This window comes from Mixophyes fleayi, chromosome 5 (assembly GCF_038048845.1).
Source record: "Mixophyes fleayi isolate aMixFle1 chromosome 5, aMixFle1.hap1, whole genome shotgun sequence".
Taxonomy (NCBI): Eukaryota; Metazoa; Chordata; class Amphibia; order Anura; family Limnodynastidae; genus Mixophyes; species Mixophyes fleayi.
The window spans coordinates 230,352,693-230,496,871 of NC_134406.1; the positions used below are offsets into that span (position 1 = coordinate 230,352,693).

The following is a 144,179-nucleotide window of genomic DNA, read 5'->3' on the forward strand; positions in this document are numbered from 1 at the left end:
TTTAAACGGTAGAGTGAAGCGTATGCCACATCTCTCACTAAAGTCTGCTTACAGTAAATATACAATTTTTTTCTTTATATTGTCCATGAATACAGTAATGCTACATTAACAGTGTCTTTTGTATTGTGACTTCCCCATTACCAAAGAAAATACACTTGCACAATGCATAGACCTTATTGTCTATGCATTGTGCACTCAAATATTCTGTGACTGACATATTTACAAAAAATTACCTTTTTCTTAACTATTAGTACATTATTGTTTATGTATTGTGTTCTGCGAATGTTCTGTGGCTCTCCCATTTGTAAAGAATAAATACTTTTTGCCTTTAATATTAGCACCTTATTGTATATGTACTGTATGTGTCCTGTGACTACACCACTAATATCTAATATTAATCACATTAATGGTTCTTGTAGAATGCCATAGTTCGGAAAGTTCTAAATCAAACAATTTGTGGAGAACTTGTTTGTTTTATGCAAACAGAGCACCTGGCTGCATTAATTCTACAATATTAAATACTACATAGATTCTGGTGAATTCATTTAAAAAAACTAGATATTTTTATAGACACCCATATTTATTGGCAAATACTTAGCCATGTAAAGCCTACAGTGTCATGCATACAAAAGCAAACATGTTTTTCAGCTAGGATAAGAATTTTTCTTTACTTTACCCTATTGTGGGTTGTCCATGGATTGCCCAGCCTCTTCTACCTCATCCAAAGGAGAGGATTCCCTCTCCACCTTCACCATTGTTCCCCACAAGAGGATATGGACTTTTCTCACTGAGATCCCAAGTTGCGGCTCAGTGTTGTTGGTTCCTTACATACTGGCAGTATCAAAAACTGAGGGAGATTGGTGGAACACTGGTAGCCATAGTCTGGTCACATCAATCCTACAACCTGTGCAGACTGTATCATCTGACCCCGGAGAGCCACAGCCATATGGAGGAGAGGTTTCACCAATGTCCTCTACTCCTGATCGACTCGCACAAGTCCAGGTGCACAACCAGGGATCCAGAATTGGCCCCATGGAAAAGGTTTTGCATAATTCTTAATTATGTATTTTATTATTCACATTATTTTATTTTTATTTCACTAAAAAAGTAAGCTGTTCTTTTGTATTATCCATATATATTGTCTTATCAAAAGCAGAGTATATATGATGTACATTTTTAACATGCAAATTATTAGCTATGTCCAGTTGCTGATTGCTTCATAATGAAGAAGTCATGGCTACTCCCAGGATATTTGGAAACCAGGCTACTGAGATGAGCAGACGAAGACAGACGCATGACATATAGCTGGTACATTGATGGAATGATAATGTTCCGGTTACAATAGATTTCTTAATTTTGTACTGCTGGTACAAGGGCTACATGTGCAGAATCCATTGCCATATGAGGAAATTCTTAATTTATGCATATATACCAAGCAATATTTTTACTAGCAATCCCATTTTCACCCACCACCATCAGCTTCCAAACCCCTTTGGGACAAGTATTTTTCTACACCATTCTGGACAGCTAGATCAAGGAAATCCAAAGTCATGTGACTCCACTCAGCTCCATGACAACAGAGGGCTATGTATAACTTTCAATGTATTCACTCCGTAGACCTTATTGACGACAGCCCTCGTCCTGTCAGATCAATCAGTCTAACAAGACCCAAATAAAAAGTATACAATCTTGAAGGCTGAATAATTAAAATCTCAATGGTCTGAATTTTGAAAGAAGATAAAGATACATTTTTTAACTTCTCTTTAAATACGTTGGTATTTTCATCAGTGTTTTTTTTTTGCTTTGTTTTGTTTTTTAAATAAATTCTTTATTTTCCAGTGTTGTGTTCTTTTAAATGTAATTGAAGCTATCGAATTTCTTCAGATTAATTGATTACTTTATATTGTGGTATGCCAAGCGCTGGGGCTACTTTGACACTTGAAATATGGTCATCCATTTCGCTTCAGCATTTTAAGTGATTCAAGAATGTCTCAGGGGCTGTTATGTGATCAAAAGTACTCAGCACAATTAATTACAGTGCTCTAAGAATGCTGTGGATCCTGACAGAGGATAGAATCTTTTGGCGAGAAAATAGATTACATTGAAGTGCAGGACATTATCGCATGCTGGAAAAAGAATTACCAGCAAAAGGTCATTGACTCAATTTATTTTTGTAACCTGTTCCTTCCTAATTATTAAAAGAACATGATTTTATAAACTCTAATTTATACGGTACGTAAAGCCAATCAGCGTTACAAGAGTATAACAATCACACTGGCTTGAGTGCTGTGTGTTTCAATTAACAAAGACTAACAAATTTGATTGCAACAAGTACTACTTCCTATCCCCGGGTTAATTGGCAACACGATTGCTGCGTCTCCCTGTGATGCAAAGTGCATAGTGGCTAAAAGTAAATAATTCATTTAACATGCACTGTAGGTGAACTTTCTGCTCTCATTTGGTGTGGGGAAAGTTAAAGGTGAGTATGTGGAAGCTGTTATAAGCAATTTATACAATGAACACTGGTATCATCTTGTTCACAGTTTAGAATACATGCAGTCCCTAAGCTGTTACTTCACATTGTATTAGGGGGTTCCACTGTCTAAACAACAACTAGCTCATCTCACAATGTTGTTTCCTTGTGCACTCTGGACCTGAGTCATTAAGGAGAGCAAAGCAAAAAAAGGAGTAACTTTGCACCTTGGCAAAACCATGTTGCATTGGAGGGGGAGGTAAATTTAAAATGTGGGGACAGATTTATAGTTACGATAGGGCATGTCCTAAATCAACTTTAAATTTCACTGTAAAAATAAAGCTGTCAATTATTTGTGTGCTACATGAAAATACAGCCAGTATTTTCCTTATGTGCAAAATAATAAACTAATTTGCACCCCTTGCATTGTAACATGGTTTGTCCAGGAGACAATTTACTCCTTTTTTTGCCTAGCTTTCCTTAATGACTCAGGCTCTCTGAGTATACGTGAATACAGAAATATTTCTTCCGTTTACCTTGCAAAATGTTCAGATGTGTTAGCCTTCCTGTTTAGAATGTCAAACATTGTTACATATGAAAGAAATGTAGTCAGCATATGTGACTTCAATCTAAAAAAATAATATTTCTATATTGATATGTTCATATATAATATGTGTATATATATATATATATATATATATATATATGTTAGACAGAGACACCTATAAAAATATATAGCCTCAATATTTGTTTTGTTACAAGACATGATGCTCACAGGACTTCTGTTTACATGTAAATACTAGAACACTATATTACAAACACTAACGTACGTGGTCCTTACTTTGGACTTTCATCAATATTTATTGAAAGCCTTTTGCACAGGAATCAATGGTCCCAAGGCCAAACTCTGGTAGCACTCTGTTCACCACATATGGAACACGGCGCAGCTCGGACAGAATCACTAACACCCATGTATAATAAAGTCTTGCTAAGAGGAACTTCCAGTGACAGAATAAACATGGACTCTGCCAACATATACTTCACTACAGATCAAGAGCCAGGAGGGAATTTTTAGTAGCAGGTCACCCAGACTTGTAGGACAGGAGTGGATGACTCTTCTGAGCCTAATAAAGTGTCAATAGAAGACTCATTTCAATTATCCCAGGTAACACAATTATGAGAATTGCCCTCTCATCCCAAAAACCTAGGAATATGTGTAACTGCGGCCCAGGACAACTGGCAAGATAAGGGGATAAATAAAACTCACATTACCTGTGTGTAATTTCCTCCATTGCACAAATAACATGTCTTCATGCAGAATTATACAGTCTTATTTTATATTAAATATTCTGTAACACTATAATAAAATAATATGCTGATTTTATTTAGGTAATTATTTGTGCATACTATAATACATATAATATTGTAACTTGTAAACTGTTTTTTTAAAAAATCAAAGATTTGCAGCTCAACATCACATTATTTGTTATATAGTAAATAATGAAAATATTTTGTCAGGTTCATACAGTAATCACTCATCCTTTATCCTTAGGGGCATGTAATGTCTGACACACAATGTAGTACTTAGAACATTTAAGAAATGATTCCATTATTTGTATTTAGAAGTTAGTAGCCTCTTCCATAAATTCCTTTTAACCGAAGGCAACTTCCTGAATGAATGAGACTGTGAAAAATGTGACCAATCTGTAAGAAAAGTTTAAATGGAGTGGAATATGTCACAAGAAGACTGATGGTCAGAAACAGAAGTCTGATATGTATCAATGTTGCAAATATTAACACAAATTCAAATTTAATATAAAGGATAAGTATAGTAAAAATTAAAACTTAGAAGTTATTACCTTTAATAATAGTCTTTTCCATCTTTTTATAATAATAATATTTATTTGTAAATAAAAATAGAAGGAGCTATTAGAGCCATTGATAAATTATAAGCATGGAATTGCCATAATTGAACACATTTTTTTTTGCCTCTGTAGTAAGTATCTACTCTCTTCTTACCTCCTACTCTACTACCTGTCCTCCTGATCCTATACCCTAAAAAAACAGTCGTTCCGTCTCCTGTGCTCATCCCAAAATCTTTAAGCTCTCATTCTCTACTGGTATCTTTCCGTCACTACTCAAGCATGCAGTGATTACTCCTATTCGTAAAAATAAAAAAAATTCTGACCCAAACTCTCTTTCAAATTACCATCCTATCTCTCAGTTCCGTGCCCCTCCAAGCTTCTTGAGATGCTTTCTTTCACATGGTTTCTTTCCTCACACAACCTACTGGACACTCCTCAGTCCGGCTTTCGTTCCCAATACTCCACAGAGACTGCACTGACAAAGGTTGTCAATGATTTCATACACTGCTAAATCTATAGGCCATTATTCACTTCTAATTCTCCTGAATCTCTTTGCTGCACTGCTGACCTCTCTTCTCATACAAACTCTACAATCCCTAGGTCTTCAGGACACTGTCCTATCCTGGATCTCATCATGCCTATGTAATTGCTCTTTCAGTGTTAGCTTCACTGGATCCACCTGCTGTCCACTTCTTTTATCAGTTGGAGCACAACACATCTCAGTCCTAGGTCCTCTGCTGTTCTCTGTTGACACCACTTCTCCTGGTAAACTAATACGCTCCTTTGGATGTCAGTATCTCTATGATTTATATATCCTCTCCAGATCTCTCACCATCTGTGTTGGCCCGTGTTACTGACTGTCTTTCTGTCATTTCATCTTGATATTCTCTCACCCGATGAAACTCAATCTTTTAAAAAAGAGAGCTAACAAGCCAACAGAAGTTACCTACCTGTCATTTATATTTCTGTTGACACCATGACAATAAAACGTACCCCACAAGCTGGCTGCCTAGGTGTGATCCTTGACAGAAAACTATCCTTTGTTCCCCACATTCAATCTATATCTAAATCCTGTTACATATATCTAAGAAACATTTCCAAAATGCACACAAATCTCACACAAGACACTGCAAAAACTTGCAACTATGTTGCATATAACCTAATGTATCAAACATCCACTGTCCTATAGATTGTAAGCTTACCAGCAGTACCCTCCGTCTGTCTGTATTACCCAGTCTTGTTTCATTACTGTGTTTGTTCCCAATTGTTAAGCGCTGCGGAATATGCTGGCGCTATATAAATAAAACTGTTTTAGATACAGGAGGGCACGCACAGAAGTTGAATAAATAGTAACCTTAATAACTAAAACAATTAAAATACTATTGCGAAAACTACATGTATGGAATAATTTCAACATAAAAAGGTTCACACTCAAGGAGCAATCAACAATCGCATGTTCCTTCTGCACAGATGTTTTGCATAGCAAGTGTGGATTTTGTACTGAGACTGCTTGGTTTGCAAAAGTGAAAAATACTTGAAAAAAGTCCTGTAAATGGGAATGGGAGGATGTGATGAGTGTGGAAGATAGACGCAGATCTTGTGCAGAACGGAGGTGTCGAGTTGGGAGATATTTTGAGACAAGTGAGATGTATGTTGGTGCAGTTTAATTGTATGTTAGTAGAAGAATTTTATATTGGATTCGGTAAAAAACAGGTCACCAATGTAGAGATTGACAGAATGGTTCAGCCGAGCAAGAACTGAAAATCAGTCTGGCCGCTGTGTGCAAAATAGATCGTAGGGGTTTGAGTCTGTTTAGGGCAATGATGATGATAACTATCAGCAGTATGATCTATCTATTTCTGTTGAATATTGACCCTTCCATCTGAAAGTACTTAAATAATTAGTGTTGCGTCCATCTACTGGTATTTCTTAATTGACATTTTAATATGAGCTGCTGCAAAAAATAAGATTCCAATTTGATTTTGTTTTAAAGAAAAACAGTTGTTTGTAATTCATTTATTGTGTATTTTGCATTTATGTTTGTATTTAATTACATTTTATATTGACTTTGCATTTATTAATAACTGTAAAGTTAATATGCTCTCTTGTGTATATTGAATTGTGTACAAGCAACGTAATACAGAGCAATACAACAGAATAGCCTCCACGGTGCACAACATATGAATAAATACAATGAAATACAGGTTTTGTCAGAGTATAAGCCCTGAAATTCCAAGGCGACTATAGAATGTTCCTGTCTCACTAATACATGTATTGCAAATAAAGTGAGCAAAATAGTATTGTTATATCATATACACTCTATGAACAAAAGTATTTGGACGCGACACCTCTGGTGACATACACCTCCCCCCTCCAGATATTCATATTACTTATACCCCATTCATACTGCACCAAAATCCTGGGTTTTTCCCGGGTCGAGCTCAAACGACCCGGGTCTTGGTGCAGTATGAATGGTACAAGTCAAAAATCCCGGGTCTAAAAACCCGGGTCTTCAACCCGGGATTTATCGAGGGGTAATTCCCGGGTCGGACCCGGGTTGCCTGCACTATGAATGGAAAAACCCGGGTTTTTCAACCCGGGTTGCACAGAAAACAAGATGATTGGCTGTCTGCCTGTCAGTGAATCATGAAGAACTGTGGGGCAATGGTGAGGGGTATGTTTTATAGTACAGATCTGTGTGCAGCATATCTCACAGTGATTCTACTGTGCTGTGTACATACATTTTTTGGAACTGAAGGTGACCTCTCAGTTTTCTTTATTCTTTATTAAAAGGGGAAAGAGTAAAATGTAGTAATTGGGTTTGGATTGTGAGAAAATTAAGAACATCAACCAAAATAGAGCTACAAGTACACTAAATTTGGAATATAAGTAGTATATAAAGGTCATCAACAATTAAAGGTCATTTAGCCAGTCCCTGCAGCTGTATAATGCTCATTCTTCAGCCACAGAGGGGTCACAAAGAAGAAAGCTCAATGTACATATCAAGTTGCTGCCTCGTTTTATTACCATAGAGTAAAATTAAATTCTAAGCACCAATACTTATTATCCCTGCACCTTTAAATCACAATATCTTGGTACACACCTTCTTACCATACCTTTTTGTAAATATTGTGCAGGAATCCGAATGATAAGTTCAGTCGCTGAGTGATGAAGAAAGGTACTTAGATCCCAAATACTATACACATTATTATATTGATTGCGTGAATCATCACATCCCCAGATTATGAGACATATAAATGCTGTGTTCCAGCATTAACCAGTCACCTTTCAATGACATCACCATTTTTCAGCCAATGAAAACTGCTCTGGTGATGACTCCAACAAATTGCCAGGGCACAGACTTGTGCAGTATGAATGGGGTCAACCCGGGATATTCCCGGGTCCGAGGTGCAGTATGAATGGTGTTTCTGAGCTGGGACGCTCCGAGACCCTGCAAAAACCCGGCTTCAAAAACCCGGGATATTGCAGGGGCGGCAGTATGAAAGTGGTATTACATACTCCTCTGCAATATTCTAATTAAAAAGAAATTGCAACTCCATGTATGATCACCTTATGTCATTTTCTTATATCTAACTGAGAGAAAGGAAAACAGGGGAAGACACAATATAGAGAGTGGTGTAAAACTGAGGGCATCTCATGCACACTTACTGTTTAGAATAGAATGAACTTAAATTAAACAGCGGAGGTTCAGATTCCTTGTCCAACAATAATAAGGTTATATATATATTTCAGGACGATTACTAACATTGCAGGAGCTTACCTATTTCCTTCCAACCAGCAATCACCTTTACTTTGCATTTAGATTTCAGATAAATTGCTGGTTGTTACAGGAATTATCACTGTCGCTCACTTAATATTAACTTGTATTGTGACTGTTACAATTTATGCATATCAGTGCACTGATTTATATGTTTTTATTACCTTGTCCTTATATAAAAATAGATGCTATAGCAATACTATTTTGCTCACTTTTTTTCAATGTATGTATTAGTGAGACAGGAACATTCTACAGGTGCCTTGAAATTTCCGGGCTTATTCTCTGACAAAACCTGTATTTCATTGCATTTATTTATATATTTTGCACGGTCGGAGCTATTCTTTTTTTTGGTTCTTATTTATTTGGGGACTTTCTGGAATTCGCCCCTTACATTTCCACATTGGCAGCATTATACATTACATATTGTTCAGAGCAGCAGTGTCTTACTCTGAATTTACTTAATCTAATACAGAGCAATGTATTTGCATTTACATTGTGAAGCCACATCTATTTTCTGTTCACTGTTGTGGGGCGTAAGTATTTATATATATAAATATATATATATATATATATATATATATACATAGTGGTTATGTCTGATATATGCCTGGCACAAATACCACTGTTTTTGAACTGAAAAGTTTTTGAGATGAATCCGACTGAACATTTGCACATAAATAAGCTTTTTTTTTTTACATGCGTCTTACTGTACATAAGTTCGGAGCACAAATGCGACCAAACCAAAGTTTAAACAAATTAAGAGTATATATACTGGGACAGTCATAATCTCTTTAATATACATTATCATAGGACATTCTTTTCCAGGCTAAAAAATCCAATTGTAAGCACTTATATTCTCAGCTATGCTAAAGCACACTTGGCTAGTACTTCATGTCAGAGAAATCATCAATCTATTCATTAGAATGTGGGGTGGAACAAAACAATGTGAAGGATTTCATCACTTGTCACTTCTATTTTACATAGATTGTACTGATTAAAAAAAAAATTAAACACATTCAACAACCTGTTTATCTCCTGCTGTGCAAGGTAACAGCTTCTTTTTATGTTTTGAGACACAGTGATATCACATGTAATGCAGGCAATATCATCACCATTTATTTATATAGCGCCACTAATTCCGCAGCGCTGTACAGAGAACTCATTCAAATCAGTCCCTGCCCCATTGGGGCTTACAGTCTAAATTCGCTAACTCACCCACAGACTAGAGTCAATTTGTTGGCAGCCAATTAACCTACCAGTATGTTTTTTGGAGTGTGGAAGGAAACAGGAGCACCTGGAGGAAACCCACGCAAATACAGGGAGAACATACAAACTCCACACAGATAAGGCCATGGTTGGGAATTGCACTCATGACACCAGTGCTGAGAGGCAGAAGTGATAACCACTTACCCACCGTGCTGTCCAGGCAATAGACAATGAAGGAGAAAGGCCACCTCAAGGTAAGTTATATTATTATAACATATAAGCCATGTGACCTAAGAAAGATGTTTCTACCTGTCTCTATCTTGTCTGCTGTCAGGTTGGAGAGCGAGGCCCAGTGGATAGTGAGCCAGTGGTGTCCTGCCTCTTCTTCCTACTGAAAGCTGTACATGACGATGTGGAGGTTCCAGGGTCATTTAAGGGCATGAGCATCTTTCTGACCATTGAGAAGCTAATAGCACTATGAGCTTCTGTGATCAGAGGGCCACTTAAAGCGCTATCAGTGTGTCTCTGATGATAAAGATGCCTTTAGCTCTGCATCGGCCTGAACCTCCTTAGAGTCATGCGGAGAGTCAACACAAAAAAGCAGACATTGCCCCACTGGGACTGAGTAAGTGGGGATGTGAGGCTTCCTATGAAAAATAGGGAGATGTCTGTGCTTGAAAGGGAATCTAAACAAAAGCTGTATAAAATAGTGATGTCTGTGCAAGTGGGGGTGGATTTATGTTCATGTGTGAATCTTGTGTGAAAAAGGGACCTCTGTGCAAAAGAGGGATGGGTTGTCTGTGTGAGAGATGGATCTCTGTGCAAAGGAAGCTGTTTGTGCACAAGGGGTGATGGCTATACAATGGGATCTCAACAGCTTCCATTGTCCACTATGATGAGACCGTACCAATGACCTATACAGTGCCATTATTACTTCTTTCTTTCTGCTACTGATTCCTCTCCCTATACAACCAAGCATCTGGCCTGCCATCCTCATTGCTTTGTTACATTGCTTACCTGCCTTTAAGTCACCTGAAATAGTAATATTACCACTGTGTTGGTACGGCCTCATCTAGAACACAGTGTTCAGTTGAAGGTGCGTATTTCCAGAAGGATATAAATACAATAGAGACTGTACAAAGAAGGGCAACTAAAATGGTGCATGGTCTACAGCAGAAAACTTACCCGGAAAGACAAAAAGATCTTAATCTTAATAGTTTGGACAACAGAAGGGAACAGGGGGACATGATAGAAACTTTCAAATATATCAATGGTTTTAACAACGTACTGGAGGAAGAGAAGTATTAGAACATGAGGACATGCACTGAAACTGGAAGGAAGTAGGTTCAGAGGAAGTTTGAGGAAAAATTACTTTACAAATAGGGTAGTGGATAAGTGGAACGGTCTCCCATCAGAGGTGGTAGTGGCTAATACAGTAGAGCAATTTAAACATGTTTAGGATAGACATAAGTATATCCTTAAAAAGAAATAAGGATTACACAAGGTTGCAGGATACTATATCTTAAAAAATGTGCAGACTAGATGGGCCAAGTGGTTCTTATCTGCTGTCAAATTCTGTCTTTCTATGACTCCTAGATCCCTTTCCTCCTCAGTACTTTCCATTATAGTGCATTTGTTTCAATCATTAGTTTTACCCCTCCTGATGTGTCTACCCTGTTGCATCTCTTTGTGTCATCTGCAAAAACGCATACTTTCTCTTCAATACCATTTGCAAAGTCACCAAGATATTAAAAAGCACTGGTCCAAGTACAGATCCTCGGGGTACTCCACTGGTAACCTCTCCCTCCAATGAATGTACTCCATTTACTATAACACTTTGTTTTCGATCCTGCAACCAAGAGCTTATCCATTCACCCATCTTAGAATCCAATCCCAAACCCGAGTTTATTTAACAGTCTGCGATGTGAGACAGTGTCAAAATCCTTACTATAATCTCAACCCCCCTCCCACTTCTGGGCACCCCTGATGGTAATCTGGTAGAATAACCTAGGGTAACAGATTAAACTATCAAAAAGAGCAAAAATAATACAAGCAATTAGAAACAAAGCTGGCAGATAAAGTAAATGTCAATGAAGAGTGAAGGAGACAAGTGTCCCAAATCCATGTTAATGCATTCAGTTAAATGACCTGATTGACTACCTGATAAAGGATACACAGTTTAACAGGACATTGATAATTGCTTTAAAAACAACAACTGGAAAGCAGAATTGTAAATTGCATCCTTTAACCATCATCTTCCCAGAGTGTATTTGTGTAAAGGGTAAAGATGATCAGCCTTTTGTACATGAATTAAATGCAGACATAAACTTACAACATTCAGTAAAAATATTTAGAAAAAAATAAACAAACTTTTCACCAGAGTTAACTTCATTTTCTTCAATGGGAAATATCACTATTTGTTATAGCAAATAACGAAATGTAGTTCCAATTTTTTCATTTCGACCTAAAGAATCAATGTTTTATTTAGATAAATCTTTGTAATTTTGCAGTTTGTCAGATTGAGTGGGTAATGTAGAGTAAGTGAACAGTGTGTTAACAACACCACCGTGTATAAATGTCAATGTAGGCTCCATGTAAAATAAATCTTGTCATGGTAAGTGGATTTACAAGCTTTTACAAAGTACAGATCAATACAGTACAGTACCTCAGTGTTATTGTATTACCTATATATAGACTTACCCTGGTGACCTTCCGTTTGTGTGTTCAGTAATAACAGTTAATAAAGCTATGCAGCTAATGAAACACAACAAAATAGACTGAACACTAAAGTATATCCTTTGTTTTTATGCAAATGCTGCCTGGCATCAAGCGCCATAGCGCAATTTTTTGGTCCCACCTCAAATTCCTCAGTTATGCTGGGATAAGCATGGTGGCTTAGTGGTTAGCACTTCTGCTTCACAGCACTGCGGTCATGAGTTCAATTCCCAGCCGTGGCCTTATCTGTATGTTTGTATGTTCTCCCCGTGTTTGTATGTTCTCCAGGTGCTCCAATTCCTTCCACACTCCAAAAACATACTAGTAGGTTAATTGGCTGCTATCAAATTGACCCTAGTCTCCCTCTCTGTATATTAGGGAATTTAAACTGTAAGCTCCAATGGAGCAGGGACAGATGTGAGCGAGTTCTCTGTACAGCGCTGCAGAATTAGTGGCGCTATATAAATAGCAAATCAAAATTATGAATACAGTGAAAAATATTGCCACTTAGTTATCATCATGATAATAAGTGGAAATCTTTTTCACTGTATTCATAATTTTGTTTTGCATCTACACCTTTCAATGAACGCAGTTCAGTGCAATGTAGTTCGCAAAATATGTACATTTAACATAAGTTTTAATATGAATGCAAACTATACACAGTTTAGGCAATAGCCTCCATTTAAACAGTATCACTGAATAATTTTGACTTTCCAATATAAGATTGAAAAAAGTGCCACCTGCTGGACAGATTTCTAAACACAATTTCATTTTTTGTTCTGCATCTTTGTTAAAAATTGCTTCGAGTTAAAATGTTGCATATGTCTTCTGCTTCCATGTGTAAGTAAGCACTTCATGACTCCTCTGTGACATGCAGTTTCTCTATATAAAAAAAAGCCCTGAGTGCCAAATGTAAATTTTAAATACAATTTTTAATTGTCGATTTTGCTGCAATGAAAATCTCTTATCTCTGCAACATTAAAATTAATGAAAACATCACCAGGGTAGCTGAGCCATAGTCAGTTGGCGATACTGGTTTGGAGTGGTAAGAGTTTCTGTAGATATGTGTATATGTGAGTAAAACAAATAGATAACAATTTAAAAAAAATATAAACTGAAATTTGTTTTGCTTTTTTTTTAAAAAGACAATTTTTTAAATGATTTTCAAGTGTTTTGTCAAATAACAGTAGTAGCGACATCGCTAGCAATAATCCTTTCATGTATAAGGCAGAAGGAGGAAGAGATCTATTGCCAGTGAAAACACCAGTTTCTCCTCAAGGGTCTGGATTTATGTTGTACAAGTTAACCCGTGCATGATACTCATGCATTCTAGTCAAATCAAGCTACTTAAGGTGTTAAAAAGGTTCTTGTCATGCATTTGGGCCATAGCCCAGGCCTCCTCAGGGGAAGAGCGTTACTTCCCGACGTAAGCGCCCTTTTTTAACGTGGTTTTGTCCACATGTCACCACCTCATCATTCTTCTCCATCACCTCATCCTTCATTTTCATCGCCACATCTATCCAGATGTCAATCCAGACACAGGGATCTCTCTCAGCGGTCCTGAGTATCACACTCCTCTCGCTCTGTCACCCCCGGCAACCACCAACCACTCCCCACTGTCACCCCCGGCAACCACCAACCACTCCCAACTGTCACTTCTCCTTCAAGAAATATATACCGGTATATATTTTTTTTAAATCTTTATAAACACTTTTAACAATTAACAAATTCAATTAACAACTTAAAAACATCTTAGTAGTAAATTTCAGCCCTTTCTAAAAAAAAAATTCCACACACACTAAGAATTTAGTAGGTCAGTGTATAAGTCCGCCCAGCAGGTGGCGCTGCAGCTTGGTTTTTTTTTTTTTTCCACACACACACACACACACAGACAGACTAACACACGCCACTAGACATTTATATTATAGATTATATGAAAATCTCAGCTTGTTCTTTGTGTATCAGGTCTGCCTGGTTACTTAAAAATCAAAGATATAAGGGTTATATCCAACACATTTTTTATTAGATTCAGTGATTGAAGTGAAAACTTAGAAGTGGCAGTATGGAAATATAGACGTGAATGGAATTTGTTAGTTTTACAATGAAGACAATAGGAGAACCAATGAAATTGCAACCGACTTCAGACATTATAAGTGTAAACAGACTGTAGGTCAGTATGGTGTCATTTTCTATTACACAGCCTGAATGTTTCACAGTAAACCCTTGACTAACTAATAAACCCCTTGAAGACATTTTAATACATATTTTATCGTTTTTGAAAGTGGACAAAGGATCTTGGAGGTTAGGGAAACGCTTCAGTAGGCTAGTTACTCATTCCTAAAGTGTGCCATAGAGAGGGCAATTTGTGATCTTTGAACGTCATCAAGATTAAGGTCTATTCCACTGTTTTCATTTACTGTTTTTCTGCAATTGAAGCTAAGGCAGGGTGATTTTTAGTATAATAAAAGAGACTGAATTAATACAGAAATGAAACCTCAAGCACATAACAGCTCTACTAGCCTGAAAACCTATGAAACCAAAACTGAGAATTGAAATATTATTTAGAGCTGGAAAATCTTTGATCTGAAAGTACAAGTGATGGAAAAAATGGAAACATAGGAATAATAAGTACATTCAACAATTCCCATGCCACCACTTATAGTAATTAAGTGAAACTAACCACAACATTATTGTTATTATTCATCATCATCATCATTTATTTATATAGCGCCAACATATTCCGTAGCCCTTTACAATTGGGGACAAACATAGTAAACTAATAAACAAACTGGGTAAAACAGACAAAGAGGTGAGAAGGCCCTGCTCGCAAGCTTACAATCTATGGGACAATGGTAGTTTGACACATGAGGCTAAGGCTAAGTCTACATTTTGCATTTCGGCCCAGCCAGGCTGCAAAGGTAAAAGTGACTCGTAGGCTAAATGATCCTGTCACACAACAATGTTGGTCAAGGGGTAGTTGTCTTGTGTGAAATTGTGTAACGGGTGGTAATAGGGTAATGTAGTGAGGTTAAGAGGGTGGCTGAGGAATATTATAAGCTTGTCTGAAGAGGTAGGTTTTCAGAGTATGTTTGAAAGTCTGTAGACCAGAGGAAAGTCTTATTGTGCGAGGGAGAGAATTCTGTAACCGGGAATGGAAGGATGTAATGAGTGTGGATGAGAGACGCAGAACGGAGTTGCCGAGTTGGGAGATATTTTGAGACAAGAGAGGAGATGTATGTTGGTGCAGCTTTGTTAATAGCCTTGTAGGTTAGTAAAAGTATTTTATATTGGATTCGGTAGAAAAAAAGCAACCAGTGTAAAGACAGACAGAGCGATTCAACAGAGGAATAACGATTTGCAAGGAAAATCAATCTTTCCGCAGCGTGCAAAATAGATTGTAGGGATTTGATTATTATTATTAATGTTTATTTTAGGGCACTGCATGAGGTCCACAGCGCTGTACAGAGGGCAAACAACAATACAGAACATGGTATAACAGTACAGTACCATAAATAACACTAGAACTCTCAACACAGCCACTGAGGTGCAAGGGGTATATTCAGCGCAGGCTGAAACCTGCACCCATTAGCGTGGGTGCAACTAACAGGTTTATATCCACTGAAACAGTGTAACAGATTCTGGATACTTCTACTACTAATCTTGATTAGCGCTGGCTTACCTGAGGTGCGGAGTCTAACGATCTCCCCGGTGTTCACCAAGAACCGCCGCAAGGCGAGGTGGGCTTCGCTGCCAGGAGTCGCAGGTCGCGGTCCTCAGGTTCGCCCCAAGATGTAGTACAGCGGAGTGGAGTGGAGGTAACGGAGTCAGACAAGCCGGTTCGGTACACAGGAATGGAGTCAGGCAGAATCAGAAGGCAACTCGGAGTCAACAAGCCAGGTTCGGTACACGGGTCACAAGAACAGAAGAATGGTCAGCAAGCCGGGTCGGTACACAGGGATAGGAGAGCCAGAGTAGTCAAACAGGCAGAGATCAGCACACAGGAAGACACTGGAGACTGGAAGACACAGCAATCCACAAAGTACAGGAGCCAGGAACAGGTAAGTGTTGCTGGTTTTTATGCTGACGGAGATTCAAAATCCCTGCCTCTGGGTTGCGGTCATGTGACCGCCGAACCCGGAAGTGCGGCATCTGGACGGAGCGGCGGGGATCAGGTAAGTCCGTTACAAACAGGTGCAAAGACAATAGAGAAGTGGAGTCAATGGCAGACAGCCCAAGGAGGAGGTGCACAGTGTAGCTGGTGACCAAAAGTTATAGATAATCAGAACAGGAGGGAAGAGGGCCCTGCTCACTAGAGTTTACAATCTAAAGGGAAATTGACCTCAGAAGACAACTGATTGCACCAGGATTTATTTATTTAATACAATTACAATATTTTTTTGATTTTTCATAGCAGAGTAGTTTGTGTTGATCAGAGGTAGGAATTCCAGAATAAATCTATTTTCATTCCATGATGTAAGAAAATGAAATGTATAAAATTCCAAAGTGTGTGAATACTTACAGCATATATAATAATAGCTGCTATAATGTACTTATAGCCACTGTATCAGGTTGTCTGGCATCTGACACCTTTTTGGTTAAATACTAATACTGCTGATTTTCCACCTGATTGTTTTTGGGGGGTTGTAACTCCCTTTGATTGGCATTACATATGTGCTGGTGTTGTCCTAGGTTATATGAACTTTGGAACAGAGTCATGCATTTGGCCAGTTACCTTTTTCCCTAGCTCAGCTGGACTCACTGTTTGTTTGACTTAAACGTATCAGATGTTTTAAAAAGTCATTTTATAAGCATATTTAACCAGTTAACAGAATGCAAAGTATCGGTAACTTAGAAGCTACTGATTAAACAACCAAGTGAGGAGGTTGACCAGAAATGCTATAAAAAAAAAAAGAGACAATGAGAACATAATTCAACACCAGCCTAAGAATGTCTCTAAAGATTAGTCAAGCAAACTTGTATTATTATACACTTCAGAATTTAAAATGGAAATTGTAAAGTGAAGTGAATAATATATAAGTATCATAAGGGCTCTTCCCAGCGACATCAGGAACATTTAGCTTATCAAGCACAATACTCATAGTAACTATCCTCACAGCAGGTGTGAGGCAACTCTGAATCATCTCTCATTATTACTGCTGAAATTCTGTAAAGTTCTACAAGTGTAAGTTAATGTGCTGGAGATGGAAACGGTTAATATGTCTAATTCTACATTCTACATCTTTTCCCTAAATGCAATAGCTCTGAAATTGCAGGAAAACACAGGATATCAACAACTGCAGTTTAGACCTATATTTGTATGAGTAAGAAAATGATGCATCCTTCAGCAACCTGCTACATAGGAACAAACTGACAGCTATTAACTCTGCAACTGTCATGTTGAACATTCCTAGATGACAAGTTCTCAGCTCATATGGCTACTATACAGCATGGGTATAAAACAGTACATGGTCACCGTTTTGCTTCCACACGTAGTACATTAAGATAACTGTACACATTCAATCATTTGGGTTGTAAGTCCCAAGATACATTTCTGGACTGTACAAACATTCTTAAAAGTTTGCTTTCAATTAACCAATAGGAAAGGATGAAAACTGATACCACTATAATATACTAGTGTCACATGGTCTTATTTGCAATTTAAGTGCAGAGACACAATTGAAATAGAATTCTGAGTATCATACTATTCATGAATAAATATATTATTACTAGCTTACCTACATAGCCATTGTGGATATCCTTATTTATTTCGCTTTAACAGGAACAGGTTAGTGGTAACAATGGGATAGAAAGATCTTGGTAGCTATACCATTTATTTGGGGTTTTGTTGCTGGTGCCTCATCACAACAAGCTCCCGTCAAGATCAACAATTCAACCATAGCTCTGTCATTGAATACAGTGCACTATAAGTTAGTGCAGTGAACTATAGAAAGTGCCATCTGAGCAACCTGTAACCAACGACAGTGCTAAGGTTGCTTCCATTAGCAACTGACAGGGCTGCCATCAGAAACCGTGGGGCCCAATACAAATTAATCTGGCAGGCTCCCTCCTTCCTTGTTACAATAAATGCCTCCATCCCTATGCACAATACATACCCCCCCTGCACAATACATGCCCCCCATCTGCAAAAAACATACCCCCCCTGCACAATACATGCCTCCCCTCTGCACAATACATGCCTCCCTCCCTCTGCACAATACATGCCTCCCCTCCCTCTGCACAATACATACCTCCCCCTGCACAATACATGCCTCCCCTCTGCACAATACATGCCTCCATCCCTCTGCACAATACATGCCTCCCCTCTGCACAATACATGCCTCCCTCCCTCTGTACAATACATACCTCCCCCTGCACAATACATGCCTCCCCTCTGCACAATACATGCCTCCCTCCCTCTGTACAATACATACCTCCTCCTGCACAATACATGCCTCCCCTCTGCACAATACATGCCTCCATCCCTCTGCACAATACATGCCTCCCCTCTGCACAATACATGCCTCCCTCCCTCTGCACAATACATACCTCCCCCTGCACAATACATGCCTCCTTCACTCTGCACAATACATGCCTCCTTCACTCTGCACAATACATGCCCCCCCTCTGCACAATACAAGCCTCCTCTCTGCACAATACATGCCCCCCCCCCCTCTGCACAATACATACATACATACCTCCGCCTGCCCAATACATGCCTCCCCCTGCACAATACATGCCCCCCCTCTGCACAATACATACCTCCCGCTGCACAATACATGCCTCCCCTCTGCACAAATACATACCTCCCCCTGCACAATACATGCCCCCCCCTGCACAATACATGCCTCCCTCCCTCTGCACAAATACATACCTCCCCCTGCACGATACATGCCTCCCCTCTGCACAATACATGCCCCCCCCCCTCAGCGGCGCAAAAAAAAACCCAGAGAGAGAGCTGCTGCGCATGCGCAGCAGCTCCGTTTCGCCAGCGCTGTCCTATACAGCAGCCGCGGCGCTGTCTAAGAAGCGTCTGCGGCGGCACCGTCGCGGACGCTTCTTTGACAGCGCCGCGGCTGCTGTATAGGACAGTGGCCACTTAGTTGGCGCAGGGGGGGTTTCTAGAGACTCAGAAACCCCCCCTGCGTGCGCCACTGCCCCTGCACAATACATGCCTCCCCCTGCTCAATACATGCCCCCCTCTGCACAATACATGCCCCTCCCCCCTCTGCACAATGAATGCCTCCCTTCCTCTGCACAATCCTTAACCGTCTTACCCGGCTGATTCGAAGCAGGCACTACTTTGCATAAGAGCTGGGTACATAGCTCTCCCAGAAGAAGACAAGGAGACTCCCAGATACCAGAGCCGTAACTTAAACTTTTAGTGCCTGGGGCAGGAAGGTAAACTGCCATCCCCTAGCCTTCAGTTTAAGCAAATTAACCTAAATTACATCCCCCTTCAACGCTGCGCCCTGGACGGTCGCCCCTCTCGCACAGCTCTGCCAGATACTGATATACTGGTAGTACGCCTCGCCGTGATGTCATCACTGCGCTGTGCACTCCCAGCCTATCAGTGACTGGGAAACGCAGCATCGCGAAGGTATGTGGAGTCAGCCAGTCAGGCTGGGGGGCCCGGACAGATGGGAATAGCACCTTTCTTCTAACCCTCTCTGGGGTCCGACACCTTCAACCGCACCCCACTCTTAGTTATAGACATATCTTAGCATGACTGCCAAACGGTGGAAAGCAATCTATATAGATCTAATAGATATAGATATTATTTATACTCTATATATACTCCACTCGAGTTAGCAGACATACTTTTGTGCTGAGGAAACCTGCTAATAGATACATATTAGATAATCATTAATCTTTATTATAAACAGCATTATCATATATCCAACAGTTATTGGAAAGACAGGCTAATTATAGCAGACTAATTTAATTTATGTGATTTATCCTAGCCAATGTGTCATCAGACACTTATTGGCTAAATGTCTACCCTTTTACCTCTACAATTATAAGGCTACTGATTTTAGCCTACTCCAGGGATATTATCCTCTATGAGATAAGATCTGAACAATGCGATAACCAAATATTGTAACTAACACTTGGAAGTATATTAACTAAACTACGGGTTAGAAAAAGTGGAGATCAGATTCTAGTTATTATTTACTTAGTGGGGCCTGAAGTCTCACTTCTGAATTAACCACATTGCTTTTAACCTATTACTGACTTAAGACGGTATATGATAAAATAAAAAAGAGATTGGACCCCCCCCTTTATAGAAAAAATTTATATTGAACAACTCGCAATAATTTTCATCTTAAAAATGTAATGCTCTATCCAGTTAAAAGCTAATAACGCGAAGGAGAAAAAAGTTCTACTGAACAAAACAATGATACAGCCTATCGTGTGCAGATTTAAAACCAATAGCATCAATTATTCACACTAGAAAAATGAACCTTTAAGCTGCATTAAGCAACAGCGTCAAGGTTCAACAAATCACTAGCAGAACAAGCTCTTGAGCCACTTACATTATGAGCACGTATTTATAAATTTGTCCAAATTCTAGAAGCCCCAAAAGGTTGAAGATGCTGTATGCTGAGCCATATCTGTGCCAAGTATAACATGCTGAGCCATATCTAGTGCCAAGTATAACATGCTGAGCCATATCTTGTGCCAAGTATAACATGCTGAGCCATATCTTGTGCCAAGTATAACATGTTGAGTCATATCTTGTGGCAAGTATAACATGCTGAGCCATATCTTGTGGCAAGTATAACATGCTGAGCCACATCTTGTGCCAAGTTTAACATACTGAGCCACATCTTGTGCCAAGTTTAACATGCTGAGCCACATCTTGTGCCAAGTATAACATGCTGAGCCACATCTTGTGCCAAGTATATCATGCTGAGCCATATCTTGTGCCAAGTATAACATGCTGAGCCACATCTTGTGCCAAGTATAACATGCTGAGCCATATCTTGTGCCAAGTTTAACATGCTGAGCCACATCTTGTGCCAAGTATAACATGCTGAGCCACATCTTGTGCCAAGTATAACATGCTGAGCCATATCTAGTGCCAAGTATAACATGCTGAGCCACATCTTGTGCCAAGTATAACATGCTGAGCCACATCTTGTGCCAAGTATAACATGCTGAGCCATATCTAGTGCCAAGTATAACATGCTGAGCCACATCTTTTGCCAAGTATAACATGCTGAGCCACATCTTGTGCCAAGTATAACATGCTGAGCCACATCTAGTGCCAAGTATAACATGCTGAGCCACATCTTGTGCCAAGTATAACATGCTGAGCCACATCTTGTGCCAAGTATAACATGCTGAGCCATATCTAGTGCCAAGTATAACATGCTGAGCCGCATCTTGTGCCAAGTATAACATGCTGAGCCACATCTTGTGCCAAATATAACATGCTGAGCCACATCTTGTGCCAAGTATAACATGCTGAGCCACATCTTGTGCCAAGTATAACATGCTGAGCCACATCTTGTGCCAAGTATAACATGCTGAGCCATATCTAGTGCCAAGTGTAACATGCTGAGCCACATCTTGTGCCAAGTATAACATGCTAAGCCACATCTTGTGCCAAGTACAACATGCTGAGCCATATCTAGTGCCAAGTATAACATGCTGAGCTACATCTTGTGCCAAGTATAACATGCTGAGCCACATCTTGTGCCAAGTATAACATGCTGAGCCATATCTTGTGCCAAGTATAACATGCTGAGCCATATCTAGTGCCAAGTATAACATGCTGAGCCACATCTTGTGCCAAGTATAAAATGCTGAGCCACATATGGTGCCCAGTCTAATATGCTGAGCCATATCTTGTGCCAAGTATAACATGCTGAGCCACATCTTGTGCCAAGTATAACATGCTGAGCCACATATGGTGCCCAGTCTAAGATGCTGGTGCTAACACAATGTCCAGTCTAATATTCAACAACCTTATGAGTGAACTGGTGTTTCCCAGTTGCGCTGTGTCACTAAGCAGGAACCTCTACATTGTACTTGACTATCAGACTAGCAGATTTTCAGTGGAAGGCTAGATACAGGTCTACTGTATCTAGGCCTAAATCCAGATCTGCTAGTCATTTCACATCTCCTTAAACAGAGCCATATAGCTCAACAAATTATCACAAATACAGCAAGTAACAATTATGTGCATTTTGCTGTCATGCTAAAAACCCATAATGTGTTTTAAATAACTATATTTAACAAATTTCAAAAGCTATGTGCTCTCAATTGGCTTGAAATCCATTAATGACAAGCTGCCCTACACTACATTCAACTTCAAAATAGTAATTTACTGACCACTATGATGGATATGTGGTCAGTACTTACTACTTTTTTCAAATGTATAACAGGCCAAAAAAATATCAAGCTGTATTCTGTGTTAGTCTAGAATTCAGAATTCAAACAAATCCTCATCGAAGCCAATATAATTTTGAGGTCCATCTGTCAAATGGACGCTTATAAACATCTACAATAGGACATACTTGCCAACTTTTGCAGCCAGCTGTCCAGGAAGGGGCTCCATCTTGGGAGCGTGGCCACGTGAATTGCGCCATTAGGCCACGTCCCTGCCAACCTTTGCCCATTTCAGCCTATCAGTGGGTGGGTGGGGGAGTGCCAGGATGACGCGTTAAGCCCTACCCCCACCCGCTTCACAAACGAGGTGAGCTGGACCCGGGATGTTGTCCTGCTCTCCAGGGAGTCTGGGAGAACTCCCAAAAATTCGTGAGTCTCCCGGATATTCTGGGAGAGTAGGCAAATATGCAATAGGATACTCATATCAATGCTCATGGAGCCTCAATAGCTGTACACATAAATCAAATGAGTGATGTGTACTATGCATAACTAACCATTGTGCTATGCACTTACACATTAGAAAGGGAATTTTTCTGTGGTCATCATGTGATGGAGGCCAGGAATGTGCATAGCAAGCCTTAATCTGGTCTCAGCTAGCCAGAACCAATGGATCCAAATAAGATGGAGCTATTATCAATGGCTCTGTGTGTTACTAATTGTTTAATTTTCCACTAGTTAAAGCATAATCAGGTACCACAGTTCCAGCCTCCTGCTAACTTGGAATGAATCTCTTTCTGCCCTGTGCTTAAAAATAAATTGAAATGGCTGATGGGAACCAGCGTGTTACTCTCTCATTGTGTCTTTATTGTTATGAATCCACAGCAGCAGAGCATGATTTGTGATGTATAAAAGATCTACCCAACTAATAAAGTTTAGGGTCTCTGCTACCAAACATTCCTTCTCTACTGTTGAGTAATTCTACTCACTCTGCAGTAATTTTCTACCAAGGTATAGAATCCATACCCCCTCTACAGCCTATCATGCTAGTGATTTACTGAACCAAAAATTTTCACTTAAACCAGGGCATCATTTATTTCTTTTTTGCTAGTGGGAATAATTGATGGCATAGGGCCTGATTCATTAAGGTACTTAAATTAAGAAGTTTCTTATTTAAGTCTCCTGGACAAAATTATGTTACAATGCAAGGGGTGAAAATTAGTTTTCTGTTTTGCACATAAGTTAAATACTGACTGTTTTTTCATGTAGCACACAGGAGACTTAAATAAGAAACTTCTTAATTTAAGTACCTTAATGAATCAGGCCCATAGACTTTAAAGCTGCATATGATGGTCTGTATTATTGTTTTGTAGCCAGATCTGTGGTATCCCCTTTATCATCAATCTTCAGTAGCGTAGTGCCTCCACCTTGGTCTGAGTGCAGCAGTGTTCTGTATAAGCAACACCAGAGGGAGACCAAGGAACCCTCTGCCCCCTACTAATAAAACCTACTAATAAAACCACAGGCACACACAAACAATAACATTACAAGAATTGCTCTTTGAAAACCACGTTGACCTGTTTATTAATCCAGTGTAAGCTCCCAAAGAAATTTTCTGAGTTTGACTTAACTTTCTTCTTAGATAGAATTTCTTAATTAAAATGTACGTTTTAAATATACCTTAAGTTAACACATTTACAATACTAGTTTTAAACAAATGGGATTCTGAGTGCCTGGCGCTCCACTAAGGCTTGCAACCTCTTGTATGTTGCAGAAATACTACCATATATTCCACATAAAATAGCAAAAAAGAGGGTATAACATACATAAAGCTCTTCAATTCCTTGCACCTGATATTGTGTCACCACAGTTGAAATGTTGTTCTATTGTAGCAGAAATCTAGATATAAAACATAGTTTCGCATAGCATAATACAGTTTGAGAAATACACAAGGTGATTTCTATGGGAAAGTTTGTGACTTTTTATGGCATGACACCTTCCAGCCCCGTGTTGACACCGCCGTCTCACACCCCTAAGGGTTTACACTTACAAGATGGATATAAAATTTGCACCCCAAGCTGGATAACCAGATGTCTTTCTTGCACCACAAATCAATCAAACTTGTCCTACACAGCCCGAATTCATCCGGATAGTCTAATCGCCTTCCCTTCCAAAATACCCAAACACTTGTGCTGGCAGCCGGCGGTCCCAGTGGCAATACAAACTCTGGACTCGTAAGCCGCTGGCACACAAAGGGTTAAAAAAAGCACCACCGCCCCCGCTTCCCTATCATATTAACAAAGCATGGGGTCCAACTGCAGGCATTGCTCATTTATTGTTGGCATTGTGACAGAAGAGTACTGCTAAGTACTATTTCTGTTTCTGCATGGACCCTTAGAGAAATCCTTTATTTATAGAGGACGCATTGTAATTAGTGAACATATTTTTCCTTCATTGAATAACTTTAGTACATTTGTCATTGTTGTCTTTTTATATTTATGTTAATGTGCACCTTTATTATATAAACATTTGAGCGTCAGTGTTTTTTGTTTAGCATCTATCCCCAATACAATGGTTGTTCATGATGTTGGATTCAATTTGGACTCTACTTCATGATTAGTTTATCAACACCTTCAAGTGTATGAATAAACACGGTTTTAAAATATTTTTAATTTTTGGGAGTTTCAAAGCTTGCATTAAACTGGAATCATTTACACATAACTCAAGCAACCAATCAGTTATGGAACTACTAGTCCTTGCAATCCCTGCCAGCATGCTGGAACTTGTACCTCCCACAGCAACATGATAATTCCCCACCAGCACCCATATGGCTATAACAAAACCTCATGTAGCAGCAGAAATGCTGGGGTCGCATCGCTGGCTGCTATTGGTTGCTAAGGACAAGTCCCGCCTACTTTCCATCTCCAGGACATCTTCATAGCACCATGTCTGTCTCCAGCGACCAATAAGCTGCTGCGTCGTCCCCGGAAGTAAACCTCTGACCTGTGGGCTCCACTCTCTTTTCCTTGTTGGCTACACGTGTTTCCTGCCGGTGCTGGTGGGACTATGGCGGCTCCGACTATAGAGCATGTGCTCGCCCAGGCAGAGAAGGATGAGGCGGAGAAGCTGAAACTCATTACCGTGCAGAAAGAGCTGGAGCTGCAGTATGATCCGGGGAACCTACTGGCCATAGACCCCAACCCCCCGGACACCAAAGCCTTCCGGCATCAGAACAGAGCCGAGTTCCTGCGGTCCCTGGCCCGGGATAACACGCAGCTCCTCATCAACCAGCTCTGGACGCTGCCCACCCACCGGGTGCAGGAGTCTGTAGTGGCCGAGCTGCCCGTGTCCAGTACCCGCCTGCCCCGTGAGAAGCCGGTACCCAAGCCCCGGGCCCCCACTCGCTGGGAGGAGTTCGCCAAGCTGAAGGGCATCCAGAAGAAAAAGAAGACCAACCTGGTGTGGGACGAGGTGCACAAGGAGTGGCGGCGGCGCTGGGGCTACAAGCGGGCCAGGGATGACACCAAGGACTGGCTGGCCGAGGTGCCGCACACCGCAGACCCCAACGAGGACCAGTTCGCCAAGAGACTGAACGCCAAGAAAGAGCGAGTGGCCAAGAACGAGCTGAACCGCCTGAGAAATCTCGCCCGAGCACACAAGGGCAAAGTGCCGGGAGTGGGGCTCGCCCCCACCGGGCAGCCCTCCAAGGAGGAGCTGGGCAAAGCCATGCATGTGGCCAGGCGCTCCACCGCCTCCATGGGCAGGTTCCAGGACAAGCTGCCCAAGGAGAAGGAGCCCAGGAACGTCGGCAAGAAGAGGAAGTTCCAGCCGCTGATGGGAGACTTCGGGGCAGAGAAGAACAAACAGCTGGAACTCCTGAAGATCATGGACAGTAAGAAACCTGTTCTCAATGTCACCAAGGCTGTCAACAAGCAGATGAGGGAAGAAGATGCAGCTGAATCTGCCAAGAGAAGAAAGCATTTCAAAAAGGGGGGCAGAGGGGGCAATCCTCAGTCTGGCAGTAAGAAGGGCAAGGGCAAAGGACCGGCCAGAGGGGGAAAGGGACACGGTGGGAAAGGATTTAGTGGCAAAAGAAGAAAATAATTTGAGAACAGCTTCAATGGGCATCTTAGCCTTCTCCCAGTACCTCTGATAACACTTCAGTGACTTCTTAATACAGCCTTATGCAATGATGCTGCAGTCTTTAATATGGGTGAATCTGTACATCATTGCACCCCCCTTGACTGACTGATATTTCTATATTGGCAAAGAGGAATATGTTGCGCATGAAATGTCAATATAATGCATGAACATAATACGTTTGAAAATAACTATTTTTGTAACTTCAAAATGTGTAATATATGACTTGATTACGAACAGACCAACATAACTGTCCATCTGCTCAGAGTATTCTTTTAATGTCGGGCTGTGGCACCAATAAAGCTTATATTTACTGTGACTTTGTGTACAGCATTGAAAAATGTTTTTAAGATTTATTTCAGTCTGACAGTGAGGATATATAAAACTTGCTCCATTTGTTAAAGAACAACTCCACTAAAAACTTCAAATGTAGTTTTGTATGGCGTTCACTATGTTAATATAAAAGTTTATTTATCTGTGGTGTTCTGCCAAGGGATAAGTACTGGTCTGCGTCAATCAAGCTGCAGTCTTGTTTACGAACCTCCTTCTCCATGTGTCAGTGCGCCTGAGTGAGAAATTCATATTGATAGAGTATAGACAATACTACTGCCTGTGTGGATCAGACCGGCACTGGTACTATAGAATAAAGGAATACAAAAAATTTCAGGCGCTAGGAATCAATAATTAATATAATATAAAATACACAACTGAAAAATTGTCGTATATACAGTATAAATATCTGTACAAGATAAACAATACAATGGACATCAAATGGTATCAAATATATATTGCCATGATAATCACAATATTATAACTCTGACTCCTGGGGAACATAAACAATAAATTAGGTTATGTGCATAAACTTGAAACTTGTCAATCCCATTAAAATTAATTATTTTTTGGATGGGAGACCTCCCACTAACATCAGGTTTTTTATCTGATTATATGATATATAAGGAGTGGCGGCGGTGGTTTATAAAAATTGGTTTTTCTATAAACTTTGCTCAAAACATAAGGTTGTATATTATGGCTCAGAGCTGTTATATATCTTGTTTTGTGGTAAATGTAACCTATAAATTCTAATAAATGATTTTGCCCCAGTGGCTAAATTACCATTTAAAGTTGTTTAACAGTTTAATCTTTAAGTAGTATTTTATACGCTGCATCTCTGATATGGGAGAGCTATGCAAGTAGAGCTCTTCAGCGGTCGGGTAGTAGTCTTTAAAGAGTCATTATTTGTAAAAGATGGTGCCTAACTATTCTCTTCTCTGAAATATAAGTTTTTCTGAGATTGGTGTTTCTTCAGAGTTTTTATAGCTACCTTGGGTAAGTTATGATGTGTATTAAAGTGGATGGTTGAATACCAGGAGTTTTTCTGCTGTTCAGTCATATATACATTTTTTTAATTTTTTTTAGATGACTAAGAATAATGTAATTTTTTTTTTTTTTTTTTTTTTGTGTATGGCCAATAATATTGTGAAATTAATGAGGAAGTTTATACAATATTTTTAGAGTGCCTATAATGGCTTTGAAGGTTGCCTTTTAATTCAGATGTTTTGACTGCTGGTAACTGATATATGTACAATATCATTTTTGTCTTTAAAATATACCACATGCACTCTGGCGATCTCTGTTACCAATTCTACTAATGGGCTATGCTGGACATTCACTATTTTAAACAAATACAATGTTTTGGTTAAGAATTCCCCTTTCAATCTCTCCCTTACCCATGACACACTCATCCTGTGCACGATGTCAGTGGCAATAGAGTACCCTTTTTCGGCTCAGCATCAAAGTGTGAGCAGCTTCGGCAGCTCACACTGCCTAGGTCAGTGATGGCTAACCTGTGACACTCCAGGTGTTGTGAAACTACAAGCCCCAGCATGCTTTGCCAGTAGATAACTAGTTGATAGCTGGCAGAGCATGCTGGGACTTGTAGTTTCACAACACCTGGAGAGTCACAGGTTAGCCATCACTGGCCTAGGTTATAATACTGGCCTCATCTATTTATTTATATAATACCAGCATATTTCACAGTAATTTGCAAATGAAAAGAAACGGTCAAAAAATAATATTTGGGGGTATATTCACTAAACAGTGGGTTTGAAAAAGTGCAGTGCCTATAGCAACCAATCAGATTCTAGTTATTTAGTACATTCTACAAAATGTCAGCTAGAATCTGATTGGTTTCTATAGGCAACATCTCCACTTTTTCAAACCCACAGTTTAGTAAATATACCCCTGGGTGTTAACAGGCAAGAGGTAAGATGGTCTTATTTGCAAGTTTAGAATCTGGTTTGTGGTAGGTTTCAACAGAAGGGTCAGCAGGGAGTATGATTGCACCTCTGCAGTATTTATCTGAAGTCCAAAAACATGACGCTAAGCACACAGCTACCTAGCTAAAGCGGGGTTAACTGTTGATATGCAGTGGCTCCAGCATTGCTTCACATTGAACACTGTGGATGAGGGGTTAATTATAACATTTTTAGTTTTTGTTCTAATTAATAATGTTTTTTTTACACTACATATTTATATATAATTAATGAAAATCTTCACCCACAATGCAGTGTTCTCCTCAGCACCTATTTCCCGGGTGCTCCACCTGGCTCTTTTTACTTGTCACCTGGTGCTTGAAGCCCAACAGTGTCCTATTATAATAGAATAAACCATTGTTTCTCCTATTATAACAGGCAGTATGTGAGTAATACAGCCAGCAGTGTGTGTTAGACCACTGACCACCAGTCTGACCAGTCCTGGCAGGTGTGGGCAATAACCTCCAACATTTTTCAATATTATTGCAAAGTATAACACTGTCCCCGACCGACTCCTTAATGGCACCTGACTGGCAGCATTTTCTGGGGGGAGCACTGAAATGTAAAATTTGGATAGTGTCGGTTATAATTTTTTTTACATTTTTTATTCCACTAAGCAATAAACTAAGCTAAAGACAGTTGTCAGCGCTTATCCTTTAAACTGCATATCTGTGTGTGTCTAGCAAAATGAAAACATGAGGTATTAGTTCATATTTTGATCAAATAATTTAAGCCTGCATCCCAATGTCAAGGGCACCTCATTTTATGCAGGTCGTACACTGACCTATATGCTTTAAACACCATTAAAATGCAGTTAAAATCAGATGCACTCACCTCCAGGTATAGGGGTTTACATCTAGCAAGGGCTGGCTTGTGAGGCACACCCAAAGGTGTTTAAAGCATATAGGTCAGTGTAGGACCTGCATATAATGAGTTGCCCTTGATGTTGTTATGTCCCTATTGTGCTCACAGATTGGTGTCTCTTTATTTGAATAATTGTATTGTTTTACTGAGATTAACGGTGATGTACTTTGAAGGTTGGAGGTCTGTACAAGTGGCCCTTGAAGTTCATCAGGTTGCCCATCATGACTATACATTTTTGAGTGTCTTTGTTCTTTAAAAATAGAATAAAAAAAACACCAACTTGTGTGACCAGCAAACCATAACGCCATAAACGGGATATCTTCATGTAGCGTCCAATGGAAGTTAATAGGGAATGCTGTTTGCCTGTCACGCCATAGTGAATTCGCTTTCTAAAAGTATGGAGGAACATTAACCGGTTTCTCTCGCTGACTATATTATGGCGAGTGAGTGCATCTTAGCTTAACCTCAGTTAGAATAGAGATTAGAAAATCACCGTCTAAAGCACGTGTGCAATCCAGCCCGAAGTCAGTATATGTCACTACAACACAAATCTATAAACTGGTGGTTTAATATGCATATGTAAATATCCAGTCAAAACATCAATCAATAAAGTCCATAAATCAGCTGTTGTGTGGTGAAAATTCAACATTCAACCATGGTATTCAGCTATAACATATTACATGAAGATAAAAACTCATATAAGGTACTATTTATCAAACACTAGACAATTATGCCAAAAATAACTATCCATTGCTATGATCTGCCTTGTATCTTTGTGTGCATTTTGCCCTGTGTTATTATTTGCCTTGTTTCCCTGTGTGCATATTACCCTGCAGTACCTGTAATTCTCCTGGGGTGCTGCTGTTCAGCCTTTCCTGTCAGGGGTTAACTTACACTGCTAGTTAATCACTCCACACCTGTCTGTGGCCTGTATGTGCCTGCTGATTCCTGAATCCTTTGCTGTCATTGAAGCTCTTAACCTGCTCATGTGGCTCTGTTCCTGGATTACCTGCATGTGTCTCTGTTCCTGGTTTCAGTTAAGTTATTTTGCTGCATTTCTTTATCATTTATCTGTTGCCAAGATCTGGAAATCCGTTGTTTCATTCAGCTTGAACTGTTTACTGTTTATTTGCCTTCCCTGCACTATACCTTTACTGCAATAAACAGTTTAAAGTAAGGATGAGCGGCGGGATCCGAGCACTGTTCGGAAACTTCCGGGCGCCAAACGGAGCCAAACCGAGGCTATGACATCCAAGTCTTGCGACGGATCTCGCGAGACTCGGATGTCATAAATACTTACCTTGCGGGTGCCATCTTCATTCTAGCTGTGATCACTCGTGAGGGAGGTTGTAGTTAGGGAGCTCCTGATCAGTTTAGTGGTTCTTTGTGCTTTGTCCAGTGCTCTGTCCTGCTGAGTCAAGTGGTGCCTTGTCCAGTGCTCTGTCCTGCTGAGTCCAGTGGTGCTTTTGTCCTGTGCTCTGTCCTGCTGAGTCCAGTGGTGCTGCCTGTGTCCTGTGCTCTGTTCTGCTAAGGGCATTGTTATTTCAAAATTATTCAAAAGTTATAAAAAATTTAATTTTTTTTTTATAAAAAACCTATACAAAAATAATTTAAAAAAAATTATACAAAAATAAATGAAAAAAAAATTAGTTAAAAAATAATAGGTACTGATATTTCAAAGTCAAACTACGTTCTCTGTTGCTGCTGTACCCAAAAATACTAGGTACTGCTATTTAAAAGTCACCAAATTGTGGTACCGGGGCCACTCCACTACGCAGTCCAGATAGCTGTGAGGTTTCAGAATAGACTGGAAATTAGTGGAAATGATTCTTATTGAATGTTATTGAGGTTAATAATAGCGTAGGAGTGAAAAAAAAACAAAAAACAAACTGGGATTTTAGCACTTTTTATGCTTTTTTAAAAATAATTCAGAACTCAAAACCCTAAATCAGAACCAAAACCTTTTGTCAGGTGTTTTGGCAAAACAAATCAGAACCCAAAACCTCAAGCTAATCAGAACCCAAAACACAAAACACTAAAAGTGACCGGTGCACACCCCTAGTTTAAACGTTTATATCATGTGTCTGGCTCCATGGCTGTAATCAAGGAATTGGTTTTGAACAGAACCATTACATCCATGAATAATATGATATTGCCAATTCCTTTTATACAATTGGTTCAATCGATCACTTAATTGCAAAGGAGACTTCTGGAATTCTATTTCTGTTCCTCAAAATTTATGTTACTACAATTATAGAAAAAGCAAGAAGGAAAAAAAAAACTTCTGGTGCATTACCTTTTATTGAAAATGGTTGTATTTAATGGGTTAGATTTAACAGCAAGATAAGCAGCATATACAATATTTCACCTGTCCTTTGGTACAACAATTAATGTGGTAAAAGAGGTGGGTATATTGATGAAGCCGACCAGAATGTTAACCTGAATATATATTAAAAGTACGACTTTCATGATTGACATTTCTATGATGTCATTATCTTTTCGGAGTTATTTTGCAAAACGTCCGCCGGACACTTACAACAGTGCATTACCATTGTCCTCTGGAAAGTTGACATTTGGCAATACACCTGTGCACCCTTTGGTTGCTCTGGAAACTGTGACAGTTGGTATACTTACCCTGTGCACCTGCTGAGTGACTTAGAACATGTGACCTGCTGGGTGCTCTGGAAACTGTGACTGTTATTTGCAGCCACATATATCAGTATGTCTTGCAGGGGCCTCAAGTCACAGACTGCTGTGTTATTTCAGTTTAAATATCTTACAGTCAGGAATATTATCGTCACAGTCAACTTATAACAAAAACAATTGATACCCTACTTACGTTGGACATGACGTATTCGCCATAATACTACTCTTTGGGTCTTATGGATGTGCAATGTGTGAACTGTGATGCCCTACACTTTTTGGTAGAGGAGATTAACAGCCATTTTTCAGACCTTGCCCAGTAATATAACTTCGATAGAAGAACTTATACATATAATGTAGTGTATTAAGAATTTTTTTAGTTCCTTTAACAGTGATTATTCTATAGTTATTCATTATACTCTGTTAACATTTCTACATGTAATGTGTATAAAAAAAGTTATTGAATTCTGTTAATAAAGTAACTTAGAAATGACATCTCTGTTTAATTTAAGGAGGTTACCGCCAGGTTTTCCTAGTTTGTTATCCATTAATTCCATTACGTTTATAAATTGCAATTTTGTGTTTTTTTTATGATTGGCATTCATATGGGGCAGCATGGAGGCACAGTGGTTAGCATTGCTGCCTCACCATGCTGGGGTCATGGGTTCGATTACAACCAGGACTCTATCTGTGTGGAGCTTGTATGTCCTCCACATGTTTGCGTGGGTTTCCTCACACAGTCCAAAAACATACTGATAGGTCTTTTGTCAGAAGACAATTAACCTATGTGTGTAGGTCACTTCGATTGCAAGCTCCAATGGGACAGGGATGGATGTAAATGATGACATATTCTCTGCACAACGTTGCATAATACGATTGGTGCTATATAAGTAAATGGCAATAATGTTTTTTGCCCAACATTAATGTTGATTCAGTTTAGTTTATGAAATGATTGTATGATGATTTCACCTTAGTCATATGATTATTATTATTATTATCATTTATTTGTTAGGCGCCACAAGGTTTCCGCAGCGCCTTACATAGTACAAACAGTAGACCATACAGGGTGAAACATTACAGAACAATAAACACATAGTACCAATGCTTCAGAAACTCTGGGCAGACATATGGAGTAAATACGGACCACAAGAGTAGGTATGGAGACAGGAGAGGAGAGGGGAAGTACGATCCGGAAGTACCCTTCTATATGTCTGGTAATCCTGTATTGTACGATCCCTGACAGTGACACTGTTGTTGGTGCAAACGTCAGTTTTTTAGAGGATTGAATAAAATCATTTTTTTATTATTTTCTTTTGCTGCTGTGGATATCTTGGGTCTCTGATTTTGCATCTAGATAGAACCATTGTTCTGACAACTGTATAGGGCTTGAATGTAGCAGTAATATCAGCAGGGATAGCTGACATGAGTAGTGGCTTAGAGGGGGAGGGACTATAAACATTGTTGGAAGGATCTCACATTACTAGAAAACACAGCACTGAATGCTGGGAGAGAAAGTGCTTTCCCAAACTAGTCCTACAGAGATCGACACAGGGAGGCTGGGACACAAGATTTCTCCACTCTGTCTCTCAGCTACATACAAACACCATCTTTGTTACAGGTATTCATTCCTCTAATCAGCATTATATTTCCTTTCACTGACACACTGTGACATTCTGTATTTCAGTATGGAGCCACTGAATGCACTAGGTAATGTGTAATGTATACAACCTTGTGTGTGACTTACAGCAAAGACACTGCCTTTTTTATGAGGCTGAAGTTAGTTTCTTATTCACTTCTTATTCATTTCTTACTCATGCTCCAGCTTCTTATTCAGAAAAGCTTATTTTTAAAGGAGTAAATCAATTTGGATCACTGACTTCACATCAGATTAACACTAAAGGGGGTACCTTATACAAAATGCATTAGCATTTCGCCTGACCCAACAAGGTTGTGGGCATGAAATCAGGGGGCAAAATGGGCTGTCACCATATTTTATAATTTTGAATAAGTAGCTGCAGTTTTTCAAGGGTTAAATGCCGTTGGGCCAGCAATTTGACAGCGGGAATCAACACAGGGTGGTCAGTTACATATAAAACAGTCTTTTGCCTGGCCCAACGCTGTTTTCGACATTAAATCAGATGGCAAAGTGGGCACAGATAGCATTTTTATTATTTTGAATAAGTAGCTGTAGTTTTGCAAGGATTGATTTTTTTGTTCATTAAAAATTTCTGAAAAAATTAATCCCAAATCACTTTGTTCAAAATAAAATAGACTATATACCACATAAAGGGTAAAATGGACCAATAGGAACGAAACTTCACATTATCATAACACCCAATTCTCCTACAATCGCTCCACAAAAACTACAGCATCACTTCACAAATTAAAATTATATAATTATATTGCCGCCCCAACCGCATTTAACCCTTGAAAAACTGCAGCTATTTATTCAAAATACTATCTGTGCCCACTTTGCCCCCTGATTGTATGCCGAAAATAGCATTGGGCCAGGCAAAAGACAGGTGTTTTATATGTAACTGACCGCCCTGTGTTGGTTCCTACTGTCAAATTGCTGGGCCAACCGCATTTAACCCTTGACAAACTGCAGCTACTTATTCAAAATGATAAAATATGGTGACTTTGCCCATTTTGCACCCTGATTTCATGCCCATAACCTTATTGGGTCAGGCGAAATTTGGTGTTAATTTGATGTGAAGTCAGTGATCCAAATTGATTTAATCCTTTAAAAATAAGCTTTTCTGAATAAGAAGCTAACTCCAGCCTTGTCTTTTAGCTTCGTCTTTTTTTAATAGTCTTAACTAGTGGCTCTGTATTTTCTGGCAAATCTAGTAATTAATGACATCCAACAGCTTTATAGAAACTGCCCCTCGTTCTTTCATGAAGCTTTATTCACCAAAGCGCACAGCACAATAGAGTATTACAGACACTTTAGCATGAAGTCATCATGCAAAGTTGGTTGACGGAACGAAGTCTGAATAATACATTTGTATTAAATTCATATACTAAAAAAAATATGTCTGCCTTTCCAAATTACAGTCACTGGTGTGATCTTATGTGTTATGCATTATGGAATATGATATGATTGGTTAAGTATTATCTTTAACATTTTACAGCCTAAAACAAGTATCTGCTAGTCCCAATCAGCATGCCGATTCATGTGTATACACTAAACACAATTTCTGATCTGTGCTCTTTATCTGTCATAACCATCGCAGTGGCGCACGCAGGGGGGGGTTTCTGAGTCTCTAGAAACCCCCCCCCCTGCGCTAACTAAGTGGCCACTGTCCTATACAGCAGCCGCGGCGTTGTCAAAGAAGCGTCCGCGGAGGTGCTGTAGTGTATACAGCACCGCCGCGGAAGCTTCTTAGACAGCGCTGCGGCTGCTGTATAGGACAGAGCTGACTAAACGGAGCTGCTGCGCATGCGCGGGCGCATGTGCAGCAGCTCTCGGGTTGTTTTTTTTTTGGGGGTCGGGGGGGAAACCACCCCCCCCCCCCTGACAATCCTCCGTGTGCCCCTGCATCGGCTGAAAAGATCATAACTCTGCACACTTCATAGAGATCTATGGACACTGCCGGTTATGAGTACATACACATTGCAGAATTGGACCGACATCGTTGAACGACATTTTTAGTCCGGTTTAAAGCGCAAATGAAACAATACGATGTGCTCTGATATTGATATTGAGCCGAGCGGTTGTTTATCGTTTGATTGGCTCGATAATCTCGTGAAAACACTTTAGTGTGTACCCAGCTTAATAGTTTATATTGTCCTAGCTCTGTTTAGCCTTCTTTCAATAGAATATTTGTTCATTTCATTTTATTATTGCAAACAACTCTCCAAAATATCTGTGTCTAAATCCCTTGGACCCAAATGTATGACCCTGTTGTTACAAACTTACTGCTGACTTAATCAAAAGTAGAATTATTAATAATAATGTAGTATTCTAAAACAAAGTGGCGGTTCATTCTATAACATTTCTGCATTTTTAGATTTCTAAAAATTGTATCTAATACAATAACATTGCTCATAGTTTGAAAAACACATTTCAAAAACATAATCAAAAGTGCAAGCAACAAAACTATAGCTGCAAAAGTAATAATTCCAAGCAATATTCCATGACCAAGAGCTTCGAGCCACCAAGGTCAGAAGGTCCAAACATTTTTTTTGCTCTTTCCTAATTTCTTTCAAATTTGAGTTTAATTTATCCCGTTGATCAGTGATAAAAGAACAACACTTTAGCCCAACCAATTAAAGCACACACTACCTTAACTTGCTAAGACAAAATCCAAAGCCATACCGTCTGTTGTTACAGACATTTTGCTGACTGAAAAAAAAATTGAATTAATATTAAAAATGAAGTATTGTAGAACATAATGGGGGTTCATTCTTTAGCATTTTATTATGATCCAAAATTATAAAATGGTAAAAATATAATTTTCCAGTTTATAGAGACATGTGCATACCTGCCAACTATCCCAGTATTTCTGGGAGACTCCCGGATTCCAGGTAGGTCTCTCAGACTATCAGGAGAGTAGACAATTCTCATGCATCCTGCCCACTTCCTAGTGAACTGGGAGAGATCAAGGCCTCAATGACGTGATTCATTGCGAATCTGGGATGAAATCTAGGAACACTTTTACAAAACGAGGTCCATGTTGGCCCCAGCTGGTTTTACATGGAGCTGCGGATGTTTTGCACTTCATAATTTACCTTGCGTGACTTGGACATTTTTTTCTACTCCACTGGCCACTGCTGTGTCATGCTGTACTTGAAGAATTCTCAGTGTAGGTGGCAGCAGAGAGCTCCTTAAACATCCTCTCTGCTCTGACACCGGCATCTAATCGATATCCCAAAATTCCACGTGCACGGGCCGGCATTCTAGAGCGTCAAATTTATACTTGCACAGGGGAGAATTGATCACTGCATTGACAATAAACTTGAGATGGGGATAGAGTAGTGAGAGGAAGAGGACTGAGGCGGAGATAGGAGGGGATAGAACAGGAATATAATGACTGTAAGAGTTAACTGTGTGTATAGAGGGCGGAGTCTATGGATAATGTGCACAATTTATTGTTGATTATCATAGAAAAATGTTTTAAAACTTGGCTGCCTCCTAGATTCTAAAACATTTGTCGAGCCCTGTTGTAGGTAAATTATGTACAATTTTACTTATTTATTTTCATAACACATTTGTCTTCATTGTTATAGCTGACCACTACACTTGGATAGTATCTTTGTATCAGTACCTTCTGTGCGTTCTAATGGCTGCTGGACGGGATAAAGTGATCCACCTCCTGAGGCAGCTGCAGCGAGCATCGTAAGTGTCATCCATTCATTTTCAAAAGCAGAAATATGATTCATACATCAACTCATATTAGGCGCTAGGTTGTTTGTGTGCAACTAGAAATGGACCCTAAGATGTCACACTTAATATTCTCATATATGCTGATAACTGCTGTTTCTTTTGGTTTTATTTACTCAAAATAACAATTGTTTTAACTGACTTTATATAAAAAAGTGCATTTATTTTGTTAATCAATATTTTTATTTACATACTTATTTACATACTTGGCAGCAAAAACAAATTGCTTAAATCTACTCCCCCTGGCAGAACAATAGAGAAGTTCAAAAAACACCTAAGACATCCTCCCCTACCTCTCACAGACTCTACCACCCTATCCATAGGTAAACCGAGGGGGGGGGGGGGGGGGGATTCCCAGTGCCTGGAAACCCCCCTCCAAGCCTGGGACACTGTATAATTTGGTGGCTGGACTCTGACCCCGCTTCACATGGCTCTGAAAAGGGAGAGATGCTTGTACCTAACAGTAGTGCACACAGCATTGCCCATGTATATTATGGGGATAGGAAGAGTTGTAGAGCAGCCAAGCACTGTCTAAAATTATAGCCACACACCCATGCATGCTGGTCACGCCCACTGGCAGCGTGGTGTGGAAACCCCCCTCTACAAATCCTGTGTTTGCCCCTGCTATCTGTTTATCCTATCTACCTGGTAGTCTACAGCAGTACTGACCAGGGGGATGAGCTGTGTTATATTATCACTGCTGGGAGAGATTTGTTTCTTTGCCTTAGGATGATGGTCTTGAGTTAGGAGCCTTCTTTTCTAATTTTATACTGTCTGGCATTACCTGTCCCTGTCCTCAGGTGTCACTTATCAGGCTCCCTGAGCAAGCAGAATAGAAGATCTCCAGGTATCACATAGAAGGAGGTATGAACGAGGAGACATCAGAGTATTGCCAATACATCAACAAGAGGAGGAGGAAAGACTCTGTCTTCATCAGACAAAACTATGAAGTTCTGATGTCAGGTTGCAGACAACACAGATTAGTAGAAGGTTAGAGAAGTATTACGTAGTATGGATATATGCAACCACAGATCTTTTTTTAACGTCAATAATTTTTATTGAAGTTTTAAAAGTAAGGGGTAGAGGGGTACAGAAAAAACAATAGGGGGGGAGGGGAATACAGAGTGGGGGGGCAGACACAACATTGTATATCAAACCATACAACCTATATGAAAAAATATATCAGCAACAAACCAGCAGGGCAGGAAAATATGGCCTATATTTATGTTTAGGTTGGGCTAGGGAGTATATCTGGAGGGACCTGAGTTAAAAGGTTATGAGCCTTTAGGGGTTGGATTAATCTAGAGCCTTCCCCTTCAGTTGTGAATTCGTGCCAAGACATCCATTTAACAATTGGGGAGGACGGTGACATAGAATAAGGGGCATCTAAAGCTTCCATTTGAAAGCTATAATGAATCTTCGTGATAATTTTGTAAATGTTTGGGGGGGCCGATTGTTTCCAAAGTTGCACAATTGCTGCTCTAGTGGCTACTAAGATATGCCCCCAAATATATCTAATATTTAGGCATTTGTTCAGGATATAAATGTAGGAGGGCAACAAGTGGTGTCGGAGCTGAGGATATAGAGGTAACTTTCCGCGCAAGGTCAAACACCTCCTGCCACAAGGGCTGTATAACCGGGCATGACCAAAACACATGCATGAGTTCCCCTACACCCCCACAGTTGCGACAGCACAGTTTAGAATGGCTAGGCCATATCTTCTGAAGATGGGCTGGGGTAAGGTAAGTACGATATAACAATTTATATAGCATTTCCACATGGTTGGTGCATTTAGATACAGTAGACAAATTACTATATATTATGTCCCATTGAACCGGGGAAAAAGAGGTGTTGAGATCCAACTCCCACCTAATTTGGGAATTGTGTTTGGGAATGGCAGGCAAAGAGTAAAGGTGTCTATACCAAAAGGTGATTCCACCCTTATTGTTATCCTTGGTCAATTTGGTAGACAGCAACCACAGATCTTTGATAGAGTATTGATGTTAATAAAAATTGGTTACAAGATAGAATTTGCAAAGTTGCCACCATAAATTTGTCTCAGTAATAAAATTCCTTTGTTGAGTAACGTTAGAATAGTTCATAGAAAAAGCAGTCCTGAAAAAATTACTCTTAAAAGAAAGAAATTTAGGACTCCATTGTATTAGTGCTTCCCAAAGACAGAATAAAAGGGAAGGCTTATAATATATTGAGATATTTGAACCAAAGACGACTTCATGGCAACCTTAGATCGAAGAAACACGCACCTTCACAGAGGGAGGGCAACAAAAAACAAAAAAAACACACATATGTTCTCAGATTTGAAATTCTTCTGGTTGGGAAAAGAAGAAATCTGCAGTCAAAGTTCTTCTGTTATTATAAATAATATAATGGTGTCCTATCCGACAATGACGGTGTTTCTCAATCTTCTCCCCTTGTTGCCATCCTGTGTCCTGACACCTTGTGCATGCTGGGAACTGTAGTTTGTGACACCCAAGGCTGCTGGACGGCCTTTAGGCTCAAGGAGAATGACTATACAATATTCTGTTCTACCTATTCATGTAAAACAAGATTGTTCCTATTCCCAGGACTTTGCCCAGGCTGCTCCCCTGCTGTGGAACGATCTACCACGTTCCATCAGGTTAGCATCTACTCTCAAAGGCTTCAAGCGTGCCCTTAAGACTCATTTCTTTATGCAATTCTATCAGCCCTCCTCCTAACTCCCTTTTCCTGGCTCTCTCCCCCAGTTAGTATCACCCTATTTGTGTCTCCCCCTTCCCTTTAGGATGTAAGCTCTCAGGAGTAGGGCCCTCTTTCCTTGTGTACTCCTTCTACTATTCCATCACCCTCTGTACCTCTTGGCCTGCTTCGCTATTCCTGTTTTCTTTAGTTTCGGCCTACTTATCGCTGATTTCTACCATCCCTTTCACTATCTGTCCCAGAAAGAATTTGATTTGTTTTACCTTGTTACCTGTGTTTGTATATATTTTTGTTCTTTCTGTATCATGTTATGTCTTGGGTCTCTGTTTTCTGTATATGTAATGTACGGCGCTGTGGACCCTTTGTGGCGCCTTATAAGTTAAAAATAATAATAATAACAATAATAGATGCTTTATTTACACATTATTATTTTGTAAAGCCAAGCAAGCTAGCTACCTTTACTCATTATGCCAGTGTAAACATGGAACCTCATAGAACAATGTCATCCACTGATATAAATATTTTTGTAATCACAATACTTACTCAAGATGATAAACTTCTAAAGACACACTGTCAGCAAAATTGGCAAAATGTAAATATATGTTTAAACCTTTGTCACAAAGGGGGGGGGGACTGAGAACTTTTTATTCATGACCTGTTTCTCAAAGTTTAATGTACTTTTTAATCCTTGTCCCAGTCTAAGTATATGCACCAGAGCATTGGTGTATTATCTGTATTATTATTTTATGTTATTAGGTACATTTTGCCCTTACTATTTCCTGCAATATTGTATGTATTAGAAATAGAAAGAATATTGCCATATTGTGTGAAAATAACAGGACAGCAGAAGTCATTTTGCTTGTGTTAACTAAGATAATTACCATTTGTTTCAAATGCCCATTGTTATGAGGTGTGGCGTAGACCTGGTTGATGATATGTAATGTGCCTCCACAGTAATATACTGGCTGAAATAGCATTGGGAAATGTATTACTATGTAACAATATAAATGTTATTGTATCAAAATGTATCACAGACTCAGATTGTGTAATGTTGCCGATACAATGTGTCAAATGTCTTGTTGTTTCACGCAAGCATGAAGTGTCATTCCTTGATGTTATATTGTAACCCTTTGTTTAGTGTATCCAGCCAAATAGCTAATTGAGTCAAGCCATTCCATTGTATAATCAAGGTAACAGAGACTGTATGTCTAACAGTTAGTGTCCACTGATAGACCCATGCTGTAAGGGGGAGGATTGAGACATTTGATCCTACTCCCTGTGTGTACAGCCCAGAATATAGGGAGTTCAGAATGCCAAGAGAGCTAGTCTAGCTTGGAGGATCCTGGTGTACGACACATCAGCAAAAAGGACTCTGGGCCAGGACGCTGGAGGAAACCTTACCAGGACAGGGTCTATGTGAGTCAGTAACCCAGGCTGGGCAACATGGTAACTGTCTAGCTAAACGGTAGTGGTTATATTGCGGGAGGATCAGACGCTGAAGGAGACTGAGATTATTACTTTGAAGTGCTGACTGCAAGAGGCTGCTGGAGGATACATACTACAATTTATCCTGTATCTTGTGAAAGTCTTGTGGTGTGAGTTGAATCCCACATAGGTTAACTGCAATCCCAGCTAAGGGTGGTATCCTCATAACCTTTATAAGCATATAACTGATGGCTGTCCTGTGTATATTTTTATATTTATATCCTGTGTATGTTTGTACTATTGCTATTGTACATCTTATTTATGTAAGTGCAACCCAGCAGTATATGTGCTCTTTTGTGCCGTTATATATGCCTACTTTTACACAGATGCACCTTTAGATATTGTGTTGCCCAGAACCACTTGTGGCTGGTGAAATCTTTGCAAGAGCCTAAGGGATTTGCATAGAAGTGCATTGATTTGCAGGATATATTGCTGTTTCTTTCAGGGGTGTAAATATTTGCCTTGTCTAATGGAAGGAGTTTGGTGGATTGTGGGTTTACTTGCTAAGTATGGATAAGACACACCAGTGAGCCTATTTTTTATTAGGGAGGGGTGCAAATTTCTCCATCTTCTATAGGGACAAGCTAGCTAATTGCTAGCTGGGAACATGTAATGTGCCTCAAGTTGTGTCAGCGTGCAAAAGCAAGAGATAATTTTGTGGCATTTAAATGTAAAATAGTACGACTGTTTCCGCCATACACATTTCCAAAAGTAAACGGAAAGTTCTTTTACTAGGGCAGTTCCCAAATAAAAATGTGGAAATAGACCATACTTGCCGACTTTCTTCAGCTCCCTTCCGGGAGCCAGTCAGTGGAGGGGGGCGGGACAGCCAAAATCGCGTTATTTTGGCCCCGCCCCATGTGACGTCATGACGCAGACGCGGGGCCAAATGCTGCGATTCACCGGGAATAGCGGCGTTTGGGATTTAATTCTGTCCACTTCACTAGGAAGTGGGGCACTTCCTAGTGAAGTGGGCAGAATTCGGGAGATTGCCCCACTCGCCCGGAAGTCCGGGAGACTCTCGCAAAATGCGGGAGTCTCCTGGACATTCCGGGAGAGTTGGCAAGTATGACATAGACCTTTGTGTGTGCAGGGCAGTAAAAATGCATGCATTTGTACCGCAAAAAATACATTTATCGTTTGAATTTTTCCACTTTAGTAAATGCTCTTTAACGTATTACAATTTAATAGCCTAAAACATACAAATACATTTTTAATTAGTGTCGATTTAACTAAGGTAGTTCTCTGCAACCTGTAGTTTTCCAGCTGTTCAGGTATAAAACCCATCATTATTTTTCTTCCAGTGATTAGATTTTTTGTTTTGACTGTTTGATTGCAAGTTAGTATAGGGACTGTCTTCTCAAACAAGATAGAGAGGAGACATTATATGAAAGTTACCAAACCCCATGAGAGTTAAAATCAAGGGGCCTGATTCATTAAGGAACTTAAATTAAGAAGTTTCTTATTTAAGTCTCCTGGATCCATGTTACAATGCAAGGGGTGAGCATTAGTTTTCTGTTTTGCACATAAGTTAAATACTGACTGTTTTTCATGTAGCACACAAATACTCGATAGCTTACTTGTAAACTGAAATTTAAAGTTGATATTTGTGTGTTACATGAAAAAACAGTCAGTATTTAACTTATGTGCAAAAGAGAAAACTAGTTTTCACCCCTTGCATTGTAACATGGTTTTGTCCAGGAGACTTAAATAAGAAACTTCTTAATTTAAGTTCCTTAATAAATCAGGCCCAAGAAGTTTAAAGTATTATTTTATTAGTAAAATACAGAAAAATATGAAATAAGCATCTAACCTTTTTTGTTTTCTAGATGCAAGTGCCCGGCCCATTCTCATACATATTCTCAAGGTAAGAATTTAATGAAAACATGTACCATAATATAGAGTTGTGCTGTGTAAAACTGGATGCTCAAAGTAATTAAATTGTTTTAGAATGTACTAATGAGCATGAGTCCATCAAGAATGTGACAGATGTATAAATAGACATGCGATGCGTTAGGTCAGTGTTAAGCAACAGGATACATTTTAAGTGAGTCACGTATGGTCAAAGGTGCTGCACATTATATGTACATATCGCAATCAGTGGCAGGATCTTAATTGTAATCTCTCCCTCAGTGTAATGTCAAAGGGACAGTTCAACATATTCACACAGCACATGGTAATTGGCTCTTTAGAGTGAAGACATTGCCAACCAGTTATGGGTTATCTCTTGTGAAGGCGGTGTGGTTTCTTATGAGTTACTAACAGTAGGAAATTAATTTGTTCTTTGCCAGATGACCGTGATATCTCTCAAAGATTGGGCTGCTCCTTTAGCAGCTGGTATAGGTTCCCAACTCTTAAGCCTTTCGTAACAGGGGAAGAGATGAAGGGCTAGATTTACTAAGCTGCGGGTTTGAAAAAGTGGGGATGTTGCCTATAGCAACCAATCAGATCCTAGCTGTCATTTTGTAGAAGGTACTAAATAAATGAAAGCTAGAATCTGATTGGTTGCTATAGGCAACATCCCCACTTTTTCAAACCCGCAGCTTAGTAAATCTAGCCCGAAGTGTGCAGTATCCCACTGCCCAACAGGGAAATACCCAGGTCCTGGCAGGCCTATCATCATCTATATATATATATATATATATATATATATATATATATATATAACTAATTTTTATTAAATTGATTATTAAATAAGCAAGAACCTTCCTGATATTCATGGTCTCCATAAGGGCAGTGTAATATTTTATATCACCCAACTGTTTGTCCTCAATGCTTTTGAAAGTTTCTAAGTAATATTTTAGCCTCTCCAAAGAAAACAAAAGTAACTTCACAGAGTCAGACAATCTAAATATTACACTTTTGACTGCTCTGTAATCCCAAATCAAAGTAGGAATTCTATTTAATTGGAACCACGTCCATATTAAATATCTGTGTAATCTAATTCCAGCCTCAGCTTCTGCTACTCGTAATCTAAATTTCTCTTAACTTAAGAAATGAATAATGACCCTCTTATGGACTTTTCACCCCAATTTTTCACTCTTTCAGATCTGATTATATTTTTAAATCCCTCCATACCATATTTATTTAATTTATTTTGGTGAACAATCCCTCTTGATTAAAAGTTGCTCTTTTAGCCCACTCATGCTGTAAGGGGTAGTAAGAGTTCTTGATCTGTTTTAATACTATCAAACATCATGAAAACCCAGGGTTTTGTTACATATTGAGTACAGACGGGTTTCACTCCTCTGACTTCAGTCCCTCCATTCATCTACAGATATATCTTACAAACCCATCATTAACCCAACTCTCTCCATCTCTTTACCCCTATAATTTTGGGGTGTCCTGATGTCAGAGCCTTCTCCTATGTTCCCTTTGCACAGAATCCCAAGCTCTTTTTCCAGGGATGCACTTATCCTGTCAATGATATGATCTGCAAAATCCTTTCTCAGGGTGATACATTGCTTATTAGGTTACTTTACAGCTTGAATATCAGCATTTATTGCCCTGTGAGGGAAGTCACCCATTTACTCTTGGTCTTTCATGCACGTGTGCCATTTCTAGTCACACCAGCTGAGGAAGAACTTCAAATTTCATTGAAACCATAACCAATAGAAATAACTTTCACAATGGTACCGAACTCCAGTCATGAAGTCATGCTCCTTAAACTGTCTGATAGATGCCTGTTGGTTATGTGTTTCTGCCCTGAAATACGCCCATTTTGGATATCTATTTACGCCTTAATACATCACAGGGATTTACATCCTCCCAGATACACTTTTTCCTTGCTGCATCATGACCCCTCCTCTGTCAAACGTTATAAGAAATCCTTTTAGCTACACATTCAAAGTACAGCAAAACTTTAGATTACAGTCCACTGAAGACATACTGATGCATGAATGTGATCTGTAGAGGAATGAAATGGAGGGTTTCTATCAGAAAACTGAAAACACAATGAAGCTTATTTAGAGTTTGGTGTACATCTGTTTTCTTCTGCTTTGGTTAAAATTTGAAAAAGTGAGGTGTTAACACAAAAATTCCTTTCTCGCCGCTTCTCTTCTGTCTCCCCCCTCTACCAAACCCTTCACTGGCTCCCCTTCCCCTACAGAATCCTGTTAAAGCTCCTCACACTTACATTCAAGGCCCTCTCCAACTCCACTGCTCCCTACATCTCCAACCTCATCTCCATTCACGCTCCATCCCGCCCTCTGCGTTCGGCCAATGACCGTCGCCCCCGCTGCCCCCCTCCACTGGAACCAGCTCCCCCGAGCTAATTTGTCCGGCTTCAAACAGGCTTCAAAAACCCACCTTTTCTTAAAAGCCTTCCAGTCTCCCACTTACCTCCCTCCTTGTCGTTCTCCTCTCCCCCCTCTTCCCCGTCTCAGCCTCCATTCTCCCCCTTTCCTCCTCAAACCCTTGTGTCTCTGTCCATCTAACCCTCCACTTAGATTGTACGCTCCTTCGAGCAGGGCCACCTCTCCTCCTGTTCTCCACCACTTATAACCCCTCTTTCTACTCTCTCTACCCCTCTGGGGCTCTCACCTGTCATCTAGCTGTACTTTGAGCTTCCGAGTTACTGTGCTTTTTGTTAACTGTACCGTGCTGTCTCACCCTGTACTGTGATTCTGTCTGTCCCTGTACGGCGCTACGGATATCTAGTGGCATCCTATAAATAATATTCACCAGAATGTGCTTATCTATGACATTACTAAGACACATTGTGCCAGTCATTAACCTCCAGGTCCCAGCTCTATCAGCTGATTTGCAGACAGTGTATTTCCTGAGAGCAGTATATTTCTATGTAACGTGTTCAGTGTATATAACTAGGGATAAAACATTCATTTGTTCTTACTTTCTTGTTAGCTCCATCATCACAGATAACAACAGAGTATGCATTTGAGGTAAGCGCATGAATGTTTTAAAAGTTACAATACAAGTTTAATTACATCAGACTTTATGGGATGTCATATATAATAATTTTGCTTTTATTTCTTGCTATCCTTAATTATTGTATCATTACTATATTGGTTTACAACATGATTGCTCAGTTAGTGAGACAGACTGGGCCCCATTTGTTATTGGGACCTAGCACACGTTCTGCCTGTAATATAGGTTTGCTGTGTCACCATATACAGTACTACTGCTCTGTGAGATCCCTACAGCTGGCCAAACATGCTGCAATGTGGACAACAATATTAGGCCACTGACCGACTATTGCAGCAGCTGAGAACACAAAATGACCCCGGTGTCTGATAATAATCTGATTGAAATGGATCAGAATATTATTATTATTATTATGTTGATAGATGCGTCGAAATATGACCACTATTGGCCTTTGTGCAGCCATCCTCCAACAACCATAACACAGCCATTTCTGATGGAAGGGTCTAACCGTTGGCATTGTTGATTGGCCAGAATGGACATACTGGACAATGACTCTATGCCTTCGCTCTCTGACCTTAACAGTCAGGGTGCTGGTTATAGTGCAAATTTCCAGTGGGATGTGGAAAGTCCCTCTTGCAGCATTGTAACTCTCCTCTTCCATATCACAGAACAATGATAATATTATGGGGCCTGATTCATTAAGGATCTTAAATGAAGAGGATCCTTATTTCAGTCTCCTGGACAAAACCATGTTACAATGCAAGGGGTGCAAATAAGTGTTCTGTTTTGCACATAAGTTAAATACTGACTGTTTTTTCATGTAACACACACATATCAACTATAAATTTCAGTGTACAAATAAGCTATCAAGTATTTGTGTGCTACATGAAAAAACTGTCAGTATTTAACTGATGTGCAAAACAGAACACTCATTTGCACCCCTTGCATTGTAACATGGTTTTGTCCAGGAGACTGAAATAAGGATCCTCTTCATTTAAGATCCTTAATGAATCAGGCCCATGGAGTTTACACTTATTTCCATCCCTCCTCTTTTCTTAGATGGCTGTTTCCAACATCCGATATGGAGAAGGTGTTACCAAAGAAGTTGGCATGGTAAGGAGAAATATACTCTAGTAACGGAACACATAGTAAACATGTGACGTGTTTTGTAGAGGTCCTCTGAGTGAGTAATGCACAGAGGTACTCATGTGTCTTAAGAGATTTCTTTTTCATTATAACATGACTACATTTGTTTTGATATCTGTCATATCAACCCCAACCTTGGGGAGTTTCATTAAGGCATACCGTTGGGCAGCTCCTTCCTTACTATTTCTTTTCCATTTTTATGCATCCAATTAGCTTCTACTCTTGAACCGGATACAGAACTTAATGACTGATTAACATTCTGTTTCGGAACAACTTGATACTTACTGTACATACTGACATTAAGTGCAGATACATGAATCGCAACATCAAAATCTAAAGCTTCCCAGGCATTCAGATAACCCCAAATGTTACTGTGCAACCATCAATAATTTATAAACAAAATATGTATATAATATATATTATTCTCAATGAATCATAAAAACATGTTGATCTTAATCTTTTCATTGAATCCATTGGGGGCTAATCTATCCAACATATAAAATCATTAGTCTCTCAATGTGAAGAAGTTTAACATTAACATTAATTTGTCTCCTAGATTAAGTGACGATTGATTCCCCTACATTTTAACCCCTCCGAGTTACCATCAGCTTCAAATGAAAGAGAAAGTTTCTTTGATCAGAATACGTTTCCATGTCATACTCTACAACCCCAATGCTATGACTTGCAAGACTGGGATGTAAATGGTATTTTTCCTGAGGAGCATTACCTGAAAGTCTCCCTGTTGCTACTCATTGTTCTAGTGAGGCTGCTAACATTGCGGACCCGAACAACCTGCCCTGCATGGATGAGGCCAAAGCAGGGGCAATAAATCTGACTAAAGGTGTCAGCAGTAACCAGTGTCATACGCTATAAATCCAGCTTGCTATTGCTATGTATGAAATGTGTTGTACCTTATATTTTTCTAATATTTTAGCTGGATTTCTGAATGGTGGTTTCATTTATTGTCTACAAAGGACTTGCAGAATATGCTAGCAAGAAATGTCTGTGTGATGACCGACAAGAACCTGGCTCAACTTCCTCCGGTGAAAGCTGTGATAAATTCACTAACAACGAACGGCATCAACTTCTGCTTATATGACAATGTTAAAGTGGAGCCGACAGACAAGAGGTGCGGTGGCAGAACAAGCCAGTAGATGACACTAGAGCAGAAATTCACCAGGCCCCACACAGGCCGACCCTGGCTCTCCTTGTGATCGCCGGGTGACAGGACCATTGTCCCATTTGGTGACACATGCATGCCGGGCCTGTTGGTACGATCTAAAAGGTCTCCACAGGGCATCTTCAGAATGCATTTACCAACATGTTTAATGGTGGTCCAGTTCATTCAGTCCAGTTATTCCCAGGATTTGCAGTGGTTTTGCTTGGATTTGAATATGGTCAGAACTACGCGCAAGTTCCGCGCTCTTTTTAAAAACACAATTACGAGCAAGTTGTGTTCGGACATAAATCAAGACCAATATTTTTATATATTAAATGAAGCCCATATTATATAGCCACAATAGCCCACATACATTAGGCCACATATTATGAAGCTGCAATGTAGTTACTTGCAATGTACTTAGTATTAATATGCCAGTAATATCCCTATGGCTAGTCATGCCCATCAATAGTAATGCCCAGTAATAGGTTTGTTAGTGGTAATGTGCACAGCACTTGTAGCAATATGACATTAACAGTCATTTAAATGTCAGAAAATGCCTATTAATAAATACAATTAAAATATGTATTTCTGTGTATGATACAAAGACATGATTTAAAGGGACAGATGGAAACCAGGAAGAATAAGCAATGCATGTAGTTAAATTTGCAGGAAGGTGTGTATAAGCGTCATGTGAAAGTGTAAAACACCTATGAACATGTGCTGTAACTTTTATATTATATTCTATTCTCTATGGTAATCTGAGCATTATTAGAAGTAATCGGTCAGTTTTTAAGGGTTCAATATTTTATGAAAGTTATTACATTTGCAAACAATGTCTCTGTAGATTTCTTCAATGTCTGCTTATACCAAGAAGCTAGAAAGCAGCTACCTATGTAAGTTGTGTATGTTTGTATTAGAAACGTACTAGTTAGCGTTTCTGTCTTGTTTTTCAGCTTTATAGATGCAATACAGTTTGCCAGAAAAGGGTCATTTGACGCCTATGTGGCTGTTGGAGGTGGATCTGTGATGGACACCTGTAAGGCTGCAAACCTCTATGCCTCCAGTCCCGACTCTGACTTTCTGGACTATGTTAATGCCCCCATTGGAAAGGGAAAACCAGTGACCGTCACACTTAAACCGCTCATTGCAGGTAAAAATGTTTGTCCTTAGAGAATGTTTTTTGTTCTTAGAGAAGGCCGGAATCTTTTCATCCTGGGGAGGGCAAACGCAAAAGCGCAAGTAAATGGTCCATCATCATCATTACCAGTTATTTAAATAGCGCCACTAATTCCGCAGCGCTGTACAGAGAACTCACTCAGATCAGTCCCTGAGCCATAGGAGCTTACAGTCTAAATTCCCTAACACACACACAGACCAAGAGAGACTAAGGTCAATTTGATAGCAGCCAATTAACCTACTAGTATGTTTTTGGAGTGTGGGAGGAAACCGGAGCACCCAGAGGAAACCCAGGCAAACACAGGGAGACCATACAAACTCCACACAGATAAGGCCATGGTTGGGAATCGAATTCATGACCCCAGCGCTGTGAGGCAGAAGTGCTAACCATTAAGCCACCGTGCTGCCCAAATGCTTATGATAACATGAAACTACTGGCAGGAATGCAGAGGTATCCGCCTATGATGAACTTGCACCTCCTTTCTGCAGAACAGTCCTGCAGTGGAATCAATGAATAATTCCCCTGAAGCCGTGCTAGCGAATCTGTTGTGTGATTGCTGGTATAGGACAGAGGCTTTAAATAAGGAACAGTCACCCAGCCACACACAGTAGATTAGATAAATAACTCCCTGCACTGATGTCATCATCAATAAAGAAAATGATCAAATGAGATATTATATGATATATATTATTTAATATATATGATATAATATTTGTTTATGCATAACATTTGTATAAATGCATATTTTTCATGATAAATTATACCGATGAGGTCATCTGAAGTAAAAACTTAATCCATACATACGTATATTTAGTATCGCTGCTATATGCCACAAAATACTTTAGTTTATAATCATTATTATATTATACGATTCATTATACATATTCCACACATATTTAAGGTCTACGAGATATAGTGTTAACACGAATGCATCCCTTATGTATTCCTGACATAAAGTGCAGCAACTACAAATATTTGAGAAAGGGAAAAGAGTTTCCTGAGATGCGTCAGATGTTGAGCGTCTGCCTATGGTATGAACTAAGTACATACCTCCAGATGTCACAGTTTTTTCAGTCCAATTGTGATTTAAGGCGGTAAAAGAGGTGCCTACAGAATTGGGGACATGACCACAGCTAAATGAAGCGTTCCTAGATGTGAAGCCTAGACTGAGCCAACAAGAGGGCATTTCTTGGAATTAAAATCAAGAAACCGGTCATAGCATCTTATGGCTTGCACAGCGGGCGATGTAGTAAGACATCACAATCCAAGTCATAATGGGTTATGCTGAAATGTTTTATCAATGTGGCAATAAGAAATGATGAACAATTATCACTGTGTACCAATTGACACAAATACCTGTGATCACTTGCAATATCTATGTTATTTGACAGTCCCAACTACTTCTGGAACAGGAAGTGAAACCACAGGGATCGCAATCTTTGACTATGAGGAACTTAAAGCCAAAACAGGTATGTTCTTCACTCCTTATTGAAAGGGGAGGTTTACCTCATTATTCTATATGTTATTTTATCATACTAACCTTTCCCTCAACTTCCCTATTTTGTCATGTAGACAAAGCCCTTCCCATTGTCTCTACATCACTAATTCATGCCTATTGCTAGTCGCAGCCAGATTCAGGATTAATGCCAATGACTATACAGAACTCTGACATATCCTCCATAGGTCACTCACACAAGGCTCATGTTGTAAGCTCCAGATTAAGTGAGTTTCCTAGCTGATTTAATGGGCTTGATAGTGTTCTTTAAACCAGGATAAGGATGACTGCAATAACATAAAAAAAAGTAGATTTTCTTTGTATGTGTTTCATACAGATTACTATTATTTATTATTATCGTTTACTTATATAGCACCAATCATATTACGCAGAGAATATGTAGTCATTCACATCAATCCCTTACTCATTGGAGCTTAAAATCTAAATTCTTTACCACACACTAGAGGGTCAATTAACCTACCAGTATATTTCTGGATTGTGGAAAGAAACTGGAGCACCCGGAGCAAACCCACACAAACACGGGGAGAACATACAAGCTCCACACAGATAGGGCCCTCATTTGAATCAAACTCATGACCCCAGCGCTGTGAGACATCAATGCTAACCACCGTGCTGCCAGAGTATTGGATACCAGGTGCACCTGTGCCAGAGTATTGGATACCAGGTGCACCTGTGCCAGAGTATTGGATACCAGGTGCACCTGTGCCAGAGTATTGGATACCAGGTGCACCTGTGCCAGAGTATTGGATACCAGGTGCACCTGCGCCAGAGTATTGGATTCCAGGTGCACCTGTGCCAGAGTATTGGATTCCAGGTGCACCTGCGCCAGAGTATTGGATTCCAGGTGCACCTGCGCCAGAGTATTGGATTCCAGGTGCACCTGCGCCAGAGTATTGGATTCCAGGTGCACCTGCGCCAGAGTATTGGATTCCAGGTGCACCTGTGCCAGAGTATTGGATACCAGGTGCACCTGTGCCAGAGTATTGGATACCAGGTGCACCTGTGCCAGAGTATTGGATACCAGGTGCACCTGTGCCAGAGTATTGGATTCCAGGTGCACCTATGCTAGAGTATTGGATACCAGGTGCACCTCTGACCGAGTATTGGATACCAGGTGCACCTCTGACCGAGTATTGGATACCAGGTGCACCTGTGACCGAGTATTGGATACCAGGTGCACCTATGCCAGAATATTGGATACCAGGAGCACCTATGCCAGAGAATTGGATACTATGGCGACTACTCTTACTAAATTTGCATCTAAATCAAATACAAGATGCATAAATATGTTAACCAGGCCAGGCTTCAAACATAGCAAGAAGACTACACCTTCCAAAGTCCAGCATCCCATATTTTGAATGCAGCAGACCTGCACATCCAAAGAGCCTACAGACATACAGAATAGTTTTTACCTGTTATCTATGGACAACTCTTCGGTTCCTCGTTGTAACACCCAAGTACAACAGCACTGATTATGTTTTATGCTTTCTGCAGCAGTAAAATTACTTTGGTCATGTAGCAGCCATCTTGTTTACTGAACCAATGAACAACATAAAACTTCATTCCCAGAAGTTTTATATTTTCTGCAACCACTGTTTCCCTACAGTCAACTTTTCAACAAAATGTTCAATCCTCATCCAATCTAGCATAGAAATCTCTGTGATCTGATCTGAAGGGAGCAATGTATTTCATAATGTGCAGCCCTTACTTCTAGTTAGGGACGTCTATGCTACATATCAATATATAGCAATATATCAATACAAAATGTTAAATCCTACAAAGTTTTTTTTGTTTAAAAAAAATCACTGCTTCTTTATAATGCTATATGCAAGGCTTTATATATTTGTACAAATAACACTGTTTGGCTATTTTCCAGGTATTGCATCTAGAGCCATTAAGCCAACCCTAGGTCTGATTGACCCAGAGCACACTTTGCACATGCCAGAGAGAGTAGCTGCCAATAGTGGATTTGATGTATTGTGGTGAGTAAATAAATCTGTTTCAGTTTGGTCACTGCTGATTTCTGAGAGTGAGATAACATGCAGTATATGTCTCCACAGCCACTCACTAGAATCCTACACTGCAATCCCCTATAATATGCGCAGCCCCTGTCCTACCAACCCAATCAACCGCCCAGCCTACCAGGGAAGCAACCCCATCAGCGATGTCTGGGCCTTGCATGCATTGAGGATTGCTTCTAAATACCTGAAACGGTGGGTGTACTTCACCTTTTACATGATAACACTTTTACTGAATAGTCAGTGGGTTATATTCATATAAAAACTTCGTTCTTTAGCATATATTTGTTCAGGTAAAAGTAGGTCACTGTCGACCATAAATTGAAAGTGAAATCTTCTTTCTGTAGGATAATATAGAGGGAATTAATGCTCCAACTGTAACCTACATCACTTGTTGACAAGACAGATGCATCAGCTGTCCAAGTTGATTACGGTATAAACAAGCAAATATAAACCTTACAGTTCTGATTGATACAAACATTCAACTAACTGAAAGCAGTCAGAGCAGCTCATAGGTGCTAAAGGAAGAGGACCCCTCCTACATACTACTCACAATACACTTCGTTTGGCCTGTGATCATAGTTTTGTCTGTATCATATTGCTGTACTATATTACCACATATGTGATTATATATGTGATAACATAAAAACACACATGTCTAAGTAAATGTATCAAGCAGTAATGCTTTATGCTATTATTATTATATTAGTATTATTATTTGTATATGCATTGCTGTTTACAAGGTAACTTATTTTTCAATTCTACCATTGACAGAGCTGTAAAGAATCCAGATGACCACGAAGCGCGTTTCTCTATGCATCTGGCAAGTTCATTTGCTGGAATAGGCTTTGGGAATGCTGGGGTACACCTCTGGTGAGTCATGGTACATTCTCCATGTGGTGTAAATATTCTCATTGTGTCTTACAGTAAGGGAAAAGGTCGCGTGGAATTTGACCTATCTGTCAGTCATGTGATTAATGAAAATGTCATAAATGGGTTTTATTAAGAAAAGATAATGTACTAAGTATGACTCTAGCACACAAAGCTATACAACTAAAGGAGAAAATCTGCACATAACTACTTGTGGAAATTACTGATACAAGGAAGGAGTTGCAGAAAATAACTAACTTACAGCTAGGTGACTAATCCAATATAAAAAGGAAAACTAGAGATTCAGGTACCAATTAATGTCAGTTTGCAAAACACCAAGGGGTATATTTACTAAACTGCATGTTTGAAACAGTGGAGATGTTGTCTATAGCAACCAATCAGATTCTAGTTGTCATTTTGTAGAATGCACTAAATAAATGAAAGCTAGAATCTGATTGGTTGCTATAGGCAGCATTTTCACTTTTTCAAACCCGCAGTTTAGTAAATATACTCCCAGTAGCTCAACTTAATTTCAAATGAATATCCCACATTTATTTCGCAACCACAAGAAGGTAAAACACAATGTTTCTGGGTTACATATTTGATGCATCTGGCATCTTTATATTTTGTGGTTATGAAATAAATACAGGATATTAGTTTAGTATTAAGAAAATGTGATCCTCTTGCAAACTTGATAACTGTTTTTGTTTTTGTTTTTTTTATTTCTATAAATTTGATAAAATGTTGTGTGAAATTGTATGACCACGCACAAATCATAGTAAAAGTAGGTACAAAACTGAAAATGGGTTACAAGGCCTTCAGTATTCATAGCTGATTATACAAAAAGCACAGTGGCCTAGTGGTTAGCACTTCTGCCTCACAGCACTGGGATCATGAGTTTGATTCCCGACCATGGCCTTATCTGTGTGGAGTTTGTATGTTCTCCCTGTGTTTGCGTGGGTTTACTCCGGGTGCTCCGGTTTCCTCCCGTGTTCCAAAAACATACTAGTAGGTTAATTGGCTGCTATCAAAATTGACCCCTTTCTGTGTGTGTGTCTATATTAGGGAATTTAGACTGTAAGCTCCAATGGGGCAGGGACTGATGTGAATGAGTTCTCTGTACAGCGCTGTGGAATTAGTGGTGCTATATAAATAAAAAGATAATGATGGTGTACTTGGGAAGTTGAAGATTAACTGTTTTCTGATCACTAACAATGACGTTTCAGTTGCCTATTATAATAACCAGCATTTACATGTGATGTTGAATCAGTAGCTTCTGTTCATCCAGTACTGCACCCAGCTGTCAACCTGTTCCAGTGTTATTCCCAGGAACCAGTTTTTTGGACTATATAACCAACTATGGAAGAGGTTCTCCCAGAGTGGGTTTGCTCTGGAAACCCAGTGACCATTACTTTAATATCACCAGGACTTCCTATATCCACAGACAGATCAAGTAAGAGCAGGACTGAATCAGTCCAGCTCTCCCTGCATCTCTGCATATTGGTAGCTCTGTAATGTCGACTAGCATTAGATCAATATTACAACTGCTGTATTGACGCAGAGATACAGGAGGCCATGGACCATTTCCCCTCTGCACATATCTTGTTCCCCCAAAACTATAATGATAATAATAAAAGAAGCTAAAATAAAAGAATAAACAAAAATAATTTTAATTTTAAAAAATGGTGCCCTGTCACTTTTGTGCTAATCCAAATTATGCTACACATTCTCCATTATATTAACACATTTTGCACACAGTATACATGTAGTCCCAAAATTACAAAAAATCCACTTTCACTCCAATTTTTGTCCACCCAAAGGATTTGGGCACACGGAAGCTTTTTAGATATATCTTCAAGGTAAAAAAAAGAAAACTTCTGAAACTAAAATGCATGTTGTTTCTGGGCCCTATTATGTATCAGACAATGTAAAAGATGAACATATTTGGTATCCTTATAATCAGTAGAACTAACCAATTAAATATTGACATTTCAGTAATTGCCTAAAAATATCTTTGGGAAGAATTGTTGTAAAGTGTATTTTTTTCCCCTATATAAATCCATACAATTAAAACATATTTATTTTAATATACTACAAAATAAAGCCATATCGGTTGCAATAGTATAATATTTGATGGGACAGACTGAAAAATAGGGAAGTTATTCCTACTGAACAGGAACTTTACCAAAACCTAAAAATCAATCTGGTCATAAAGGGACAAAACACTCTGTTCATTTGGTATTTACAAAAGAAAAGAAAAAAATTTGCACTACATATACTCATTTTTCTCTCTTCAAAAAAAAAACCTGACCTTCTACAATACAAAGAAAGAAAAAAATAAGTGCACAGGCCATAAATCAGTGGTCAGGGAACAGGGGTAAATTACCCCAGATGAGGTAAAAATGAAATTCCTGGGGGTAATGCTGCCGATTCACATGCCGTCCGTTGGATTGTAGACCCTTTTAAATGTGAAATTGCTGTTGTACCAGAAGAGCCTCAAGGGTTGGCAGAGGCACTTCTTGAGCTTTGATGCAATAATGAAGCACGTATTGCATTTGAAAACAAAGCAGATCTGTCATATTTTTTGATTGTCAACAGCTGCAAAGGCATTCAAAATTGCATATGAGGAGGCAGTCAAAAGTTGCTGCCTTTTGCCACAACCTACCTTTGCGAACAAGGATTTTCCACTCTAACGAACATAAAAACAAAGCAGAGAAATCGATTGGACGCTGAAGACTGTATCCAAATTGCTCTGCCATCAAAATGACCCAATATTGATGCTCTCGTATCAAAAATGAAGCAACACCGTTTCTCCAAAACCTGAATTTTTGAAGTTGAAGCTTTCAAAGAAATTTTGAATTCCAATAATTAATAATATATGATTTACCGTCGGCGTATCTAAATATATTTAGGGGTAAAAGGTAAAAAAAGTTCCCTGACCCCTGCCATAAATTTTATAAATCTCTTGCCAATCATTACTCAGGATAGAGTTTACATCACTTAAATCATTCACTAGTCTGAAATCATTTTAGGGGGGAAAAAAAGCAGTAAAATACCCCAAAAAATTTAGAAATTATATCCTCTATACTAAATTTAAACAAAATCACAGCACAGATATGTACAGCGAACAGAAAGGACTCTTACTAGTTAACATGGAAAACCTCTCAAATTACCTATTCTGTATTTGCTTGCCATAGTGCACCATTTACACCAAAACACTTCTTATTTAGTGCTCCGATTTCTAATTGATCTAAATTAAAGTTAACTTGAAGGTAAACTGATGTTCCCCTTTTGTAATACCTTGCCAGACCATCATGTACTTGCATAGTTTCATTTCCATAGTGTATACACATATATCCTGCTGGTGGACTAGATGGCGGGTATTTACTGTTATATGCCCCGGCCTTTATAAACTCAATTCACGCGGGAAAGTCTTAATGACTGTTGCTTTATGATGAAGGAACAACCCACTGAATGGGATGTCATACAATTCTTGAATTCATAACTCTGTTTCCAGACGACAGAGGGGAAAAGGAAATGATTTGGGACTATTTCATATGGATTCTATAAACCTTCAATACAAAAACTCATGCACTATATCAGCCGCCATCAGGGGGGTACAGGGGGTACTGTTGTACCGAGCCCGGGCTCACCAGGGGGCCCGGTACAACAGCGCAACACAAACTTACCTGGGGGCCCGCTGTCTTGCAGTCCGCTGGTCTCTGCTACTCTGCGCTGATGTCTTCAGCCTGGCTGTCACCGCCAGGCACCAGAATGCGATCGCAGGGGTGGAGGAATCATTCCCCTGCAATCATGTGATCTGCCTGTGACAGCCAGATCACATGATCGCAGGGGTCATTCCCCTGCGATCGCATTCTGGTGCCTGGCTGTCACGGTGACAGCCAGGCTGAAGACATCAGCGCAGAGTAGTGGAGACCAGCGGACTGCAAGACAGCGGGCCCCCAGGTAAGTTTGTGTTGCGCTGTTGTACTGGGCCCCCTGGTGAGCCCGGGCTCGGTACAACAGTACCCCCTGTACCCCCCTGATGGCGGCCCTGGTGACGGCTGATATAGTGCATGAGTTTTTGTATTGAAGGTTTATAGAATCCATTTGAAATGGGGGGCGCTCACCGGGGGGGGCGTACTGGGCCCCATTATTTCTGATGGTGGCCCTGGCCGTCACACTCTTCAGTACTTATATTCTTATACTTTTGTATTCACATCTAATGTTGCCAGATTTAGAATAGTGTACAGGCTTTATTCATTCTTTACAAACTCATTGAATAAGTAAGAAACTAAAGTGAAAATGTCAGGATTTCCCAGTGAAGAAGTTTTGTGTCCCAGGCAAACCAGAGTGCTCAAAATAAAGATAGAGAAAAGACCTTTGAAATCACATCCCAGTGAAGCCAGAGAGGACAGACTTATAAAGGACATGTGCAGAATTCTTGCACCCTATGACAGACCCTGCTAACTTCAATTCACTCAAGCACCAGATATATGGTCATTGTCCCTTATTGGCTGGTTCTCTAAGGAAAAATAGAAAGGATATCATGCGTGCCTGGTGAGCCATGAGGTTCTACAGGAATCAGATAGTGATGCTTCAGATGACAGCTCATCATACGATGCTGTTTGGTCATATGGGTCGTTTCATTCTAAGCAAGTTTAAATTTGGCACTCTAGAATGCTAAGCCTTGTAAGCAGCATTCTGGGGCATCAAGTAGCTTCCAATAACGGTAATCAGAGCAGAGGGCTCATTATAGGGCTCTATGATCAGCCTCTTAATTTAACAAAAAAACTAAAAGTTTAGGAGAAGGGATTAGGGCCTGAAGTTAGGGTGTACCCTGGCACACCCGGCACACCCCGTGCGTACGCCCATGCTATTTATGCATAAAGAATGTTTTATAAATTATAAAGTTGAAATCCAACAGTGAAAATGTTGCACTTGGTTCTCCTGGCAGGGATTACGGTAGTCCATTACTGTGTCTGATTGACATCATGATGCCTTTCTTTGTTTTCAGCCATGGGATGTCATATCCAATTGCAGGCATGGTGAAGAAATACAGAGCGAAAGATTACAATGTGGACCATCCACTAGTGGTAAATATATCTACAGTTTTATTTCAGATCCCAGTTCCCCAATTTTCTATGAGTAAGGCTATTTTTACGTGTTTTCATTTAATTTTTTATTTTTTTAATTTCAGCTAGGTATATTGTGCCCACTTTTAGAAAAGTGTGGTATTCCCTTCATTGTGGGGTATCCATTTTTACTACACATTCTACATTCTGTGCAACACTTCTTCAATCACTGACCCTCTATGCTGTCGACCTCTATTTGTTTTCTTTTATTAAAGCTGCAAATATTTGATTTCCCTCAATTCCTGATGCCCCTAGATTATCATAATTATTGGAGATAATGGTGTACTGCTATGGGACTATCTGGTCCTAAGTTCTTAAGGAGAGCAAAGCAAAAAAAAGAGTAAGTTTGCTCCGAGACAAACCATGTTACAATGCAAGGGGTGGAAATTATTTCTATTTTTATTTTGCACATAAGAAAAATACTGGCTGCTTTTTCATGTAGCACACAAATACTAGATAGCATTATTTTTACACTGAAATTTAAAGTTGATCTAGGACATGCCCTATCCCAACTATAAATCTGTCCCCACATTTTAAATTTACCTCCCCCTCCAATGCAACATGGTTTTGTCCAGGTGCAAAGTTACTCATTTTTTATGCATTTCTTTCCTTAATGACTCAGGTCCTCTGTGTCTAAAGAAAAAAGTGTCTTTGAGGAGTACCTCAATCTGGCTGCTTTTGATTTATAAAGTCAATAGCAATTAGCAAAAAATGAGGACAGAAAGGATCTATATATAAATATATAGTTCAGGCATCTGTGTGAGATTGCTCTAAGTGCAATTAATACATACACTGCAGCATTGGTTACTGTATTGTTAAGGACCTGGGGGTAAATGTATTTACGTCCGGATTCTTGAACTCCCGCGAGTTCGGCGTCTTCAGAGCTTAAATTTAAAGTGGCGCTGCCTTGTAAAGGGAAGTTTCCCTTTACAAAGCAGCGCCGCTTTAAATTTAAGCTCTGAAGACGCCGAACTCGCGGGAGTTCAAGAATCCGGACGTTCATACATTTACCCCCAGGTCTTTGCCTCCAAAATGGAGCAATTCCCTGACCGGGAAGATTGATACTATAATATTTGTCATCTAAAATAACGCTAGGTATGACTCTTTTGGGCTTAGCAATTTTAGGAGGGAAATATTGCACATATTCGTGTCACTAGATAGCACAGAACATGTGTAAACAAGTAAAAGAAAATATAAAAACGCATTGTATGTACAGTACGTGTTAAGAACATCCTGATTAAATATGTATTTAAGTTAAAAATATATATTTCTTTTATTCATGATTATAGTATTATGAGTTAGTAATTTATTTTATTTTATTTTTTTTGCATGCGTTCTGATAGGTCTTTATATTGCATGTGCATATCCTGCAGTCTCTTTTATCTATTAACATAAGTACTGTTTAGGCAGAGCAGACTTATACTCAGATTTAAATGGAAATGTATCTTGAGATCCACTTGGATGTGAATACAGGCACGCTCAAGTTCTGTGCTTGCTTTAAAATCACTACGTGCGTGCAGGTTGTGTTTGAAGTTGTACCAGGCCCTGAATCTTCACTCTAAATGTTAAATGGCCGACTCTAATTGCCTCTTACCAGCCTCACGGACTTTCAGTTGTGCTCACCTCTCCAGCAGTGTTTTCCTTCACTGCCGCCATGTGTCCTGAACGCCACCTGGAGGCAGCAGAGATACTTGGTAAGACTTTCTCTTGTATACAGTATTGTTCATTGTGAGTCTTGTTAGTGCAAAAGGTTAATTGTGTATATTTATATAGTGTCTGTATGTATCTTCCTTTATTTACTAAGGCCCTTATTTAATGTTAGGAATAAATTCATTATAATGGTACAAGTTGGGAGCAAATTTAAGGAAAGGAGCACAGCCTAGCTGTAGTCTAAATCGCAGTGTTAAGATAAGGCTGCCCAGTGTTTGGGTGCTGCATGCAAAGAGTAGTCAGTATATTCCCTGCAAGCAAAGTTTTGCATTATTTGCAGTTTACTGGAGCTGTGTTCAGTGTACCCATATCAACAGTACATTACGCAATTCAATATCCACTGTATTATATGCAGTAGCTTCATGTGCAGTATAAATGGCTGTCCCATTCCAAGTATATATATGCAGTTGTATGTCTAGTATAAAATATAGCACTTTCACCAGTATAGAATGCAGCCCCATGTCCAGAATATAATACAGCTATATGCTCTGTATGGATTATAGTCCCATGTCCAGTATATAATACAGCCCCATGCTCTGTATATATTATAGCACCATGTCCAGAATATAATATAGCACCATGTCCAGAATATAATACAGCCCCATGCACAGTAAATAATACAGCCCCATGCACAGTATATAATACAGCCCCGTGCACAGTATATAATACAGCCCCGTGCACAGTATATAATACAGCCCCATGCACAGTATATAATACAGCCCCATGCACAGTATATAATACAGCCCCATGCTCTTTATATATTATAGCCCCATGCCCAGTATATAATACAGCCCCATACTCTGTATATATTATAGCACCATGTCCAGTATATAATACAGCCCCATGCACAGTATATAATACAGCCCCATGCTCTGTATATATTATAGCACCATGTCCAGTATATAATATAGCCCCATGCTCTGTATATATTAAAGCACCATGTCCAGTATATAATACAGCCCCATGCTCTGTATATAATACATCCCCATACTCTGTATATATTATAGCACCATGTCCAATATATAATACAGCCCCATGCTCTGTATATATTATAGCACCATGTCCAGTATATAATACAGCCCAGTGCTCTGTATATATTATAGCACCATGTCCAGTATATAATACATCCCCATGCTCTGTATATATTATAGCACCATGTCCAGTATATAATACAGCCCCATGCTCTGTATATATTATAGCACCATGTCCAGTATATAATACAGCCCCATGCTCTGTATATATTATAGCACCATGTCCAGTATATAATACAGACCCATGCTCTGTATATATTATAGCACCATGTCCAGTATATAATACAGCCCCATGGTCTGTATATAGTATAGCACCATGTCCAGTATATAATACAGCCCCATGCTCTGTATATATTATAGCACCATGTCCAGTATATAATGCAGCCCCACGCTCTGTATATAGTATAGTCCCATGTCCAGTATATAATACAGCCCCATGCTCTGTATATTATACAGCCCCATGCTCTGTATATATTATAGCACCATGTCCAGTATATAATAAAGCCCCATGCTCTGTATATATTATAGCACCATGTCCAGTATATAATACAGCCCCACGCTCTGTATATATTATAGTCCCATGTCCAGTATATAATACCGCCCCACGCTCTGTATATATTATAGTCCCATATCAAGTATATAATACAGCCCCATGCTCTGTATTATAGCCCCATGTCTAGAATATAATGTAGAGTCATTTCAAGTATATCATGTACCTCAATGTCAAGTATATGTTATAATACAGGCCAGGACACACCTGAAATGAGCAGATGTCCCATTGTAGGCACACCCTCTGCACCGTGGTTAGTTCCACACCTGATAAACTACACTGCTAGACAGAGGACTCACAAACATGTCACATGGCTTTTATAATATATCAGCACTGCAAATAAATAATACATAAGCAGCGTTCTGTTACCAGAAATTATTGTACAACAAAATGTATGTTCAAGTCTGTTTGCACAAAGGAGATAGTTTTGCAGAGAGGAAAATGCCAGTAACATTGAACCCTCTACGCCCCTTTACTTAATTTCAATAATCAACAAACGATTGAAAGGAACACCCTCACTGTTCCCCCCTGCATGTGCACTCTTCTGCTCCTCGCCACCATCTTGCTCTCGGTAAAGGACCTCTTTGCTCTCCAAAAGATATCTATATAAATGCTAGTTGCCTTCTGCAATCATTACCTTACATTACCCACTAGATGTCAGCATATACTTTAAAACCATGAAAATATCCCTAATGAAACAAAATATCATCTCTGCTTTTACTATTTGTCTCTTTTTTTTTTTTTTTTTAAGAGAATATTTTTCTGAGAACTCTGCACATGTTACTAATATCTGATGTTTTTGATGTCTCCCTCTCATCATGTATAAAATGACTGTTATGAATGTAATATACATGCAGGCTGCAATAGGTTTCAATTAAATCCAGAACAAGCTTCCTCCACACCTCTGTAGTCTACAGTTAAAGCTTTATATTTTAATTTAGGGGCTGACATCCGGACTGCCAAAATCAAAGACGCTGGGCTTATCTTGGCAGACACTTTACGGAAATTTCTGTTTGACCTGAATGTTGATGATGGCTTGGCAGCTGTGGGATATAGTACAGCTGATATTCCTGCTTTAGTGAAAGGAACTTTGCCTCAGGTAAGATATCCAAAGATATTGCTGTAAAATTCTAACACAAATCTCTCAGTTACCAGAGTGTTGGAGAACAGTTCACAGACTCTCTGGGAAGATTAGAATTGCTGCCTGTATGTTAAATATCACACGATCCTGCAATATTGAAAGACAATGATGATAATTATGCTTAAGGCAAATGGCTTTATAAAAATCCAGTCTTACCCCTCTGGTAGTGGTTTACATAATAAAGCAACAGACCTTTTGAAATGGTTACTGTTATGCATGTCTAGTTGCTATCCAATAACTATTGTCGATAATGTGGTTCCAAAGCACAATGTGATTTAATAGCCAAAAGAAGCAGAATAAAAAATCAGAATAAAATAAGTACAGCCGTTACTTATCGCAGGCGCCCTGGATCCAGTGTACAGTCATTCAGGTCTGAAGGTTGTGGTTAAGTAGACTGTCCACTAGGTCCAGAGCCCCTGCTTATATACAGTCAGTGAATACAGTTAAACAATGCAGATGATGTGGCTTGCTTCTATTGGTCCAGGCTTCAGGAAGGTCCAGTGTACTGCAGGTCATAGGCCAGTTCAAACGAAAATATCCAAAGGTGGGGATCAGCTCTCCAGGGGATACACTCCAATTTTCCCGCCAAGAATCTAGTCTAAACTAGTCTATTTACATTACACCGACAATATCATTTTATACATTTATTCCCTAACATCGCTAACTAGAGTATGCAATGTGCGATCCCTTCGGCGAATGAACCGGACAACTGCGGATAAATAGGGGATTAAAATTATACTAAACATGACATGTTTCATGTAACCTGAACCTTTGATTTCACTAACATGTATATAACTTATAATATTAACCATAAAAATTGCTACATTTTGACATAAATAACTGTGTTGCAACTACAATTAGTGTGTACTAATTACAAATGTGTATGTTCGTGTGAATGCATGTAAATGTGTAAAACTTGTTGTTGCCACATGTTGTGTGTGAGGTGAACAACCAATCAGAAGCCCTTTCCATCACCCAAACTAGTAAAACTGTGATAGGTCCCATATCAGAGAAGCTGGAGTTTGGGAGGTTCTCACGTTCACCAGCAAATGCACCAATGATTACAGCCCAGTAAGGTATTAATACAAACATGACTGTGGTAGGAAGTTCAGAGAAAACAAATGATATGCTTTTTGCCTGCAGTTCCTCTTAAATCACTCACTTACTGTGACCAGGTTTACTGATCATAAACAGATAAAGCAGGTCTAAGTGCAGCCACCACCGAGATCCATCTAGGTGGCGCTGTTACTGTTGCTATGGGCACTTGGCTTAGACATGAGGATTGGTACACATTTTATTGACAAACTACAGATACTTTTACTGTTCAGCGAACTTGGATGTAATTATATTTGTATTTAATATGCTGTTTAATTGTACATTTGTTGGCATGCTGTTACATTTTAATGTTTATTTGATAAGTTTACGGATGAATAACTGGTAATTTTCACATACTGGGCCTGATTCTTGTTCGTACGTAGGTCAGTTTGCGTAGCATATTCTGCATGATGTTGCTCTGCACATGCTCAGAAACGGAGCTTACGCCAATGAATTGCATGTAATTCATGTCCGAACGCAAATGACACTTACGACTGCCTACCACCACTTTAGGACCTTTCAATAAACTAAAAAATGCTGTCCTAAAAAATAAACTGCTCAGTTTAGTATCACTTTTATGTGTTTTAAGCTTTATTGTTCAGTGCAAAATTAGTTTAGTCCCATTAATAGTATAAGAGTAGACCCTATTTCTGCAAGCTCTGAGTTGGTGCAAAATTCAAGCATCCTGCTGCACCCCTAAAAATGTGTCCTTCATCCTTGTATCTAATGTTGATGATCTTGATTATTGCACTGCTTTTGCAAACCAATGAGCATTAATTTTAAAAATGATTTGGTCCTCCCTAAAACAAGTAATGTGCACCAGTTCAATAGCCCGGGCTGGTTACCACTAAAGCTGAGGGACAATGAGTGTAGGGTCACCTTGAAAAAGTGGCAGCTAGAACCGGTCTATGCCAGACTCGGTGGTAGTCACCATTCTGAGTGTGATAATATAGACACTGACTATAGCGACATACAAGTTCCAAAGACTATCATGCCGACATGACATAAATATAGATGTACCATCAAACACACAGATAACGTTTCAGACACTGCTCCTCTAAATTGCGACCACAGAAAATGCCTACTCTAAATCAGGCTCTGTTTGTATCTCTTTTTATTATGAACTATACTGTAAAGTAAATAGAGTCACACACAGGGTAGGCCACCTCCAGATGATTACAGCATGTGGAAAACAGGTACTTATCACTGTGATGAAGCCAGGTGTGAGGAGGTCAGAATGGAAAATGGGTGGATTTGTGCTTGACTGATGCTTCTTTGGCTCTTGATATTCATAGAAGCTCTAGTCCTAATTAGTGTCACCTATTCAATGTATCTCCACCTTATGGATCCCTGAACCCATCATGTCATTGTAGAACTGTCAAATTCTATTCACTTACATTCTCTCTCCTCCTATTGGGGGACACTGGAGACATTGGGTGTAGAGTAGTGGGGATAGGTGATGAGCACTTTAAGAACTTTGTTAACTATCCCTAGCTCCTCCCTCTCTATACCTCACTTCCTGTATAGGCGTCAGATTTACTTTAGTGCTCTGGCTGTTTTAGGTTTGTTCTGCAGCCCTGTTCACTTTTCTTTTCTTTTGTCTGTTTTTATTTGCAATCAGAGGCTTCTGCCTCTTGTCATATAACAGCCACATCAGCGGCTCAGTGTGTTGCATCCACGACTTTCACTGAGGGCAACGGTGGTTCCTGTCTGAATGGCAGTGCACAGCATGGATGGCTGTGCGCTGCCTGGAGAGGAGGATCGGAGGTGCAGTGAAGGTAGCTCTGCTGCCGCCCGCCCCCTCCCCCATCGCTGGACACCTCAGCAGACACTGTTTCTCTGCATTGGGGGACAACAGGCGCCCACCCTTGATGCTCTGGTTTCTCTTTTTGTATGACATGTTGTCTTTTTGTTCAAGAGAATGTTGCTGTTTCTCTTTTCCTGTTGTTTTTTCTCTCTATTGTCTCCTTTTCTGTGGAGCTTGGTTAAACTGACGCCTATACAGGAAGTGAGGTATAGAGAGGGAGGAGCCAGGAGGGCGCAGTTCCTGGTACATATCTGGTGGTTTTGTCCCAAATTATTGAGATACTGGAATGCTTTGAAAGACCTAATTCATTCAGTCCTCCAATTTGACCTCCCATGTTCCCCTATTTCCTCCCATTAGCTCCTCCCAAACCTACAAACTTCAAATAAAACTTATGTGTCACTTTATATAGTCCACCACTTGCCAGCTTTCAGTAGACTGGAAATCGCAAGCTCCCCAATCTTTTGATGCTGTCCTAAAGGGAATTTGGTATGTGTACCATAAGGATTACATGATTGCCATTACTAACCACTCCCCCCCTCTATTTGCTCTCCCCCTGAGCTATACACCTTTCCCTTCCCCTTGATTGCCTTCCTACTCATTCCTGTTCTCATGTCTCCCCCTCCCCCATCCTATCCCCCGAAAAAAATATGAAACCCTGGTTGACAATTCTAATTTATTTTACTTTTTTATTCCTTTTTATTTCTGTATTTCCACTTATTTTGACATGTGTTTTTTATGTTCTTATAAAAAAAGTTATATTATAATTTGTTCAAATGTTATTGCAAGATTGTTCAGCCGTGTATTATATAAAGTTTAAAAAATAGAAAAAGTAATGTCAAACGGCAGCCTCTAGTCATGTGTATGTCTGGAGGTCAGTCAGATTCTCTACACACCGTAAGGTTTGTCCATGTTTTTAAAAGAAAGTAAAATTGCCTGCAAAAGTTCCTCTAAATATAGGAATATGGGGCTGGAGAGTAATTGAAGACAGTTAAGGTGTGCTAATTCCTGTTTACCGGGACTCTTCAAAAAGCAAGGTGCTCTTTCCATCTTAGTCACGGCACTTAGGACAGCTGACTGGTGACATACTGAATTGTGTACTGTACACAACAGTGATGTGGGGTGGTCTGAACACAGAAGTTTAGTAACAAACATCCAACCTGACTAACAACAACCCAGAGTCATATATAATGAAGAGTGTGGTTGGCTTATGTTCAGGAGCATAGAAGTGAGGCATCTTTGTTTAGCCCATGGTTGTGCCTCAGCTGGAGATGTTTTGTGCTTGACTGGTGTTTCTTTGGGTAGGAAACAGCTGCTTGTGTCTTGTTTTCATCAGATAAATGATGATTTGCATTTCTTATGAGAAGCTTTAAAATACTGCACATCTGCCGTTAATGACCATGGTGCTTTTTGTGTATATATATATATATATTTTTTTTTTTTTGCTTCTCTATAGTATTAGTTTTATGTGCTTTTAAATAAAGTCTCCAGTACAGACACATAGCTCTATTGTAAACTCTCTGTGGCAGAGCTCTCCTTTCACTTTCATTGTTAACATTTCCAGCCAAGGCCATGTGTTACAGGTCTATTATACATCTCATAACCATGTTCAGGATTCTTTAATTGACAACTGTTACAGTGTAAATAAAATACACTCTCTACCTTAATTTAAAGTAGTACAAGACAAGACCATTACATGGTCTGAGAACTACCTGGTTTCAGAACAGCCTCTTTAAAGAATACGAGCAGTGATGTATAGAAGTGAATTGATCATCTGGAAACAATGACTAGCACAAATAACACATTGGTATCTGGCTTTATATTACATGCCCTGATTAATGAATTTAAGGGTCATTCCACATCAAATGAGCATAGGGTTTCAAAGTAACAGTTTCAGATTGTAATGAAATTTTTATAATAAATGCTGCCATGGTTGTAAAGGAAACCCCCAAATCTTAGGCTGATATGTACACTGGTTTTGAAGTTAAATGCCTTTAAAGTTGCACTTTTTTAACGAAAAATTTGCTTTTAACATTTTATTTAATTGCATTTGTAGCTCACCTGATTGAGCTAGAGAGTTGGGCAAGGTCTAATTTTAAACCTCTTTTTATGGGCTTTCATAAAATAAAACTTTGGGGAAATTATTAACAACAGTATGAACAATTTTTGAGGCGTTTTTCAAAAATGTAAAAATATGTAAAAAACTTTTGAGAAAATCAAAATTTTGATTTTCAAAATTTTAAATTTTTAACTTTTATTGAATATAATGCTGTGCTATATATCATATAAAAGCCCATAAGGTTTGAAATGAGACCTTTCCCAACTCTCTAGCCCAGTCAGGTGAACTACAAATGCAATTTAAAAAAATGTTAAAAGAAATTGCAGCTTTAAAGGCGTATAATTTCAAAACCAGTGCAAATATCAGCCTAAGATTTGGGGGGTTTCTTTACACCCATGGCAGCATTTATTATACCAAATTTAATTGAAATTAGAGAATGTAAGTTAGATTTTTTTCCTAAAATTGTGTTGATGAGGAATGACCCTTAAGAGAGCTTATGGAGACACCAGGGTTAATTCCAGTGTGGCTCTTTGTGATTTTGGACAAGTCACTTTGTCTCCCTTTGGCCTGGGGTGAGGATTTCTAGATTTTGCACTGTGTAGAATTATATATGCTGTAGAAGTACAGGGGCAAACGCAGGATTTGTAGAGGGGGGTTTCCACAACACGCCACCAGTGGGTGTGACCAGCATGCATAGGGGCGTGGCTATAATTTTAGACAGTGCTTGGCTGCTCTCCAACTCTTCCTATCCCTATAATATACATGGGCAATGCTGCATGCACTACTGTTAAGTTCACGCAGCTCTCCCTTTTCAAGCAGAGCCGTGTGAAGCAGTTGCAGGGTCCAGCCACCTGAATTATACAGTGCCCCAGACTTGGAGGGGGGTTTCCGGGCACTAGGAACCCCCCCCCCTCGGTTTGCCTATGAAGTATAAGCAACAAGTTACACTAAAAGTAGTAATGATTATCACAAAGCTCTAAAAGTGCTTTATCGATGTAATAAGGAAAGTAACAAAAACTAAAATATTGGCACATACAATTACTTGACCATTAAAGTGAATTTTACAGTTGGTAAACAGTTTGGAAAACCATAATATGGAGAATAAACTACATGGCTAACTAACTAATGCATATATAGGTGTAACCACAGGCTAAATTAATAACTACATAAACTATTTCAATACTAGTATAATTTATCTGATGCAGTGTAAATGGAGCAAATTGGTAGATTGCCAAAGAGTTCAAGAATCGAATTAGGGTTTATAAGTAAATTTAATAAACAGTTTTAAAAAATAAATGTAGTAGAATATTCTATTAAAATAATTTTAGCTGTTTTTCTGGACGTATTTAGGTGCAAGTTTACATTTTATATCTATTTGGCACAAGTTGCAGCATGTTTGGATCCAAACATAAACTTTTTCATTTTGATATATTAAATATCAATACGGACAGACAGAAAATCCAGAAGGACAGTGAGCACTTCTCATTAAAACTAATATTAGTATCCATTAGTGGGTTTACAGTACATGCTCTTTAAATGAAGCCACTTTATGATAGAACATATGTAAAAGAGTTTTTTACTTTGTAGCATAGAGAATATGATAGGCAACATTGCATTGTGTATGTTACTAATGGAATATGTAACATCCATGTTCTCTCCATCACACTTATAAATTGAAGTGTGCTAAGCTCTCTAGATTAATAACATTTTCATATAAGATTTCTAGCCCCAGGTAAAGCAAAATCGTAGTGATCATCTAATGGTCTTTTTGTGTCAGATTGCTGCTAATTTTATTAAAATTAAAATTAGAGGAGCATGCTTTGTTCATACTATAGGCATTGTGTATTTATGAGTAGAAAAACAATTATAGTGATAATGATTTTGACTGTTCAGGTTGTTGCCATTGCAGGTTGTATATATGTACTTTTTATGTACAATTTGTTTATTACTCTGTTAGTTCTACCAAGTGGTGGATTCAGAAAATCTGAGGCCCTGAGCTATGGGCATCTACATACCAAACGTACATCATGCAACATGCCTCTCGCCTTCCTCCGCTGGTCCTACCTCATTCACCTCTCTTGGTTCAGAGTCTACAGTATGCCCCAACACTCTCTCCGATGCAGAGCACTGGTGACTCCTACTGATGGCTTCACCGGCGCTGTGACAGGTCGCCCACATCATAGATCAATAGCATGAGTGTAGTTCAGCTGTCTGACCCCTCTCTCACTGAACACCGCAGCATGGTAAACGGCCCAATGACTCCCAACCAACGACTCCCAGCTCCCAGCTGTGAGTCCCTGGGGCAGCTGGGACCAGAGCCACGGGCTATTGCTCTCTGTCCTGGGCAGTTGTCCCTAGTATAAGCTGGCACTAACTATATATATATATATATATGTTAACCCGTGCATGATACTCATGCATTCAAATCAAGCTACTTAAGGTGTTAAAAAGGTTCTTGTCATGCATTTGGGCCTAGCCCAGGCCTCCTCAGGGGAAGAGCGTTACTTCCCGACGCAAGCGCCCTTTTTTAACGTGGTTTTGTCCACATGTCACCACCTCATCATTTTTCTCCATCACCTCATCCTTCATCTTCATCGCCACATCCTTCATCAAGCTACTTAAGGTGTTAAAAACTCCCCACTGTCACCCCTGGCAACCATCAACCACTCCCAACTGTCACTTCTCCTTCAAGAAATATATAGGTCAGTGTATAACTCTGCCCAGCAGGTGGCGCTGCAGCTTGGTTTTTTTCACACACGCCACTAGGCATTTATATAGTAGATAGATAGATAGATAGATATATATATATATATATATATATATATATATATATATATATATATATATACACTACATATACTGTCTGTGTATGTGTGGATATAGGGATATATAGGGAGAGAAAGGTTTTTTTTTTTTGTGACCAAAACTGTTTGTGGGTGTGTCATCATGTTCTTTTTTTGGTATTGTGTTTCTACCAAGTAGGCACTTGACAAATACCATGTAATACAGGACAATAATGCTCCTTCTTAACTATTTCAATTTTCTTCTGCATTTTAGGAGAGAGTAACAAAGTTATCCCCTCGATTGCACTCTGAAGAAGACCTTTCAAGGTTGTTTGAAGCTTCTATGAAACTTTACTGATCTACATTCCTCCTGTATAGCTTACTATGGTACAAGCAATTTATTAAGGATAATTTCAATTGTATATAAACTGTAATTTATACATTTTTTAAAAAGATCAGACCTGTGAAGCACCACGTGGATTTTATCCTATGTTTGATCATCATAACATTTAAGTAAATTGAATAAACATAATCAGTAGGTTGTAGTAAAGCGTCTCACTTACAGTTATATGTAAGATATGTTAATGTGACATGATGCAGGAATCCTATATGAAATTATTAGTACTGCTGGTATTACCAGAATAAAAGCATATGATACAATTATCAGCATGCTCTATATCGAAAATATTTATCTCAGAAGTTTGCCTAGGCTTCTACAGCCCAGTTTAGATAAATTAGAAAACTTAGTTTGTGATGGGAAATACCAGGTAATACTGTCCAGGGTCTGTTATAGATCATTCTAATACTGACAATCTGGGGATTCCATTTAGAATCAATCACCAAAGACAAAAATTCCACACGGGAAGGACATGAAGATGTTTGGTTAGGATTTCCGATTGTCCCAGTTTTCCCAGAACAGTTCTATTTTTGTTCCACTCCAAGCGGTATATTTACTATGCGGCGGTCCCGTAGAACCACCGTTTCCCGGCGCTTTGAAGTCATTTTTTAAAACACCACTTTTATTAAGGATAAATTCCATCAGGTTTTGTCTGTAATAAAATTGCTGTTTAAAGAAAAAGACTTCAAAGCGCCGGGAATCACTGAATAGTAAATATACCTCCAATTGTGAACTCACAATACCTATTTTACCTAATTTCAACTACTAATGAACTAATATAAATAGGACAAGTTTACATACTTACCTATAATGAGCAAACGTCAGGTCACATTTTTGTATTTCAAAATGATGAGAACCTTTCTAGAAGGTCTAACACGTTTACATTCACAGGATAGTTCCAGGAACTGCTCATGATAATGCCACTAGTCTCTGTGTTGGTCCCATAAATCACTTGAACAGTTGTGAAGAATAGAGTGTTTTCATCAGACGATAAGTGGAAACACAGGATGGCAAATTTGAGAAATAGAACTTAGTACACTCCCCTGTTTTCCAGTCCAGCCATATGCTGCTGTTTCTTCTAGCTCGTTTCAGAGCGATTGTCTCTTACAACTTCAGTGTTGCAGTGGAGATGATTAATATCAGTTGTCCGATGAAGCCTACATTCAATATTCATGGGATGTTCTCGTCACCCACACAAGGCTATAAGGCCATCAAACTCTTCCTTTGTATTTGTGTAGAACTGTGTGAAGTCAATTTTATAAGTGTCTCAAAAATGCTCGGTTGTGAATGATAGGGGTGCTGACCACTTTCTGAGAATTTTATTTTACAAGAGAGAAACCACATCCATGTTTTATAGGATAACCTGAGATTATAAAATACAAACTTTATGTAACATGCTGCACAGTGGCGATGGATATCGGGCCGTCCCCGCTGCTGCATAGGCCCCCAATGTCCGTCCCCACTTTTGACGTTAGTTGGTGCCAGATTTAAAAAAACAGCTTGGTGCACGCTGTAGTACATGAGCAACAGGCATTCTGTGCTTATGTGTCCTGATGCCTATTTATATATTGTCTACCTGTGACTGACATGGCTTTCTCCTGACTATTCCTGTGCCTGCTGACCGGCTGTCCATCTGATCTTCCATTACCACCACCGCCAGTGTTCAGCCATCCCTCATCCCGCCTTTGATTTTTTGATTATTTTTTTTTACAAAACTATTTCCTGTAAGAAAAACTTTAGATGTGTCAAGTCTGTGTTTCTACTCATATAAAATTTGACTTTAGTTTCAAGCAAAAGTGTAATAATATCACAGGTAGCACATTTAATATATGTATATTAGGAATACTTTATTTTCTCTGCTAGGTGGCCCTAGCGATTTCATTTTGGGTTCATCAATAATGTATTTCTGTACTTCTATAATGTAATGTAGAAGACAGCAGTGTTTAAGTGCTACACCTGAGCACAGCTTATTGATTCATACCCCATGTGCCTGTGAATAGAATAATGTAATGCACTTAGAGACCACAATCACAGAACACAATAACCACACACATTGAGCTGATTTTTACACTATATTATGTTTCATACAGAATTAACGCGGCCTTCTGCACACAGCATATTAAGGGCACATATTGCCACTAGGATTTAGTGACATCCTAAACCACAAATGAGGACCAGCGGGCCCCCTTATTAGCCAACTTATTGCCAGATGTTAGTTTCCTTGGAAACTGAGAAAATAATGATATTGATAAATTGTTATATTACATTATCTATGGGGCTGTTAACTTATATTTATGGTATGTGTAGGTCCCTTATCACGTTTATTGTGACATTTTATTAACACCCTATAAAATCATAATCATGAAATTTCTCCCTCAGTTATATCCTTCATATAGTGCATCCATCACATGTTTTACTGTAATATAGATAAAAGCTTCCTGATTGGGAACATTACACATACCCTCCTATCACTTGCTAAGCATATGGAATGCATTGCATTAAAAAATAAAATAAACGCTCTCTCACTTTACTTTGGATTACTGGGGTGGCAGTTCCAAAATCTACTTACCACTGCAATACGCTGTCCTTCTATGCACATCTTAACTGATGGACAGACAATTTTATAGACCCTTTTATTGATCAAATGAAAGGGTCAATTAGAATCACTTTATCTATAGTGTAAGAGCAATATAGACGACCAGGGTCACCCAATCTTTACCACTAAGGGAGGAGGATTTAACCCCTTCTGGCCGAATGGCTTTTTAGAAAACGCAATTCTGGAGATCTTATCTCCAAAGGGTTTTTTTATAAACAAGGACAGCCTGGTGGTCAATGTCCAGGAATCATTCCTGACCCCACAATTGGAATGTTGACTGTATCTAATGCGAACTGCACAACACCTACACTATAGAGGGAAATCCTCCCCTTAATGACAGACAAGATAAATAATAAGGTTAGTTGATACCTGAATCAGGCTTCATCTGCCAGCTGGACTAGTAGGAAGTGGCGGTGTATACGGTGGTATGCTGCCATACCGCCACTTCTACTGCCTTCATTGTAAAACTAGCACATTCCATTCTCTTACATTACATTTTTGATACTGCCACCTCTAAGTTTCCACTTTGACCACTGGATATATTTAATAGTAGCTTACTTATTTATAGCTATTATTAAATCTAGTTTTTGGGTATCTTTAAGTGTTGGGAACAGGGGAGGCCAACTGGAGTCTCTTGTGACTGTGACTCCTAAAGGTCTCTGGGTAAATTTTTAAAAAAAATAAACAAATATAAAAAAAAATGTAAGTAAAAAATAATTAATAATAATAATGATGATGATAACTAAACAAAATGTGTTCTAATTTTATATTTTGTATCTCTACTCTGGAAAAAAGCCAATTAAAGGCCGTGATAACTGTCTGGTGTTGGACTACTTGTTTGAACATGACCTTTGCAGTAACCTAGTAAAAGTGTAATCTTACAAAATAGAACAATATAGACTTTGCTTGGGTGGAGTAAACAGCACCTGGCATAATTTTACCTTTTAGTGTTATTAGTCCATGTTTCAGTATTCAAAGCATGTCTCAAAGATTAGACGCTGCGGCTTAACTTAGTAGTTTATGTCTCATTCACATCTTCCCAAAGTTATCACTGGCACATAAAATACCTTCATTTGCAGTATATTTTAATGACAGTGTGTATTATGTTTATGACTATTAAAGCATTAAATCCCTGCTGTACTACATAAGTCCTATTCAGTCCGGGATGGATGGGCTACTGATCTTTTTATGCGTGGGTAATGGATTTGTTGTGATCACTTGAGTGAGCATCAATAGAAGGATAAACAATTCCTTTCTGGAACATGCAATCCCCCATCTGCTAAGAGTGTTTAGTGCTGGGGAGAGTCAAGCCTGGAGCAGATGAGCACGCTAGCCAGTCTCCCGTTAATGACATGCACTGCAAAAGCTGGACGCGTGGCTCAATAAATCACACTGTAATTGAGTCTTTGGGTCAGATTTCACACCTCCTGTCAGATGTGAGATTTCATATATAACAAAGGCTTCAGATTTCAGACCAGCGTACTTCATAAATAATTCACTTTTATGGACGTAGATCGTTCTGTTCAACACATTTTTAATGATGATCTTGATGTATAAATTGAATTTGCTACATTAATCCACAGCAAACTGCAGATGCCTCAGACATCAGCAATGGCACCAGAAGTAATGTGAGCCATTCATTATTCTGTCACGCGCTATATGTGATATATGATAACCATTGTAAGTTAGAGGGCACTCACTGACATGTATTTTATTTTCAGTTTGTCTGTACGTTTTAATCCAGAAATGGACCAATCTGGACCTCCAAACCTTTTTTTGTGACCTCTCAACCACATAAAATGTTCTATTTTACAACATACGTTTATGGTTTAATATATATATTTAAAACATGTTCACTGTCCTCCAAATTAGAAGATACAGATCTTTTTTTTAAGAAAAGAAACAAAACAAAAATAGGGTAGGAAAAGTAGGAGCAATGTTTTTTGTACTTGTAAGTTTTCTTGTACAAGCCACTGTTCCCCCTTTATAGGAATATATTTCAGTATCAACCAAATTGTACTTCTTGTATACAGAACGGTTTATTTTTATTAGACACTGATAACTACATTATCACATATGGCACATATAATCAATATTAATTTATAATCACTTGCATTATTCGTTGATAAATAAAATCTTATTTTACAGAGAGTTTTCAGCCACTGTCCTTTTAGTTTTTTACATTGGTTGATTAAAACCTTGGCTTGTTTTCGGGACTCTGTGGGGCATATTCAATTGTCCGCGTTACTCGCAAAAGTATTACCGTTATAAAGTATTACCGTTATTACAGTAATTCTAACCCGGATTTCATGGAGCTGTGAGCTGAAATCCGGCATTAAAGGTACCGTAATAACGGTAATTACGTGGGTAATAGTGTGCAAGCGCGTTACTTTTGTGAGTAACGCAGACAATTGAATATGCCACTGTGATTCTTTCAGTCAGCAAACTAACTGGTGATGATTAGTTTGTTATCAAGAGTTTTCTCTATTATATGTGGGAAAGAAACATTGTAATTTACTGTGCATGTTTCAGGAATAAATGTGTAACATAAAAAAATGTTTTAGTATAAATTTTACAATATTAGAATATATATATATATTACCATATAATATATATATATATATATGGAACGCCTGTTATAAATCTTCAATAAAATATATAGCTGGTGTGCCTCATTTGCATTGACGTACTATGATATAATTAATTAATTAGATCACAATCACATTTTACTGTCTCTTTTAACATAATTCATAGAGCCCGTCTGAGAAGTGTGCCAGAGCGATATATAAAGGTTTATAGAGAGACAGCAATGAGACAATGCAGGACCCTGCCTTGGGGTGTTTACTATGCTCATTGGCAACAAACCATTGTATGAATGGAATTCTTGGCAAGACAGATGGGAGTAAATAATGTTACAATGTGGAATAAGAAATGAGATGAGATCACAGTTACAGCCTGGCCATCCTTTGTAAACCTGGACAATGATCAGGGGTGCAGAATTCGGCAACCTATTTATAAGAGGCTCAGATCAGTTTTGATCAAGCTGCTGAACACACCAGTCTACCTCAGTGAAAATGAACAAGATATGCACCCACAATGATGAGAGTTTGCAGACATTGAACACTTCTTTCTCAACCAAAGGTAAGCAACATAAGAATGGGACAGAACAATGTTCATTTTACCTAGAATGCATATAAGTTTCAGTACCATGGTCAACTTTCATCCTTTTTATCTATTGTTCTTTCTTAGTGTTTAAAAATGTTTTAGCGATAATGCAAACCATTGTATAATATTGTCTCTAAACGTTATACTAGAGGGATAATTCTAGGATTTTGATCTGTTGCATAACTACACAAAACACAATTGGTTCTCCGGAGTAGTTCTTGGGTCTAAACTAACAAGTCTGGCTAATGTTGACATCATTTCGTTTAAAATGAGATACCGCAAACGACTTTCTTTGCTCATTATAGAGAGTGTATATTTAAGGCCAAAAAAGCAAGTAAAAAAAAGGCAATATTCAAAGTGATAGACAAATGCGTAAAAATAGTATTTCCCTTAACAAACAATATACCCATGAATTGTAGTAACCCTCTATAGCCTGCAGGTGACACTGTGAATAGAAAGCTTACAGGAATCTAAAGTCATCACAAACAGCAATAGCTACAGACCATATTATGTTGATATTTCATCATTAAGAGATTGTTTTAGTATCATCTCTTTGTATCATCTCTTTAGGTAATGAAAGGAAAAGTTAGAAAAAATTATGTGATTTGATATTTAAACAAGGTTTGTAAGGCTAAGCAGTTAGAATATTACTTACTATATATGCAATTCTGTATAAACATTAGAAGTTAGAAAAATAATGCTGCTAGAATTTTTGGCATTAAGATGTAACAATACAGAAAATATGCTGTTTATCATATTTTTTGTGTGGAATCTGAAGCATGGTTAATGTTGTCACTATGATAGTTAACATAAGTTTGTCACACAGAATAAAACTATATATCATAAAAGAACTTTACAGTAATAAAAATTAATAGAAGAATTATAGACTCCTTTATCTGGATGATGTTACATACTATTTTTGATGCGCATATTGATTTAAGGCAATGATAGCCAGGAAGATGCATTCTACTAGATCTCCAGCTGTGGTGGAACTACAAGTCCCAGGGGCTGGCAGATCATATATGGAACAGTAGCGAGTTGCAGGTTGCCTACCTCTGCTAGAAGAACACATTTGGTAGATAAACTTGGTATATCTTTTGGCTGGACTAGACTACGACCTTTATATGCAAAGTCACTATGAACGTTTTATGGGCAACAAGTGGATGATGGCCATAGTGTAGATTGTCTCATTCAGATTTTCCTAAAACTTTAGAACATCTGTTGTTTGAGATGTTAATAATTATGACTTCCTTGGGATGTATCTCATCAAATATGTAGTAATACACTAGAAGGTAAGGCTAACAAACAACTATCTAGGCAAGGAAAGCTCTTCTAACATCTCTGAAAAGTAGCAGCTCAATGAACTCTGTACCGCAGCATATAAAATAGATTTAATGTTTGTTCGCCCAATTCTCTCCTCCCCTTTGTATCCAGATTATTTGAGCTGCTTGGGTACAACCACCTGACCCACTTTTTCTCTGTTCATTCTCTTGGACGTTTGCAATGGGGCTTCCGTCCTCTACACTCCACCGAGACTGCACTCACTAAAGGGATCAATGCTAACGCCTACATGAAAGGGTTTCTCTACTCATCCACTTTGACTTCTCTGCTACCTCCTATACAGTTGACCACCCTCTTCCCCTTGAATCCTTTCATTGGGTTGGCACTGTTATCTCCTTGTTCATCTTCTACCTTTCTGAATGATCCTTTAGTGTCTTTACTAATGACACATCTTCTCTTCCGCTTCCTCTATCTGTTGGGGTTCCTCAAGACTCTGTTCTTGGCCCCCTGCTTTTCTCTCTTTACACCTGTTCTCTCTGTAAACTAATACTCTTTCAGCTTCCACTACCTCTTTCCTGACCTCACTTTTATCCCATGTGACCAACTGCCTGTCTGCCATATCCACCTGGATGTTACAACTCTACCTAGCTCAACAAAAATAGAGCTCATTGCCTTCCCACTTGCTAGTGTCGTTGCCTTTCCTCTAATCTCCTGCACAGTTGACAATATCACAATCTCTCGTACCCTAAGCCCACTTCCTTAGTGTCATCCTACTACACACTCGGCTTTTCCCCAAACATCCTGTGCTTTGTATGGCTTGGTACCTCTTCCTTTGAATCATTGCCAGAATATGAGCCTCTTCTTAAAACATTAACAAAAGTCTTACCTGTTCTTTCATTATCTCCCTTACTGACTACTGCAAAATCCTACTATCAAGCCTTCCACTCACTGGACACAATGTTTCCTAAATGCCGCTCCACTCTGCAAATACCTACACTTCTTCCCCATTTCCTGCAGAATTTAATTCAAGCTACTCACCCACACCTTCAAAGCCCCCACAACTCCTCCCCTTCATACATCTCTGACCCCCCTCTCAAGATAAACTCCCCTTTGTCCTCTTTGATTTGCTTTTGACCTACCCCTCTGTTTTTTTCTGGTCACCACCTTCCACACCTGCGTCCTATGCTTCACCTTTGCTGCTGCTCCCCACTCATGGGACTCCTTACCCCTCCTGACCAGAATCTCCCCAACCATCAATATGTGAAGCACTCTCTCAAAATCTACCTCTTCACTATAGCCTATTCTAGTTCCACCTGATACTATGCATGGTCTGCCAGCTACAGTCCCATGTCTAGTCCCACTAGCTCCTGTTGTCTCAATATTGCCGTCTCCCTCTGGAGTGTAAGCTCTCATGAGCAGGACTCTCTCTTCCCTTTGTCTCTTGTTTGCAGCTCCCCCATCAACCTAGTCTATACTTGTTCTATTTTTATGTGCAATTGTATTTTGTATAATTGCAACAAACTGTCCAGCACTGAGGAGTTTTATCACTTAAACAATGATGATGATGTTCCAGGGGATATAACTGACATCAAATTGCCTGGAGTCATCCAACCGCCAATTGAGAAAAAGAGCAAGTTGGGTCCAATTCTGAGAACTGTTCATTTTAATCACCCTTCCATATTTCAGAACAGACTTTACAGGAGTATGTTAAATATTTTAGTACTCTCCTTGTATAATGCCAACTTACTATGTTGCGATAAGGCAGTGAGTCATTTAATGGTGGGCAAGTAGTATGTGATTGGATCAAAGCTAAGGCAAGCCAATTCCTTGTCTCCTCTCCCCCAGCTGAGCCAGAACATTTCCCATCTCTTCCTACTCTGACAAGATTGGAGATTATACAGAGATGATGGATAAACACTTTAAACATATTATGGCAGCGCAAGACACTGCCACATGTGATGAAAATGTTAATTTCTTCCAAAGCATCAGATAGCTCCACCTCTTCCTTACAATGAATGGGTGACGGGTCTATTCCATACATAAAGTTTATCAGGTCAAGTATGGAGTAGACTATTAAGTGGAAGGAGTGTATAGTGAATCTGTGCTACCCTTTTCCATTGTAAATACCATTAATATTGTATATAGTCCCTCCATTTTCATCCTTCAAACTCTTTACTCCTGTGTCCTTGTTGCTGTGTTTGTTGCTCGTAAACTTGGGCATAATAATGGTGCTGTTAAACTGCACATCTGCCTCTGGAGCCCTGACCTGGCCACTGCTCTTCACAAATTGGTGTAAGAAGTGGCATTATGTAAAATTCTGACCCTTAGGACTAAGAGTGCCATCATGATGTCAATGTTCAACAGCTCATTTTGCTCCAGTAAAAGATCTGAGCATGCCACAACAGCAAGAACTTCAGCAAACACAGAGATTGTTACCAACAAACAAACATGGGATCTCTTCATGATATTTCAGCAGGAGAGTACTGCTCATAAGGAGGAGGTGTAAAAGATCAGCTGAAGCAGTTGGGAATACCCAATATGGTACTGATAGAGATAGAGGGAGATGATCTTGAGGCTTTTCTTGACCTGGTCTAAGATTTCCTGAGCAATTCGACTGGCATCCTTTCTAATAGGTGAAGCACATGTGGTCTTGACGTCCTGAAGATGCTGGGGACTATCAAAAGATTAAAGCAGCTATCTCTCACTCACCACAGTTACCTATCAGCAACCCTTTAGAGCTAAAGTATTTCTTTTGTCCTTCAAGACTTGGGACCTTGCACAATGGATCTATGATCATACAAACAAGTAGCTATAACCAGGGACCCACATTGCCAGCCAAATAATGGAAGCTCTTTCTGGAACAGTTTATTAACAGACTGCCTCAGCTCATGGATCAATGGGTACAACTATATTGGGCCTCAACCCTACATTTGCTGTGCATTTGGTTCAGGTTACCTTTGCTGTGGAAGACTTGAGTGGACTATCAAGAGCGTCATCCTCAAATCGAGATTCCTGCATGCACTCATCATGTTCCCATCGAGAGAAAGCTTCATATGTTATTAAGGTGCCAGGTCTTTGTAAAGGAGCCAAAATCCATGCTGTCTCCTCCACCTTACCAGACCAAGGCAAACCTTGTAAACAGATGGACAAGCTCACAGACAGGTTCTTTGCAGCCTGTTTTGCAGACTCCAGTCTCATCTTTCTATCATCTAGATCAGGATTCTAAACTGCCAGATGCTGAGGCCATGGATTAAAGGGACATTTAAAAGTCAGCTGCACCCGGATGAACAGTTCCTTTGTAGAGGTCTTTACCATTGTCCCTATTGTATCATGATGCTTCTATTACAGATATTCCTCCTAATACAGTTTAAAGTGGTCAAGGAAGTGTCTCATAAATTTCCAATCACAATTGGATGCTGCATGGGTAGGTATGGTCCTGTCCCTGGCGAAAACTCTTAAAATGGAAGGATTACATGGTTTGAGTAATTTGAGAAATTATAGTGGGGGAGGGTGTAGAACCACAAGCTGATAATGGTTATGTGGAGTTATCTGACATTAAAGAAGAGGTATCTCTCCTCACCATAATATGTGTCTCTTTACTCCTTTTCCCTAATTCTCTCTGCGCCTTTTCACCCCTTTCTACTTCTCGGCTTTCAGTTTCTACCTTCTGTACTCCTCTCTCTCATTACTCTCAGTCTATACACTTCAAATCTCCTGTCCCGTCAGTCTTTTTGTTTTGCTCTACGGACTAGTTGCGTCAGCTCTTCCCCCTGACTGCCATGAGTAGAACTTCAGTGGACTTTCCAGCTGCTCTGCAGAGGCTCGAGACATATATGACTAGAGTCCTTTTATGAATGGCTGAAAAAATAGGAGCCATGTGAGGCAACAGGAGGCACTCAGGAACTTCTCCAGCACCTTCATGCTTTGATGTAAGATTTGTTAGCTTGTCATACTTGTTTATTTTGTTAAACTGACAATAAAATACCTGCTGATATGTGATTACAGACAGGAGTCTCTTTTATTAAATGTATTGTTTTAACGTATCACTGAGATTAAGGGTGATGTGCGGCCCTTTTGACGGGCCACCCCATGCAGCCCTGGGCGTATGTCAGGTTACCTATCTCCTCTCTGTGACTAGACAGCAGTAAACTGCTGCATTTGTTTTATTTACAAATATTGGTAACTGTTTTATTAGGATTACAGTTGCTGGCATTCCTCACACTGAACACCATTGTTCCTATTAAAATCATACTTACCAATTTTTGAAAGTTGGCTTCCGGGAGCCTGCCGGGGAAGGTGGGCGTAATGGGGGCGGGGCTCCAAAATTTGCGTCATTGTGGACCCGCCCCCGTGACGTAATGACGCAAACGCTTCATTTTACAGCAGGGGGCGGGGCCAAACGCTGCGATTCGCATCGTTTTGGACCCAATTCTGCCCACTACCTAGTGAAGAGAGATTGCCACACTCTCCCGGGAGTCCATGAGACTCTTGCGAAATGAGGGAGTCTCCCGGACATTCCGGTAGAGTTGGCAAGTATGATTAAAATACTATAATATATACCAAAGAACTTGTTATTAAAATCAATCCTACCATTTCTTGTTAATAAAACCTCTCTCACACTATCATATATTTTAAAAGGGGAACATCACATTTGTAGGGAGGAACTCAGAAACAGCTGTAAAAATATGGTTATATTGTAATGTTTGTTGTATTGTAATATTACAAAAAGCTACAATTAGAGTGAAATATGCTAACTGTTAAATGCTTGTTCAACAAAATGCAAATATATTGACTTATTGTTTATTTATTTGTAGCACATAGCTCGTCCAGAAGAAGAGTATCAAGTACTCAGAGGATCACATCAAACAGTGTAAGAAACTGACAGCTGCAGTAACAGTACATTCTTGATTAAACTCACCTAGGGGTGATTTTCTCAAGATTATAGTTATCATTTATTTAGTACATTCTACAAAATGACAGCTAGAATCTGATAAGTTGTTATAGGCAACATCTCCACTTTTCAAACTCCCCATAAACTCACAGCTTGATACATGCATTTCCTAGTGCTTTTGCTGAAATAGACAACATTCCAGGGTTAAGGTACCCATACACGTTACAACTTAGCTCTACAAATCGATTTTGTGTGTGTGTTGAATTGTTCCAAAATATTTCAATATGGGAAACATGTAATAAAATCCAATTAAAATGATATAATCCGATTCTATATAATTCAGATTAGATGAGTGGGTACATTTTTATTTTAAAGTACAACAGTTAGATACACACTGTTCAGACAACAAAACAAAATGGATATCTCCACTAATATTCCTGAAAATTTACTAAGGGCCAATATGTCATAAATATAATGAAAATTGGTCTGTCAGTGCTTCAGCAATGTTACTTGTTCCTAGCAAATGAATAGGCTGCAAACTAAGGGATGCTTCCCTGGTGTATAGCCTGGCAGGTCCACTTTGACCAATGTAATTGTTGTATGTGGGCTGTAATTTTTACATGCAATCCTATTCTCTAATATATATATATATATATATATATATATATATATATATATATATATATATATATATGCACCCACATATATATGCAGGGGGATTGCAAAGCAAATTTTACATCCTACAATAAAAATTGTGATTGGTTCGTATGAGATAGTGGGCAGCTTAAACACAATGAGCACTTAAATTAAATTAATGTGCAGTACTGTCAATTTATATTTGTTACTGAAGATCTTATATATCTTTTCATAATGGGATTCATAGATCAGGATTAATAATCCTTTAAATTGAGTTTCTGTATTTAACAAACATGAAAAATAGGTTATCGGCTCTTAAATGTAGAATGCTAACATATTTCTCCATTAAACCACTGTGTAGGTGACAGCTATTTCAGGGGGTGATCCTCATTGGACACAGAAGTATCTGCCAAAGCAGACCGATCTTCTACAGGTTCTATACAAAGCTGAAGATGTGTGGAAACTGCCTCCCCCAGAACCTTTCCGTCCTCGTCGTTCTAATAAACATAGTAAGGATGGGTAAAATATTACTTTAAATCTGCATTTTGAATGTTGATTATAAATGTTAAATAAGTAGTCCACACTAATTTGACATGTATCTATTACCAAGTAAGCCTGCATTGAACTGTGTAACTTTGTACTATGGTACTGATATTATAAGTGTAGAAACATTTGCAAAGGTGAAAATTGATGTTATCTTCATATTTTATGGCAGGATGTATGGAATTAAAGACACCAAAGTCTGTCAAGAGTAAGCAGAACGTGCAACTTCAAAATGTAAGATTACAAAAATCGTGGTTCAATACAATGATGTCTGGGTGTTCCTCTTTCATACATTGGCTTCTTCTGCAACTATTAGTAAATACAGGGTGGTCCATAAGTGTGGAGACACCCTTTAAAAAGGAAATGAGTAAGGAAGTTTCAATCCAATGTCTACACATATGATCTAAGTGTTGTGGGAAACTCTTTAGGGTATGTGGCCAGTATGGCGGCCATCTTGAAGTCAGTTATCTTGGATTCAACTCTAATTTTAAAAAAAGTTTTCTTTTTATGTTTGCCCCCATTCATACAAGGAAAGCTGTTTATTTTTGTTTCCCTGGTATTGAACACATCAACATTTTTCTCAGTAAATATATATTTAATGTGGCTATTGTAATGAAATTTACACCAAATGTCAGCATCAACCCTTGCAATCCACACATGCAAAGAAATCAAACCATAGATGTCCATAAATTAAGTTTTGTGTAATAATGTGAAATGATACAGGAAAAAGTATTGAACACATAAAGAAAGGGAGGTGCAAAAAGGCATAGAAAGCCAAGACACCAGCTGAAATCTATCAGTAATTAGAAAGCAATCCTGCCAACTGGTTCAGCCACAACTGATGGCTCATTATGAAGGTGTCACACAAGAAACATCTCATGATGGGTAAAAGCAAAGAGCTCTCTCAAGACCTTCGCTACCTTATTGTTGCAAAACATACTGATGGCATTGGTTACAGCAGGATCTCTAAACTACTCAATGTTCCAGTGAGCACTGTTGGGGCCATAATCCGGAAGTGGAAAGAACATCATTTCACCATAAACCGGCTACGACCAGAAGCACCTCGCAAGATTTCTGACAGAGGAGTGTAAAAAATTATTAGAAGATTTGTCCAAGAACCAAGGATCACTTGTGGAGAGCTTCAGAAAGACCTGGAATTAGCAGGTACAATTGTTTCAAATAAAATAATAAGTAATGTACTCAACCGCCATGGCCTGTATGCACACTCACCACACAAGACTATATAATACTGGGAGAATATAGTGTGGTCAGATGAGAGCAAAATTGAACTCTTTGGATGCCATAATACACACCATGTTTGGAGGAGGAATGGCACCGCACATCACCCCAGAAACACCATACCAACAGTGAACTTTGGAGGTGGGAACATCATGGTGTGGGGCTGTTTTTCTGCACATGGTACTGGCATACTGTATATCATTGAAGGAAGGATAAATGGAAAAACGAGACATTCTTGATAAAAATCTGCTGCCATCTACCAGGATGCTGAAGATGAAACAAGGGTGGACATTTCAGCAGGACAGTGATTCCAAACACACAGCCAAGGACACTCTCAATTGGTTTTAGAGAAAGAAAATAAAGTTGCTAGAATGGCCCAGCCAATCACCTGACTTGAATCCAACTGAAAATCTATGGAAAGAACTAAAGATCAGAGTTCATAGAAGAAGCCCATGAAACCTTCAAGATTTGAAGACTATTTGCATCGAAGAATGTGGCAAAATCATACCTGGGCAATACATGCGACTAGGTTCTCCATACAGGAGACGTCTTAAATCTGTCATTACCAACAAAGGCTTTTGTACAAAGTATTAAATAAATTTCAGAAAGCTTGTTCAATACTTTTTCCCTGTGTCATTTCACATAATTACACAAAACTTAATTTATGGACATCTATGGATTGATTTCTCTGCATGTGTGGATTGCAAGGGTTGATGCTGACATTTGGTGTAAATTTCATTACAATAGCCACATTAAATTTATATTTACTCAGAAAAATGTTGATGTGTTCAATACTTATTTCACTCACTGTATATGACACACAGCTAGTCTCTTTATACATCTGTATTCAATCCAATAGTTCCTAAAGCGCCAAAAATAACCAACTGTGCTGGATATTATAAACATAACATAAATAATGTTGATGGCACAGAAAAGAAAAAACAATGTACTTAGTAACATCACATGACAATAAGTCATTTGAATGTCACGCACCTACTGTTATGTTGATTGTTATTACAATGATTGTTATTACAATGATTGTTATTACAAGTGCTAATACCAAGTGATTTTACCAAGTCTTCCCATCTGATATTAGTGTTTCCACCTGCTGCCTCTAATGATGCTGTAGACCAAGACATATGAATGGATAATTAAGCCCCAGCTGCAAGCTATGGTCTGACTGCCCACAAACTGTATACAACACATAACCCTCATTATTGTTTCCTTATAGTCAAGAAAAGTGCAAAGCCGAAAAAATGTTTGTACTCATTTCAATGAAAAAACTAGATTTGGAAACATTATTTATTTAAAATGTAAAAGTATTTCATGTGTGCAGAAGCCATACCTTGATGTTTATTAAGTTGGAATCATAAAGATGTAATTAAAATGTATATTAATGTTGTATATCATTTATTATATACAATATACATTATAATATACTTAATTTTGTCATTTAAAAACGGTGTCATTTGTAGAAGATACATGTGCAATAAATTAATGGGTACTGGAAATGATCAATGCGTGCAGTATGTTTCATCATAATTGCAGTTTAATGTTTAACACCAATAATAAAGTGTCTTTTGTTTTAATCCTCTTTTGTAGAAATATTTTCCCTCGCCATCATTAGCCCACAGTATGACCAAACACATTGCCACAACTTTGCCAACAGCGCACGTCACCCCTGTCACAGTAGGGTAAGTGCCCCCCCCCCAACTCTTAGCCAGCAGCTGCCTCTTGTGAAACAATAGCTGTACTGTGTCATTGAAATGGGTCAGGTCTCTAATGTGCACTGAACTTAAAAGGATAACAGGTGGCTCAGGTTAAGGGGTCAACTATTTACCATATAACTCTGGTAAATACAAATGATCTAATTAGAACGTTCAGACAGCAGAATGTTGTCAGACACATACATCGCTTGTTTATCACAATTACAAGACTATTTAAATAGCTCTCTATCTGTGTGTGTGTGTGTGTGTGTGTGTGTGTGTGTGTGTGTGTGTGTGTGTGTGTGTGTGTGTGTATATATATATATATATATATATATATATATATATATATATATATATATATATATGTATATATATATGTGTATATATATATATATATATATATATAGAGAGAGAGAGAGTACTGCGCATATGTGCACAGAAGGAAAATGTGTACAATAAAAATATTATGTTGTGTGATAGATATCTGGATTTTATGATCTATGGATTTTATGATCTACGTAGTGTTCAGTTTTGTGTGGATTTGACAGTCTAAGTTGTCTTTTGCCCCAAAAGAGAAGTGCGTAGTCCTGAAATAGTTAACATTGATGCATTATATAACTACAACTACAGTATTGAAATGGCCTAATATTGACACTTAGGGGTAAATTTATCCAGCTGCAGGTTTGAAAAAGTGGAAATGTTGCCTATAGCAACCAATCAGATTTTAGTTGTCATTTTGTAGAATGTGTTAAATAAATAACTACAATATGATTGGTTGCTATAGGCAACATCTCCACTTTTTCAGACCCGCAGCTTAATACATTTACCCCTTAAGGTTATTATGAACAGGGGTACATTTGCTTAAATTACAATTGTACAAAATGACACACATTGTTCCATTGGCAGACTTTTGGGCATAAATGAACCGAAACACAGCATAGTATATAAAGCGCTAAATGTCACAATAACACATACAATGGATGTGAATATTCCAATAGTTGAACAAACTGTTTTTAAAAGCTTTGCAAAGACCACACATAATGTACACTACACATTATGATAAAAGAGGGACACTGGGAATCGGTTCAAAATTGGCACAACGCTGTAAATATATACACTTAAGGAGAAGAGCTGGTATGCTGTATGTCTTTGGCTGTTTCTTGTCACTGTGTGTTTCAGCCGATGAAAAATGATCCTTCCATTCTACTCACTGCTCCCTATTGTTCTGTGCAGGTGCAGTAACCCTAGGTCTTCTCACACTGAAGAAGACAGTATCTTGGAAAATGAGGACTATTTGCCACTTACTAAAGGCAGCATACCAAAAAAATCACCAAACTTACTGCAGAAAATGGGTCTGAGACTCAGGAAGACTGTGGAGTATATCGGTGCTTCAAACTGTGCCTTCGAGGGAGACTGAACAAAGCAATACACCAAATCAGTAACACAATCTACACTACAATGCTCTTTTATTTTCAATCCAAAAAGAAATGTACAATTTTGCTTTACTATTTTTTTTTACCAACTAAGGCACTTGGATGACACACAACTGTGCACTTTGCAGAATGGATAAATGTTATGTTGATTGCATTTCTGCACAATAGGGCTTGATAATGGGTGGCTCTTCAGTTGTTGTGGAACTATAAATCTCAGCGTGACCCACTAAGACTTAAAGATCCGCAACAAGACAACGCTTTTTAAGGACACTTATGTCTATGAAGACCTGTTACTATCAGCTTGTTACAAATACTTTGCAGTATTTCTATGCATAAAGAGATCATATCTACTATATTACACAATACCAAAGGTTTGCAGTATGTGGTATGCTTTGCTTGCTGCTACCAACATCATACATTGGTTCCATTTCTACCCACACTAAAATCCCAACATAAAGCAGCGTATAGACAGCGGTCTCGCTCCACTACATAGAAAGTGTTTGCCTACATAGAGGTATACCTGGCTGCTCTGCAGCACCATGGAAAGTATAGAATAATTAAGAACCAACATCACAACAACATTTGTATTACCAGAGCCATCTAACATGAGATATACATGTTGCCTGTGCAAGATTAGAAAATCCTCTGAGTCCTTTTTCCGAAAAATATAACAATGAGGAAATTCATTTATTATCCTTTAAGAGGCAGTGAGAAAAGTTGACATTTCATATATGTATTTTATTCATTTGTTTTTACTATGGTAAATGACTCGTATGTATCATATCCTTCTACTCCATATATATGTTTAATGTTTACTACATTCATAACCCAAATTGGTAATAAAATTATTTATAAATTATTGTTTTAATTTTTCTGCTGCCTTTTCCTGGCAATATTTGCACACTAAAGTTAATTTTAACGCATCTGCTTGTGAACAGAAGATTTCAACTGGCAGGTATGAGGCGATTTTGGAACGATAGAAGTCTGAGCTCATTCAGCCCCTCCCTTTTCCTACTCGCTACTATAGAACTTGGCAGGCAGCCAAGGCTTCTGTTAATTTTCTCCATTATTGCAACAATGTAGTTGAACTTCGCTGTTGCAGAGAAGTTAATATAGTTTAATATTGTTTTTTTCAAATCATAAGTGTTAAGAAAAATAAATGCAAATTGCAAATCAACTTATTAATTTGATGATTAGATTTTATTTAAAAATAAATAAACCTTAACTTAAAGTTATAAAAGTAATTTTGACATAACTGGATGCAGTAACATTGCGCCTAACCTTAAGAAGAAATAACTGAGTTGTTATATATCACTATAGATCCTAGGTTCCCAAACTGCGCCGCGGCTCCCAGGGGTGCCGCGGCGCTGTCACAGGGGTGCCGTGGACAGGAAGAAGAGGAAGGAAAAAGAAAAAAAACTACTTACCAATCTGGCGGCGCTCGGGACCCAGCATCCTCCTCCTTCCTCGTTTCTCACTGAATGCCGGGCGTGATGTCACGCCCGGCATTCAGTGAGAAACGCGGAAGGAGGAGGATGCTGGGTCCCGAGCGCAGCCGGATTGGTAAGTAGTTTTTTTTCTTCCTGTCCACGACGAGGGCACAGCGAGGGGCAGAGGCTGAGGGGACAGAGCGGGCAGAGGCTGAGGGGACAGAGCGGGCAGAGGGTGAGGGGACAGAGGCTGAGGGGGCAGAGCGTGGGGGCACAGTGTGTATGTGGATGCGTGTATGGATGCAGGGGACACTGAGTGTGTGGATGCAGGGGGCACTAAGTGTATGGATGCAGGGGAGCACTGAGTGTGTGGATGCAGGGGGCACTGAGTGTGTGGATGCAGGGGGCACCGTGTGTGTGGATGCAGGGGACACGGTGTGTGTGGATGCAGGGGGCACGGTGTGTGTGGATGCAGGGGGCACTGAGTGTGTGGATGCAGGGGGCACGGTGTGTGTGGATGCAGGGGGCACAGTGTGTGTGGATGCAGGGGACACTGAGTGTGTGGATGCAGGGGGCACGGTGTGTGTGGATGCAGGGGGCACGGTGTGTGTGGATGCAGGGGGCACTGAGTGTGTGGATGCAGGGGGCACTGAGTGTGTGGATGCAGGGGGCACGGTGTGTGTGGATGCAGGGGGCACTGAGTGTGTGGATGCAGGGGGCACGGTGTGTGTGGATGCAGGGGGCACTGAGTGTGTGGATGCAGGGGGCACGGTGTGTGTGGATGCAGGGGGCACTGAGTGTGTGGATGCAGGGGGCACGGTGTGTGTGGATGCAGGGGGCACTGAGTGTGTGGATGCAGGGGGCACGGTGTGTGTGGATGCAGGGGGGCACTGAGTGTGTGGATGCAGGGGGCACGGTGTGTGTGGATGCAGGGGGCACTGAGTGTGTGGATGCAGGGGGCACGGTGTGTGTGGATGCAGGGGCGCACTGAGTGTGTGGATGAGGGGGGCACGGTGTGTGTGGATGCAGGGGGCACTGAGTGTGTGGATGCAGGGGCGCACTGAGTGTGTGGATGAGGGGGGCACTGAGTGTGTGGATGCAGGGGGCACAGTGTGTGTGGATGCAGGGGGCACTGAGTGTGTGGATGCAGGGGGTACGGTGTGTGTGGATGAGGGGGGCACGGTGTGTGTGGATGCAGGGGGCACTGAGTGTGTGGATGCAGGGGGCACGGTGTGTGTGGATGCAGGGGGCACGGTGTGTGTGGATGCAGGGGGCACTGAGTGTGTGGATGCAGGGGGCACGGTGTGTGTGGATGCAGGGGGCACGGTGTGTGTGGATGCAGGGGGCACGGTGTGTGTGGATGCAGGGGGCACGGTGTGTGTGGATGCAGGGGGCACGGTGTGTGTGGATGCAGGGGGCACTGAGTGTGTGGATGATGGGGGCACGGTGTGTGTGGATGCAGGGGCGCACTGAGTGTGTGGATGAGGGGGGCACGGTGTGTGTGGATGCAGGATGCACTGAGTGTGTGGATGCAGGGGCGCACTGAGTGTGTGGATGAGGGGGGCACGGTGTGTGTGGATGCAGGATGCACTGAGTGTGTGGATGCAGGGGCGCACTGAGTGTGTGGATGAGGGGGGCACGGTGTGTGTGGATGCAGGATGCACTGAGTGTGTGGATGCAGGGGGGCACTGAGTGTGTGGATGAGGGGGGCACGGTGTGTGTGGATGCAGGGGGCACTGAGTGTGTGGATGCAGGGGGCACAGTGTGTGTGGATGAGGGGGGCACGGTGTGTGTGGATGCAGGGGACACTGAGTGTGTGGATGAGGGGGGCACTGAGTGTGTGGATGCAGGGGGCACGGTGTGTGTGGATGCAGGGGGCACTGAGTGTGTGGATGCAGGGGCGCACTGAGTGTGTGGATGAGGGGGGCACGGTGTGTGTGGATGCAGGATGCACTGAGTGTGTGGATGCAGGGGGGCACTGAGTGTGTGGATGAGGGGGGCACGGTGTGTGTGGATGCAGGATGCACTGAGTGTGTGGATGCAGGGGGGCACTGAGTGTGTGGATGAGGGGGGCACGGTGTGTGTGGATGCAGGGGGCACTGAGTGTGTGGATGCAGGGGGCACAGAGTGTGTTAGCTGTAAATTATTCTTTGACAGAAATATAATTGAAAAAAATATACATAAATAAATTCTTTTCCCTTGGATTTATGTGTATTATTTTTGTATACAACTAAATAAGTATTTCTGTTCTGACCTAAATACTTATTATGTCTTTTTGACTACTTCTAAAACGGGACTGCTCGGTAATTATTTTGGAGGGGTGCCTTGAAAAAATTTGGAGACTCTGAGGGTGCCGCGAACTGCAAAAGTTTGGGAACCACTGCTATAGATTGATATTATAGGATATACCCAGAGTATCTCTGCTTTGCATTACTTAATATTGAACAACAGATCTCCCATGATAATGCTTTAATGAGATCGAGCCCAATGCCTTGTACTGTGTATTATATTACAGGATATGATATTGCATGGTAATGGATCTCACTATAAAGCTGTCCTTTTGAAAGATCAGATAATAGTCATAATAGAGGATAATCTCCAGTAGTCCAATGCTGGAAAGGTTGGCTCAGCACTATTATATTTTAATTCACCAAATGCTTGTCTGGTGTAAAATGATCAACCTTTTAGTGGGTACTCACAGGTGGACTCCAGGTTGTGTTCCAGCCCAAACATAAGGTGCTCCATTTTTTGAAACACATGGGTCATATATGTCCACAGCAAGAAGTGTGCTTTACCCACTTACTTTGTATAAAATGATTTGAAATGAGGATTTCTGCAAAACGGATAAATCACGGATGAATTTACTTATTTATTCATATGTCATTTAAATTTAACTAAAATTTAATATATTTTAGAACTGTTGTATGAGTGTTTCAAAGGAATATTCTGCAAGTGTAACTTATAAAAATTAACTTGAAGTGCTTTTTAATTCTGTAGGATGCTACTAGGGTGTTATATAAGAATGACTGATGTAAATGGGTTGATGGGCATAGTCAGATGTCTTATTTTGTTCAACGTCAATGAAGTGGGATCCTGCAAATGAAGACTAGGGGCCCGATTCACTAAGAATCTTAACTTAAGAAACTTCTTATTTAAGTCTCCTGGACAAAACCATGTTACAATACAAGGGGTGCAAATTCGTTTCTGTTTTGCACATAAGTTAAATACTGACTGTTTTTTCATGTAGCACACAAATATCAACTTTAAATTTCAGTGTACAAATAAGCTATCAAGTATTTGTGTGCTACATGAAAAAAACAGTCAGTATTTAACTTATGTGCAAAACAGAATACTAATTTGCACCCCTTGCATTGTAACATGGTTTTGTCCAGGAGACTTAAATAAGAAGTTTCTTAAGTTAAGATCCTTAATGAATCAGGCCCTAGATTCTAAATGTTCATGTATACAATGAGTAGGTCTCCCTGGTGTTTGCCATTGAAAAATGTTTAAAAGGCTGACGCCTTTTGGATACTTTGTCCACTCCTACTTGTGGACTTTCCCCAGAATGCAGCAGCAGCAAACAAACTTCAATACATCCTAGTGGATCAAGTAGCTATGGAGAGGTGCATAGTAAAAGCCATCTCTATTCAATCAGGAGTCACTGTTACTTTATACTGTATATATAGAGTAGACAGTTTGAACCTCATGTACAGTTTTTAATGCCAGCTCAGGCAGTAGGGGTCCTGTAAATATGGGGAAGGGGGGGGGGGGGGGCATCACTAAATTGCAGACGTGGTCCAAAGGTAGCTCAAATACATCTCAATTAACAGAAAGAGAGAGGATATCAGCATTAGTGTATTTGCACCATCCCTCAGACACTTAGGGGTATATTTACCAAACTGCTGGTTTGAAAAAGTGGAGATGTTGCCTATAACAACCAATCAGATTCTAGCTGTCATTTTGTAGAATGTACTAAATAAATGATAACTAGAATCTGATTGGTTGCTATAAGCAACATATCCACTTTTCAAACCCGCAGTTTAGAAAATATACCCCACAGAGTTTGCCATTTCACTGCTTTTTCTTCCATATTGACAGTCAATGCCTCTACGTTGTTTCCTCTTTGCAGTTAATCTCAGATGCCCTTTTCTATGCCAGCTGGTTATGGAAGAGAACGGGGTTTGTGGTGAAAGAATTATCAGCAAAGACAGGTGTTCCTTGTGTGTTGATCAATTCTCGGATGTCTCTAGAATAATGGAAAGCATGTTCTCTCATGTGTGATAACAGGGTATCAATAATCATTTATCTGGATTACCTAATAGGGTGGGCTGCTGGGACCATATTAAATCACAGAAAGCGCTGCATATCAGGTTTGTGAAAGGTTAAAAAGAAAGTTATTTTATGGAAAGAAAAAAAGTGACCTAATATAAAATTTTACTTTAACAGAACCAGAAAGAATTTTGGAGAAAATACATAGAAAAATCTCTGCACAAAAAATCCAAACAAAAAACCCCCAAAAGAGCCCCTTTCCCAAAAATATTGTGCTGTGGTAAGTGTTATACCCTCCATAGACCCCTCCCCTAAATCTTGTGTGTTTCAACAACTTTGCAATTTTACAGTTTCATCCTCCACATTGATGGACAATACCTCGCTCTGTTTTTTATGTTGTTGTTGACTATAAAGTGTCAGACAGGCCATATAATCTGTAAACATTGAACCTCAATGGAACGGACGTCTTACATTTATCCAATGGGACTGTTCAGAGTGATGTCTGGCAGCCTGGTAAACTTGCAGCATACTTCAACATTATTGTTTTCACACCTGTTATATGCAACACATTGGATTCAGTCAATCAACATGAATCATATATTGTTGTACAACAAAATAATAACAACAGAAGACCAGAAAAAAAGTTTCATGCAACAAACAGCATTTTTGCTTGTGATATTATTATATGCTTGGTTTTGTGATTTTATCACATAACAAAAGTTGCAAGTAATCATTTTAGAGAAGTGTGTCCATTAGACTAAACGCAGTTAAAATCATGCGGGTGAGTGACTTGCCAAAGAACCAATTATCTGTGGATTCCTGGATTTTCAGCCAATGGGAGCAGGAAGGGATTGGGACTTATACACAGTTATAAGTCAGTGCTCAGAGGATATAGTTCTTCCTGCTTCCGGATTCCTCCCGTCCTCCCTGCAATTGCTGGGGTAACTTTGGTAGTTGTAGTTGGTTAGAGTAGGAGAGCAGTGCAGTCTGTAACTGTGCATATGGTGCTCGGGTGATCTTGTCATAGGTCACTACCCATCTGTGGTTATGGTGTCATACCATGGTTGGTCCGTATGTTAGGAGGACCATTGGGCCAGTTTTGTATGGTTAATACTGGCGGAGTTAATAGGGGGCGTAGTCTTGCCGTTGGACTTGATCTTAGCACCGGCCAATAGATAAGGTATGATCCTGGGTTGGTGGTACTATGGTCTGACCTTTCCACCTTTATTGGTTTTGCGTTCCTGACTGCCCTGCTCTCGTCCGCCTTACAGTCCTATTAGTTTAATATTAATAAATACCGTCATTCATTCCAACTTTAATTTGGTGTCTGTGTCATTATTTGGTTTGGTAAAGGTTATGTCACAGGTTGTGTTATTTGGGGAAAACTTCCCCGCTATGCATTTTATTGGGTTTAAGAAAATGGAAAATGTCCCACATTTCTTTGTAAGATAATTTACAATTAGACAAATACAAAGCCAATTGCCATAAGTTGCTCCATTTGTGTTAAGACGAAATGAAACTTGCAAACTACAATTGCATACATGAAACCATGCACGGAGAAGCGTGAACTCTTATCACATGCTATTTTAAGTCTAGTTTTTTTCAAATGCAACAGTGTAGTGTTTGGATGAATTTAGCTGGTAAGGAAGTTAGAACTTTTTGAAAACAACTGAAGCTTTTGGACTATTTGAGTCATATAGTAACATTTATTTTAAGAACCTTAAAATAGTTTTAAACAAGCCAAATAAGTGGAAAATATTATGCACAGGGTGGACTAAAGATGAGCAAAGAATTTAAAACTGTTCAGCACATTGTTTGTTTTATTCCGCATTTGGGGGCAGAATTTCAGGTTTCTCTTGCAAAATACATCCTTAAGTGTTAAACATGCGTTCCCTACCAACACGCCACAGAGCAGAATGGATGGACAACATCATTCTAGGTCTATTTATAAAATATAAATCCAGCTGCTTATTACAAATATAGTGTACAATACCATTCCACGGAATTGCAAACCAAAAGCGTAACTCGCAGATTGTATCTCCGGAACTTCGCACCTCTGCAAAACAGCCCGTTCTGTAGCGACAACACCGAAAACTTTTTTGTACCCCAACAACAGAACCATGGCCAGTATGATAAAGGTATTCAGAAGCTGGGGGTATGTAAGTGCAGGGTAACACAGGTGATTTGTAAATACACAACTTTCTTAAGTGATGATACAATCAATCAGCATAACACTAATGTTAATGAGAAACAATTCTCTTCCCAATAGATTTTGTCAACAGATGTGACAGGAGAACAGCAAAATTGCAGTGTTCCAAATCAACACTGTGACCATGCTTTTATGTTATATATTTAGCTAGGACACGACCTCTCCCAACTCCAAATCTGTCCGCCCATTCTAAAAAGTTTACATTTGCTCCCGTGTGTAGTGCAACATGGTTCTCCCAAGGTGCAAGTTTGCTCCTTTTTTTGCTTTGCCAACGCTAAATGAGGATATAGATATATATATATATATATATATATATCCTAAAATGTCAAACAAAATGGGGGCGCTTCCATAGTGCATTAACCAGGTAGAAAGATTTACTTAAAAACAGAATATACAGCTCCGTAAGCAGCCTGGATCTAAACCACCTCTACGCGTTTCATCTATGCAGACTTAGATGAAATGCGTAGAGGTGGTTTAGATCCAGGCTGCTTAGGGAGCTGTGTTGATGTAGGAGCCATTTGATTGTCCGTTTAATGCCTGAAATCTTTCTACCTGGTTAATGCACTATGGAAGCGCCCCCATTTTGTTTGACATTTTAGGATACTATTTGACCCGTGGAGACCGGGCTATTAAAGGGGAAGACGCGCAGACAAGTGACTGCTAGTGCGGATAACGTTCGTGTGAACATCATTGATGAGAGACTATCAAACACGGACAATTTTTAATATATATTGTTTGTTTTATACACCAGTTGAGTGTTTTAACGGAATTATGTCTGAGCGCACTGTGTTATTCTGTTATATATATATATATATATATATATATATATATATATATGAAAAAGCATTCAAATGTCAATAGAAATTCATTTTAAAGTAATTTTCAATATGATATTTACTTCTAATATACTTGCAGAATGCAACAGAAGTTGTAATTGTAACCACTTAATGTGCTAGTTAATATTGTGTGCTTCATTTAAGAGTCTGACATACAATCAGAACATATGGACATGCACCTGCTCACCTGATCATAGCTCTGCATACATGCATCTCATAATAAGCATCTGACTGGGGCGAGCCGTGTAAAAAGCTTGGACGTCAGTCTGAGGATTACAATTATCACCTGAGAACCATAGTAAGCCTGACATATGAACTATTCACTCTCAAGTCCCATGGAATGTATTGATTGTAAATCAGCTATATTAAAGTCATTACTGCTATATTACACATTCCCTCCCTTGCACCTTAATCTCAGATGCCCTTTTCTATTCCATCTGGCTGTGACAGGGGCTTGTGGTAGAGTATTACCAGCAAAGACAGGTGTTTCTTGTGTGTTGACCAATTCTCGGATGTCTCTACAATAATAGAAAGTATGTTCTCTCATGGGTGATAACAGGGTATCAATAATCATTTATCTGGATTACCTAATAGGGTGGACATAAGGGATGTGAACTAAAATACATAAGACTTTAATATCAGAAAGTATATTCGTTTTCTGGAATTTTGTTTACCTTATACTGGGATTTGGGGATTCTAGTGTTTTACTAATAATTATTATGCATTTATCTGTGTCACCAATGCAATGCTAAGAATAAAGTAAAGCCCAGGCACGGATGATTAGAGCTGCCATCAACACATTAAAGCAGCTAGAACAGATCTCCTATGGAGATAAGCTGGTGAGTATATAGACCAGCTTATCATGGTAACAGTGAGTTATAGATTAGCAGAGGAATATTCTTATCTGCTGATTCTTCATTGGCATTAATGTACCACATATAGACTACTTATCTCCTTATGGAACAAAGATCCCTTGTTTGAGGTGCATTTTAGCTGCATGTGAGATATATAGAACAAGGAGGTCTATTTATTAATATATGGCGATAGGGTTGATTTTCTAGTGCCACTATAAATCACCTATCACAATAAGTTGTTATTAAAATATTGCAGAGGCAGCAGAGTGATACTCAGCACTACTGACCAGGAGCGGTTAGAGTTAAACTACCAGTCTCAGGGAATGCGTGACTCCTTAGTGGGGGTAAAAATATTAAAAAATTGAAACAAATTTAATTTACTTTCTCTGAGAATAAAATATTTTTTCCTTAGATTTTGATCTGCTATCTCCTGAGTATTTGTGCCCTATCGACCCTTGTACCACTGTGATCTTCGTTAAATAGAGGTCACCATACTTTGTATGTGGAAGGTTACAGCAGTGAGACCCAGCGGGTTTTATAGTAGACGAGGGCTATCGCCAACGCTATATATGAAATAGACCTGATACTCAGGAAGGTTTTCCCTAAAGTCTATATATATATAAATGCAACCTATTAAACAACTAGAAAGGTGCCAAGTAGATTATTATCAATGGCTCGCACTGTTAAGAAATATTTTGGAAAAGCAGATTAGAAATAAAAATATAAAATATTAACTGTCTAGCCAACTATCATATCTTGTTAAAATGAATATATCAATCAGTAAAAATAAAATACACTAACCCACACGTAAAAAAGAAAATGAAACCCCAAAACAATTAAATAATACAAAGTGATTAGAACTCTATTTTACAGCTAAAAAGAGGAGGAAAAAGTGACTATTTCTTTAAAATATATGCAAGTTCTTCATATGTCTACCAGATGACCTGCCTGTCACTCATATAATTGCTTTCCATCTGGTGTCTGGAATAGACAAAGCCACGGGCATTTGTCAGAGCAGGGGGGGTGAATATATCCTAGCCCTCATATAAAGAAACACCCCAAACACATGTTGACCCGGCCATTTCTTTAGCTTGAAGGACCATTCATGAATTTGTAAACTGATTGTCTATTGAATTATTCAGCTTTCCTATCTAAACAGCGGCACACTTCTGTCAGTCAAGAGCCCTTTACAAAAGACAAAGACAAACTTTTGGATAGCCATCACACAGGCACAATATGACAGTTTAATAGCACAGTTACACAAAGCTCTATAATAACAGCATTTTACTATCAGCTGCAAAGGTCACATTTTAATATTGCTTTCCATACCAAATATTAATTGCATCTCAATACACATCCATCACAGCAAATATTATATGGCAAATATATGCCAGTATGGCACATGTGTAAGTTAAATCAATAGTTAAAATAAAAAGTAGCTGCTACACAACTGAGCAATTATAAGATGTAAAGGCAAATATTTACAGCAATACAATTCCTTTAAGATAAAGCATATAAACTTATTTAGATTTGTTGATTTTATTAGATATTGGACATCAATTTCATATATATATATATATATATATATATATATATATATATATATATATGTATATATATATATATACACATATATACACACACACACATATATATATATATATATATATATATATATATATATACACATATATATATATATATATATATATATATATACACACACACATTACAGCTTTCAGTATCAACACTAAGTAACAGATTAGTGCAGGACTATAGTTCATATGAAGAAGATACAATCTGAGCATTCACTGAAAGCACGGGACAGATCATGGATGTGAAAAAATAATTGATAGTCCATGATCTGTCCTGTGTTCATAACGAACCATTGTTTGTAGAGTGGTCCTGGTTCATAGGGGTCAATTAATTCTGGACTACATGGAAACTGTGCATGAAAAACACAAATGTGTAGAGCTCCATGTGTTCCAGTTTTCCCAGAACATTCCCCTTTTTTCACACAAAAGGCCTGTTTCCCAGAACGAATATACGCAATTGCGTGGAATTCATACACGAATGCATCTGACACTTAAAACCCACTACGACTTGAGAGGCAGTACGGGGGAGGCAAGGGGCAGCCTAACGTAGCCCATGTACACACAAACGCAGCTCATTCAGTCCCGTACGTTTGCTGAAATAAACGTTTCCAGCCATATCTTTTGCACCTGCTACAGGGCAGGTGTAAATCCTGAATGACAATGATGGCCAGGATAGCATTACCTCAGCGATTCTGATTGGACGATTGCCAAACCACTTGCACAGCTGACACTCCTGCAGTCATCAACCACAACTTTAAAAGATGATTGACCAAACGCTTCTATGTGGCACTTTGACCAGTCCGTTCATGTTGTGTACACGGAATAGCACATTTGTGTAGCTAATTACAGTGAAACTATGTTGCGCTAGACTTATGACAGTGTGTATGCTCAGTCTGCACCCACTGACTTTGCAAACAGATTTTTTTTCCTCCACAATGCAAATTTTTTTATTTTTTATTTCCGCTTGATTTTTAGATAACTGGTCGTTGGATCTGGATTACAAAAGGCACAGACAAACTTCCCATAGGAAGCATTTTTTCATTTATTTCAATAGTATTACTACTTATGATTATATAATAAAACAAGAGTGACATATTGGTAGAGCAAATATACAGCCGTGTTTTAGTCTCATTGGGACACCAGAAGCAGAGGTGTTACACCGCATGTTACTCTGCATTCGGCTCCCACCTCATATCATCATGGACACACACTACATATCTGTACGTGCCTGACACCTGCATACTCTGTAGACATGTAAAACAGGGTGCAAACACAGTAATAACTCAGAGACAAAGCTCTAAGACTGCTTTAAAAAGCATGGCCCAGCAACCAACCCACATAAAGTACAATGATGCATGTTACATGTAATGATGTCGTGAGTTTGAAATATGGTTGTAAATATGTAATTTACATTTTTTCCAGCTTACCCTAAGGAAGAGCCCCTGATGCCAGAGAATACTGTGTCACAAAATATTAAATGGTGCTGGAGAAAGAAATGACTTTTGTGAGGACAAGCCTCCAAAGAATGGAAGAGGATATCAAAATTGTTCGGAGACGTTAATAGTTTGATGGGAAGTCGGGTGTAATAATAATGTAAATATTAAGCATTGTGCAAAGTTGGCATCTGGGTTCCCATTGTCTATGCCAGTGTTCCTCAAACTCAGTCCTCAGGAACCCCTAACAGTGCATGTTTCCCATATCTCTTTGCTGGAGCACAGGTGTATTCATTACTGACTGACACATTTTGAAAGATCCACAGGTGGTCCTAATTATTTCACTTGTGACCTGAAAAACCTGCACTGTTTGGGGTCCCTGAGGACTGGATTTGGGAAACCAAGGTCTACACTGCTAGCGCCTGCTCTACTTGCTGCATACGAGGAAGTGCCATCGGCAGCTGTAATTAACATCTAGAAGACAGGACCCAAATTTCTAATTTGTTCATAGTGCTAACCAGATACAATGTACTCTGGTTGCTGCTGAATTCCATTGTAGAAGCAGCTGCTGCATCCTGATACTATGAACAAATCATAGAACTTCCCCAAGCAATGAACAGGTCTGAAGGTCTGCTTTACCCACTAGCTACCAGACCAGTAGACAGCTTCAACCACTATCAACCAGATTGAAAGGCTACTTTAACCGCTAGCCAACAGACCAAAGCACTGTTTAATATATTAGCAACTAGATTGGAGGACTGCTTTAACCACTAGAGACCAGAAAAAATATCTGCTTTGTATACTAGCCACAAGTTTTAGGATTTGATTTAATTACTAGTCACTAGATTGGGATCTGCTTTGTACATTGGCTACTAAAAGTAGTGGAGGCATTGCCCATAACCAGGGCGCCAAGAGAAATTTTGGGCCCCAGTACAGCAATTTCTTGGGGCCTCTTGATGGCTCCTCCTACAACACAGGCAGGCCAGGGACCACAGGCTAGCCCATGCCCCGGTACTCTGTACCCACTCCCCTCCCCTCTCAGCACCTCTTCGCTTGTCTCAAAATATCTCACAACTCGACACCTCCGTTCTGCGTCTCTCATCCTCACTCATTACCTGCTCCCATTCCTGGTTACAGGATTTATTTCAGGCTGAACCCACTTTGTTGAATTCCCTCCCTTGCACAATAAGACTTTCTTCTAGTCTTCAAATCTTCAAGTGTTCTCTGAAAACCTACCTCTTCAAGCTAGCTTATAAAATTCTTTAGCCACCCTTGGGTACCCTGTAGCTTTTACACAGTTCACACAAGACTACAACCCTTTGACCAACATTGCTGTGATTGGATCATACAGTGCATTAAGCACTTTTTACCTTTGCAATCTGTCTGGACAAATATGCAATTTGTAGCACTTAACCTAATTTATCAATCTTCCATCGTTCCAGATTGTAAGACTATCAAGCAGGGCTTTCTGTCTGTATTACCAAGTATTGTTTTATTACTGTGTTTCTTCCCAAATATAAAGAGCTACGGAATTTGATGGCGCTATATAAATAAATGTTGATGATGAGATGTGATTCGTCCTGTGAACAGAGGCCTTGACAGGACAGCGGTGTCTTAATCACTCTCCAGCTCAGTAGACTAGTATCCTTTGTGACAAGCCCAGGTGTGCCAGTTATGTGCGTGTATGAATGTATGTGTATAATATATACCGTATTTGCCGGCGTATAAGATGACTGGGCGTATAAGACGACCCCCAACATTTCCACTCAAAATATAGAGTTTGTTATATACTCGCCGTATAAGACTACCCCCTCTTCCGCACACCTTCCACACACCAAATAAAACGTAAAAGAACATCAGATTTGATTTCAACATGTTAATTTATATTCGAATGCTTTAAAACTTGCATCATATTTCTTTCTTTTTGCTGGTGCCATGATAGGGTTGATAGGGGTTTGACTGCTGGACATTTTCTATGCTGTATTGTACTGTACAATGGTGCAGTACTGTGGTTGGCTGTTGGCTGTATACAAAGCCTGATTGGATTGGTCCCTGCTCCCTGTCTGCTCTCCCTGTCTCCCTGTCTCCATGTCACTAGCAGCAGTCTGGTCCGCCCTTGAATCCATATTATGGATAGTACCAGTATTATAGTACCGTACCATATATTAATACCAAGTGACATACTGTATATTATGACCTGATAAGAGATTTGGATAGGGAGTATTTATCAAGGTATGCATAAGAAGGGGGAGGGGGCGAGGAGAAAGTTGTAAAATGTATAAAAGTATACCCCTGTGTGCATTTATTGTTACCGGTTTCACAGGAGTGCCATTAGTATTAGTATTAGTGCCATTACAGTACCTGTCATTGTCACCATTGTACGCCACAACGCGACCGCAGCGCCTCCGACCAGTCCCTGCATCTCCCTGTAATTGGCACTAGTGCGCAAGTCCGCATGTGCGAGCTCTGCATAGACAAGGGGCGGGCCGGAGCGCCGCTGCTTCCCGCCGAGCAGAACGGACCGGTCACGCCAAAAAGTATCGCTGCTGATGCTCGCCGCAGCCGCGCTGATGACCCGCAGCGGCCGCACTGGATACCGCGCGATACTGGATGTTATGTAGAATGAGGTGGGCGGGCATCGGGAGGCCACTATGGGCACCGGGCGAGTATCGGAAGGCCACTATGGCAGCTATGTCTATCCCAACTGAAGTGCACCCGGCGTATAAGATGACCCCCCCACTTGGAGGTTTTTCAGGGCAAAAAAGTCGTCTTATACGCCAGCAAATACGGTATATATAATATTATGATGCTAATATCATATTAATAGTAATGGGACAGACAAATAAACACAGCCCATAATTGTCCTAGATCTTTTCCATTGCCTTTGGGGTTGCACTAGTCAGAAATTTCTGGCTCCAAGTCATGAGATATTCAATGTAAGACGGTGTTAACTTCCTTCCCTTCACACCTGAAAAGGCAATTCTAGAAATACCGCAGGGTCAGAGACTCTCAACTGGTGGGAATAAACTTTTACTTGCAATAATTGCAGAAGTGAGGAAGGCCACCTTACAGGTATGGATTCAATCTGGGTTCCCCCTACTTCAATTATTTAAGGAAAAGCTATTTCATGTTTTTAGAATGAATTGATTAGAGGCCACACTTGCAAAAGAAAGTAAAATAAAAAAATTTTGGGGAGATGTGAGAGAATTATATTGGGACACTCCCCAGGGGTATTAAGCCCCAAATACTTTTCTTCCACATCATGGTATGAGCGAAAGACCATAGAGACCCACCTATTCCCCTCTACAGGGGGACCACCTTGTGCAGTACCTTCTATAACCATACCTTCATGTGACCAGATGGGCTTAATTTGCCACCCAGTCTGTAAGGGGAAGAAGGATGTTCTTCCTGCAGTTTATCTGGGCCTCTTTCTCACTGTCAGTAATCGACTGTTACTGATCACTCCTACTGGTGTCACCTTGCCACCAGACATTCGCGACTGCAAATGCCAACTATGCAATTGTTGTAGAATATCTTTGCCCACCACTAGGCTCCTCACATCATCTAGAACTGCTTACTTCTTGGGTAGCTGGTATAGCTGCCGCAGCACCTCTTTAATGTGGGTTGGCTGGTACCTCCTGACCACTTACTATGGATCAGAATTGCTGGGTAGTAGGCAGAGCGTTGACACAGGGACGCTGGGTTCAACACAGAACAGGCAGGGAACGGATTAGAGTGTAAACTCTTATCTGTTGGACACAGGATACAGCAGGCAATAGTTGTCAGGCAGAATCTTCAAGCAGTGATGTTTATTTGCTCAAGGAGTCCTTACAAGGATCTTTACACACTAGTTGGAGGTACTAGTGATCATTCAAAAGTACAGATGGTGTAATACATGACATGGTCAAACAGAACTCTTTATATACTGTGTAACACACATGTTAGCAGGGTGTAAACCAGCCCCCTTTCCTAAATGGCACCACAAAGTCTGAGATATTACTTTCAATGATTAGCATCAGGATGTAATATGTTCTCTAAACTTTGATTTAAATGCAATTTAAACTTAACAAAATTTATATCAATCTCTGATTTCTTAAATTACTTGCTGTTAGGCTTCCTATCTAAGACACAGAATGAAAGTCTAATGACCCTCATGTTCATTCAGGCTAAAAAGAGGCCTTGGCCTAATTAGCATGGGATTTCCTTTCTTACAGAACCATTTCCTCCAACATATGCCTACTGCATCAGAAATCAATACATTTCTAATACAAAAATCAGTACATTTGCAATGAAATGCTGTATATTGGCGCACTGCGCCATTAATTGAAATAAATTTATACAAGTTATTTATAAGTGATCCAGCCTCACCTTATACATTTTATTATTATAGATTTATACATGTATAAGTGAGGAAAATGTTGTTTTTTTCTCATTAATTACCTGTAACAGTAATGTGATATTGTAAACAAATGATAGGACAATGTAGTAAAATTAACTTTATTGCCAATTTGAATAGAATAATTGTGTAGTATACAACATTCATATCAACACTTGTATAAGTATGTTACAACATATATCGTAAATTGCTTTACTTCGGAATCAATAAAAAACATTTTGGGGGAAAAAAAAACATGATGGCCAAGCCCAGTTGGTGCAGAACAAGTGGAGAGACTATTGTATATGAATAATTTGGAACAAGTCTCTGTAATTCTTAAGCTATGTACAAACCAATCGTAAGCTGGAGTGGTCTCACGTGAAAGTACAAGAAGGGTATGGTCGCCAGAGAGGAGACCATGAAACCTAGACCATGAATGCAATCACTGGTTGACACTCTCGGCTGGCCAGAAAATAAAGGATGTTAATTGTATGTACATTTGCAGGAGGTAGAATGACCAATTATGTTTGAAAGTCAATTATGACCTCCATAAATTCCATCCTCCTAAAATGGACAGGAATGACTACTTTTAAAGTGGATTAGCTAAATAAACCAAAGCAACTGTCTGTCCTTCCCAGCTTGTAAACAAGGGGCTCTAACCAGAATGCCATTTAAGTTTGGAGTCAGGTGAAACACAATTTGCTGGAAGTCACTAGAGTGAAATAATTTGTTAAGACTTGGGGGCAATTTAAAATCCAAAGGATAGGGCTTAAATTGTACAAAGGTTGGTCTCTGTGGTTAGGTGGAGGTAGTATGTGTTATATGGATGGGTATGTGTCAATAAAGTTTTTGCATAATGATTGGCCGAATTCTCCTAACTGCTTTGAAGAAACGCATTAAGCCTTCCAACGCTACTCTTGTATCCGAAAGAATACTTAATGGTGAAACTTGAACTTCAAAGCCAAACCCTTGTTTAGGTCTTCCTGGTATAATTGGCACAATTGCACTAGCAGACAAACTTTTTAAAATTCCAAAATAAATGACTGAAGAATTTTGCCTCCCAGCTTGTAACAAAACTTCAGTTACTACAAACTCCCTTGTTCCTGAGCAATATCCAGGGAGCATTGAGAGGGGAGAAATGCTATCACATCTATGGCTTCCTTTTTCTTCTCTTCCATAATGAAATAAGAGGGAATGGAAGATTATATGTATTCTAGATAAAACTTCCATGGTCTTGCTAAGGCATTCATACTCTCCGCTCCGAGATTTTTGTGACAAGCCAAATAAACGATTCAGCTTGGTACTTTGACCTGTTGCCATTAAATCTATTTGTGACAAGCCAAACCTTTGTACAGAGACCATTCCCCTGGGTGAACCTGATAACACCTGGGATAATCTGCCACTACGTTGTTTTTGCCAGCTACACAATAGTGAACTCAAGTTGTTTTCTGTTCCAAGTCATGATTGGTTAGCATTCATTGGCGAGAACTGCACTTCTGGTACCTCCCTGTTTATGAATGCCACCACTGTCTGGTTGACCAAAAATACTTTGAGATAGGCCTGGTGGAAGAAACGATGAAAATGTATAATTTCCTTCCAAACCAATCTAATTTCTAAGACATTTATATGTAGATCTTACTTCTTGGTTCCATGTAGCCTGTACCATCTATAAGCTTGAATGTGTCCCTCAGCCCTTGATGCTGGAATCTGTTGTTAAAATGAGCCATTCTGGTTATGGAATAGGTGTTCCTTGGATTCACCTTATGGGTTCCTTTCACCAATTATGATATCCTCCAACTTTGTTAACTTTATTTTCTGATAGATAATCCTGCCTGTGATCCAGTTTGAGTAATTTTATTTGTAGGGTTCTCATGTGTCATCTTGCCCATGGTATTACTCCTGTGAATCTCTTATTGAGGTATTGTCAATCTATTTGTCCATCCTCTCCTCTGGAAAAGTCACCATCTTCCCTATTGTGTTCTCCAACCAACAACATGTTAAGGTAGGGCCAGACCACGATCCATGCTTTCTTAGTGCTGCCATTCCCACCATGCTGAGGGACCGAATGGTAGGCACGTGAACTGAAAGTAGTGACCTCGAATACAAAATCTCTGAAAAAGATGCTTGTATGCTACCAGAATATGTAGATATGCATCTTGCAAATCTACTGCTGTTAGAAAATGTTCCACCTCTAATGGCGTTTACAGACTCCATACAAAAGTGTATTACTTACATTAAATTTGTTCAACCTCCTTAAATCCAGTACAGTTATGAATTATTCTGACTGCTTTTGTACCAGAAAAAGTGTGGAATAAAAACCTGTCTTTCTAGGATTGATCAGGACCTGTGAAATTACATGTTTTGTCAGAAGTGTCTGTAAACTGTTGATCAATGCGTGTTTTTATACTGGAAATTCGTTATAAAAACATTTATTTTTGGAGTCTCTCTAAATTATATTTTAGAACCTGTGGCTACAATGTCCCTTACCCACTTTTACTGGGCAGTTAGGTTCCAACTCTGTAAATAATTTCATACTCTGCCCCCTACCACAAGCTCTGGGAGTCATTGGGGATAATTAGGTCTCAATCTTCTCTTTGGCTCTAGGACCACAAAACAACTGTATACAAGTTCCCTTCTGTCTGATGTAAGACATGTAGGCAGTCCTTTAGTCTGTCTACATTTTGCTAAAGGCCATTCAATCAACTCAAACTATGTACAAAAAAAAAAAGGTCTTCTGGTTCGACTAGACCATGGTTGAAATTTTTGGCATTAATTCTAAGAAATACGTTTGGTAAAAAGACAACACAGCTTATCACCCAAAGAACACTCTATCTACTGTGAAGCATGGTGGTGGCAGCATCATGTTTCTGCAATAAAAGGTCCACACACAGATCATCAATGGACCTCTATATATCTGTGGAGTAAACAAACGCTTATCAAATTTCATACACTGTGTGAATGTATAATTCACACAGTGTATAATTGTGCAAGATTTCTATTGTTACACATGTTCATGAGGGATTGGTCTTCAGAAACTGAAAGCCACTGCAAAGTGCAAGGCAACCTTTAGTTGCTAACACTGTATTTTTGCTATATCCTTTAACAGCTCAGTGGCATTTCGTTCACTAGCAGCACACTATGTAGGGGGGACACCCTGCTCAAGTAGACAACCGCACATGAAAATAAACTCTACCGAGAGCTCCAACATATTAAAGTATAAAGAAACAAAGCCATCAACAAAAGAGACCAACTGCATGCAGATGAATAGTTCCAATTTAATATTTTGCTATCTATGAGGTAGGAAGAATTAACAAAACAAAAACCTGTGCTTCAATTTTTCATTGTCTAACCAGAAGCCACTGAATGAAGTTAAGCCCATTGGCTTTACAATACTTTAACAGTTAAGTGTTAATTTTAGTGTTTAAATTATGTGCTTGGCTTCATTTGCAATTTAGATTTTGCTTTATCACCAGCTGCACAGTAGCCTGGGCTCATATTAATTAGAGACATTAGGTTTTAGAGGACTGTCTGTATACAAGGTAATCTCGTACTTTTGGGGTGATAGCAAGCTGAATTAATGCTTTATTCATTGTCCAGGTGTGAAAGTATCACTTTGGGGTAACGTTTTCATGTCACTAAGCGTTCTAGTCACTAGGCTGGTTAAGTGTGTGTCAGTTGGAATAGAAACAAAAATCACTGAACAAAGGACATGACTCATTGCAATCAAGGCAACTAAACATTCTGCAGAATATTATTTTGCCAATTGTAAAATAAGGCCCACTTGTGTGATACAGGAATAGGTAGCTCTACTCCAATTACAAACTGTGCATAATTGTGGCTTTGTGGGCAGCAAGTTTATAACCGTGTTATAGAGGTCATTGATCACGAGTTATTTTACAGTTCTGACAGTAGATCTTGGTCTGAGGACAAGGGAGTAATCTTTCATTTCTGCTGCTTGAGGCAAAGTGTGAAATGCTGTAAATAAACTTTTTGTAATGGAGAGAATGGTCAATTATTCAATGTGGAGATGACAAAGTTTGTATTTCTAGAAATCTGGGGGGTTTCCTCTCCTTACCCCTGAATCTGAAGTGTTCTTACTCTGCTCCCTCTCACTAGTCCGTTGCAGATCTCCCCTTACATTCACGCTGACACCTCTCACTTTAAATCTTGACAATTATTTAGTAATTGAATAGGATTTTTTTTTATCCTTTGTCCTATGGTATTAACAGACTTCTCAAACTCTTGAAAAGTAGATGTATTGAGTATGAGCCCACGAACGTTTTAAAAATCAAAGACAATGGCCGTTATTCATATACAACTGTCCAACAAATCATTAAGCACAAATGAGGATTTCAGCAGCTATTCACATTTGCATGTTTCATACGGAGGTTTTTTTATTTTTCTTCTAGTTGTGAAACGTCAATGAATCGTGACAACACATCCAGACACGCACCTGCATCCAACACATCATATCACTTAGGGGTGAGAGATTCGGTTATAAATCAACACATTTCTCTGAAATGATTCAGGGGGAAGTCTGTGGTCTCAGAACAGACGGGCTATTGACTGCTCGGTGTGGTGCCCATGCACACAGCACAATCACATGTATTTGCTCTGTAGACTAGCAGGCTGCTTGGACAAAGGGTAGTCAATGGGATTATTTCATGCCACACTGAATCTCTATGCTACGTACAGCCGACCTGCTCTGGCCATTCAATTCATCATCAAACCTTGTTGATTTGCATTTTATAGCAGTGAAGGAGACCGGTCCAAGGCACAAATCACAGTTTAAAAGTTATGTGGTTAAAGACACTATATGATTTGGTATAGAAAAATGTATTTTTTTGTACTATATTTTAGTTTTATGTTAAATAGGTGTCTCCATCCTACTAAATATGCTTAAACTTAAATTGAAAGTGTATTTGCCCTGTTATTAAATATTTAGTGAAGTTACAGATTAATCTTATTTTATATAGATTACATGGTTATTTTAGTATAATGTTGAGCTCTCTTGTAGGTGTTCTTAAGGGATGTATATGCTACATTCTCATGAACACTTGTCTTCTTGCCCCCAATGAGGAGGCGACATGTACACTAACTATGTGTTTAGAATGATCAGAAATTGTTCCCTCTAAATTATGGCCACAAGGGGCATTTTCATATAGCATAGGACTTAACAAAAGGGCAAAATGAACAGAGAGCAATAAAATACAGACACAAAGAAAATTAAGACAAATGCTATTGTCCAACACAGGGGTCAGTAATAATATCAGAAAAATATAAATTAAAGTGACATTATATACATATTGGTTAGATACAAGGATACAGAGTCTAAACACAATGATTTATCAAATATTTTTATTTTATCATCCTGGAAACAAAGTGTACTGCGCATGAAATTGAGCAACATTGTAATAAACAGATGCAGAACTATACTCTGCAGGCAATCCTAATGTTCTAGTCAGCCTGGAGACCGATTGCTTTGTGATTAATCAGGTTGAATGATTAGACTTGACCAAGACCATCTATTGTATGATGATAATACATGCCTTATAGCTTCTACTTGAAAAATATGTTCATGCATGTTTGACAGTTACATATAGTAAGGTATGTAGTGTACAACATAAAGGCAAACGTACAAAAATGATGCATAAAGCCATTAAACAAGTCACTACAAAGGGTCAAGAGAAGGTGGTTATGAAAGTGTTTCAATATGGACTTGGGAAAAAAATAAATACAATTATAAGCAAGTAAGAGGTGTTCAACCAGTACATATCAGTATCATTAGAAACAGTTATTTCTATCACGTTTCTTCATGTGTTAAAACTTTGCATGTGTTGAGGAGCCATGTATAGCCAAGGTTGTTCACTAATTATCCCAACATATTCCATGTATTAAGTGGCCTTAAAATTGCTTAGACTTTTCATCCATTTGAAATATTTTCTGTGCCGTATTTGAAACATAACCAACAGCGATCTCAGCTACTCCCCTATTTATGTTCCTTTCCGAACACATACAGGCGGCTATTCAATTAGCAAGGTGCCGTACTAGCTGTGTGCGCATTACAATAATGAAAACTTTTCTCTTGAAATGAATGAGAGAAAACAAATACCAAAGCATCATGCAGAAACATACTGTGTGATGCTACTGCTGCACCTCGCTGCTACCTGAAACAGCCCTTCATGCCAATAATTAATGAGGTCACGGTAAACCTCCTAGGGTGACCTACAACTTGTTTGTGTGATTTATAGTTTAACAGCTAAAAAAGTTGTCAAAATGTCATGTATGGTACTATCCAGAATTAGAGAGTATACCACAGTCCAATGTGGATAGGGGGGCTCTGTATTTTTAGATTATATAAAACAACATCAATCTGGAAGTTATTTTCAGGGCAATTTTCAGCTCAAGAGATCCAACTGTAGTGATGAGAGCAAAGAGGTTATAATTTAAACCCTCTAGTCTGGATTAAAATGCCCCCACACACAGAGAGCACTCTGAGCTGCCCATTTGGTCATTCTAGATCAAACTTGCGCCAAATCACTTGTGCATTGTTCCAAAATGACCCAGCAATCCCAACTAATGCCGGACCGGATGCATCAAACATCGCTTTCCATTTGAAAGAATTGTACTATGCAGACCCATAGATCAATAAAATATTACCCAATTGGCACATAACGATTTGCTGGGTGCTTGGGTTGTGTGTCTGGTAGCCTTTAGAATGTCACAGTTCCTGTAACTATAGTTTACTTGCCATGAAAATTACCTAAAAAGTTATATTTCACATTAAAATCTAACATTTTTCAGATGATAATGTCCAATATGGCTGCCATGAACTTTAAATAAGAAATCTAGCTATCCACATAGAACCATACACATCAAGAATAATACCATTACAGCTAGTTCATTCAATAACTTGTTTTGGTATTTTGAGAAAGTTTTAGTGAAGCATTGTGATATACGGTACTGGTTGATCCCTTCTTACTGTATTGGGAACGTGTGAATATTGTTACAATCTTTGTACAGTGCATATTATGCTCTTTTATTCCATCTCAGTAGCAGCAAGCCGATTCTGCTGTCATGTATAGCAGCACATCTTGAAAGTGGAGAGGAACTTCGATCTATAAATAAAACAAACCCCAGACACTACAGTACAGCACTATTTACCAGTTAGTAAATAAGTTGCCATGCGCACCATTATGCTACACAATACATCCTCTACATTTCAAGCAAAACATTCCTTCAAAACAAAGAGAGAGAAATAAATAATAAGTGCAAATACCTAAAAATAGGCATAAAAAGCAACTGTTGTCACCTGTTTTAGACGTGCAAAGCTTAGAGCAAGAGCAACTGCAATAAATGTCTCTGCCATATTGTTATCTAGAATTGGTAGGAGACCGTGCATTGCAATCTGAAAAGACTGAGCAATTACATCAGTATGGTGTCCTATGTCCTTGAAAGATGTAGCCGATTGCTTCCGTTTACATGATTCATAATATAGTGCAACATGTCGTATTGCTCTCATGTGCGTTGCGCTCAGTTATAGTACTAGCCACACAGATCTGGATGTTACATAATGTATGACTGTGAAGGGTATCTGTCAGCGTTCTGTCCGAATGACCACCATTTCGGTTTCCACATATACATTGTAAGGGTCAGTAAAATCTAAAATACAAATTGGATTACATAAAAGCTAATAATAACACAGAGTCCTAGCTATATAAAGCTGGCCACAAACAGACTGACCTTACCGCTCATTCCAAGCGCTGACCGACGAGATCCCTTTCCGACTGGCAACATCCACTCAGTGTTCGGATCTTACAGTCAGAACATGACCAACAACAGAGATCTGCTGACTGCACTTAGGTATATGCTCTATATTGATCCAAGCAGGTTGTATCAGAGTCTTCTTGGGCATTACACGTTTTTACCCCACAAACATGGCGGTACTGGGCTAATATGTAAATATGGACACATGTGGCCAGCAACGTCTTATCAGAACTAGAGAGCTTGGAGAAAGTTATGACCGTGAGGGGGTAAAGCTATTTTCCTCGCTACAGCACAGCTGCGGCCAGTAATACTATTAATGGACAGTGCAACCAGCCTCTTTATCTAAATTATAACAGAACAGCTTGTACCAAGATGAATAGCAAATACAAATAAATATTAATCAACTGATATCAACATATGGGGACTTTTCTTTGTGATTATTAATATATTTTATGTAAGCCAACTTGTATTTCGGTGGAGTTGTTCTTTAAAATAAAATAAATGAAGGGTAAACGTCAGCAACTGCTACAAAACAGGAAACCATTTGGCTTCTATAAAACCTACATATACATTTAAAAACACAGACTTGGACTTGCAAGCATCAAATAAATAAAAAGATCCCAAGGAACAAATGTTTCCTTGTTCCTATGCTCTGTACATTACATTCAAACATAGTATAATTCTCAGCTTGAGAACTAAAATACTGATAAATTCTAATTAGGAAAACTTAATTCTGCATTTCGCCTACCTCTGCATGAAGTACCTCTTGTATATAAATATATAACACTGTAGCTCATTCATGTGTTACTATGCAGCATACCAAAGCCTAGTAGTGAAACTTCCTGTGCACACAAACATCTACAGTATAAACATATGTCCTGGAAGCTTCAGCAAGATACACGTCCTGCACGGGCCTATTAGGAAAACACCATATGTAACTAGAAGTATCTAAAAAGTATAGTAACCAAATTAAAGAGACGGGTTTAAGAAACATGAACTGGCTGTCATCAGTTCTACCCTACACTTACCATTATGTCCTTTTAATTACACTAATAAAAAATATATATCTATAATGTTTCATTTTCATACTATAAAAGCCTGCAAAAAAGATATTTCTAAAGAACAGGTCACATTTGTTGTCTGACTTGTACTACAGTCTAGAGGTGGAAGGTAGATATGCTTTACATATAAAAATACAGGAGACATTTTAAAAATCAACCCCCACCCCTAAAAAACAAAAAAAACAACCTGATGTTACAAGAGTCACCAGGCAAGCGATGGACAAAATCCCCACTCCCCCAAAAAGTAGAACCAAGAGAGTCTGATCCCCAGGATAGTGGCCTGGTTGTCAATGCAGCCGATTGGAAAAGACATCACTGAAACTGACCGCATTCAATGCAGCATGTGTACTGTCAGACCAGCAGAAATCCAGAGATCCCAGGAAACAGACCCTTTCTGTTATACTAGCTGCAGCAAGAGGTTTTATCCACACTACAGAATGAATATATGCAAAATCACCCTGGTTATTAAAAACACAAAGTAAAAAAAACAAACAAAAAAAAGAAAACATTTCAGACCTTCATGCTACGAGTTATGAGTCAGTGGGTAATGGTTCTAAGGCAGTGACAAATGGCTGCTGTTATAACTTGTATATTCTTCAGGAGAGCCAGAGAAGCATGATAACTAGTAACATTAAATATTACTTAGAAGTAAAGCAATGCTACCTTTTGAACATTCATGCATAATGGGAGGCTGCAAAACAAAGTATTTTTGTACCAACAGTTCTAAAAAAAAAAAAAAGTCTTATTTTTAGTGCATGTAAAAAGAGGCAAATTGATTCACCAGCTGAATATCCAACATTCATAAGACTAGGGATCTGGGTGTAGAGCTGGCAGATGCTTTGTACATATCGAGATAACGTCTTGCCTGCTCAGTCATGATTAACTGGTCTTCAGTCTTTCCAAACACAACTGCTTCCCATTCACGCATCGACTGGATAGAAGAAGAAAAAAAAGGAGACGACATTCCTATTTGTATATTAACAAAACAAAGTAAAAAAAACAAAGTATACAAAAAAAATAAAATAAAAAAAAATATGATTCTATGGCAAGGAGATCAATCAGAAATGCTTTTCTATATTGTTGGGAGAAACCATGATGAGGTCCCGGAAATCACCGCCTGCAGTAGCCAATTAATGAAACATCTGCCTTAAGATCATTTGTCCAAAACCACCTCCACTAAGATATCTGACCGAACTTTATGGAAGTTTCTGAAAAACGAACCAAAGACCACATTGCAGGCTGCTCAGCAGTGGCCTGTTAGTGAGATCCCATGAAGTTCTTTAAAGCACCATATAAGTAATGAGACAGAAGGAAACCGGCTTCTCTTGGGCTTATGCTCAAAAAGGAATGTCCAAAGGGTATAGGTTGTGCAGGTTCTTCTAGATCCATCATGGATACAAACAAGACTTAATCTCTAACACAAGATACAGAACTCAGCATATTGATAACTCTTGTCCAACCTTACAAAAACTTCCCGAATCCTACCTTGGAATACTTAGACAAGGTATTAAGAACAAACCTCCATCAAATAAGGGGATCTGAGTGCCTGTAATCTATCAATCTTAGTAGACTGTTTGTGTCTGGTGTATGGGAGGTATCGGACACCATAGGTAAAGAGGTATAATGTGCAAGACACAGAAAGCCCAGCTGAGGTCAGGTCATTAAATAATGCCCCTATAATGGACTTCAGCAGAGAAAGGGTCACATAAGAATCTACATAAAAACCTCAAGATACCTGAGCAGGTCTTTCCATTTTGATGTTTAAGTCAAGATTGGGTTTCTTTCTTGGTAGTACATTATTAATGTGGTTTTCAGCACTAGTGTTGCAGTTCCAGTCTTCCCTCTGAACCAATGGTGCCGTTAAAGATGTAGACAGACTATTTTCAGTCAATCTTTCATGTTCATTCTTTGAAAGAAAAAAAATAAAATGAACTGGTTTAACAAATGGTCAGTTTTTCAAGGCAAGATGAGCCACAAACTTGTATTCGTCAACCATAAGTGTCATTATTGTACACATTACTGAATTTAAAGGGAATCCGGTTTCCAGACTGTTGGAACATTGACAGGTCAGTGGTGGGACATACAGACCAACAACCTCCATTATACCAACATTTCTGCAGTTTAGCTGGTGGAAAACACCAGGTTGACCCCTTGGATAGGGGGACAGCATGGTGAAAGTTTAAATTAAGGCTTTATATTTACTGTATTAATTCAATTCCGTTTCCAATTAAATTATCCTCTTCGCTATGTTGAAAGCCCTCATTGGTGCCGATAGACTCACAACACACAAACACATACAAACATAAAAAGTGCCCATTTGCCACATATCTACCTGCAAATCATGAACATCGTCTTCTGATAATAGCTGGGTGCCCAGATCTTCTTTATCCCACGCATCAAGAATCAAAGACTTTCTGACTTTCTTAAAGGCTGACCTTCGCTAAAGAGTGGTAATGTTTAAAGTAAGAGTCATGTTTTTTTTTAAAAAAGTTTTGACAAAATTCTAAAAGGACCATTTAATAAACCACTAATATGTTACCTGTTTTTCCACTTTATAAATGGGTTCATCTTCCTCTTTAATGAATATATCTTTCCCCGTTTCTTGTTTTAGTACCTCTCGGATATCTTCTTCAAGGTAAGCAAGAGGCTGTGACTGAAATGTAAGTAAACTCAATTTTAGTTAAGAAATAATTTTATCATAGCACCTTCAGAAGGACTTAAAGGTAGAATGAATTCCAACAAAGATGCGGGGTTTCAAAGCTTTAGGTAGAAATTTACATGCAACAATAGACAGCTTTACTTAGTATGGAATGATGGTTAATTGTGCAATTCCCATCTATTCTTAAACTTGATCCAGTAAAAAAAAAAGTTCCACTGCCACCCCATTGGCATCATATTTGGATATCTAACAAAGGCCACTGAATGGCCAGGAATGTCCTGGGTTGGAGAATGGCCAGGACTTCATCAATTGCCAAGATTGGATAGCAAAAAATCCATCACTCAAACATCAGGAAGAACAGGATTATGAATTGCCCAGACAAAACATATGGATGATGACGACTCACACGCACAGATTGCAGTCAACAGCAGAATACATTTTCAGTCCAATCTGATCAAAATCAAAGCTGGCAGAATGACCTCTATTACCAAATTAACCTACCAGATTTGACCTTAAGTGGACAGCTTAAATCTGTAATCAGTGATCAAATTTCTCAAAGAGGTAAGAGCCGGGACCCACCTGTGCTGCCAATGAAGTGGCTTCCAGAACAGGGTAGCTAGTTCGTGATCATGTCTCATGACTAAAAGCGCCGCAGTGCTGTATGCGACTGACAATCTGGCAGGGAATCAGAGTGCAACTGTTTAATTCCGATTCGCTACCAGACTGTGCCTCGACAGTGCTCCCCCACCCCCAATAAGAGACCAGGCCCGAGCATGTAATGCCTGCAGCCAGGACAGACTAAATGCCAGGATGTATTTCTAGCCAACGGTCATACATAAAGTGAGGAGACTAGACGATCCAATCTGTCATTATATAAATATAAAATCAGAAAAAAACAACTGCATTGCAAAAATCTGTACAGATTAGTATTAAAGGACAACTGACCCCCCCCCCCCCCCCTTCCCACCAAAAAAAAAACATTTTACTTAGGTTTCCTTTATAGTTGAAGTGAAAAATTGTAAATCCTCATTATAATGTTAATTATCACAATATATATATATTTGCAGATGATCCTAGTAGAAAGAGATCTGTATACATACCACAACTTTTAAAGGTCCATACTTTTTCTCCTGGGCAGCAAGTGCATTTTTGAAAGGGGTTGGGGTTCTAGGTGTCGTTCCCAATAACGTCCTACGTATTGTGGGAGTTCTAAATCTGTACGGGGAAAAAATAAATAAATAAATAAATAAATAAATATATATATATATATATATACACTGACAATTTTACACAGAAGTGTGGTTGACACCAGTTCTCCTACAAACTGGTTAGTAGCCTCACCACTATTGTAAGTAGCTGCTCTGTGCTATTTGGGACCTGTTCACTATCTAAATCAGTCTGACTTCTTGCTTGCCTCCATTCTCCTCCTCACATGACACGTCACATAATGCTCTGCCCTCACTAACACAAATAGCTGTTGGATAGGCCACTGCATCTCACAAAGATAACCTGATGATGTGATTGGCCTACAGGTTGTTTTATGCCAATCCACTTCAGTTTGAAAGTCTGGGCTTTTCATCTCTCACTTATTTAATATTCACTTTGTCAGAGCTGGTCAGGCTGCCATAACTATGGTTAGTTTTTAGTTTGTTTAAACAACGTTGTTACATAGTACAAAACTGTAGTATTGCAGAGAAACTGAAAAAGTATGTTTTTCCAACCATAAGACAAAGGAAACGCCAATAACAACATTTGAAATTATTGTCTTAATCAAATAGGGGCATAGGAGAAAAATAAATAAAACACAGAATACATCTTTAAAGCCAGGACCTGGGGGTAAATGTATTAACATGCGGGTTCTTCAACACCCGCGAGTTCAGCGTCTTCGGCGATCAAATTTAAAGCGGCGCTGCATTGTAAAGGGAAACTTCCCTTTACAATGCAGCGCCGCTTTAAATTTAATCGCCGAAGATGCTGAACTTGCGGGTGTTGAAGAACCCGCATGTTAATACATTTACCCCCAGGATTAAGACAGTAATATCAGATTTGAGAATTACTGTTCACTTTAAAATTAATGGATTACTCTGCTTTTAATAAAGTTACCATTGTCTCTCAGGTTAGAAGTGACGGCATGAGAAATGTAATGGGAATGTAAGTGATTGGAATAGAAGTGTTACAATGAAAGCAGAAGTAGTGGCAGTATGACATAGCACTGTATAAACCGCCCCCCCTTCCACCACTGCATGGTCTACTAATTACATATACAAATTTGGAAAAACAGATCATAAAATCACTTTGTAAGCTAGTTGCACAATAGGTTTGCAGATAGTCGTGGTCAGTTACAGCAATATTCAATGAGAAAACTTGGAAATTGCCTCTTCTCTTGGAAAAACCCCAGTCCACGATGTATACACCATATCCTCCCCCAACATGAACCACAAACCAAGCATGTTCTAGAGCGACACACACAAAACACGGATACCAACCCCATATTCTCTTTTTCCTCTTTTGCGGCCATATGTTTCCGCAGGGGAGTTGTTAGAGCCTTCTGCCCACATATTGGAGTGGAAGTGTAGGAAGGATTCTCAATATTGAACTGTTCTTGGACATTTCCAGAACAAGTGTTGAAAAACTTGAAAGAAAGGAGGGGATTTCAGTTACGCATCAATCTCTAAACCATAATCCAATAGAAGGACAATGCATATTTATCATACAATATGATCCAGCCTGGTCACATAACTTCTTGTATGCTGAAATTCCAATTAGATCAGGACTATAATCTAGATTAGACAGAGTAATACGGTCCACGGAGGAGACAAAAGCCTCTACAATATCTTTATATAGATTAATTTTACCCATCCAATGTGGAAGTTTTTAGCCTGCCAGTCCTGGTGGGTGGGGTCTGTGTATTCAGCACATGTGGATCAGACACAAGTGTTTCTAGGTCACATGACCACAATAGGCCAATGCAATAGGACTATTTGAAAGTGTACCAATCACCTACAAACATCAGGGGCGGCTGAATCACTATTCAATTAGTGAATAGTGATGCTAGTAGTAAATAGGTCGCTGAAAACTCATGAATATTGCTTAGTTCATCCCAAAAACACACTCCATCCACTGTGTGTAGGCAACAGATCCACTTTTAAACAGGAAGTGGACAGTGAAGGAGATTTACTAACATGGTGCAAAATCACAGATATGCAGTAACCCATATCAACCAACAATAACCTTAATCAGTCCAGCGCATGGTATACTAAAGTGATGATCTGGTTTTTATGTTTGCACCTCGAAAGTGATAATTTTACAATCATACTGATCTACTTAGGGTGCTGGACAAGGTATTGGAGCAGTAAAAATGTTAATGTTCGTGTATTCATCAAAATATTTCTGTAGGGAAAGAGCGAGAGAACAATAAAAATGGCAGTCGCTTTATGTAACGGACTGACTGTGCTCTCCCACATGGTCGCCTTCCAGTCACAGCTCAAACTGAATGAAGGTAGTTCCTGAGAATCAGGTCAATAAGCAGCCAGCAGTGAAGTACAGTCAGGCACCATCTCACTTATAAATAACTATTACAGTAATTAGAGAGCAATACATGTACTATACCAACCTGTGAGGGGGAAAAGGGAAGTGGTTTTACTGGAGTAATTTTAAGGAGGGTATTGTTGGAACCAAATACTTCATTCCCTTTAGTAACAGCTGATTGTCTGATGGGCACTTTTTTCTTCCTCAGAATAGTCGGAGGTGTGCTAAACTTTGACACAATGGGGGATGCAAACAGCACTTTACTGTCCTCATTAAGAGAGTCTGGGTCAAGTAGCTCCAAGCTGCAGTTTAGTGGACAATTCTGTGGACAATCCTGTAAACCTTCTTGCTGAGCTGGAATTAGTTCCACTGGGATCACTTTGGTTGGAGTAGCCTCAATGGAAGCCTCAAAGCTAGGAACATCACTCCATGTCGTAGGGTCCTATTTGGTGGACAATTATTTCAATACAATTATCAGCACATCCAGAACAAGCAAGACATTATATGCACCAATATACAAGCGGCTCTAGTATTGACATAGATGGAGAGGCAGTTCAACAAATAAAGATAGAAAATAACATGCAAACTGTGGATATGTACACAAGTGTCTACACGTCCACAGAGCCTCTTCATGGGCGCTAGACCACCTTAGGCCTTTGGAAGCACCCCCGTTGATGAATCTGAAAAAGGCGCCTGCTGCAAAAATAGGCCCATGACACCATAAAAGAGCATTTACACTGCAGTCATCCACCTTCACTGTGTGATAAATACATCGATAACATAATAGCCCTTCTGCAACTGCATACAATTTGCACTGTTACAGGAAACACTTAAAAACCGCATTACATACAAATTAGTGTTTTCCTCTGCCCCCAATTTATTGGGGTAGGTGAACTGTAAGGGCGCTCACCCTCTAACTAGGGAATTGTGGGTTGCATTAACTTTTATTTATCATATAAAGCAATTTACATACATATCTAGACAACCTCCAACAATAATTTTCAAGAAACCAGTGCCTAAAAACCTCAAATTAGGGGGAGACTATACAGGGATAATACAAAGAAAAATAAAATATGCAGATGCTGATTGCATTTAACTTGATCTTTACTACTCACTGTCCCAATTAGATCCAACGTTTCAGAAAATTCTGGGATAGTCTGCAGAGAGGACATTACAGCAATGGGTTCCACAGCCAAAATCTTGCTTGGAGAGATCAGCTGACCAGTCATGTTCTTTGTGTCATCCATACTGTAGAAGTCACTGGTCCGTTCCTCTAAACTGTTTAGTGTATTGGACATGCTATCATCCATAAGAAAGCTTTCAGACCAGCTTGATAAGCTCCCAGTCTGCAGAGATAGAAATAGCCATGGATAGAACACTTGAGCATAGTTCAATTCAATGTTTTATTTTTAATTAGTTTAATCGAGTGGGACAAAATGGGAAATACTTTGATACACACTGTCCAGGCATGTTCTAATACATGAAACATTAGAATAATACTTGACATTTCATTGCCTTATTAAAAAAATAAAAATGTAAAAAATGTTTAGTAAATGCTGACTGGTAAATGCTTGCAGAACCTGAAGCAATATTATGCACCTGGAATAAACGCTTCTTTTACTGATCATTTAGAAACAAGTTCAAATATTTCATACTGCAGGGCTTAGTGCATATTTTGCAAGCAATAAAGCAAGCAAGGAGGTGGGAACACTGAGGCTTAGTGACAGCAAGTAAACGGTCCTATGCCAATACCGGGCAGAACAAACCATCAAGCATATTTTTCCACTACTTGATGAGATAATGCAATCCATATTTTACATCTTCAATGGCCATGTAGGAGAGCATAAAAAGGAGTAACTTAGTACGTGGGCAAAACCATGTTGCATTGGATAGGGAGGTCAAAATAAAATGTGGGGATAGATTTATAGTTGGGGTAGGGCATGTCCTAGATCAACTTTAAATTTCAGTGTATAATTAAAGTTATCATGTACTTGTTTGCTACACGAAAAAACAGCCAGTATATAACCTCTGTCCAAAATAATAAACACATTTGCACCCCTTCTACTGTAACATGGTTTGTCCAGGAGCAAACTTACTACTTTTTTTTGCTTTGCTCTCCTTAATGACTCAGGCCCTATGTATCTCGGGTGCGTTATTGTAAATACATGCAAACCTTAACATGCTTCGTGTTTGTTTGCTTTTTTTCTTATTAATCAATCAAAAGGTTTAGTAGAAAATCTATTTGGCCACAAATGAGGTTTTATTTATAATATTGGTAGAACGCATAACCTCGTCATTAGCTGGGATTTAAGGATAAAATACAGATTATTCATGTTAACCAAAACAGCATTTTGTTGTATTTACTTAGAATGATTGATGATGTGTAAATTAGGTGCAATATTTTCATCTTTGGTGGCCACATTCTAAACAGTGAAGTTTGTCCAGTTTTAATTTCAGCAATGCTGTCAGTAGTGCAGTGTGTCTAAGTAAAGGAAGAGACTGATCTACCTGGTCTGTGGCCATGTACACCAGAGCAGATGCTGCATGTACCCTAGCCAGCTTGGGCAGATTACCCTGATCAGAGACAATTAGAAGTCAGGATTTAGTGGATAAAGGTGTTTGTAGTTAGGAAAAGAAAAAATTAAAACGTTCTATTACTGTAGTAACGGTAATAATGCACAGCTATTACCGTAGTAACAGTAATAGTGTGTGGGGAACGATCTAAATAACAATGCGGGGAATTGCATCTGCCACCATAGAATTGGTTTGTAGGGCTAGCCAACTAAAGAGCCCAATAGACACTTCCTTATTTCAGGCAGTGCTTGCAGAATAAATATTTCTCCAAGCCTGTAAATTACTTTATTTATAAATAAATAAATAAAAAATAAAAAAGGGAAGGAAGGAAGGGAATTACCTAAAGCCATTCCCCCATTAAGGGGCATATTCAATTAGCTTTTTGATTCGCGGTAACGCGCCGGAACAGCCGCAAAACGTAATACACGGTACCGCAATAACGTGGATTTTCGTTCGCAGCCCATAGGGTTGCGAACGAAAATCCGCGTTAATGCGGTACCGTAATACCCGCAAGAACGCGCACTTTTCGCGGCAACGCGCGTTACCGCGAATCCAAAAGCTAATTGAATATGCCCCTAAGTGCCTGTTCCCCATTCACTCTCCTCTTCACATGATAATAGGTCGAATGTATTTACATCCCTTATCAAAATGTTCATGCATAATACTTAGGAACTTAATGATGAACATCTCAGAAATAATGCACATTTTATGTATGTGGTAGTTGTTTAAACTCTGGAGGCGAACCAAGTACTGATTACGGTATTAAAATAATGCTATTTGAATAAACATCTAGGGGTAAATGTATCAAGCTGAGAGTTTTTCGGCGGGTTTGAAAAGCCAATCAGATTCTAGCTATCATTTATTTAGTACATTCTACAAAATGATAGCTAGAATCTGATTGGTTGCTATAGGCAACATCTCCACTTTTCAAGCCCGCCGAAAAAATCTCAGTTTGATACATTTAACCCCTAGACACACCATCTAACCATGCCAGTCTCTAGACATATACACCCACTGTTACAAGGTCACACCCATTATTTTCAAGGCAACCATCTGCACTTCAATATCCCCCCTGCCCTCCCCTCTGCAGATGGTATGAGCTCTGGTCCTGATTTGAGGAGGGCGGGGGGGGCAAATTAAAGCTAAAATGTCTTTAAGCATTTAGAGAATAAGCAGCAAGCAAAATAGAGAGAAATATAGATCCAGGGTCACACAGCATTCTTACAGATGACACTCTCTTTCTTCTGACTTCATTCTCAGCTGACATAAGCAGTAATTCAAGTTCCTTTATCCGTTTTTCCTTATCAGGGTCATCCTCATCAACAAAGGGCTGCTGAGAGAGGCATGTAAGAGAATCGGAGAAGAGGGGAAACAATCAAGAAGACAGACAGAAGAGGTCCTACATAGTAGTAGTATAGGAAAGCACAGCTAAAGGGGGACCATTCAATTATACTAGAAGAATGTTAGGTAATCGAACATAAAATCTGGATATGGAGGTTAATTAAATCAAGTACAAAGCTACAACACTATTAGAGGACTGCAGAATATTGGGGGGGGGGAAATAGTCAAATAGATATAAATGCCTGACTATATATACACCATAATATCTTTAATGTATTGAAGACACCACAGCACTGCGTGTACCCACGTTAGGATGGCAGAATACGTACAAGAAACAGTCTATTTCTATTTTAAGTATTTTAACTATTGACGGTTATGAACATTACCTGAATGAAAGCAAAAGAATTCTGGATGTTTTCTATGCAGCTGTCATCGAGAGACATATAATGGTATCCTGGAATCTGAGGGCAGAGAACAAACAAGGTTACTTTCACACACACAAGACAATAATCCATTAAGCAAACAAAGAACCAACTGTTCTAACACACAGATGTGTGATGTAACTGCCCTGAAACCTGGATCTTGTTTACGATGATCTATTCTCATTTATCCTGCATGGTAACAGCTATGTTTTCTACAATATCAGGTATCCAAGGCAGCTAGGATCTGCTGCTGATCTCAACGGTTGCACCTTTAAGTTATGTCTGCAAGTCCTACATTTTCTCCCGCCATGGTAAGTTAAAATGGCTAAGCCATGGGAAAAGGACTTCTATAAAGAGAGGAATGTAGTAAGCACAAATCCTTTATGACAATATTAAATACACTTTAGACAGGAAATTGAACCATGGAAGCCACAGCCAACCAGTGTACAGACAGAAAGAGTGTGTGTGGGAGGGATGGAGTTCAGGGGATTTAGGAAAACTGAGCTACAGGTAATCTTGTATAATTGTTGGTGTTGCATGTAGCAAACAGACTGACACTTTTCTAGTTCAGGATAAAGGATGAAAGCAAAACATCTAAATAAAACTCTCCAGAAATACTGTATTCTGTGTGCAGCCTCCCCCCATTTCTCTTGCCTCATATACTCGCCTCACTTTAAAACCTCTCTCCTGCCAGATGTTCCTCCAGCTGCTCCTATTCACCTTTAAAATAAGCTGTCAAGCCAATTAATTTTATCCCCAACTATACCTTTCACTGGGTAGTTTCCAATAGATTACACAGGGCTGCAAAGTGGCCTCTGTCAGGATACCCAAACTTTTGTCAAGTCGTTAAATCTAGTTTTGGTTTTGTAAAACATATTTGGATACATAGAAAGTAAAGGAGCTTAAAACTAAGCACTGAAATACTGTGAAGGAGACGTAAAAAGACAGAGAAGGAAACAATGAAGAACAGCTGGAGCGTGAACAGGAATAGGGAAAGTCATGTCAAATAGGACAAAAGATTATTGAATGAAAAGTGGGTGGTCAATGCGTCAAAGCAATGGAGGCACTAAGGAGAATTATGAGGAAACGCTGCTAGATTAATCTAGGGGGAGATGTACTGATTAGATGGGTAGGAACATGGAGAGAGAGATTATTTATATATATATATATATATATACATACATACATACATACATACATACATATATACACACATACACACACACACATATAGTAAAAAAAAAAACACAAGTAGATCTGAGACAGACAGTCTCTAGGGAACAAAAGTAGAGATGGAGCAGCTGAACAAAGCGGGGGCTTCTTCAGGATGACAGTGATCAATGCATCTATAATAGGTAAGTAATAAGTGATAGAGCACAATGCAATATGGAGATAAGAGGTCAAACAGTAAGAAATAAGATGCAAAAGGAGAGAACAGAAGTGACAGAATCATTCTGTATTCACTGTAAACTGATTACTAGTGAATTATTAGGAATATTGGTTCAGTTCACAAAGTGGATTCCTCCATTATATGTTGGTGAAAGCTTAGTAAGTTGGGGACTTGGTGTAAGAGGATGAATATATGGAATAAGACATTTACTTGAGCTTGAACTGGTAGACAGAACTGGTTCTGTGCCTGCAAATGAACAAGTGTAGCACAAGCTTTATGATGGAGCTTAGAGATTTGTTCAGCCTCGTTCACATCCTGCAGATATCCCTCCTGCTCCACTTTTCTCTTCATGGTAGAATTCCAATGATTTTTTATGGAATTATCAGTCCTATAAGAAACGAATGCATACAAATATTACATTACAGGTATTACACTTTAATCGTGTATGTCAAATATAAACAGGTAATTAAGGTAATAAAGCAAGTGACACCTAGGTAGTACTAATTAAAATTATGAAAGGACCAGGAAAATCGTACATATATTATATATTTATGCACAATATATATCTCTATAGCTTGCTCTTTCTATACATTCATACACACCCCCTATCCAATTCTAGCATTCAATCCTTAACAGTTGTATCCCATGCAGAAAACAAATATACAGTCTTTTCCTTTAAAAGCTTGGACATAACTGAGGAAGATAAGTATTTAGGGCAGATATAAGCATTATACCTTCCTGGAAGTAGTTTAGCAATTTCAGCCCAGCGGTTTCCTAGTCGCTTATGAGCATCAAAAATTATGCGATCTTCTTCTTCCGTCCAGGAAGACTTTTTCACCTCTGGGTTCAAGTGATTGTGCCATCGCTCCCTGCACTGTTTCCCAATTCTCCCTTTCAAATGCTTTGCAATAAGTGACCATCTCTTCGGACCATATTTGTGTACCAATTCGATGACCTATTACCCAGCAGAAGACAATAAAAAGACTTACAAAGGCGTTAATCTCTTGTCATACATTAAGGTATTTTAGTAGTAAGTTTTTTTGGGGGGGGTTTTCGCTTGTATATAAAAAAATCAAAACAAAAAAAACAAAAAAAAACTCCTTAAAAGATATATATTTATTGTGCACTTTAAAAAATGTGTATACTGTAGATAATTTTATCTCTATAGTTCTCAACCACTATGCTATGAACTAGCTACTGTAGTACACTAATCTGTAGAAAGCATATGGCATTTATAAGTAAAGATTGTCCAGTTCTTTTCTTCCAACTGATCTCATTTGGAAATGTAACTACAAACAAAAGCAGAAGGAGATAGAGCTACAACAGTCAGACACAGAATTAAAAAACAAAACTATTTGCTGAAACAGACATTTTCAACAGAACTGAGGGGAAATAAAAATAAATAAGGGTACTGGTCTTTTGATAGTATCTTATGTCTCAGAGTCGTAAACATCAGCATCCAATATGTATGTTATTCTTGGAGATGGAAAGAAAGAACTTATACAAACATCATGGACTGAACACACAAAAAAAATCTGCTCAATAATTTGGTATTTAACAATTTACCAGACTCTATACCAAAAAGTTTGCACCCAGTTTCTTACTACTTAACATCCTTTATGATGGATGATACATCCTCAATCTGTGTCACTCGTACAGAAGAATTAGAAGCACTCAAATTACCCTTTGATCTTCCTCTTTGGTCCAAGGGCCCTTGATTAGTTCAGGGTTTAAAACTTTCTGCCATCGATGCTGACACTGAATATCTGAGCGGTTCTAAGTGGTGAAGAGACGGCTTTATTAGTGAAAAAGCAAAACTGTGTACACTAATGGAGACAGTGACTGAAATACACATGTACATTGTACAAAACTCTCATTACGGTTTTCACATGTTGAACCACAAACAATTTTAGCTAAAGGAAATCTCTACCCACCAGTGACATTACACAGTACAACCTCCGTCTTCCTACCTAGTACATGGATGGCGCACAGGGTATGTAAATGAGGGGCCCAGTGCACATAATCACTCTGGAAAAAGACAACCGCGTGCCTGGCTCCAGTATCAACAGTTGGGCCTCCATGGGCAGTGCACGTAGGGCAAGGGAGGGGTTGTGTGCACCAGGTGCTTGTTCCAGAGACGTTGTTGCGTGCCCACAAGGTGGGCAGAACACGATCCAGTTGGCATTTTCGTAAATGTCAGGTCCTTTTGTGCAAATTTTTGTTGGTGTAAAGCTGTGATTATTGTCGTCAACACCGGTTTGCGAGCCATTATTTCAGTTCTGCTCTCCTTAGTCAGGTCTGAGTTACATGATAATGTACAACCAACACTTGCTGTGGCATTCATACTGAATTACGCAGGTGTACAGGGGCAAACGCAGCATTTGCAGAGGGTGGTTTCCACACCAGTGGGCGTGACCAGCATGCATGGGGGCGTGGCTATAATTTTAGATAGTGCTTGGCTGCTCTCCAACTCTTCCTATCCCCATAATATACATGAGCAATGCTGCGTGCACTACTGTTAGGTGCATGCAGCTCTCCCTTTACAAGCAGAGACATGTGAAGCGGGGGCAGGGTCCAGCCACCTCAATAATACAGTGCTCCAGGCTTGGAGGGGGGTTTCCAGGCACTAAGAACCACCCCCCCTCGGTTTGCCTATGGGTGTATGTACCAACAGTAAAACAACTTATAAGGGCTCTACATTATACATGTCAGAATGTGCATCAGTAAAGTACAGTTCCAATACATTTGCGATTGGTGTTCACTGTTCACACATTATGTTTTAGATTTGACATAAGACTTACCATAAAATGGCAAGCGACCAAACTCCAATCATCTGTCCCATTCTGTTCAACCAGTTTCTTCAATCTGTCATCCTATTAAAAAAATTAAATTAGATTAAAACTAAAAATTGATGGAAATAAACAAACAACAAAAAGTAACAAAAAAGAAGAAGAAGTTACCTCATCTTTGGTCCATTTTACTCTATTCCAGATTTTCTTCAGACCTTTCGGAGCTGGAACCTCATAATCATGGTCTGCATATTGAAGATCATCATCTTCATCCTCACTGAGGAGACAGAGGATTTTAATCATCTAAAATACTTCATGTAAAGCGTTTCTGTTCTAGTCTCTATTACTATGGTAGCTAGATTGGATACTGACAAAAAGTACTTTAAATACATTTTGGAAGTTTACTTGCAAAAGCAAATGAATATTTACTATACCAGACACTTGCGCCCTACAATCCGTACATTATATTATAAAAACAACCACATTTATGGCAGGCTATTTATAGATCATGCTCTATACATATATACAGGATTGAATGCTAGTTTAAAAACAAAACACTTAAAATGCCCATAGCTGAAAGCCTATGTAAACCTGTTTATAGCCGAATAAGAAACATTTACACTCACAAGTTGCTTGCAGGGCAACAGTTAATACCTTCACAATTATGCAATACAAGCTCCTCTGGCACAACATGGGTTTGTCTAATAAAGAGTCACATTTTCCAGAGTGCATTCCTTTGCAATGCCATGAGCAGTAACTAAATTATAACAGCAACTTTTTTCAGATTTGAGAAGTTTTATTAGGAGAGAGACAGTGAGACAGAGGGAGACATGCAGAGAGACACAGAGACGTTTGTTCCATGAACAGGCTGGGAGGGGAAAAAGGTCATCATTTTGACAACTATTTTATTTTCTAACAGAGATGATAGAATGGATAGGTACAACCCAAAAAAAGGAATTACAATCCAACGCTTTTGAAGCTGGCAGAGGTGAATTAATTGAGTGACCAGGAAAAATTATTGAGTGACAAAGAACTTATCCAGCTTGTGCCCAGTCAAAGTCACCAAAATCATATCACACTAGTTAAACTAGTAACGACATTAACAGATCTACAGCGCGCACACATCCTGGAGCAAAACATGAATTATGCACAAGTAGGGTTACGTTACACTGGGGTTTCTGTGGCGTAGCTGTTAGATTTTGAAATCTAAAAAGGAAGTTCTTTATGATGGGTTAGTGAAAGTGTGGTTACAGAGTTCTACCACAACTAATCTGTATTAGAATGGGAAAACAAAAACCATTAGGCAAGGACTTAAAAAACAAAACAAAAACAAAAACAAAAAAAACAATCAGGACTTTTTACATGTGTTTATTTCTTGCATGCATTTAGAGTACAGCAAACAAACTTTCTACATGACTACTACCTATTAGAAAACATATTTTAGGAGCAACTAAAATTACAGAACTTCATAATAAAATATAAAGTTGGCATCAAAGTGTAGAAAACAGTTAAGCTGGCTGTATGAAGATATCATGATAAAGGAAATCAGTGTGAGGACTGGGTGGTCATTAATATTGTAGAAACTGCCACTATATTAGAGTTTAGTAATCCTTGTCCACGGTCAATTTAAAAATGAACAAAGCCATAAAAGCGACCACAGTGTACTGTTTAGAATGCAAACAAATTGGATATCACCATTACAAGTCTAAATCTCTACTACTAAGTGCCCTTTTCCTTAATATTTCGGTTTACAAAAGTACCATATGACGACTGATTAAGTTGCTAATGAAAGCAATGCAAATGGGATTTATATTACATTATATAAAGATCCCTGGACACAGGGATAAAATGTTACACTTATTAACATTATCAATAACTGTATCACATATATAACCACAAGCCTACCATATTGTATTTATATATACTTGCACTCAACATTAAATTATATATAATATGCAATATACTTAAAAAGGACATGAAAATCCTGCTAGCCAGACAAAAGTTTCTGCTTAGGCCTTACTGTGTGCCAAAATTTATATTCAAGTGGCATCTTAGTGCATCAAGCAGACTTTTAGATTAGTTCGGAACCAGACAGAGGTATTTGAAGGGCCTGTTGTTTATACAGAGGTCATAATAAAACTATTGGCCCAAGTACTCTGATGCTATTAGCCTGGCCTTTTTGCTATTACACAACTACTAACAAAAAACAAAGTTATAATAATATGAATGTTATCTCCTGTATTCTCTGTTATGTGTTATGCTTTAATTTGTTTATGGGTCTGTTAAAACATGTAATAGATTTATTATGTGTTGTTTCTTTGTTTGAAAGAATAAAAAAAAATGATGCTTTTAAAAACAAAACAAAACATATGTCCACCCCAGATTTAGACAGTGACTGATTATTGGAGACAATCAGTTCTGGGATCAAACAAATATTGAAGGGAAAAAAAAAAAAAAAGCCAACCACAATGACATATGGCATTTATCCCCCATTTTTAAACAGAATGTAAAAAACTAAAGGATTCAATGTTTTGATTCCAGAACACACTTTAGCAAAAAAAGAATTGTGGTCCCTTCATATTTAAGAAAGCAGAATAACCAGATATTAACAACACCAAATTTTAACAAAGATGTCAAGTAAGTAGTCAACATAAGCAAGCTACATATGCTTTACACATAATAAAAATAAAACACACACACACTAATGCAAGAAGATTCCAATAATAGCCACTCTAAGATAGTGAGGATCTAGGATAATTAATAAAGCCTGGCAGAAGTAGTATTACATTTTAGAAACTACAGAAAAACACCATCTGTACTGTAATAAAATGGTACAATTCTAGGTAATCTGGTGGCAGCATTTATTAATACAAAGCTTTCATTGTGCATGACACTGCCGCCAGTTCCATTTGATATCCCTTTGTTAATGCAATGACTCTTTGTAAATGTTAATGCAAGAAGAAGCAAAAGTTGCCATCACCATATTGTAGCACACTACAAACACCTTTGTCGTTTTTCCTATTAAGGCATTTTGTGCAAATGAGTATTATTTTGCTTTAAAACTTGTAAGAGCAGAGCACCTCTCTACAGCTGCTGAATTTACCCAAACACTGGGCTATAAAGCACCAAAATGAGGAACTTGACTGCTGTTTGACAAAATCACTAACCCTTTACACTAAACCGCAAAATGTAAAGCTGAGGTTTACCAGATGGTGACAACAGATGTTTAATCCACAACTTGTACTTTTAAATTACTTTCATTGTTATTAGGTAACATTCAAATCTCCGAAACACTCTGTGCCTACTTAGCCCACATATTTTACTTAAATGAACTGAGTAAAAGGTATGGTTTATAACATGCTATCTCCATCTCATGCACATGGATGAGCCAATGCAGAAAAAGATTTAGTTATCAGACAGCAGGTGACTAGGAAGATATATTGGTATAATAGCATGGCAACAAACTCACACATAGCGCAATAAATCTGCCATTATATCATAACATACCTGAGTACAAAATCATCAAATGTTCACAAATGTCATTAATGGACTGTATTGTATAACTATTCTAGAAATGTTTCCTGTAACACTGACCATGTTTACTTGTCAAACTTATCTAGCTTCTGCCATTGTTTATATACCACATTTAATACTGGCTAACACTAATAAAAGTGTTAACAATCATTTTAAGTTACTGTAGTTACACCAGGGCTTTCCCACACAATCCAAATATCCTAGGATCATTGCCTAATAATACGAAGTCCTTTACAACAAAAAGATATTAACGGATTTGCCGACATTAAATGAAAAAGAAAAAAAAAAATCAGTTTGCAGCATCTACAATTCATGAATCTAGTTCTAAATCACTTCACAATTTATAAATGATTTTGCATTCAGAGTTAAAAGCGTGTTAGGATGAATATTAAAAACTGGCATTATGAGACTGGAAAATAGATGGTCACAAGCAGGATTCAGATACCATCTTGAACCACTTTATAACAACTTGTGGCTGTCCATCTGGTGAGGCACTACAAGTGCCAGCATGCTCAGGTAGCAGGCATGCGGCAATTTGTAATTCTACAAAAGTTAGAAACATCCAAGCTGCCTGGTTATGCCATGGGCTGCTGGGATCAGGAGCTGTCAGTCTGTACCCCCTGTAATGAGCTTTACATTGCTGGGTCAGAGCAGACACTCCGAGCTGTCAGTCTCCCGTCATATACTTACCTCCCTCTCAGGCACATACCCTATGCCTGGCACTTATAATACAGATGTATACGGTATAACATCCAGATCTTACCTGCGAGATCTCGCAGCCATCCCGTACGATGTACAAAGGGGACCCAACTCAATAAACCGCGGCTATCCCAAACAGTTGCGCGACAGGTGCCCCGCAATGCACCGACCTCATGTCCGAGGCTCGTGTACCCCGTGACTCGTCCTCTCAGGGGTCCGCGGAGTAATAAATGACGCACTCTGCTAACGGCTCCAGCTCGATCTCCTACTGCCCCCAAGCCCGCTGCACGCCCCGGGCAGACACACACACGAGCTGTGCTGACATGGGGGCGGAGCTGGCCGGGCGGACAGAACCGAACAGGCCAATAGAAAACCGCGACGAAAGGGGCGGTACCAATGAGAACATGGGACAGGTTGAGACGATAATAAAAAGGGAGGAGCTTCTACGCTTGAATTCATTTTCTTTCCCGCGTTGCCTTTATCTGACCTGTGTGGATCAGAGGCGCGTTTGAATGTGCGCAGTGACAGCGTGGACAAGTGTTTCATTGGTGGTCGGGACTGCGTCAACTGACCGACATCGGAGTCGGGTTAAGTCTATTATGTCTTATAATGTTATTTCTGCCACACAGCTGGTGCTGTGAGAGTCATAGGAAGAGCGCGGGACCCCCACTTAATAATTGACTTGGCTGGATAAAGATCATGTGACTACAGGGAGACGGGGCGTGGTCGGCTGTCAAGTGTGAGGGGTGTGGCAGTGGGCGGGGCAGTGTGGTTTCAGCTGTCAGTGTCCACGTTCTGATATTCCTGCTGGATAGACCGGTAGTAACTTCCACGTTTACAAGTGTCAGTGTAACTATGGTGGTGACAGGTGCACGTCCTCTATGTCCTGATTATTGATTATGTTTTCTGAGTGCCCTGTATTGTCTAAAGGAAATGTATAATGTCCGTGTTATCAAACTTTGTAGTAGTGGAGTATTAGGGCCCTATTGCTCAAGCACTAAACCGTGCAGAAACAACTTTTTCGACATGGTTTAGGCATTTTTAAGTAAAGTGGCTAATGCGGTGGATAAAGAAGATATCTTCATTATCATCATTTATTTATTTATATAGCACCACTGATTCCGCAGCGCTGTACATAGAACTAATTCACGTCAGTCCCTGCCCCATTGGATCTTGCAGTCTAAATTCCCTAACATATACACAGAGCGAGAGAAAAACTAGGGTCACTTTTGATTGCAGCCAATTAACCTACTAGTATGTTCTCTTCTGCATTAGGGAAATTGCTGCGCAATACCGATTTCCCCATAATACTCAATGGGGTCTGCGGTGTGGGCAAAGTTATCAAGCTCTGAAATGCTTAGCTTTACACAGCTTGGCTTTGATGGCATTAGTCATTTAATACTATTGGGAGAGCATCACAGGAGAGGGATCTTCGGATCTGACAGAGATATTCACAATGACTTCTGGCCAACACAGCCTTTGGAAGGTTTGGTGGGTGGCAGGATTGTGAGATTTGTGGAAGCCTGGATGTATTTACTATTTAAGAGCGCTGTTTTTGGGATATTGTAACTAAAGGGTACAAGATAGTTTTGACTGGTACCCAGAAAGAGTGCTTCTGTGAAATCGAAGACCCCGTCATCCCTAGTGAAAATTAGATAATTCAGCAGCAGTTTACAGATGCTCATGGAAAAACAGTGGGGGAATGGGGAATAGCAGTATAGGCGGTACAGACAATATACTTATGTGCTATTAGATTTAGCAGATTATAACTTTTTTTTGCAATTTCGATGTTCTAGCTCTTTTGTTTTCTGTTTATAGCTCTGATGCGGTGTATATTGTGCGTGGTTGTTGTGTACCTTTTTATGCTAATATTGGTTTATAGCCTTGTAATTGGTGTATTACAAAATCGCTTTAGTTTATAGCTCTAGGAGTATACGGTATGTTGGTACCGTATATAGCTCTGATAATATATACCCTTTAATAGGGTTATACCATATAATTTGGGGGCTGAAAGGGCTGGTTGTCCTGGGGACTGTGTAATGTTAGTGTCTGGTCTTGATTATAATTGGGGTGAATGTGTTTATAGCTCTGGGCAAAAACAGGGGAAGAGGAAAAATAGAGGTCCTCTAGTTGAATGTGTTCTATATGCTGATTGTTAATTTGGGTGACTTAAGATGGGCAAGTTATGTGTGTATACTTTAACTTTTGCCCCGTGTTTTGGTGGGATGCGGTGTTTGCGGGTTCGGAGTGCTCTTATAAGTTTGCTCTTATAAGAGCAGTTTGGTTTGTTAAAATAAGTAGGCTGGTGCTGGTGGATTTTTGCCCTCTGCCTGCTTCCAAGTAGATAGGGAGGAGGCGTGGTAGCTTGGCCGAGCGGCTTTCTGGTTCTGCAGTTGGAACGCACTGTGCGTTCCAAATGCCAAACTTTCGGTTTTCGGGTGGAACGCACAGGCGCCGGTGCGTTCCAGTGCTGGATTTAATCCCCTCTGTTTCTCCTGCCTTTTTTTTTCCAGGTGGCTGTGGTCTGATGATAGGGTTGGTGGAGGGTGGGTGGCAGCGTGTGGAGTCTTCTGGTCTTGTACTCTGGTCACTGCTTGTTTCGTCCGTGGACTTCGTCAGGGATATTACAAAAGAAGATTCACAATTAATAAATTATTTTATTAGAAAACACAGTTTGAAGTAGTAGAAATCTCTTTTGTTTTATTTTTCATAAAAGTACAAGTAAGACATAGTAGAGTAACACTAAGAAAGTTTGCCTCAACCCACTCAAATGTGTTAGTTAATGTCAAATTAAAATTGTTAGTGTTTAAAAAAGAAACAAATTTTTGTGCTAAAACAGGTACCCCTTTCAAAATAAAAAATAGATCTATATACCGACCATAGAACACCAGATTTGCCACGCATAGGTTATTCCAAAGAAGTTCTTCCTCCAGTTGGCCCATACAGATGTTGGCAAAACTCGTGGCAAATCTGGTGCCCATGGCTGTCCCGAATGTCTGTAAATAATAAATACTGTAAGTACTGTTAAATAAAAAATAATTATGAGTAAAAATAAAGAGAATTGAATATAAAATGAAAGAACAGTGCGACTGAGAAATAGTTTGATCTTCAACGAGTGCAAGTCTAACTCCCTCACGATGAGGTATATGGGTATACAGTGCCTGCACAACGAGAGTAAGAAATCCCATTCCCAGTTTCCAGCTAAAGTTTTCCAAGTAGGATAGGAGGGACATGGTATTTCGAATATGTGACCATTAAGATAAAATGTGAGGTTGTAAATAGGGATAAACAGCAAAAGAAAGATTATAAGTTAACAAACCTATTCTCGAAAATTATAGGTCACACTGGTGGTTGTGTAAGTGATTTGTGAATTTTAGGTAAAAAACAGGTGCTGAAGAAAAAGAAAGTGAAACTCATCACTCTATTTTCCCCTTGCCCAGAGCTATTTGTAGGGACAATTTTAAAGCCTGTTTAAATTCATAAGTAGGATCACCCTGAAACACCTTATTAAAAGAATTATCCTCAAGTTGCCATAATGATTCTGTAATATAATGAGAAGTGTTCATGATGACAATGCCAACACTTTGTCCGTTGGTTTTGTGGTTAGGGACACATTTTTTCCCCAATTGTTTTAGGGCCGGTAAGGGTAAGAAATAAATCTATTAAAAGACTGAGGTAATTGGTCTTTTTATTTTTAGACTCTCTGGAGACTGCATATCAGCACTGTTGTTTTTTGCTAAACATTTCACATAATGTATATAGTGTATGAGTAATGTAAAGTACAAGGGATCTAAGAAAATGGATGTGAAGGAACCCAGTGTCGGACTGGGGCATGAAGGGCCCACCGGGGAACTGCAACGCTAGGGGCCCACCAGAGGGGATGTGGCCAGTCATTATAGAGGCGAGACTAGACGCTAGAGGGCGAGGGGTCAGCCCACGAAGGACAGCTAGCACCATAGTGTAGTATATAAAAAATGCAGTGTGTGTATAAAGAGTACACAGTCTGACCTGCCCCTTAGATTGGGCAGAACAGTCACCATAAATCGGGATTGTCCCACTAGACCAGGCTTGGCTAACCTGTGGCACTCCAGGTGTTGTGAAACTACAAGCCCCAGCATGCTTTGCCAATATATAGCAGCTTATTGCTGGAAGGGTGTGCTGAGACTTGTAGTTTCACAACACCTGGAGTGCCACAGGTTAGCCAAGCCTGCACTAGACTCAGAATATTTGACAGACTGTCCTACCTGTTCTTGTCACTTTTACCACCTGTAGCTGCTGGTTTCTTTAGTTGCTGCTTGTCTGGATCTTGGAATGTTGAGGGCCCTATTTGGAAAAAATAATGGGTACATTTAGAAGATTCCAACCAGCCCTGGCATTAAATCAATAGGACCAACAATTAATACTTAGGCCTTCCTCCAGCCCCAACATTAAAGTTATAGTATTCCCATTTAATAAACCTATTTCCCTCCCTCCAGACAGCCCCTGCAATAAATCGCATTTATGTATAATACGTATAATAAATATACCTATTTCCCGCAACCGTCACTGCCATTAAATAATTCATATTCACATTTAATTAAAAGCCCCCAAACCACCCCATCTTAAATTAAATTGTCCCACCTTCACCCTACAAAGAAAATAGCACCCATTATTTAGCTACCACCTACCACACACACATTACATTGCCACAAGCCCGCTGTGCCATCACACACACATTACTGTGCCCCTTAATCACCATGCTGGGCCTCCTTATGATCACACTGCGCCCTCCATGCTGTTTTTGCCCCCCCTTCATCACCCTGTGTCATGCTGCTTTTGTTCCCCCCTTCTCTTGGCCCCCCTTCACTCTGCCTTCATGCTCCCCCTCCACTCTGCCTTCATGCTCCCCCTCCACTCTGCCTTCATGCTCCCCCTCCACTCTGCCTTCATGCTCCCCCTCCACTCTGCCTTCATGCTCCCCCTCCACTCTGCCTTCATGCTCCCCCTCCACTCTGCCTTCATGCTCCCCCTCCACTCTGCCATCATGCTCCCCCTCCACTCTGCCATCATGCTCCCCCTCCACTCTGCCATCATGCTCCCCCTCCACTCTGCCATCATGCTCCCCCTCCACTCTGCCATCATGCTCCCCCTCCACTCTGCCATCATGCTCCCCCTTCACTCTGCCATCATGCTCCCCCTTCACTCTGCCATCATGCTCCCCCTCCACTCTGCCTTCATGCTCCCCCTTCATGCTCCCCCTCCACTCTGCCATCATGCTCCCCCTCCACTCTGCCATCATGCTCCCCCTCCACTCTGCCATCATGCTCCCCCTCCACTCTGCCATCATGCTCCCCCTCCACTCTGCCATCATGCTCCCCCTCCACTCTGCCATCAAGCTCCCCCTCCACTCTGCCATCAAGCTCCCCCTCCACTCTGCCATCAAGCTCCCCCTTCACTCTGCCATCAAGCTCCCCCTTCACTCTGCCATCAAGCTCCCCCTTCACTCTGCCATCAAGCTCCCCCTTCACTCTGCCATCAAGCTCCCCCTTCACTCTGCCATCAAGCTCCCCCTTCACTCTGCCATCATGCTCCCCCTTCACTCTGCCATCATGCTCCCCCTTCACTCTGCCATCATGCTCCCCCTTCACTCTGCCATCATGCTCCCCCTTCACTCTGCCATCATGCTCCCCCTCCACTCTGCCATCATGCTCCCCCTCCACTCTGCCATCATGCTCCCCCTTCACTCTGCCTTCATGCTCTGCCATCATGCTCCCCCTTCATGCTCTGCCTTCATGCTCCCCCTCCACTCTGCTTTCATGCTCCCCCTTCATGCTCCCCCTTCATGCTCTGCCATCATGCTCCCCCTCCACTCTGTCTTCATGCTCTGCCTTCATGCTCCCCCTTCACTCTGCCATCATGCTCCCCCTCCACTCTGTCTTCATGCTCTGCCTTCATGCTCCCCCTTCATTCTGCCTTCATACTCTGCCATCATGCTCCCCCTCCACTCTGCCATCATGCTCCCCCTCCACTCTGTCTTCATGCTCTGCCTTCATGCTCCCCCTCCACTCTGCCATCATGCTCCCCCTCCACTCTGCCTTCATGCTCTGCCTTCATGCTCCGCCTTCATGCTCCCCCTTCATGCTCCCCCTTCATGCTCCCCCTTCATGCTCCCCCTTCATGCTCCCCCTTCATGCTCCCCCTTCATGCTCTCTTCTTTCTTCCATTCCCTCACTTACCTTTTCTATCTGATTCTTTCTTCTCTTCTGTCTTCTGTCTGCGGTGCTCCTCACTGAATGTCGGGCGTGATGACGTCACGCCCGGCATTCAGTGCGCACAGAGCCGGCGCCGCAGACACGCAAGGTTTATTTTGTTTTTTTTGTCTTCAGTTACTCGCTCCCCCACCAACGAAGAGGGGAGCGATCAGGGTCGGGGCCTACTGGGGGATAGACCGGTCCCCCGGCGGGCCAGTCCGACCCTGAAGGAACCCCAACACTACTCTGTCTCTAAAACTTAAGTTAAAAGAAACCAATATATTCTGCAAACTTATTTATGGTTGTCAACCACGGTCATTTTTTAATTTAGTGAAAGTGATCTAATTAAATTGATTTTCAATTGATATCTTGTTCTTGTCAAAACCATAAATTTATTTGTAAGTGTTATGCTAGAATACTAGAATGCCTGCAAAATATATCCCTTGCCTCTTCTGTGTTTAGAATGACAATGAAGTTATAGACTAATAGCAGAGAGAGGGCATAGTGTAATATTTCTGGTCGCATGCACAGGACTAGTATTATGTAAAATAAAGTGTTTAATAGAAATAAACTGATGATAAAAGTATGCTACGCCCACCAAAATGTTAGTATATGTGTGTGTATATATATGTATGTGTATAAATATCTATCTATCTGTGTGAGACCGGAATATATGTAAAATATATTTGGAAAGTAATGATGAAGTTGTGTCACATGACTCATTTTGAAAGTGTTGGATTGATGGAATATAGAACTAACAGTGAAGTAATGCACACCTGGATATGAGGATCACGTCATACAAACGGCTTAGTTTCAAGTTGAAACTTGTGTGTTATACTGAATAATGTACTCTGGCAGCATTTGAGAGAACTGGTAGATAGTGCTTCATAACAAGCACATTGTCACCTTTCACCCATGTTTATCAAACTGCTTGTATCAGTGGTTGTCTCCCTGCAATAGCAGATCATGCGAGAATAAATAAGACCAGAAGGGCACAAGTGTGGGACCCCAATGCCCTCTTGGATGGTGTTATATGAATGATAGTTTCTAGTTTAGAGGAAGCATGTACAGTCATCATCACTTTGCAAAAAAAGGGCTTCACAAGCAACGATATTGCTGCTAGTAAGATTGCACCTAAATAAACCACTTATCGGATCATCAAGGAGAGGTTCAATATTTGTGAAGAAGGCTTCAGGGCACCCAAGAACGTCCAGCAAGCGCCAGGACCTTCTCCTAAAGTTGATTCAGCTACAGTATCGGTGCACCACCAGTGCAGAGCTTGCTCAGTAATGGGAGCAGGCAGGTGTGAGTGCATCTGCACGCATAGTGAGGCAAAGACTTTTGGAGGATAGCCTGGTGTCAAGAAGGCCAGCAAAGAAGCCACTTCTGTCCAGGAAAAACATCAGGGACAGACTGATATTCTGCAAAAGGTACAGGGATTGGACTGCTGAGGACTGGGGTAAAGTCATTTTCTCTGATGAAACCCCTTTCAGATTGTTTGGGGTATCTGGAAAAACACTTGTCCGGATAATGAAAGGTGAGCCTTCCATCAGTTCTGTGTCATGCCAACAATAAAGCATCCTGAGACCATTCATGTTTATCAGCCAATTTTGCCTAAGAACACAGCCATAAAGAAGGATCGTACCAAAACATCCTCCAAAAACAACTTCTCCTAACCATCGAAAAACAGTTTGGTGTTGAACAATGCCTTTTCCAGCATGATGGAGCACCTTGCCATAAGTGAAAAGTGATAACTAAGTGGCTCGGGGATCATAACATCGAAATTCTGGGTCCATGGCTAGGAAACTCCCCAGACCTTAATCCCATTGATAACTTATGGTCAAGTCCTCAAGAGGCGGGTGGACAAACAAAACCCACAAATTCTGACAAACTCCAAGCATTGATTAGGCAAGAATGGGTGGCCATCAGTCAGTATGTGGCCCAGAAGTTGATTGACAGCATGCAAATATTGACTCTTTGCGTAAACTTAATGTAATTGTCAATAGAAGCTTTTGATATTTGTGAAATGTTTGTAATTTTACTTCAGTATACTAGCAAAAGGTCTGAAACACTGAAGCAGCAAACTCTGACAACCAATACTTGTGTCCTCTCAAAACTTTTGGCCATCACACACACACACGAAGGAACCACTGAGGAATGCAAAGGTAGGGACCCATAAAACAGTGTATGCAATGCCGTGAAGCCGTGGTGGCCACCAAGTGTAACTAATTGAAGGTCCACTTACCTTGCAGCTTGTATACTGGTCTGTATGTTTCTCCTCTGTAGCTTCTCTGTAGCAGTGAAGGTAGCAGAGGTCATCCACGTGGGAAGCTTTCATTGCTATACAAAGTACAATTGTTCCCAAAACTCTTAGATCAGTGGTGGGTAACAAATGGTGTGCAGACCACCAGTGGCCAAATGAGACTTCACCTATGCCCCCAGCTGGTTACTTACTATTTGACTTGTTCTCTTTGTTATAAAGCAGAGAATAAAACTTGAATGGGAGCAGACATCGTTCTTTGGCTCATGGCCTCCTCTTCCCACAGCAGGGAGGTCACACAACTCATCCAACCCAGAGGAGGAGAGAGTGCAGTGTATTGTGCACCTGTTTGGACTGAGACTGTCCGTAAGTGGGAGGCATGTAGGAAGGTACGGTCATGTGGAGACTGCCAGTGATGAGGGGGGGGGGGGAGCATCAGTGAGTGGGGGCATGTTAGGATGTTTGAGGGGGCATTTGGGGAGGTTGAGTGGCATGTAAGTAGGTTTGGGGTGGCATGTGGGGGCATGAGTGGAGGTCTGAGTGACGCAAGGGAGATTTCTGAGGGCTTGTCGGTCTGACTGCACGTGGTACAGTTTTGTTGCAAGTGGAGATCTGAGGGCATGTGGGGGGAATTTTGGGATGAGTGAATGTGGGTACCGAGGTTGTTTTGGAGTTTGATTGCAAATGCAGCCCTTCAAGTATATCCGGTTGCCGTAAGCTCGTTTGGGCAGGGCCATCTTAACCTTGTGTTTAACATAACTGCATAATATGTCAGTGCTTTATAAATAAACAATAACAATATCTTATAAACCGTGACATATCTCCCAAATTTCCTGATTTAGGCAGGACAGTCCTCATTTAAAGGGACTAACCCACCAGTGAGGTTTTAGTAAAGTTCACATAAAAGAAACGTGTCCGTAGTAAAAGAAGTGAAACCCTGTGTTTTGAGCTTTAATGTTTGCCATGCTTCCAACTTCCTCTGACCGCTGCCGCAATTGAACAGAAGTTTGTCCTAATAATATTCTCAACAATTACAGCTCTTCTACCAAGAGCTCAG

The 144,179-nt window shown here is 39.5% G+C and overlaps 4 protein-coding genes across 6 annotated transcripts; 3 read left to right on the forward strand and 1 right to left on the reverse strand.

Annotated features, from left to right (window-relative positions):
• Positions 1 to 25,350: 25,350 nt before the first annotated feature.
• On the forward strand, positions 25,351 to 26,828 carry RRS1 (regulator of ribosome synthesis 1). Its single transcript, XM_075213594.1, has one exon. The coding sequence runs from the start codon at positions 25,436 to 25,438 to the stop codon at positions 26,471 to 26,473; it is 1,038 nt and encodes a 345-aa protein (XP_075069695.1). The 5' UTR covers positions 25,351 to 25,435; the 3' UTR covers positions 26,474 to 26,828.
• Positions 26,829 to 33,810: 6,982 nt separating this feature from the next.
• On the forward strand, positions 33,811 to 72,515 carry ADHFE1 (alcohol dehydrogenase iron containing 1). 2 transcript variants are annotated; one of them, XM_075213595.1, is made up of 15 exons: positions 33,811 to 33,946; positions 37,561 to 37,669; positions 43,726 to 43,763; positions 46,760 to 46,797; positions 47,840 to 47,893; positions 48,901 to 49,055; positions 50,042 to 50,238; positions 51,657 to 51,734; positions 53,658 to 53,763; positions 53,842 to 53,994; positions 54,574 to 54,672; positions 59,687 to 59,765; positions 61,402 to 61,498; positions 64,037 to 64,194; positions 72,252 to 72,515. In XM_075213595.1, exons 2-15 carry the CDS (start codon positions 37,614 to 37,616, stop codon positions 72,333 to 72,335), a joined length of 1,392 nt encoding a protein of 463 aa, XP_075069696.1. In that variant the 5' UTR covers positions 33,811 to 33,946; positions 37,561 to 37,613; the 3' UTR covers positions 72,336 to 72,515. The 2 variants fall into 2 exon arrangements, with proteins under 2 accessions (XP_075069696.1, XP_075069697.1); XM_075213596.1 differs by lacking the exon at positions 33,811 to 33,946 and adding an exon at positions 38,515 to 38,578 and having other exon boundaries at positions 37,585 to 37,669.
• Positions 72,516 to 77,972: 5,457 nt separating this feature from the next.
• Positions 77,973 to 90,653, forward strand: VXN (vexin). Its single transcript, XM_075211378.1, has 6 exons — positions 77,973 to 78,111; positions 84,231 to 84,286; positions 85,305 to 85,452; positions 85,659 to 85,720; positions 88,328 to 88,419; positions 89,668 to 90,653. The coding sequence occupies exons 1-6, from the start codon at positions 78,045 to 78,047 to the stop codon at positions 89,849 to 89,851; spliced, it is 609 nt and encodes a 202-aa protein (XP_075067479.1). The 5' UTR covers positions 77,973 to 78,044; the 3' UTR covers positions 89,852 to 90,653.
• A 21,556-nt stretch (positions 90,654 to 112,209) lies between these two features.
• Positions 112,210 to 134,965, reverse strand: MYBL1 (MYB proto-oncogene like 1). Of its 2 annotated transcripts, XM_075213598.1 has the most exons (16): positions 134,697 to 134,965; positions 130,571 to 130,676; positions 130,412 to 130,483; positions 129,294 to 129,386; positions 128,345 to 128,565; positions 127,821 to 127,998; positions 126,185 to 126,259; positions 125,683 to 125,790; positions 122,999 to 123,229; positions 121,969 to 122,325; positions 120,842 to 120,987; positions 119,456 to 119,570; positions 118,236 to 118,349; positions 118,029 to 118,136; positions 117,432 to 117,602; positions 112,210 to 116,627 (listed from the first exon to the last, which is right to left on the reverse strand). In XM_075213598.1, exons 1-16 carry the CDS (start codon positions 134,714 to 134,716, stop codon positions 116,496 to 116,498), a joined length of 2,247 nt encoding a protein of 748 aa, XP_075069699.1. In that variant the 5' UTR covers positions 134,717 to 134,965; the 3' UTR covers positions 112,210 to 116,495. The 2 variants fall into 2 exon arrangements, with proteins under 2 accessions (XP_075069699.1, XP_075069700.1); XM_075213599.1 differs by lacking the exon at positions 125,683 to 125,790.
• Between the last annotated feature and the right edge of the window lie 9,214 nt (positions 134,966 to 144,179).

What these genes read in the sequence shown, in the direction of transcription:
- RRS1 (XM_075213594.1), top strand. Translation starts at nt 25,436, where the DNA reads ATGGCGGCTCCGACTATAGAGCATGTGCTCGCCCAGGCAGAGAAGGAT.
- ADHFE1 (XM_075213595.1), top strand. Translation starts at nt 37,614, where the DNA reads ATGGCTGCTGGACGGGATAAAGTGATCCACCTCCTGAGGCAGCTGCAG. An exon ending in GGAACTTAAAGCCAAAACAG is followed by an intron (nt 51,735 to 53,657) that starts GTATGTTCTTCA and finishes GCTATTTTCCAG; the next exon opens with GTATTGCATCTAGAGCCATT. An exon ending in AGTGGATTTGATGTATTGTG is followed by an intron (nt 53,764 to 53,841) that starts GTGAGTAAATAA and finishes ATGTCTCCACAG; the next exon opens with CCACTCACTAGAATCCTACA.
- VXN (XM_075211378.1), top strand. Translation starts at nt 78,045, where the DNA reads ATGAACAAGATATGCACCCACAATGATGAGAGTTTGCAGACATTGAAC. An exon ending in CACTTCTTTCTCAACCAAAG is followed by an intron (nt 78,112 to 84,230) that starts GTAAGCAACATA and finishes ATTTATTTGTAG; the next exon opens with CACATAGCTCGTCCAGAAGA. An exon ending in TCGTCGTTCTAATAAACATA is followed by an intron (nt 85,453 to 85,658) that starts GTAAGGATGGGT and finishes ATTTTATGGCAG; the next exon opens with GATGTATGGAATTAAAGACA.
- MYBL1 (XM_075213598.1), bottom strand. Translation starts at nt 134,716, where the DNA reads ATGGCTGCGAGATCTCGCAG. An exon ending in ATGGCTGCGAGATCTCGCAG is followed by an intron (nt 130,677 to 134,696) that starts GTAAGATCTGGA and finishes CTGTCTCCTCAG; the next exon opens with TGAGGATGAAGATGATGATC. An exon ending in TTTATAAAGTGGAAAAACAG is followed by an intron (nt 118,137 to 118,235) that starts GTAACATATTAG and finishes ACCACTCTTTAG; the next exon opens with CGAAGGTCAGCCTTTAAGAA.